The 132644-nt window shown below is 41.6% G+C and overlaps 4 protein-coding genes and 1 long non-coding RNA gene across 6 annotated transcripts; 3 read left to right on the top strand and 2 right to left on the bottom strand.

The window, feature by feature from the left end:
- Positions 1 to 12201: 12201 nt before the first annotated feature.
- Positions 12202 to 68216, top strand: dok6 (docking protein 6). The gene is made up of 8 exons (XM_053861232.1): positions 12202 to 12467; positions 39624 to 39731; positions 44810 to 44924; positions 50080 to 50199; positions 53632 to 53821; positions 54103 to 54241; positions 56103 to 56208; positions 65359 to 68216. The coding sequence occupies exons 1-8, from the start codon at positions 12402 to 12404 to the stop codon at positions 65517 to 65519; spliced, it is 1005 nt and encodes a 334-aa protein (XP_053717207.1). The 5' UTR covers positions 12202 to 12401; the 3' UTR covers positions 65520 to 68216.
- A 375-nt stretch (positions 68217 to 68591) lies between these two features.
- On the bottom strand, positions 68592 to 74058 carry cd226 (CD226 molecule). Of its 2 annotated transcripts, none has more exons than XM_053861230.1 (6): positions 73094 to 74058; positions 72353 to 72682; positions 70885 to 71313; positions 70463 to 70565; positions 70172 to 70226; positions 68592 to 68753 (listed from the first exon to the last, which is right to left on the bottom strand). In XM_053861230.1, the coding sequence occupies exons 1-6, from the start codon at positions 73155 to 73157 to the stop codon at positions 68715 to 68717; spliced, it is 1020 nt and encodes a 339-aa protein (XP_053717205.1). In that variant the 5' UTR covers positions 73158 to 74058; the 3' UTR covers positions 68592 to 68714. The 2 variants fall into 2 exon arrangements, with proteins under 2 accessions (XP_053717205.1, XP_053717204.1); XM_053861229.1 differs by having other exon boundaries at positions 68625 to 69396.
- A 140-nt stretch (positions 74059 to 74198) lies between these two features.
- On the bottom strand, positions 74199 to 106070 carry rttn (rotatin). Its single transcript, XM_053861228.1, has 49 exons — positions 105884 to 106070; positions 105446 to 105633; positions 104195 to 104384; positions 104002 to 104091; positions 103484 to 103574; positions 103177 to 103291; positions 102243 to 102393; positions 101896 to 102064; positions 100990 to 101174; positions 100755 to 100870; positions 99868 to 100035; positions 99202 to 99414; positions 98991 to 99103; positions 98787 to 98913; positions 98415 to 98540; positions 97949 to 98065; positions 97345 to 97484; positions 96051 to 96216; positions 95873 to 95972; positions 95479 to 95564; positions 94111 to 94228; positions 93641 to 93737; positions 93495 to 93557; positions 93207 to 93395; positions 92195 to 92437; positions 91253 to 91409; positions 89099 to 89256; positions 88761 to 88980; positions 87647 to 87775; positions 87451 to 87561; positions 87077 to 87235; positions 86283 to 86360; positions 85542 to 85734; positions 85358 to 85440; positions 85193 to 85271; positions 84817 to 85018; positions 84558 to 84648; positions 84220 to 84373; positions 83412 to 83549; positions 81411 to 81610; positions 81130 to 81235; positions 80585 to 80682; positions 80355 to 80432; positions 79925 to 80051; positions 75993 to 76186; positions 75660 to 75915; positions 74741 to 74844; positions 74464 to 74533; positions 74199 to 74361 (listed from the first exon to the last, which is right to left on the bottom strand). Exons 1-49 carry the CDS (start codon positions 105912 to 105914, stop codon positions 74282 to 74284), a joined length of 6657 nt encoding a protein of 2218 aa, XP_053717203.1. The 5' UTR covers positions 105915 to 106070; the 3' UTR covers positions 74199 to 74281.
- LOC128756579 (uncharacterized) lies at positions 80961 to 94320 on the top strand. The gene is made up of 3 exons (XR_008414267.1): positions 80961 to 80992; positions 84591 to 84694; positions 88163 to 94320. It is a non-coding gene; the product is annotated as an uncharacterized LOC128756579 (long non-coding RNA).
- Positions 106071 to 110077: 4007 nt separating the features above from the next.
- Positions 110078 to 117060, top strand: LOC128756452 (suppressor of cytokine signaling 6). Its single transcript, XM_053860986.1, has 3 exons — positions 110078 to 110258; positions 110784 to 110858; positions 112529 to 117060. The coding sequence occupies exon 3, from the start codon at positions 112655 to 112657 to the stop codon at positions 114245 to 114247; it is 1593 nt and encodes a 530-aa protein (XP_053716961.1). The 5' UTR covers positions 110078 to 110258; positions 110784 to 110858; positions 112529 to 112654; the 3' UTR covers positions 114248 to 117060.
- Positions 117061 to 132644: the final 15584 nt, after the last annotated feature.

Genomic DNA, 132644 nt, shown 5'->3' with positions numbered 1-132644 from the left:
TCTCTCAGTGGTGCGCACGAGGGGGCTGCGAGGGGTGACCTAATACTGTCAAACCGCTTTCTTCCTGTGACTGGCCGTGGTATGTTGCCATAATCTATAATGTGAACCCTGAGCTGTGCAAATAGCAGGCTGGCACACAAATGGTGGTGTTTGAAAGTGCTGAGGCGGCAGCCGCGACACGCCATGGACAACTCCCATGTGTTTCCCTCCGCAGGTCGATTGAAGAGGAGTTTAACAGATCAGTCCAGATATGTCATTTATCTGCAGAAGTGAGTTCAGTAAATCGTGTTTTAAACATGAGACCTGATGCTAGTTTATCAATGAAGTATCATTAGTATAAGCGCAGCTTTGTGTTAAAGTCACATTGAAATCCACTTTAGACTTAGACTTTCTTTATTGTCATTGCGCAAAAACATATCACTATATTATGGCAACGAAATTTCGGTCTGAGGCCTCCGATTTCCAAAAACAAAACTATATGTCCAAAAATAAATAAATATTAGATAAATACTAGTCAAGAAGATGTACAAATAAACAAATAAAAATTAAGTAGGTACCTTAACTAATTTTATTTATTTAGTCTCATACCCAATACCCATCTTTGTCTTAATTCTTTTATTCTTTTCATTGTCCTTTCCTTTCCCTCTTAAGTTCAAGGCACATCTGGCGTGGATCCTCTTCCTCTGACTGGTGGTAGTGTCAGACTGCAGACTCTGCGGTTTTCATGCCTTGCTTGCGCTTAGAATAGTATGCAAGGCCAGAAAACAACGTCTGGAGGTGCATTCGAACTGAGAAGTAGTTTATATTTAAGCGATTGCTTTGAGACAGACTATGTTTTCCCCCCCAGGAATTTGGTCGACAACATTCTGAAAAGCATTTGAGAGCAACAGCACTGTGTCTTAAAACAGGTTTTTCAAAACCATTTGCGCTTCGGATTCGCCATGTTTCCACCCGACAGCTGTCTAAATGGACCGAGGTTTCCTGTTTACCCTCTCAATATGGGTCAGTAGATAACAACAATAACAGTTTGGGAATGTGGCATCGGTTTTTACAAACAAAGCCAAGGATAATATGGGAGATGGGCAGCGTTTCAGAGAGCACTGCATATCCAAGGAACAATCCGACATCCTGCCTGTTAACCAAGCACTTGTTTGCAATGGAAAGTTAAATAAATCAAGACACAGAGCTGGAACAGGGTTTAAGATGCCTGGCAGAAAACAAAGGAACAGTCAGAAGAGCTACGCTGGCTCCATGATGAATCCGTATATAGCAGATGGGCGCACACACGCAGTCAGTCATAATACAATGAAAGAGATGTGAGTTTTGGGCCGAAGCCTGGGGAATAGCAGGAAGGAATGAAAAATGAATTCAGCAAATGAAAAACCTGTAATTTGACGATCAAGTGGTGTCCCGAAAAGTTTATTTTCAGACTTTTCTATTTCTTCTGTGGCTGCTTGCAATACAGTCAACACACTTATGAGCAGTGGGCGACGCACCAAACCCTCCCATGTGTGAGAAGTGTGCTACCATATTTATACTGGGATCAAGGCCCGGGAGCACAGGGTTTATAATATGAATAGTTACAACGAATCAGGGGACTGCAAAGGGCCACAAAATCATAAAGGACGCTGCTCCCGGACTATGACGTCACGGCTGACCTTTGGTGTGTTTACAGAGGTGGTTTGATTTCCACTCTTTTTCCATGCTTACACTTGCGCTGTTGTGAAGTCGGCGCTGGAGGTAAAAGAGTGGCTTTGTCCCGACCTGGTAGCTGAGCACCGGGGTCGTGTTTCTGCCAATCCCAAAGCCCGGGCCTTTGAGCGAAGCACAAGAATCACCTGTTTTATATTAAATCTGTCAGATTAAATTGGGAAGCCAATAACCTGCAGTATTCACGATGAAGCTGCAGCCAAATTTGAACAGCATCCTCTACTGTGCATCTGTGCAGGCAGGACTGATGCACCTGACGTCACCCGCTGTTTTTTTTTCACGCATTAGTTGATGAAAATTACTTTTTTAGTGATGGTAATGAACACATTCTAGAAGAAATTATTGGACACATTTTCAACTTAATGTCTGACTGATAACTGTCGAACTGAATGCATACTATTTATGACTATTTATTGATGTAGCCACCAGGACTAATGACGTAAATAAAATAGACTCAGCAGCAGCAGCAGCACGCTGAAGACCCGCTCTTCCTGAAACTGCGGGCAACACTGCCCTCTAGAGGAGATACCACGCTTACTAAGTTAACATCCTTTGAACAGGAGCCCTGTGGCAGCATTAAAGCATTCTTGGTAGGGAAATATTCTGCACAAGATTCAACTAAATACGTACGTTGTGGAAATTTGGAAGGCCAAAATATGCTCACGAAATCCACGGTTTTCTTGTTGATAAAGTATATGATAATGATTATATACTATCGGAACAAAAACAATTTTGCCTGATAATAATATATAATATTTTATATTATATACATGGGAATTTGGGGGAACTTTGAATTTTGAAAATTGAAAACTCACCACTCTTCATGAGGAAAATTTTAAATATTTGAGTGAAGTATATTTTAGCATGAGCCTGGCCAAAACACACACACACACACACACACACACACACACACACACACACACACACACACACACACACACACACACACACACACACACACACACACACACACACAAAACCACACTGTTCGCTACATGACAATTGAGACCGCACCCCCTACTGACTTTTGATCCGAATTTTGAACTAGAAAACTCAGTTGGATGTTGAGGAACTGGACATGTGTAGGAGAAGCCTATTGACTAAGCAAAAATACAGACGATTGATGGAAGATTTACATTTTAAATGGCACATTTTGGAGGGAGAGTGGCTTTATTCATGTACCATTTTGAATGAAACTTTTTTTTACATGGAGGGATGCATTTTTTTGAATTTGTGGGGTTAAGAGACGGGTAATGGTAATGGATATTGCCTCATGATTTCTGTTTTGCTGATTCAGTTGAATATATCCCCAAATAGTTCATCTAAAATCCTAATTAATCCCAATAATTCCCATGCTACGTTCCCAAGATTAACTTCCAATGACCAGACCCTTGTCAGGACAGTGGCACGGAAATGAGAGGGCTGAAAGAATCAAACAAAGACTAAAGAGTTATGCCAGTATATCAGTTTGAAGCCCTTCTTTGCCCGTGTCATGTGGGTGTTTTAGGGTTTTTTTGACAAGGCACCTGCAGTCCAATTGAACTTATTAATAATTACACTGATGAATTCTGGCAAATATATCGGGTGAAAATTTATTTTACAAAATAAATAAATAAATAAAATCAATGCACCTGCAAATGACTGTCTTGCAGAACCTTTTTTTTTTCTCCAACTTCCAACATGCCCACTCTCTCCAAGCCATCTGAGTTTGACCTTCCCAACTTCAGCTACAAACTTCTCTCCGTGAGCTATGCCCCAGACATATTAATTTCTGATCCATTCTTCTGTGGTCACTCCCTACCACAACTTCAGAAGCAGGTCTAAAACTGTGCTGTTGTCAGACCTGCTGTCGATCATACTCAACATCCTGCAGCCACCAAAGTCAGCATCGAAGTCAATCGTGAAGTCACTTAGGGGGACACAGCAATGATTTGACCTCTCCCTCTCTTACTACATCAATGCAGTCCACATCAAGTCTATGTGTGTGGCTGCAAAACAAGTGGAAGTGAAAGTGAAAAGAGGCATCTCATCACTCCTGAGGGAGTGGAAGGAGGTAACTATTTACTCCTCTATCTCCTGGGAGGACATAAGCGTGATGAACTGTGGATTCAGCCTCCCCCGGTCGTCTCTATGGAGAAGTGCCACAGCAGCAGAATAGTAAACTCCCCGGAGACTCAGCAGAGTTCAGCGTCTCACTGACACAACATGGACCTCAATTTAGGAGACAAAGACCGGGTTATGTAGGAGAAGGTGAGCCGCTCTTCCCTGGAAATGATTATTTGCTTTTCACAGCTTACTTCTTTTCCCATCTTGTTTTTCCTTCTCACTTTCACCTTCATCCAGACACTCTCTTTCATCAACACCTTGCTAACCTTGAGTGCGTAATGATTGTTTATTATTTGAGTTCATTATCAAAGTCATTATAATGATGAATGTACGCTCAAGCTTGTTTCAGAAGGTTTGCAGACACAGCCACAAGTTTTCTGTGGCGAAGATTCACATCATTAAAATATAATTTACTCTTCAAGACCTCAGTTTCTACCTAGTTATAGCTAAAGATATGTCTATCCATGTTGCATAATGATATATTTATGCAATTGAATCCATTAATAGAAGAAAATCAAACTATCCTCTGCCAAAACACAAACTAGAAGCATCTTCAAGTGACCGTGAAAGCCGTCTTCCACTGCAGAATCCAGTCTTTCACCTTCCGCAGAAGGACATGGTAGCCCTCCAACCACATTTACTTTGGGATATGAAGTAAATTACAAACACGTCACGACAGCATCCTGTGGGACTACATACAACCTTTGCTGTCCTATATTGTCAAATGAGCCAACGTCCTCCTCGCAGGGCCGAGGGCCCGGAGAGCACAGAACAGCCCACATCTCTTATTTTGAGAAATGAGCATTTGTTTCTCCTCCCAACAAAAGCTCTTCTCCTCCAGGCATTGACATTTAATCAAACCCAAAATCCCATTATGCCTATTAACATATCATGCAGAAACGCTTGCTCCAGTACAGAAACCCTGAGACGAGAATTCACATCACCCTGCCTGTGTGATCTCGCCGTCTCTCCACCGCCTACATGTAAAAATGCTTCACTGGCAAACAAGGAAGCATGCCAGTGCATCTAATCTCTCCTCCTCCTTCCACTAATTCACCCCTGCTTATCTTTTTTACATGTTTGCCAAATAGCATTGAGACAGGTCAAGTCTCTGCTGTTCAGATATAGCTTCATTTTCCTATGCTTATTCAATAATCCGATCAGAGTGCCCGATTTGTCCTAGTGACAAGTGTTCCAGTGAGGATGGATGATAGGCCCAGAAATGTCAGCTTCCTGGACAGGTCACTTCGAGCCGCCAACCCATGGAACACTGACCTACAGAAGGTTTTATTTGTTAGCTGCTCTTGTGCGGTCATGTTTGGCCTTCCTGCCCGAGGACAGTGTTTTGTCAAGAATTGGTTCTCCCAAAAAGTATGATAAACAAGCACACACACACGCACACGTTTGGATTTCTACCTTTGTGAGGACGGCTTGTCGATATAATGCTTTCCTCAGCCTCTTATCCTAAACTTAACAATCCAAAACAAATGGTTAACCGCAACCAGGACTCAGAACCAAACGGAATCCCAATAATAATGACCTATTTATCTGGATGTCTTCAACCTCAAATTGAGTCTTGGATTTGTGGGGTCCAGCCAAATGGTCCTCACCTTGGCATAAGGTCATCACAAGGTTAGTGTTTTGTCAAAAATTGACCATATGAACACACACACACACACACTTGTTTATTTATATCCTAGTGGGGACACTGGTAGGTTTCTCACTGACATACCTTCCCTTGCCTAACCCTTAACTTAACCATTCAAAGCAAATGGCTAACCTGAACCAATGTTGCATCAAAGTCATACAGCCCTCACAAGGGTAGTGTTGAACTTTTTTCTAATTTCTATCTGTCAGCTAATGTCCCAGCTCTATGGCCAAGACCCAATTTGAAGATTAAAACTTAAAAATAACAGGTCATTATAATTGGGTTGCGCTTGGTTAGGAGTCCTGGTTCAGGTTAACCATTGAGCGGTCCCCACAAAGATAGAAATATATATATGTGTCTCTGTGTGTGTGGTGGGGCTTGTTTATCCTACTTTGTGAGGACCAAAACATGACGTGTGTGTGTGTCTGAAGATGTTTTTCTCTTTTCTCGACATGTACATGTCCTGGGTTGCATGTCTTGCAGCATGCGCTCGTCTACGGAACAAGCACACACACATTTCATCCAAGGCCAGGGGTCAAATGTTTCAACAAGCACTCGCCAGCCAACACAAAAACGGGTCAAATCATTTAGCAATGGCATTCACAAGAATGTTATGAAATGAATTTATTTTCGGAGCATTACTGTTGTTTTCATGAGAGACTGACAAGGTGGTGGGAATAGAGGAGGGCCACAAAGAGGATTATGAAGACAAAACAGCTTTGACAAGTCTGAAATTTGAGGACACTTCCAGCGAGATATGAAGTCTGTCAAAGCCGAGCCGTTTGTTCGAGAGGGTGGCAGTTTTCAAGCCCTTGCGAATACGTCAAACACAATGAAAGAGACAGGAAGTGAATTTTAGCGCCGGACTGAAAATACTTGACAGAAAAGCAATTTTCAAAGTGGAAGCCATGTAAGCCACCAGTCGCTGGAAAACATTTTTTTTGTTTGTTTTTGGAAAATAAATGAGTGTTTGTACCAGCGTTGTGCAAATCTCTGTAGTGCCAGAACAGATTTGTCCTCTTTAATAAATATGTTTTGCTGATCCTCCTTTATTCCAGATTGAGAGGTGTAAACAAAAACAATCCATAGATGAAAGATTTTTAATATTCACTTCATCATCCCATTGTTTACCTCGGCCTTTTCTGTGCACCACATTTTAATCAATATAAGTAATGACAGCAGCTCCTATCAATATACCCGAGCCATCTGCTGCGTAATACCAACGAATTTACTTTCACCGTTCCAGAACCGACACTCACGACACCCCGATCGGGATTAGAGCCTTGCCAGTAATCTCTTTTTTTATCCTGTGATCTTATTTCTTCTGCTGCGTGCTTGTCAATCTGCAGCGTTAAACATAAACAAGCTAGACTTGAAGGAACACGGATGTCTGATTTAGTCTTCTTTGCACTAAAATATATATTTGTGTTATCAGTTAACTAATTAAATACCATTTGTTTAACTTCCATAACCTGGTAGCCTTCAGTATGTACATTTAAACACACCATAATCAGAAGATAACACACAGTAATTGATGCTGTAAACAATAAAGGTGGCCATATACCGTATAGTGACATTGTGTATACATGCAGCGTATTCAACAGTCACAATGCTTCACTGTTCCCACATTTTATGATGTTACAGCACAACTTCAAATTGTATTAAATTGCCTAAAAACTCTATTCATAATACACCATTATGTCTACATGAAAGATTTTCTTTACTTTTTTTTGCAAATTTATTAAAAATAAAGAACTAAGAAAGCGCATTTACAAGTATTCACATCCCAAATACATGAAGTTCAAAACTGAGTTCACCTTCATCCCATTTCCACCGATCATTCTTGGGATGTTTCTACAGCTGAATTGGAGTCCGTCTGTGGTAAATTCAGTTGAATGGGCATGATTTGGAAAGACACACACACCTGTCTATATAAAGGTCCCACAGTTGATGGTGCATGTGAAAGTGCAAGCCAAGCATGATGTCACAGGAATTGTCTGCAGACCTCTGAGACAGGATTATCTTGAGGCGCAAATCTGCTGCTTTAAATGTTCCAGTGAGCACAGTGTTCAGCATCACCCGTAAATGGAAGAAGTTTGGAACCACTGGAACTCTTCCTAGACCTGACTCAGTCAGGGAGGTGACCAACAACTCTGAACAACTGTCAGAGCTCCATCGTTCCTCTGTGAAGAAAAGAGAATCTGAAGGACTCTCAGACCATGAGAAACAAAATCCTGTGATCTGATAAGACAAAAATTGAACTTTTGGGAGTGAATACCACCCGTCATGTTTGGAGGAAACCAGGCACTGCTCATCACCAGGTCAGTACCATCCCTACAGTGAAGGATAGTGGTGGCAGCATCATGCTATGGGGATGTTTTTCAGCAGCAGGAACTAGAGGACTAGTCGGGATGGGGATAAGATGAATGCAACAATGTACAGAGACATCCAGGATAAAAACCTGCTCCAGGGCGTTTGTGTCCAGAACCGTTGCTTGGGGGCATCGGTTCATTTTTCAGCAGGACAATGATCCGAAAGCATAAAGCCAAGATTTCGACAGCGTGGCTTCAGAACCGCTCTGTGGGTGTCCTGGAGTGGCCCAGCGAGAGTCCAGACAGGAATCCAATTGAGCATCTCTGGAAACATCCGGAAATGGCTGAACACAGCGTCTCCCATCCAAAAAGAAGCTTGAGAAGTACTGCCAAGAAGAATGGGTGAAACTGCCTAAAGATAGACGTGCTAAGGTTGCGGCATCATATTCAAAAAGACTTGGATCAAGTATGAAGGCTGTGAATACTTATGTAAATGTGATTTCTTAGTTCTTTGTTTTTCTTTAAATCTCTCTTTTTCACATAATAGGGTATTGTGTGTAGAATGTTTAGGCAAGAGATTTATTTAATGCAATGTACAATAAGGCTGGAACATGATAAAATGAGTCAAGTGTGGCAAACACTTTCTACATGGACTGTATATTATATCCATCCACAAACACAAATAGAAGCAGTGATGCTGTAGAATGGCTCAATTATCTCTTGCTCAAGCGACCAGTCAATCAATAATGGAATGAAGCCGTAATCTTTAGGTAGCTACATGCTTTCTGCCCTAATCTCATACTTAAGGAGAATCCTGAAGAGGTTCCGGTACCTTGCAAGGAGATAGTGTGCTCTGCCGCCATGCTTTGGTATCATTCTCACGGATAGAGTGGCAGGCAAAGCTCTCTGGAGAATAAAATGTAGCTTATTTTGTGTTGTTATGAATATGTGTTCTGAGACTTGCACCATTAGATGCCCTGGTTAGGGACATTTTATGGAAGGGGTACACCTCTTATAGCTTTCTACGCAGGTACTTTCCATCTCGCATAGCAACAACGACTGAGGAGCGCAGCCGACTGCTTGTTTTGTCTTTTACATTCCGTATGACTAATGGGTTTGACGCCCGGCTACCTGACCTGTTGTGAACTTTAGTTCCGTGCTCACTGACTCGTTCTTCAGTAGATTGCAGTGAATTCTTTGTTTTTCGCCTCCAACGTCTCTTACTGTGATCTTCATCAACGTACCAACTGTACAAAACTGTTGTGATACTGAAGGATACTTGCTGTCCCTAATAAAACAGTTGGTTTTGCTTGTAATGCATTGCTGCGCTATGTGTCTACAGCCTAGCTCGGATGTAACCTGAAAACATGCACATGAGGGCAACCTGTCTGTGTCGTGTTGCTAACATACAGACAAACACAATCACATTAACTAAAGATCTTGAGAAAGGACACGATGAATTCAGTAAAACATTTGTGCTGTTTTCTGCCCAGTTCTCCAGGCTAGCAGGCACCTGATAACCTAAGACTGAGCAGGGGGAAAGGCAGTGCACAAAATGGAAATGAAGATACGACTATTATGAAGCACAGTCCCTCCAACAAATTGCAACGTTGCAATTTCAAGCAATCATTGCAATTTTTCCCGCAAATTCGGCTGATTACTTTCATCTCCATTCTCCCACCCCTCTGTGCCGCATATGCGTTGCCATATTCACTCCCACCTTGTTGAGATTAAGTCATGTGTGATGCTAAATGCTCACATTTGCCCAGAAATATTGCCGCCAAGGGTCATGATTCGAACGTGAAAGATTCCGAATAGAATCATAAATGTTCAAACTCCGATAACTTAAACTAAAACTCTTGAACTCAGCCAAACACTATATGGGGTGAACATAAACAAACATGGCTAACCAGCGAGATCCATCTCTCTCAACCCTCTGTAACATGCTATACCGCTGGTTACAGTTGCTGCGTTAATGAGCTGAACAACTCCTGTCACACACACACAAGCATTGCCCACATTTACTTCTCAGACTCCACTCATCCAAACGTTCGTACATCTCCGCTCTTGTGAGGCGCTCTGTAACTAAACATTAAACGCTCACTATAGTTTTTAAATTTAGCATATGCAATATCTTTTTTTTTTATTATGTGTGAGTATGTTTTTGCACTTGAAATGCTTTTTTCAAATAAAGCATATTTGGTTAAAATCAGACATTTTGGCCGCAACAATGAATAAAAAAAAAGTCCTGGTGGGACTGAGTATTTTCTATGCCTTTCCAGTGTGTAGTCTCTGAATCCGTGGTACATTTTCACAGTGTTCAGGACTTTTGCGTTCATGCACAGTCGCTATGTTAGTAAACTCTCAGAATCTCTTCATTCATTCTTGTCTCACATTTTGACAGACTACTGGTGACTGTCGAAAGAAGAAGAAAAAAAAGGACAAAGTAGGGGAAGTGGCCTAATCGGGAGCAGGCCCCACTAATACACTCAAGCAGGATCGTGAACGTGCGCCTTGCTATGAGAGCTCTTGCCGTCAGCCATTCTCGGCTCCAGTAGAGCAAGGAGCTCCTGCTGCAAGGTTGATGTGCATCAGTGAATTTTTCTTTTTTGTACAACACCAGGGTGTGCCACAAAGGAACAACTTTGACATGAATGTCACCATGAGTAGTTAGATTGGTTGTCAATTGGTTAAGTGTGGAAGAATGATAAAATAAATAAATGATGAGGAAAAAAGCAAATATAAAGACAAGGTGTGGAGCTGATCTTTGCTATTAGGGGAACTACAGTATGAGAATATTCTCTCAGAATTATAACCTTTTCAAGCTGAGGACATGTCCTCATTTAAATAAATGGATATCACATCAGTTACGACGGAGACAGCAGACCCTATGAAACTGACTGAAAGGCTGCAAATGGCCCTCAAGACAGACTTTGGACATGTCTAGCTCATTTCCCTAATAGGTTACAAGAACTCTAAAAACAACAAATGATGCACCCTAAAATCAGATCCAATCTTAAAACAAAGAAAGAAGAAGAAGGAAGGAAACCAGACTTTGAAAATACTTGTTTATGTTTTAGGTTTGTTAATGAATTATCTTGATGTCTTATAGACATATTACACATCCATATTTTCCTATCTCTATGATGTAAATCACAATGACCAGGGAAGTTCCCAAATGAGAAAGAACTCAGATGTTTTTGTTCTAATTACATAGCTCAGCCTTCCTACAGCTACAGTTGAGGTTACACTTTCCAGCCAAAAGTTTACAGTAAGTCCAACGGAAGGCAATTGAACGTGTCGCCCGCAAAAGACAATGATCACCCATCTTCCGTTCCTTTCTTGGCAGAGTAAGGTTATCTAGGCACAGACTTAATAAACACAGTTTTGGGTCCATTATATTAATAAATAAAATTGGATGTACATACACCAAGACAAATTCTGCAGCTTGTCTCCAGACAAAAAAAAAAAAAAAAAAAAAAAGTCTACTTTCAATTTGCCGCCAATTGCAAACCATTCACTGTAGTCACGTGGAAATCGAGTCAGGCATGGAGGAACACCTCAGGAAGCACATTGTACGAGCATTTTAGGTCTATCGTCTTTTATATATCCTCAGTAGTTTGAATAGGTCCAGCAAGTTCTCAGCCTATGAGTACACAAGCACACAAAACACACAGTTGCACAGAGACATCTTGTCTTGTGCAAACAGTTTTACAAACATGCAACCCCGCACATCCTCAGTCATCCAGCCGTACCCCTTTCAGGGTAAAATTGTTATTCACCAATGGAAACGGCCTTCATTAGGGAAACTACCAGATCTGTACCGACCCAGACCGGTCAGAGGAAACATGGAATCACACACACAAAACACACACAAGCCTCACACAAACAACCCTAACACACACAGACACATGTTTGGATTTCTTTGTGGGGACCGCTTATCGCCATCATGCTTTCCAAGTCTCTCATCCTTAAGATAAGCATCCAAAACAAGTGACTCCTGTTAACCAGGACTCTGAACCAAACTTCAACCCAACAATAATGAAATGAGGCCTGGATTTGACCAGTCAAATGGTCCCCACATAGGAATAGTCTTCACAAGGATCACAAGGTTTTGTCAATGATTTGTCCCCACAAATGAAGATCAAGCAGGTACACTGATCCCCACACGCTCATGTTGCATTCTCAAACAGAATTTCTTGAGAAATTACATTGTGCTGTCCATATTATATTGTAGTACCAAAGTGCCAAAAATATGTTATCCGCAGGGGCCGCACAGGGTCCGTGTGTGGCCCTGGAGCAGCTCTTTCCCTGGGTCTGTGGTGCTGCTCCGGTTCACCCCCCGGGGCTCGTGTGATGGTTCGTTCCAGGAAGCGCGCTTCCCCTCGCGGCTCCGCTGAATCAGCTGCCCAATGGTTTGGTCCTCCTCTGGATGGCTCGCGCAGCTGAAGCCGGGCTGCCTGAGCCGTGACACCGGAGCTGGCTGACTGGCTGCTGCGCTCCTGCGTCCCGCGCGTGGTGCGACTCTCGGTTCGCGGTATTTGTCTCAACCAAGTCAGCACTGACGAGCCTGTGTTTGGCTGCCTCTCTCGTCCTGGTCTGGGAGGAACCTGCTTTTCCTCACCATGGCTTCCAACTTCAACGACATAGTCAAGCAGGGATACGTGAGGATACGGAGCAAGAAGCTGGGGGTGAGTACTGTTGCTGTGGCGGAGGATGGAGGAGTTTCACTTCCAATCCAAACGTGTGTTTCGTTTGACATTTTCTTCTCGCAGTGCGTGGTAAGTTACGGTTTAATTGTGGCAGCCTCACAAGAAAAATGTAGTTTATAATATTGTAAACGTTTGATATACAATAACCACAATTCTATTCAAATTTAAGACACTTTGCTTTCTAAAATATACATTTGTGGAATACTTTCGGCTTTAAACCTCCCCATTCTGTTTGTGCCTGTAGTTTATGAAGAATCCAAATTGTTGTTTTGAAGTATTGTTAGTTTTGCCACCTGTGACCTCACTAATAATTAAAATGACGACACGGTATACATGTTACAGTAATATTTTCTGTTAAAACAAAGGCCATGTTAGAATAAATCCAGTTCAAACCTGTTGCTGGTTTCACTCGTTTTTACCTGGTCACTTATTTCTCTGTGCATTTGATGTTTCTGCGTGTGGAAAATGGGATGTGCTTCAAATTATATACATGATCTGTGATATGCTTTTGTGTTACCTGCTAGTGCAATAGTTTGATTCATTTTAATGAAGACAAAAGAAAGATTATAGGATATAAAGAGTATAAATATGAATATATTCCACCATTTTTAATATGATGTTAGAGTATAATACATAGTTTGTTTCTCTGAATTTCCACGTCCTTGTTTACAATGTGATTTGGCACGAATGCAACAAAAGCCAATGAACATTGATGGAAATAATGGGAGCTCCAAATGGCTTGGTATGATTTAATTGAATATTCAGAGGAAGCAGGTAGAGAAATGGCTCGCTCTGACTCATCAGGCCATCTGCTTTTGTTCATACTCGCAGCTCATTACACAAACAGAGCTCCACCTCTGTTTAACCGTAATGATGGCCGATAATGACGGCTGCCTCCTCATATAGCTTTATTAGGACTATTTATTTTACTCACCGCTGTCGTCTCAACTGGCCCCGAACAAAACGCCTATTAAAATCTACACACACACTGTACACAAGCGAGCTGTTAACATGATAATGAGCTTACTGGGTTGTTACATATGTTAATACCCAGACAGAAAGAAGGAGAGGAAGTGCGACCCAAGTGCCGTTTTAGTCAGGGACTCGCACTGTGTGCAGTGGGCTCCAGTTATAGGTGCCGTATCGCTGCCAGGGCCAGATCTCATCCTGCTGTTTTCAGAAAAAAAGGCAGTTTATGTCCCCTTCGCCCACTCCCTCAGCCCAGTGCTGCTCAGCGCTGTTTCATCATCCAAAAACCATGCTGCGATAGCCTCAGAGGACCCCAGTGTGGGCTCACTCTAAGCATTTATCTGCCCTAACTAGGGTTAGTTATTCTGAGCCCGTTCTGCATAGGGTGGCATCAAAACAATACAATTAAAGGAAGAATCTGCATGCTGAAGTAAACAGCATCCTCCGGTGGTTGCAACGATTGTTCCTATGTGGGAGGAAACACACAAGCTAGTCAACACGACAGTAAAAAAAAATTACACACCATAACTGGATCCTACTTTTAAAGACGCAAACAATTTTTTTATTATGTGTTTAATATCTGTTCACAACACGCTCCTTTTTTCAAGTTGTTCTTATCTGCGGATATATACGTGACTCAGGAGGGTTGGCTCTATTGTTGCCATGTTTCGACTGTTTATGCAAGCACTCTACACCCAGAACAGTTGGAGTTTGAGTGCCTTGATTTTGGGCATCTTGCCCAAGGCCACAAATTCATATTATCTCCTCAACAAGTGCAAATTTGCAAGTGAAATTGCTGTATTTCATGAATAGCATAGTATAGATTTATCTATTGAAAAAACAATATTCAATCCTGAATCCCCCAAATTTAATGGACTACAATCTAACAGTCTGGTATATTTGTAATAAAATTTGACAATTTGTTTGTTTTTTTATTTAAATTTCTACTGGAAATACTGTGTGCACAAAACTAACTGTGCCAGAGTGTGTTTTGTATCACATTCTATTATGTCCACTGCATTAAGAAACGTTTGAACCGAAACACGCACACAGACTGACGACACCATTTATCAAAAACTTGCTGGCCCAGAACATTTCCTCTTGCGTGCTATTTTCAAACATTTATAAAGGTCTTTAAATATCACATATCAAGCCTTTACATCACACTTGACCTTCTTATGCTCCCACTTCATCCTGTATCATGGCACCAATTCAAATGTTTTAAAGACCTTATTTCATCATACTGCAGACCCACGCAACTATTGTAGGGGGAAGAAGGCTTCTTCAGTCAATCATTTTTTAGCACCAATTGTATCATCTCTGAGTGTGACGTCGTATGATATTTTTCTGTTATTTTTTGTTTCTTTTGTGGAGCGAGGCCAGTGGGGGTGCATGTGACCTTGGAACAAATTTGTTCCATACTAGTATAAACTGTAATTGCACATCCACTTAATTTCAGGCCAATTGAAAGTCTTTTCTGTTCCAGACAAAAACAATGTTAATAAAATTATTCTTTATTGTAAGTTTATTGGTATGACTTTCTTTTTTCTTTTCTTTAATGTTTAAAGGATTCTGTGTTATACTGAGGTGTACTTATGCTAATTTTATTGACAAATGACACTATTTGGGGAGTTAGGGAGCACAAAACATTTACTTCTTCCTTGGGGGGCGCAACAGAAAATAGCAATGAGAAGCACTGGTCTCGTGTAGGTCTGCAGCCTTAAACTACTTCCTACTGTTTACGGGACCAATCCATGAGTGAAGCCAAATGCTCAGTGGCCGCGGTTTACACCGTTGCATTGTGGGCCACGGTTTGTTCTTTCTATTCACGTTCAGGGATGCCATCTTGACTGGAAGGCGTGCACAACTGGAATACCCCATAAATCACATCATCACCACCGTATTGTTTTGGAGCAGTTAGCATAGTAGTACCTCGATGAAGTCCGATCTGTGGATAAACAGGTTTAGCAGGTCACATGAATACTCAGAATGTTATCTGATTGTTTGCAAGCTACTGTGTATGCATCTGAATTGATTTGGAAAATATTAATAGTCATTGCATTCTCACTTCAGCCATCACTTTGAGTGATTTCCAAAACACAAGTGTGTTTGTCCTATTATGCTAAGCACTGACAAGTAAATACGGAGTGTGAGAGGCTTTCAAAATCTAAATGTGTGAGCTACCTAGCGTTTCGGTGAGTCTCGTATGGCGCAGCATAGTTGGTGCATATTTGAGTTTTGACCTAAATGTGTGTGTGTTTGTGTGGTCACTTTACTGTTCACATCACATTTATCTCAAGTAGGTTTTGCACATTTCTGTTTGAACTTGTATTTGGTTTTCACTCAAGTGACGTTTTGAAGTGATGCAACAGGAACATAATAATAATCAATCGGTCACCGATTATGATCCACCAATTTTAACGTGATCTGTGAATCTCGATCACTACCTGTCACTGCCGATCACAACAACTGATCACATGTGAGGAAGCCACGCTGGTTGTTATGCATCCGCTCCTCCCTACTCTCTGCTCACTAAGCAGCAGCATGTCTGCTGTGGAGGTTTTTTCAATCTGTCATGTAAAGTGTGCATCCTGCAGCACATGCACAGGAAAATGCTGCGCAGGAAAGCGCCTTCAAATCAAACACACCATTTAAAGCACCAGCACTTGACGGAGCACGGAGAGTTTTCTGGGCTTCAGCAGCTGGCTGTTAGCGCACCTGACGCTTAGTAACGCCTGCCAGTCTGAGCATGCCATTCGGACTAATAAGAAATAATTATTAATTTCACAGAGCTAGATGACCAGCCTTTCTCAGGTGTCATTTACTTGGAAATGGAAACGACTGGATCTGTCGCTGTTTTGGAGTCAGATGCAGCGTTCATTAGCCACCTGAATCTGAAACTTTTGAAAACAGTGGAAACTTTCATAAATGCAGTGCTCTCTTTCTCAGAGTCCCGCTACAGTATGTAAATATTTCATGGACATAGCACAGTCTCTAGAGATTCACTGGTCGGATCTCACATTGAATTTAATGTTTTTCAGTTGTCCTTTTGACAGAATAATTGCTGCATTCTGCAAGGTTTTTCTATTTTTGCCACCTTGAAGAGGTATATAAAAAGGTGTCTGAATTAAAAAGAGTTAAAGTTCATTTTTTCACTTCATGTACACAGAAGGTCTCATCATTTTGATCACAAATTCATTGTCAATCCATGTGATCGGTATCAGTGATTGGTAGTGATCGGCAGCAAATATCCTGAGCGGAGCATCCTGAACAATCATGGCTGTGAATGCTAACATATTGTAGCGTTGTGATACTTGTGAAAGGTGTGGATTTATGTGTACATAGTGACAGAAATAATGTCATGTCCTGAGTGTGTCATTTAACCAACAAATCATTTTTATGTTGGTTTATATTTCCCCCATAAATGAAAGATTTTTTAGCCACAAAACTCTGTCTCATCCAGTCTGAAGCCATTGCCAGAGATGAGCTGTCTGACTGTCTGCGGGTATGATCGTCCCAATTAAACCAAACGGGCCGTGGAGTTTACTTCAGGAAAATATCAAAACAGCAGTTAATTGCCATCAATAAACAGTCACAGGCGTGCAGAAGAGCGAGAAATAGACCATATTTGGCTGCCGCTCCCTTTCACCAGTCATTTTTACTGCCAGTCGACGCAGATTTAATAAGTGACAATTTAAAAACCCAAATGTGGCAAAATACAAAGAAAACAGTTGATGAAGTAGCCGGAGAGTTTGCACAAGCTGAGTTTTGGACTGTGACCAAGTGGAAATGAAGATCTGAGCTCATCTTGTGGACAGCTGCCTCATTCCAAAGATGTATTCATCTAATGCATGTTACCTCAGCGTTACTGAGCCCCAAGAGGGATCATTAGAAATGATGAATTGATAAGGTTGCTAACACTGTTGCGCCACATCTGTTAAGTACTGATCTCCACCATCCAGAGGGTATGGAAATATTGGTACTACCATTCAGTTAAAAGTATTACATTTCATGTGGACAGGAGAGACAGTGGACATGTTGGATGAAAAAGGCTAGAGATGGTGGTGACAGGTAAAAAAAAAAAAAGAGAAGAGAAGAGAACGGCCACCGATGAGGTTCATGGTTGTGATAAAGGAGGACATAAAGAGGTGTGACAAGGGTGGATGTACAAGATAGATCAAGGTGGAGGAGGCCTGCTTGCTGTGTCAACCCCTCATGGGAAATGATGAGACGGACAGAAAAAACAATAGAGACCAAATTTAATGTCACAAAGGTATTTAAAGTTGCCACTGATATTGGCGGGCTCAATATGAACTGCTACTGCCGGTTGATCTTCAATTTTCTAAGCTTGTCCGTCCTCCGCTCCTCCTGCCTGGATGCTCTTTTCAGCAATCTGATTAGTGCAGCCTGCTTTCACTGTTTTCATTCACTGTGTTCTCAGTCACAACATGGAGGGATGTGCAAGGACTATAGTTGCTGTTATTTCATCCTTTGTTAATTTTAAAAGTATGTTTTGCTATTATATTTTAAAAATATTTTATCATTGATGAGGTACTATAGAACGAGTTTTAGATGAAAACCTATAAAGTACATAATAGGGTTTCTGCGACATATAAACTAGGGTGGCGCACCGCTACGGCTTAAATGAGAGCTGCCATGCCTTCACAATAACAATCCTGTTTTAAAGATAAAATCTCTGTGTTCAACTTTATTAAAATAATGAGCAAACAATGAAACAACCTTGGACGTGGCCATGATTATGTTTTTAAAAGAAATAATGACCATTGCTGGCGGAACACAAGTCATGCATTCCGGCCAGACATATGAAGAGATGGACCGCGTGAGGACGGCTGCAGATTGTAGAGAGATTTACTTCTCATGATTAAATACTAGCCACCAATCCAGTAAATGTCAAAATTTTTCCCTCCTTTGGTGGGAGTGCAACTCAGCTGGTGTTAAAAATAGTGAGAGCTGGACAGTGAGGAAAAAAAATCTGTGAACTGGTTTCACATGTCGTGGTAAACTGGTTCCACAAATGACAGCCCAGAAGTTGGGCGAGCATTCTGTGTGTTACTTAGTTGTATCCCACAATATTTTTGGGTGATGCTTAATTGTGTTTTATGTGTTGGAGCAAATTGAAAAGAGAATAAAAACAAAACAATATTTCAGGATCATTAAACCCCACACATTTATTTCTCACAAATTCATGAGCTGTGGATGTGTTTTCTTGTTGTTGAGGTGCGTCCTCAGCTCAAAAGTGAGGGATGGCTTCCTAAAATTGTGTTCGAATGATTATTATAAACAGAGCTACGTAAGTTCATTTGGGTCATTTACTAATTAACTAACACATTCGTACAGGGGCAAAGCTTTAGCTCTGCGTTCTGCCGATTGCTCAAAAATATGAAGACGTTTCTCCCTTCTTTTGTTTTATGCTACATTTATTTCCTCTCGGCTGACATGAATGGTAACGATTCCCTACATTAGCTGACTTCTTTGTCTCTTTGTTGGCGGAGGAGACATTGCCGTGATGAATGAACAAGTAGTCTGCTTCACATCGCCTTTCTCCTCCTCACCTCTCCAACCCGTCTCACCTCCCTCTTTCCTCTGTCTCACCTGTCTCCCCCACACTTCACAGCATTTCTCTCATCTCTTCCCTTCCCTTTTTTTTTTCCATCCGACTCCCCTTTACTCCCCTTTATCTGACTATCTCCCCCGAACTTCTCCTCCCCCTTTCTCTCTCACCTTTCTCTCCTTCACAGAGAGACGGCACACAAAAGCATCCTATTCATCACCCCACACTGCACCGTCCATAACCCCAAAAGGCTATTCCCCCCTGACATGCACTCCCACCCTCTCTCTGCCGCCACACACCCACCCACACACTTGGCTTGAATCAACATTGAATTGGCGTACTCATGCTTACCACAAAACAAGTAAACACTCTGCTGCCAGAGGACAGTGTGTGGGTTCCCAATTAATTTGGATCATGTGCTTCTGCCACTGTATTTTTACCACGTGAAGACAAACTTCACTGATGTCAACCTTTCAGTCTAGCAGCACGATATTGCCATTGCAAGCACAGCCTTTCACTGGAGAACAGCTGATGATATCAGATGGATGGACTTCTTTTGTAAAGCCGAATAACATGACCTTTGTATAATTATGCGTCAGTCTAAGTCCAGATGCACGTTGGCATGGTTTAGGATCACGGTGGTAAATAGAAAAGGTCAGGCTCTGAATAGCTCTCAGTCTTCCTTGAGGCTCTGGTTATATTTCTTCGTGTCAAAAGATAATCGGGTCTATTTAAGTGTGTTTATTTCTGTGGCAAATACGCTGTATTTTAAGCTTACATTTATAAAAGCTGAAATTGTGGTCAAATTAACATTGTAACATTGTTTTTCTGAGATTGTGTGTATAACACAAATAACGTTGTACAAATTATCCATATATATATATATATATATATATATATATATATATATATATATATATATATATATATATATCCTCACACGGTCCGTCTCTTTATAAGTCTGGCTGCACTGCAGGACTTGAGTTCCATGAGCAATGGATTTCAGTCATTATGAGGTTTGTTTTGCGATTTTTCTGGGAAAAATACACAGAAAACTGTCATGTTCATGTCCACCTCCATGATCTGTTGTTTTCCATTGGTTTTTGTGATGTTTCTACCTGTTTATATATGTTTGATCACGTGGGATTTCATATTTAAAAAAAGAAGTTTTTTTTCTGAAGGCAAAGTGGCTCTCATTTAAGCTGTGGTGGTGCACCGTGTTTGTTAACGTAGAGGAAACCGTCATATGGGTCAGTCAAATTCACTCTCTTGCTCTCTGCTTACGACGTAACAACCTCCCTTATCTGATGGATCAAGGGGCAGTTTTCGATCTCTGTTTACTCCCAAACTTATATTGAAACTCGGTCACAAATGTTGCTCAGATTGAAATTACGGCTGTCCGCCATCTGCTTAAGTAAAGTAGTAACTGCATCAGGCTTCATATTTCCTCCGTGGCTTGTTTAAATGCGGTGATGTTGCCTGATGCTTAAAGGCTTAATATGCTCTATTCTTGTCTGTAATATTGCATTATATACACTGGGTAGGGAATGTACAAAGGATTGGGAACATTATCCTCACTGTTACCCCCGCCAACTAGACTATGCTTTTGCCAGCGTTCCTCTAGCAGTTCTGTCTGTTGGTCAAATAACTCCAACACTTATAAACGGTTCTAATGAAATTTTCTGGATATGTTGAGCATGGGATCCTGAAGAATCCACACAGCCACTGTTGTCTTACTCCATTTCAAATGGTTTGTTCTTGGTTCTGGACTTACTGCCACCTGCTGTCCCATTGAGCTCATCAAATTGCATAAATATGGGGTCATAATATTCATAATTTGTTTCCTACAATTGTTCTCTCTAAATTATTTCACGGCCGGTTTATGTTTGAAAATAATTTTCTCCATATTTTTTGGCATTGGATGTTGGTTGACTGAGATTCAGAATCAGTTAATTAACTATTCATCCTTGGCAGGTAGCAGATAGTTGGAAAGCAAAGATGTTTTGGATGATCCTTCATCTTCCATTTCATAAAAATAATGAGATATTGGCGGGTCAGCAAAAACGGCTGTGAATATGAACCAAAAATGTAACATAAAGATCCAGATTGCCATTTGCTTAATTGTGTCTCATGGAATGAAAGTGTGATCTGGATGGCTTGACTGAATGTTTTGGGGATTTTACTGTCAACTTAAATAACAGGGCGCCGCATGGTTAAATCATATGCCACACAAAAGCTACGGTATCTAGTTTCTAACTGATAAGCCACATGCCCAAGGCCAATGCATTGTCACACCCAAAACTTTTAATAGCTATTTTCCGTGTCACATGTTGACGCGCTAGGTGTTTAGTTGAAGCACATGTTCTGCCTTTTACAGCACATTTTGACACTGTGGGCAGCGTGTGACATAAAAGAAAGATGGACATTGGGGTTGGGGATAATGCATATAGCCACTCCTTTCACTCTGTGTAATCGATGGTGACTCTTGGGATACAGCATATAGCACCTCAGATGATCATGCCACGAGGTGCTATAACATCAAGTAGTGATCACAGTACCCACGTGTCCCATGTGAACGAGACTATATCACCAGGAAGATAATAAAACTCAAAATACCAGTCCTGAGTACATAACCATAGGAGGCCCCAAGTGGCAATGCAAAAGATCATCGCTTTGACATGGGGGATTCACTTCTTTTATTTGGAAAAGCATGACATCTTTCATGATTTTAAGTGTAGTTTTGAGTCTAGTTAGCAAGTTTATTCTCAGTGCAACAAAACAGGGGAGACAAATCTTCAGGCTGCACAGATCCCGCTCTTAGTATCCTGCATCAACCCGATCCAGCCTCTTTAACTGTGAAAAATTGCCGATCCTGACATTCATAGTCTATGTTTAGTGCTCACGTTGCTGTCACACATGGCGCTTGCCATATTGACAACATGGCAGCGGCTAAAGACACAGCCCTGCAGCAGAGTTTTTAATTTCCACCGGAAGTTGACCGGAGCGGTAGTTCTCCACTCAGTAGATGCCTTTAAAGAAACCAGTAATCGAGGATGATATCGCTCAGTAATCAGGGATCAGTTAACCACATATATTTGGACTTGGGACTTGAATGAATGAATGGATGGATGTCCGCAGCTCCACTCCCAACTTTAAGCAGTGCTGCGTGTCGCTCCGCAAGAAATAGAATCCTGCGATGCAGCAGCGGTTCAGTTATGTGCAGTAGCGCCAGCAATATTTGGCACTTTGTTTAAATAAATCTTAAGTTTGTAATTCCACATGAAGTCATTTTTGCACTTCACTCAAAGCATGAGCAGTGTTATTCCACAGCATGGAAAGATGGTTATTACTTAATACTTAATAATGCTGATATCTGATCGGTGTCGGACGATACCCAAATCCTAAGTATCGGTATCGGGACCATAAAAGTTGGATCGGTGCACCCCAAAAAAATCTGGCAATTTAGGACAGAAAAAGATTTTTTGCCAGCATGTGCAAAATACACAAGCACAAAAAAAGGTGTATAGCAACACTCTAGTTTTAAACATGCTTCATTCAAGAGACGCTCATTAATGTGGTTAGTAGGCAAAGAGACTCAGATTTTATCTGATGATCTGCGCTACCCTGCGCTAACCAGGGGTTACATTATGGTGCAACTATTTCCTTCCATCACGATGCTTCAACCATCCTGTGTGGTGTTGTCCTGGTACGTAACCCCAGCGATAAGTGAGGGACCAATGTATACATAAACGGGTAGGCTTTGCCAGGACCTTATATATTATACATCAGCATATACATAGATTTCCCAGACTAAACTTGAAATGTTAAAAGTGAAATCTGTGGCAGGGTATCACGTATATGTGGGGAACATGTGCTGAAAAAAAAAGGTTGTTAAGGTATTATGAATTACTAGTATTGGTAGGAAATCCCACATCAACACCTCTTTGTTGAAGGTAAAAATGAATTAAAGTCGATGTTTTTAACCATTACCGACGTCTCAGTCCCGGGAAACTATGGCATGAGCTGACACTGGCCAACTGCCACTCTGTAAGACAGGATGGCAACACTGCTCTATTAATTGTGCGGCTATCAGATTGCTCTCTTAACACTTTGTGTTTTATCGCCCTTTTGTCTCACTCAGCAGTTTTGGATTCACAAATGGGTATTTGTGTTCAGTGACCTGCAGCCTTTACGTGTAACGGTGTGTGTCTGTTCGTTCCCCTTTTGTTTGCGCGCCCGAACCCACACCAGCAGACGCACAGGAAAAAAAAAAAGAGAATAATGTGTCCATTGTCTGAGATGGTACAGGCATTTAAGATAGACTCTTGCCACTTCCGTGCACTCACTATTAACAATGACAGGCCGTCCACATTCGTGGATGTCAGAAAATGTTTTCACCCCGGGCAGAGCTTTTGTCAGTCAAGCGTAGAAAACAGACACAGTCAGCTTTGTTAAACTTTCAGCAATTGGGACTCAATTTCTGCACCAACATGGAAAATGAAGCTGTCCAATGGCTGTGCCAAGACATCATGTTGCATTAGAAAATCACTGCAGTGCTCACAATCGCGCGTTTCCTTTTTTGATTGTAACTCGACGCGATCCTTCTTTCCTTGGGTTTCATTTGTGTTGCACTTAGAGTCATCTTTTATCGCCTGTTTGATTGATGGCTGGGGATCAATTTATTTAAAAAGTGTGCAGGATAATTCATTGCTCTGAAGGCTGTTTCCTGGGTTTTCATCAGTTTCTTCCATTAACAAAAAGACAAATTACCCACCCTTATTGGCGCTGCTGAATTACATCTGGAGTAGGACTCAGAAACAACAGCCATTATTCTAGGTGACGAATGTGTCTATTATATAGCTGCTTTCTTAAATGAATCCCTGCTCAGAGCTAGTTTGAATATTTCAGGACGCGTCTTTCTGTTCACTTGCATTATGTGTGAAGATTCTTGGTGTGAGATTTTAGTCACAGCATCCTAGTTTGCGTAATCCTGACTTCTATATCCGTGCTTGTTATTTATTCCTCCTCTGTCTGGCGTTCAGTCTTCCTGCAAAATAGCCGTCTGCAAGCGTTTCGCCTAAAGCTGTCGCTGTCCATAACAGCTTTGTGTTCCAATGTTTTCTGATGAGCTGCTTTGTAAAGTTCTTTAATCCCGTTGGGAAAAAGTCAGAGCTCAGTGCTAGAGACACTCTTCATGGCTATTTAAGCTTTACAATCCCAGCAGACACTGCACGCTCAAAAATCCCAAGCACTGGATTTATCGCATTAGTATGGTGGAAATGCCGAAAAGTACAGTTTTGTTCTCAAACAACATCAACACATGTATTTAAAATCCTGCTTTTATTTTTTTTATTTTAAGCCACAGTCATTGTTAACCACTAGTGTAACTCCGGATTACAAGAAATTTAAATGTCTCTTTCACGTTAAGGTCCATCTGGTACCCGATGAGTTCAGCTTTTAAGCCTCTGTGGTTCGGTGTTGCTACAATGAGCAGATCCGCTCGAGACTCGCCGATAAAACACGAGGCATGCTGGAATATATCATTGCTCCATTAACACTACTGCTTCATCCTCTTTTCCTTGCCTTCCTGCTCTCATTAATCAACAGACCAGCCCTGAGGGCTTTTACACCAGGGCCTAGCTCTCTTTCTGGAGGTGTGCATGTGAGTGTGTGATCATTGTGTGTGTTATTTCACAGGAGAGTAGTACCGATGTATATTTTATCTGGGTCTTAAGGGAGTACTGAAACGTGCCAAACTGTTCGCTCACGCAAATAAGTGGCACAAAGCAATCTGTCAACACAGCTCAACAGTTTGTGTCATTCAAAGTGGTAATACAGCGTGTGTGCATGTAGTATGAGAACTACCTCATCTTGCGTGTGCAATGGTTGAATTGCACGTCATGAGTCTTGATCAAAATTTGGCACCGAATGACAAAGCATATTTGGGTACTCACTATTTTTAAAACACTTCAGTCGGTGCCATTACCGCCCCACCCCTCTTTGTCCAGTTGACCGAAGTGGGGGCTCCTTGAATGTTCAAAATAAAGTAAACAATGGTTTGGAAAGCACGCGAAGAGGACGGTGCACGCCAGCTTGTTTGGACTGATATGGAAGTAACGCTTTGGCTGCGAGTGATTTCAACTAACCAGTGGGCAGTTGCATGGAGTTCAACAACGCAGCGGCAAGCTCCTGTACCATGGGGGAGGTGCTCCTCACAGTGACAGAAGATGTGGGCAGAAGGTTTCGTCCTGACCAATCACAGCAGAGTGGGCGTAGTTGGGAAGATTTTCAACAAATGCAAAACAAAGCGTTTTTGAGGGGGCATTGCTTATGTACATTTTCCAATGTAAATATTTCTTTGACGGTTTAGTGCAAACAGACTACTGCTGTGTTCAACGTCCAATATATTTTCAAGAGACAGGCAAATCACTTTGTTTGATCCTCTTTAAAACTAATGGTTAAAAGTTGGGATGCACAGAGCATTCGGTGACTGAATATATTCATCTGAATAGTGCAATAGTGCGCTGCTGTGCTGAGTGTGTGCAGCAGGTGCTGCGAGCACACACCCTAGTATCCACCGTCGTAGCCATTGCATGCTGGTGGCGTTTGAGTAGCCATACTTTTCAGAGTATTTTTCATCAATATTTTTGACAACCATAATTTGCATGGAGCTTTTATGCCAGTGACGAATGTTATATTGAGGATGGATGATTGCTGTCTGTCTAAATGGAATGGATGACCACACGTCCACATGATTATGGATAGAATAGGCTTTATAGTTTGTGCAAAGAGGGATCTTGGAAAAAATCAGCTTAGATGTTGCTCAAAACTGATTCTCCATTCATAGTGATGAGGTCTGTCTGTTTTCTGTAAAACGGTCGACAATGTAAGCATTTATCCTTTTTCCTATTGATTCGTTGGTTGTTAATTTACATTTAAGTCAGCTTTTATTGCCATGAATTCATGAAGCGCTTCCATGGATTTCATTTGCAATGAACATCAAATGAGATGTTAAAGATTTTCCGGGATTATAGCTGCGGCTATCGCTGTATCATACTATTTGTAATCTGGAATGTGAAGTTTGTTCACCACCCAAATGGCGTTAGTTTTTATTATGTAAACATTTTAAGCGGTAGCCCCATTTGAATTTTCTTGTCACCCAAACCTTAACCCTACAGCCCAAGTGAGAAAATAATATTTACAATGTCGACATAACTAACTGCCCTCATGTTCTCTGTGCGTGACCACTAACACATACTGATTCTATTATGTTGTCTGGAATTAACTAAAAGTATAAATCAAAAGGTGATGGTGGACGATTTCTCAGCAATTCACCCAAATGCCAAATGGAATGCTGAATCAGCCTCGTACTTTCAAATGTCAATGTGTTTGCAAGGATATTTCTTTGACAGTGTCCTTTCTGTTCTTGCTGAAGAGGTTCATGGCTAGCGAAGCGAGGACTGACATGACGTAGGCGAAAGAAACAAGTCGAGCACCGACACCTTTCTTTGGATTGTGAGTGGGCTTATTATAGGAAGATGATTATGTAAACTTTGACTTCAGTTTCTTGTGAACGTTCTTGGCCAATTACTTTATTTAGCCTGTTGCTGATCAAACCTCTCTCCTCTTGTCAGTGCTCACCGTAACCGCGGCTATTTGGCAGCAAACAAGATATCAGTTTGCCTGTGGGGAGTTCTGGGAGTTATTTGTGTAATAATTCAGAGGATAGATAATTGGATCTGAGAATAGATGTGTTGCGATATAGCTCGATTGTTTGAGCTGGGCAATAGTGGGATGTAATTTCACAAACATTCCAGACATGTAGGAGACTGTATCTCTGTACACATTTGGTATTTTAAATAATCTTCTCCCGCTTTCACTGGATCACACAAAATAATGAGTTGTCATCCTGTTATTATCAACCTAATTGCCAAGCACATTCAGTGCAGTGTGATGGCAAAGATAGTCTCAGCGGTGTGTTTTTTGTGTGTGTGCACACATATTTATGTGCATTGGTTTGCAATTCATCCAGTGTGTATTTTGTTTTTTTTAAGAATGCCCAGCTATAAAATGCACGATAGTTTCAAAATCATCCAAACACTATACTTGGTCATCTGAATCTGCCGAAGCTTTCACGTAATTATTTCACTGTGTTTTTCCAATGTGTGTAAAAATAAATCTGACCCTGGAGTACCGAATAAAGCAAGTACTTTTGTCCCAGTGTGGGAGCAGTGTGTTTCTGTTTGTTTGAAGCTGTCATACTCACAGATCTCCTTTGCCTCACTCTCTCAGGGGAGTTCTTTTAATAGTAAGGAGGTGACAGTTTTTCTCACTGTGTCGAAGGCCGAGAGGCGGGTACCATTCCCGTTGTGATGCACTGGCATGATTTTCAATGATGTGCAAAGCTTCCTGCCCCTGGGATGTTAGGTCTAAAACAAATGTGTTTTCGTGATCAGATCCAATTTAGTTGAGCTTTGGCGCTATGATAAGAGTGGAGGCTGTGCTAACTTGTCACAGTGTCATTTGCACAGTAAGTCCACAGGTCATTTCCTGTCTACGTCTTGAAACGTGAAGTCCTGCGGTAGTAAGACACAAGGAATTTTGAGTTCGCAGAGCTCAAGGTTGTGTGTGACTTACTAAGATTACTTCTACAATCTAAAACAGAGGCTAAGTGTTGGGGTACCCAGATCAAGTTGTTTCCTTATTTGCTACAGAGCGAGCTTTGAGATGTGCGTGAAGCGATTCAGCTCAACGATGATTTTTGCTTCTCATCGACAACGCGATACGTTTTGTTTTTTTAAATGCACTGCAGAACTGATTGAAAGACCTCATGAATCTGTCTATTGTGAGACTTATATTTTGTCCACTTGAGGCCACTGTAGCGCTACCTGCCAGTGTTTTTGAGGCTAAAATGAACAACAAATATATTTCTTTCATTGACTGCACTGTTATTCTTTGTCAATTTCTTCTCTTGACCAGCATGTAGTATCCGAAACCAGTACCGCCAAAGTCGGTCTCTCTTGTTTCTGTCTCTACTGTTCGCGCACATCTTCACCGCTTAAATGTGTCACTCCTCCATCCCTGATTTGCTCAATGTTGACCAACCATTAACATTCACGTCCCCTCGTGTATATTGCGGTCAGCGATCTAATTGTCTTGCGAGTGTAGTGGTTAAAATGCGTGTGCCACACGCTGAATGTGAGACTCGAGATCCTGCTGTAATGTGGCTGCCCGTGTCTACGTGCCCGTGCATTGATTCGCGACCGTGCAGAGAGCGAAACAGATGGCGATGAGGATGAAGTCGCACAGAGAGAAATGACATGTTGATGTGAAAATGGAGGAAAAAAAGTTTTTGAAATGTGTTAGTGAAAGAACAAGTTAGAGTTTTTCTACAGGAAAAGTAACTTTCGACTATGTTGGTTGTAATGTTGCGCAATGTTTAAAATTAAATTGATGTGGTCTTTTGGGGCGGTGGGCTGTGCCATTGCGGGACGCAGCGCCCCCCTCTGGAGCATTGCAGGGGAAATTCTACTTTGTAAAAGAAAGTGTTTTGTCAACCAGTTTATGAACAAAATCCAGTTTTCAGTTTTTATTTTCTCATAATGAGTTGATTGGCATGTGCAATACTTATTTGCCTACCTCATCAGTTTGGTGTGTGTTTTGAAGGTGAAGAATCGTACAATCTCGTGAATAGTTTTGCTTTGTGTTACAGTCTAATAGTGCATATTGATGAGCAGGTTCTGTAGAGGTCTGTTAGTGTCCACAGAGGAAACAGGCTTGAGGACCCTCTAGACTACGATGCAGTATATTGCTGTTATGTTCTTAGCTTGAACATAAAAAAACGGGTTGTCCCCTTTATTTGCATTCGTTTCAAATGGACAAGTTGAAAAGTAAACACGCTTACAAGTGAAGAAACAAGTTGTGAACTTTTGACCCCTCCAAACTGTTGCTGTACCCCTCTGTGCCAATGCAAACCAAACCTAGAATTGCCAGTGGCAATTACCAGCCGTGTCCCCTGCCAAAATCCCACTCCCCTACCTCTCATTCTGCTCATACGTACTTGTTGTGAAGTGATAATTGCATTCCTCAATGACTTCACGCTGAGATACACAGTGACGCTAAATCACAGCCTACTTACTGCCTGCAATGATCTTTGGAAGGAAATGAAAAAACACAATCTGACAAACTCCATCAATCCCTGTTCATTCACACTTATTATTCTTCATTTCCACTTTCCAGATTTCTTTGATTTGCAGACATGACCAAGTCAAGTTAGTTCCAGTTAGCAGTTTCTAGCTTTAAGGGAATCGTTTGGGCTTTTGATCCCGCCACTTTCCTATCGGAGCAGCACCGACATCAGTCAGTGACTACCACTTTAGAATTAATCCCACAGGGAATGACTGCACCAATGAGGGCTGAACACGGGGATTACTGCTTTTGGTGACTGGCGAAATTCAAATCACAAAATGTCCTAGAAAACATTCTTTCTGTCTCATCGTAAACTCATATTTCTGAGTGAACAAAAAGTGGGGCCTCACTGTGCTTTACACTTGTTATTATGTGTATAATTGTGGCACAGTGTGATGCAGAATTCTGAAAATGTGTCCATGGAAGCATTTTAATTTCCATAAAACTGTTTTTTTATTTACACTGCTCTGTTCAAATCTTTTTTGTAGCATAAGTAAATAACTTGTATTACAACCAAACATCCTCATCTAGGGGTTTTAGTCAAGTATAACATTTAACTCAGCTGACATTTTCCGACCTCTCTGCGAAAATGCCAGTGTAGCCTATTGTTGCTCTTTCTGTCTGTGGTGGTCTCCAATTGCAGTACGCCAAGGGTATTCTGCCTTAGTCAAATCCCTCTTTGTCTGCGTGTTATTGTCTGTGAACATTCAGCCTGGCACATGGATTAAATGGAAATTACAGTGTGTATTAGTGTGTCTGCCGCGTGTATATGTGTATGCGGAGGATTGCTGACTAAAGCTGTAACACAGAAAGTCTGGAAGAGGAACAGTTCACAGAGCAGACAATTGCCGTTATGATGACTTAAAGTAAAGTTATCCCTCAGTAAAAATATTTCACTCGCTTATGCAGCACAGTTTGTTGTGGTGTACATGACAGTGACGAACGTGGATTTCTCCCAGCAGGGTCGATGAAATGAATCTTGCTACCGGTGCTAAATGATGAGATTAGGATTGTGGTGGAAATCTTTCTTACATGTTCTTAAGGAACCGTTTCTCGTACTTTGTGGAGCTGATGCTGAGTGGCCTGAATGTGGAGGTTCTGCGAGGTTGAATAAGATAAGCAGCCACTGCAGGTGAAAATTTTAAGTGGGGTGCTCTGAAGTGGAGCTGTCATGTTAAAACACTGATTGAAACATGACTAACTCTAGCAAGTGGACTGCAAACACTGTTTTATCTCAATGTGCTAGGTTCAGACGCTTGCTGCTTAAAGGTAATTGGTTTCATCTGTGCAAGTGATCTGTGCCGTTGGTGGTCAATTGGCGGGCACGGAACAACGGCTCAATTGGCTTTGGCTTGATGCAGCCCGGGCATCAACTGTCTCTCTTCAGTGTGTGCTTAGGGAAAAGAAGAAAAAAAAAAGACTGGGGCTGTCGTGATACATGAGATGATATTTTAAGGGACACTTGTTTTGGTGCAGCTTTTTGGGTCCCTGAACCTGCTGAGTGACCTTCCCCAGGTGGTGACTGGTGCGGCGTATGCAGACTTTAAATCACACTGAACCACATGCTGAGGCGCCATCATGACAACGAAGCCGGCTGCATTGATTCTTAAAACGCATACGATGGAAATGATCAAATAAAGAGCAAGCATATGAAATGGGGGACAGTTCAATTATCCCGACTGGTGTTGAATGCTTCTAAGACTGAAGTCACCATCTACGTGACTTTAGTCTTAGTATACCGTCTTGTGAATGGTGGATCGGGTTGCCAGATTTTGTACCCAAGCGTGCACCTGGCAGGGCGACTTACCAGCTTTTATTTCATTTTGATTTTATTTACTTTTTATGAAGGAACTTGATTTAGCCTCATTGGTAAAAAAAAAAAAAATCAATGCTATGAAGGGTGGAATGAAACAACTTTTATTGCAGAATCGATAAAAGTGCCCTCAGTCCCAATTACATTCCGGTCACCTGGGTTTGTTTGAACTTAATTTCCGACTTGTTCTAACTCTGTGTGTGCAGTTTTATGCGCTGTGCTCCAAACTTGTATTCCAGCATGACCCTCTCTTGGTCTCGCTTCCCCAGTGAACACATTGCTGCTGCTGATTGAAAAAAGCAGCATGTGCTGCCCGTGTACTGCAGGAGTAGTGGGTCTTGCCTGTGACGCTTTAAAAAAATTAAAGATCAGTGAAGCCCTTAATGCAGCTAATTAAATCTATATATATATTAATAAAAAGCAAAAAGGGCTCATGTAGAGTCCTGGGAAGAGGTTAGTTGCTGCACTAACATGACAGACACTCACTGTTATCGTGGTGTGATGTTACACTCTCAGTTCATATGTTTATCCTTGTTTTTATTGTGGACAACAAAAAGTACTGTCAAAAGACTTCAATGATGACTGATTCACTACTTCTAACGGAGAAATTGTAGTTCAAATTGAGGATGAGTATAGAACAAGGTCCTCGACTGAGCATGTGCGGCTTACCACAAAACCTCATGTAGCGAGTCATGAAACTGTCCGCTGTGAAACTTCTGCGGCATAGACCGCAGCGCTGCATTGGGAGACCCCAGCTTTGCTGTTTTGAAAAACAAACAATCCACCAACGCTTCCTTGCAGGCTCTTAATGAAAGGCAAATACATGTCCCTCTTCCTCACCGCCAAAAACACTTGATTTTTCAAGGCAATCGTTATCCAGGGTTAAAAAGTCACATCTTGAAGTCCATTGTTACCCTTACTGTTATCCAGTGTAGATAACCTGTGGTCCTTTCCAGGTTACATGAACTCACTCCAAATAGATGAAATGGGTAGAACATGTCTGCACTTTTTTTTAAACTAAAATACTCAGAAATGGATGAACATACACATACTTCACTATATGTTAACACTGTAGTTCATATCATTGAGCCCCCTTAATAATTCCATATTCCATAGCCTTTGGCAAGATCAGTTATCAATTCGAAAACGTGGACAACACCTGAGAGAAAGAGGACATTGTTAGTGACCTAGATCTCCTCCAGCATATTTGCAGCTATTTTTGTAACAAAAGGTCTGCTTCTCAAAGCTGTGCTGCCCAGACTGGGTCACCATCTTCTTCTTTTTTTTTTTTCTTTTTTTTTTTAAATCTCTGTTGTGACTTCATAAATGTCAAGGTCTATTGGTTAGTTAGCTTGTAACTGGTTGGTTTTTTTTATCATATTGTGGGGATTAAAATGTGCAGTTTTAGAGTCTAATCTCCAGTTTTATGATAATGATAGTGTTGCATTGGTGGCTGTCAAAATTTCAGAGTTCAGGTAGACTTTCTCTCTTACGCATTAGGTACCAAAGCCATAAAAGAGAAGAAGACAGAGGACCTTGACATTACAGTTTTTGTTTTATTTATTCCGTAGAAGAAACAACTGATATAACTGTTCATTGAAACTCATTTTTGCAGAAAACTTGAAGATGGAATTGAATGCTACGTTGTTTCTTGCATCAGCTTTGTTCCTTTGATTAATATTCTCCGTCTTACGCTTGCTGATCCTGCCGTGGCCTTTCTAAATGAAACAAGGGTTAGTCGTAATGATAAAAGAGGATTTTTGGATCTGTTTGGCTCATGAATTTTTGATGAGACTGTCCTATCATGCATGTAGACACAAGAGAGAAATTAAAGAAATCCAGGAGTCTGAGACATGAAGGGAACGTGAGGAGGGGCAGTGTGTCTGTGGGAGTGTGAATGAAGTAGGTTGGGGGGTGATTACTTGCTGCTGAGGTAGCACTGCAATACACACGAGGATTTGGAATGGCCCAGATAAAGTAATCTATGATTAACTGGGGCGCGGCTGGCTAACCATCCTGGCAGCAGCGCTAGTCAGGGGCGAATTAGAAAATTATGCCATATATATTTTGCATGCTGTGGGAATATGCGTTTTGGTAGGGGGGAAGCTGATGACAGTTGTGTATGAAGTTGTAGGTGACAGCTGGCAGCGCTGGGGACGGTGGAGAGGGGGGGCGACACGAAGGGAGCGCTGGTACCATTTTGCCAGATGTGTGTAATTGTTGCGTTTGTCAGATAATTTTTGGAATCAGGAAAATGTCTTGGGAGTTCAGCGCTCGAATCTGGGTTGGCAGAGTGATCGCTCTAACAACTGTCCGACGGGATAACAAATCAAATTATTCAGTGGGACATCATGGCACGGACCCCGCTGCCGACTGAAATTGATTGCCAGCACCGGGAGCTTATTTTTCAGCATTGCGTCTGTCATAGTCCATCAGGCGTCATTATCACCAGGGGAGCCCTAAACCGCATGAGGGACTGAGAGACGAGGAAATTATCATCCACGTTTGGGCTTTGGTGTCAACAGAAAGTGCTGTCGTGAAAGAGACTTGTGATGAGAAAAATAACCATCATTTTGAGGAATGTTCAGCATTTGGAAGTAATGTCACCTCATACTTTCATCTGGCAGTTCTAATCAGTTGGGATGTTTTGTGCCAGATACACGCTTCAAAAACTACTTTGGTACTTCAAACTGGAGTCGGTAGCACATGCACGGAAACGGGTTCAGATAAGGATCGTTGCCCTCCTAAGTGCTAATTAGTTTTGTATTGTCCCACCATCTCAAATGCACTCTTTTTGCTCTGTGTGTGTGTCAGTATGTGCTTGTGTGAGTAGATGTTTCTGTTGGTGATAGTACTCAAATGAACACAAAATGATCATAAAAAATGAAAACGTGTGATGTAATATGGTATTATATTAGGTATTAGGATATTTTTTTACTTTTTCTTTTTTTAAAAAGATTGTTTTCAAAATGCCATTTGTAATGGAAACTACTTACAATCATTTGAACAGTATGACACTAAACAAATTACATATTTGCTGCTATATACATATACATGAAGTACATAAGAACTATTTCCACTCAAAATATGTTGAAAAATCTGAGTACACTTTAGGACAGAGTTAATAAAGTACGTACAACAACGTATATGCTCAGCGCAATCTCCACTCGGCACACGTCGGGACGTCATGCCTTGTTGGAAACTGTTAGCGCTGTGGCTAATGCTACAAACACAGTCCAATCCTCAGCCAAAGTTGCTAAAAACACTTAACAGTTTATTAGACTTGAACACATTGACACACTCTTCTATCCGACATTCCATTAGCGTTCACTCCTGCAACAACTGAATGTATATTCTGAACTGCAGCATTTTCCAGTTTTTTTTTCTGCCATGAATCAGATTCAGAGCATGGCAACCTATGGTGGTAAAGGAGAAGCAGTGTCTACAAGCACTCGGTACAAGACTCCAGCAAACTGCTATTTTTATTCCACCATGTGATTAGTCATTCACCTGGAGAGGCCTGTCATTGGAGATCATCCTCATCTCTTTCGCACTATATCAGAGAGGTACAGTATGTGATTTGCTGTTCTGTGAGCAATGGCTTTTATTTTAGGAGAAGAAACACCAATAAATCAGTTAATCTGTTCATGTTGTGGATTGGGCATAAACAATCTTTTTTTTTTTTTGTCCCAAAATTACATGGATGACTGATCACTGATAGTTAACTGTGGGATGACCTCAGTACTGTCCGTCTGAGCATCACTGTATATGTAACCAGGTCAGGAACAGCAGCCGATGCATAGCGGGCCTGACAGGTCGGAGGAGGGCTATGACTCTTCTCTGAGCTCGACAGCGAGTCAGTGTCTAATTGTGAAGCCGGGTGTCGGCTGATAATCGAGATCATCCAAACATCTTCCACAGTTATTAACTGTAACCGATAGGGCGCGCCCAGCCCGAGTTTGGCCATGTTTATCATATAGCTAAAATTGTATGACATTTTCCATAAATTATGATATGAAATTAACCTTAATGAATAAATAAATGCATTGTTTTTTTCTGGTCAGTCAATTGTCGTAACTTGGAGTACTTGAAAACCCTGAAAACTTGTTTTCTTCAGGACGTCTTTGGCTTTTTTTGGCATTACATCCTCAAAAGATGGGTGTTCTTGAATATTATTAAATTGATGAATCTGCACTTCGGAGATCAGCAATTGACACCTTAACTCCTCCAATTATTAGGGCATCTCTCGGCTGAGTAACTGTGAAATAACAGCAGAAATCTTAGAGCTCATATCCTTAGACAGGTAGCCATCATGTCCCGGGGCTCCGTTGACTGAAGTGGTCTTGTGCAATGTTTTGCCAGTTAAGTGCAGCAGCAGTCATCCTTAAATGATACTTTGTAGGAGGAACACATCAAGGAGAGGTTACAAGCCCTTCCCACATTTGTCCTTTTTTTATAAAACATTCAAAGAGGTGGGAATGCATTTGTGCCTCTAAGGTGTTACAGTCTCATTTCAATAGCCACCAGAGCTCCAGAGACTCCAGCAAACTGCTATTTTTATTCCACCATGTGATTAGTCATTCACCTGGAGAGGCCTGTCATTGGAGATCATCCTCATCTCTTTCGCACTATATCAGAGAGGTATGCGATTTGCTGTGAGCAAAGGCTTTTATTTTAGGAATAAAAATATCAATAAATCAGTTAAACTGTTCATGTTGTGGATTGGGCATGAAAGATCTTTTTTTTTTTGTCCCAAAATTACATGGATGACTGATCACTGATAGCTAACTGTGGGATGACCTCAGTACGCCGTCCGTCTCAACATCACCGTATGTGTAACCAGGTCAGGAACAGCAGCCCATGCATAGCGGGCCTGACAGGTTGACCAAAACGCCTTGTCACCGTCCATGTCGGAGGGCTATGACTCTTCTCTGAGTTCCCTCTGGATGTGGAGCACTTTAGAAAAAGAGGAGTCTGATGCTCGGAACAGCTTGTATCTTCTATCATTTGGTCTCTGCTTCCATTTAAGAATGAAAGCAATGGTATGAACAGACTGTACAACATTGATTAATTCAGTTACCTTTCAAAGGGTCATTGACATTTAGTCGACTCAGACATAATTGGAAAATAAGAAATACTGTATTTTTCTTCAATGAAAATTCAATGAAATTTTGTTTGTTTCAGTTAGCCATTCTATCTTGGTGTTGTATCTATGTTTGTATGAAATAGCAACGTGGACAACACTGGATTCTCTCTTGAGCGTGCAACTTCTCAGGTGTTACGTTCGCTGTTCTGTGGTTTGTATTTGCAGTGATTGTTGACTGCTGCTTTTATGAAAGAGTAGCTCGAAATGTGTTGTAAGCTCAGTTGCCTAGTAGAAGCAGTCTGTTGTTGTAGTAGTGATAACTTCAAAGGAGAAAGTTTCAGGTCAGCTGGAGAATTATCCATTTTTTGTAATCCAAGTATCGTATTTGAGACCACTTAAATGAGCGAATCTATTAGGTCTAAAACAAACAGCTGCTTCTCGGTCGCAGTACACAGTTTTAGCTTTGTGGGAGAAACCTGTTGTGAGACTGATTAGCATTTAGCGATTTTAATATTCGTTCCACTTGAAGTATTCTCTCTCATCGACAGCTCTGGGAATAGCATTTGTGCCTCCAGATTCATGTTGAAAGCAGTTAATCACTTTATGCGTTTTTTTTTTCTTTCCCACCGTCTACTTTCATCCGTCCCCCTGAGGAGTTGCCACAGCAAGTGAGCCTCCTCCACCTGAACGCGTCTTGTTCATCTGCCATAGTCAGACCTATCCCAGTCGTGTCGTCATTTACCTCATCCACAAACCCGGTCTGATTTGCCTCTTTCGCTTTTACCTATGTGTCTAATGTTCTTCATCCAGCATGTCCTCTGTTTCCCTCTCTACTTGTCCACGTACGTCATGCTGATATACTCCTTTCAGGACTTGTCAATCCTAGTCACTCCCAATGACAACCTCAGAATCTTCACCTCTGACACGTCTATCTCAGCTTCCTTTGTGTCAGTCTCTGAACCGTACGCCATGGCAGCTTGCTGCTTTGTCTTTGCCTTAAGGTAACTGTTTTGGATATGATTCAAGCTTAATTTGTGGAGGAAGCCGCTAACCTTGACTGCACTGTAGACTAACAAATTGGACACACTCTGGAACAGTTGTTTTCAGGAATATGCAGCGTGCTTGTTGTTCTGTCTTACAGCTGACAAGCCTCATGTCAAACTATTGCCGGTGCAGAAAGCGGATTGTAGGACGAAAGAACGGAGTGATTGTTTGAAGTATGTCTCGAATGGCATTATATCACGTGTTGTTGAGAAACCTTCAGAGAGAAACTACAGAGGCATTTCTGTACAACATTTTTTATTTAAAATATGACATATTTTCCTCTATTTTTGCTTCTTGTGAACAGCAGCATTTATGTTGTAGGATATCTACATTTTTATAGATATCAGGTATGCATTCATGACGCACAAATGTGTCATGTGACCGTAGAAATTGATTTTTTAAAATTTCTTTCAAACCTGGGTTAAGCTGAGAAGCTTGCAGTTCTGTCATTCGTAAAAGGACGCAATACGAAAAGGAGCCAAAGTAGTAGTCAGGGGGATGCAATACGAAAAGGAGCCATAATAATAATATAATAATATATAATATATATATAATAATAATATAATACTAATAATATTGATTCAGTGGCAACAACCGCGAATAAGCGATGCTGAGCAGCTTCTTTGTAGTTAGCAGATTAACTGTAACCACGATTAGCATCTGTCGTATTTTTGTATTTTATTTTTTTGTTACTCGTCCACTTTAACTGTACGTGCCTACGTTGGTGCTGGCTGATGTCTAGGAGGTGCTAATTATATTAGGACTGGTTGAAGGTTTGAAAGGTCAGAGTCTCCAGATGCCTCAAGGCAAAACAACTGTCAAAACATGCCCTTCATTCGAATTCATTTTAAGTTGTGTAACAAGAAACAGCTGTCATGTGGAGGGATGGATGTTACTAAAAAAATGAGCAAGATTATATGATTATTTTAAAAAAAAATCTAAAGTTTGTTCAAAAGTTATTCAGATGTGACACTATGTTGAATGCCGAAGTCAAAAGTTTCTGTCCAAACACGGCGAAGGCTGCTGCTAAACATGAACAGCTTCGAAACACTGGTAGGTGTAGAATCTCTTTTCTAGGTAATTTCTATTGTCTGGCTTGTTCAACACTCGAATGAGTCACCGTGTAGCAGAAGTAATTTCATTCCATGTAATTACAATCACAGATGATACAAAACCTCCGACTAAGACTTCACCAGAGGCCCCAGAATAGGAACATCTTGACAGAGCGTTGACAATCGTAGGAAAGTGCTAAATTAAACATTCTCCATTCAGACCTCTTAGTCCTTATTATGCACAGGATATCTCACTGGGACTGCCATTGTGTCGGTATAATTACTTAATCTGAGTCTGTATTACCTTGTGCAGGACGCCGACAGCATGGCTTTGATTCTCAGTCCTCCCTGAATATTGAGTGTAGTATTTTGTAATTGTCTTTGTTCAGATTTCTATAAACAAGTTCAAAAAGACTAACAAGTGTTCATTCTTCGTGTTCCTGTTATAACGTGTCTTTTTTTTTATTCCTGCTAACACATGCCTTTGAAAGAAGCTCCATGGTTTAATAGAGCTGGTGTGTTTGTTTGTTGTGTATAATGGGCGTAACCAACACTTAACTAGAACGGAGGATTATCAAGTCATCCACATAACGACCCGCAGAGCCTCTCTAGTCAATTACAGCAAAGTGCTAAGTTCACCTCAGTGGGGGTTTCATGAGTATGTTAGGCAAGTAAACAAATTAATTGTGCGTCCATGGTTCCCCAGAACAGAATGGCCTCCGAGCAATCTTACATCAAGCAGAGCAATAGCTGCTGTACCATGAGAAAATAAAGTGGGCCTAATAGAACCTCAGAGGCATGCAGGTCGGGCTGCTTAGCTACAGCTGGCCTTCAGAAAATAATCGTCTGCCCTTGTACTTCTGAAAAATAGAAGTACTTAATATATACGTGTGTTATTACAACCAAAAAGCAGTTGTTAAACAGAGAAAAAAAGAATTGAAAATGTTTGTCACAGTAGGACTAATGTAGACTACATGGAGCGGCGGCTGTGGCAGTTGAAGTAGTAGTAAATCAAGTGAATTGAGGGTTCAGGGACAGGTGTCATGGGGATTGATGGTGGACCCTGTGCTGAAGATTCCTATGTACGCACGCTGGAGATGTGGTTTGGCAGTTGGACAAGGACTGGTAGATGCAGCCGGTTGCTTCAGGCCACCAGGTGATTGGTGACAGGTGTGAAGCCGAACTTGGCGAATGAAGAGGCTCAGGGGCAGAGTCGTGACCATTCCAGTCCAGATTGTCTCGTAATTGAATTTAATCGTGCATCGATGGAAGCTTCTCTGTGGAGTCGCAGAATGTATTAGCAGTTGAACAATGCAGAGTCTTCACTTTGTTCTCTTTTGCTATCAGGTCTGTATCTGATGTTGTTTGCCATGTGTTTTCCTGAATGTGTGCCATTATCTTCTGTCTTCAGATTTTTCGACGGTGCTGGCTGGTGTTCAAGAAGGCCTCCAGCAAAGGACCCAGACGATTGGAGAAGTATCCTGATGAAAAGGCAGCCTACTTTAGAAGCTTCCATAAGGTAAATCAAAGACTCAAGTGCGGTTCACTGCTTCACTTGGCAATTAGAAGTGTGACATAACAAAACAGTTCACACACACTAGCAAATTTGAAGAAAATAAAAAGCTGTTTTCCGATTCCCGAGGATTAGTAGATAATCAAGTATAGCTTGAAGAAAAAAAGCTGGCACAAGGTCTGAGAAACTTGAAGACTTGGAGAGAAAGTAGATCGATGACTAGCTGGGATACAAGGCGCTTGACTGGTAGAAACGGATATCTGGAAGCCAGTTGATGATATGTGGAAAGAAAAGGATGAATGGCTTTGTAGGGAAAAAGCATTTAAGAAAATGGAAATAGGCAAATTCTTTATTTGCTGTTGGACTGGGAGCAGTGGATTTGAAGGCTCAAAAGCTAGCTGTTTTAAAGATTGTGACAGTGCATCGGATCTACATCTTTGTCAGAAGTCTAATTCATGTCCTTGACATGACACATCTGTCTGTCAAAGCTCTTGATCTACGTTCTTGCTCTCACATATGGCCATCGGCTCTGGGTCATACCCCACATTGATGACAGTGGGAGGAGCTCAGTCATCCCGCCGAGGCTCTAAGTACGACCGTTGCTCCTCCATATCAAGAGAAACCAATGGAGGTGGCTGGGGCTTCATTTTAGGATGCTTCCTCCCTGGTGAGGTACTCATGATGGATGCTCAGGGGTAGACCCAAAATACGTGGGAGAGACTGTCTCAGCTAGCTTAGAAACACCAGGGCGTTCCTCAGGGAGAGCCGGAGGAACCTTCAGGGTAGAGGGCATTGTACTGTGGGCCTCTTGGCTGTGGCTGAAGTTTCATGATAAACATTTTGATGGATGATACAAAACTACCCCAACTATTCCCCACGCACTCAAACTTCATGGTCAAAGGTGTATCCTCTAATTGTTTGCCTTTAAACTTGCCTTTAAACTAAACACAGTACCAAATGCATGTGCTGTTATGACACAATCTGAGTTAATGAATGTTGAAGTTCTGTCTGGAAACTCAAATGAGAATAAAACGATTAGACAGCAGCTCGACTCAACTGACTCAAGTTGACAAGATGGTTTTCCTGGCTAACATTTTGTGATAGGATTCTGTCACGGTGTCTCCTTTTTAGACAAACTCTGAGAATATATCTGAATATTAATATGTTCTAAATATGTTTTTATATGGTTCAATAACCAGATACTATAACAGTGATTTTTTTCTTTTGTGAGATCAATAAAGCTTATCTTATCTTATCTTAATAATCAGATGTTTGGTTTTTTTTGTCTAAAACTGTAGCTTGAAAAGACTTGAATATGCACCCTAATAAATAAGATATTCTGTGTTTGCTTAAATCCTACTGAAATGACTGTTGAAGAAAGCAGGCCCCCGTTTTTTTATCAATAGTTTCATGTTTTTCAAAGCCACCTTTTATGTTGCTTGGGTGCTTTTCATTAGAGTGGTGTTGTCTACCATAAACATGCAGGCAAAAACTTGAAATAAAAATAATAATAATAAAAAAATTAAATTGTTGTTCCGAAAGGTTCTTTTTAGTCTGTTTCAAAATTCTAAAACAGTAGTTTCCAAAATGCTGTATGATTTATAAAATCTAAATTGTTATTTTATTGTAATGAAAAAAGGATATGTTTTCGCTCCTCTCTATCTGCAATTTTGTATGCATAAAGAATAATCTCATATGTACTACTGTGTGGCACATGAAGTGATTATATTGGAAGTTGTGATTTGGTGCCTACTTCAGCTGTTGCACTTTAGACAGTGATTGCTTTATCTGGGAAGTAAGCAACATTAAACCCACTGTCGCTGCCTTTTTCATCTTAAACCGTGAATCATTAGCCACAGATGATGGAGTTAAAACTCCATTAGGAGACATTTTGAAACTTCATCTCAGTGTCTCCCCTTTTTGAAAGTAATAATCCACGATATTATACCTCTCTCTGCCTCTTAAGCCCTTTGAAACACTCTGGTTATGGCTCATTATCGGAGTGAGTGGAGATGATCTTAAAGGAGTCTCGCCATTAGTGGCGTTAACGGTGTGGAGATAACTGGGGATTATAGAAGACATCTCCTTTCCACCTTGATTTGTGGACCAGGGCCGCCATCGCAGAGCAAGAACGGAGAGAAATGCACGGACAATTTGGTGTTCTTTTCAAGAATCGTGCTCTGTGTGTTGGCTCATTGATGTATCGCTTATGCACAACTTTAATGGTTACAAATGACTTTTATTAGACTGTCGGACTCAGCTCCCTGCAGGAAGTCTTCAAAATAAACTTGCCATCAATTAAATTCTAGTTTTCTTTAGCCAAGCTGAGACACACCACTGGGGTCTTGTTCTGCTTAGCTGACATCAGTGGGTACTTTGGTATGAGCCGTGGATGGTGAATGAAGGATCACGACGCATAGTACATCTTCTTGTCACATGATGCTCCCTCTGTGGCGACAAGGCTCCCGGAGGCAGTTTCCAAAACCCGATGCCGGCATGAGCGATGAGCGTACACATGCACCAGTGCATCTGGTAATGCATCGCCGGAAAGATCAAGAAAGGTCCCGTCTGAGCGCTTCATTCACCGCCGCAGTGATTTAGAAGGAAATGGGCTGCACCGGTGGCTGATTTCCACAATCGACACAAAGGGGATTGTTTTTTTTCTCCCTCCACGATTTTTCCCCCTTTCTCACCGCACACCTGAAGAGGTTAAACAATAAATCATTGTTGAATTATTTTAACATTTCACAGTATGACAAGCGGCTGTTATTAGAACAAGGATCCTAAAAAACAGCATGTTCTTTAAAAAAATAAAAACAAACTGCCATCGGCGATCAAGACAAGACATCAAGGCTTGAGAGCAACAGAGGATCAATACTTTTAGGGGTCAGGACACAGACAAAAGCGAAAGATTTAAGGATCAATAGGAAGGCAATTAAGACCAGGGCTGCCTTGCCAACCACTTGAAACAGATGGTACAATAAAGTATGACCATTTTTCTACGATCCAGCATTTCCACTATGTGAAATAGTTTCCTCTTTGATCTTTACTCGAGTTGGTGAACAACTGCATGCATTTTATTGAACAGCTAGAAAACCACACAGATGGCTCATACACATGTGAGAAGCTCCCTTCACAAAAGCAGAATACACTCAAAAGAACCAAGCAACTGTCTTGACTCAAGGTTGTGTCGGCTCATGGCAAAAAGGAAGTAAATAATAAAATATACTCGCGTTGCCATGGTGAACACTGCACGCAGTGCTAACTGCGATAACGATAATCCACAGACACATCATTGTCCTAATCGTGCTTCTTCCCCAAAACCACCAACCTGCCGTCCACCCTCATGTTGCCTTTGTTTTCCTCTTGTGAGTTGTGATGTTTCCACTTCGTTTTATCACGTGTGAGTGCAAGATTATTGTCTTGGAGGTCGAGAGTGTTGGGGCTGAATCTTTATGTCGGCTGTGTTGAGATTAATCCTGGTGTGAGGGGTCTCTGACTTAAAAACTCTAAAGATTTTGAGAATATTTCTTTCCCTCTTTCATAGTATCCCCAAGTTGTCCAAACAAATTTGAGCAACTCCACAGCAATGAACAATACTAACACAAAAATGTTGAATTATTTTACAGATTCAATTGCACTGCCAGTTTGAAGCACGTGAGCAGCAGCAGCAGCAGTACCAATTATATCTGGATTACTCAAAACCTTCTTGAATCCAACACCACCAAAATATCATCACTACCCGAACGATAAGTAGAAATGATTTTGCGCCGGGCAAACATCATCTCCTTGTAATGACTTTGACAATGCAATGCAATGATTTCTGGATCCAGGGATGCAGCCGTTTGAGAGAGATAACTCAAATCTTGCTGTGTAGAGAAATATTTTTATGCATTTTTAGAAAAAAGGAAGACAAATAACATTTATCACATTTAGCTCTTGGCACCATCAAAAAGGGTCTTGGGTGTGTCCTCAGTGCCAGACTCAAACCTACAGTGGAGGTGGTGTGGAGAAAAAAAAAAGCATAGAGTGATCGACCCAAATACGGGATTTAACTTAACACCTTTGAATGCGGAAGATGAAAGACAGATGCAGCGTAAAGCGGGAGGGGATGAGAAATCGTTCTCATCACAAATGATTCACTCACTTCAGGTTTCTTCGGCTTGAGGACGGGAATCTGCCCAAATATATCCCTCAGATGTGAAGCCACACACGCTTACTCACGCATCCATGTGTGAAAAAAAAAAAAAAAAAAAGTTCCACCGAAGCCCCTAAATGAAAAGGAGATGAGAGACTTGTGGTATTCAAGATTCAGAAATCTCTGCTGTTGCCTTCTTTTGCTCAGTCACTCTCGCCCAAGGATAGAATAAATCACCTCATTTCCGTACATACAAACTGAAAAAGGCGACATGTACCTGCCTTTTAAAGATGGCAGGGGGCAGAGCATTTGCTGCCGGGGACTTTGCATAGATATTGTTCACATATGTCGCCAGCGTTATTAAGTCTGATCTTTTAACCTTTAACAGTCTAGATTTAGTGTACCGGCAGCGAGCCGAGCTAATTCATTCTCTACAGTCTGGCAGAAAGCCCACCTTCCGCACACAATGGAGAACAATAATGTAATGGGTCTTATCTCTCAGCCAGGGTGCACGCAGGAAAGACTGTTGAACAAAACGGCCTGTGAATGTGGATGATATTCCATTAAATGCAATCTTCCCTTTTTTCCATTCATGATCAATCTCCTGCTAAAGTGATTTAAACACGTTTGATTGCACTCTCTCTCTCTCTATTGACCGGGGACAAGCAAGGAGAAACGCTTGAGCAGGAGATCCAGCACATTACGTTGTATTTACTCAGACAATGCTGACTGAGTAATTAGCCGTGCATTTGCGAACTGTTCGAGTCAAATGTGACTGTTTGAAAAGAGCATTTTACAATCCCAGCGAATCGCTGGTGTATTTTGCTCTCCGTTTGCAACACTTCTCTCTACAATGTGCTCGCTCAGCAGTGCAGCGTGTCAATGATGCCGCTGCTGTTGATTGTTGTAGAAGGGACTAGACAGCTGCTTTCTCTGCCTCCCTTAGATCACCGAGCTCCACAACATCAAGAACATTACCAGAATGCCACGAGAGACGAGGAAGCATGCGGTGGTGATTATCTTCTGTGACGACACATCAAAGACCTTCGCCTGCGAATCAGGTTTGCCCTTTTTCTGTCTCGTAACACATCTCTTTCACACTTTTGCAAAGGAAACCGGGCCTAGAATTTGGCCAGTGGACATTGCTGAGCTGTTTTATGACTAAAATGAAACTAATATCCAAGTTGCCTTGGTTTATTTCAGGGACGTTGTGATACCACTTTTTTGTCAACCGAGTACGAGTACTGAATTTTGAGGACTTGCCAAGTAATGAATAATTCCCTGAATAAAAAGGACACCACTGCTACAGCTTTCAGTTTTAATATTTCAAGTTTCGCCACTGAATCTATGCATATGCTGATGTATAATGTACTTGTATAAGATTCTGGAACTGAGGCTTGCGTTGCACTCAGCAGGCTTCCACTCTCTATTTCATGGACACTGGCGTATAGCAATCATTTGCGACATACGTGATGGCTTTATATCAGCCGACGGCATCAGGAAATCAGGAAACAAATGGCAGATGAGTGACTGATAAAAGAACGCTCCCGCTTTTCTGAAAGAATGCATCTGGACTCATTTATGATTTGATGAACTAGTTGGAAGTTGACAAGACACACTCGGTGTAAGATGTGTCGCATGGAAATAGGCAACTAATCCAAGAAAACATGTTAGCTATTTCCAAGCGAACGCCAGCATCTATTACTGGCGCAGCAGGACCTGCCTAAACAGCAATTGCTCTTTTGCTATTATTATTAATAAAAATGACTGAGTCTGTGCAAAGACTTGGGAGCCACGGAGCACGCTACCACGTCACTGAAAATGTTATACGTACAGTGCACAATGAAAGCTAACATGTAGATGACCATTCTAGAGGTTGTAACTAAAATGCAGTTGAATTTTCTGTGTGTGAGATGAAGAAGAGAGTGAGAGTTGAAACCTATCTACTTGCTTGCAAAAGCAGATCTACTGTTGCGTAAGAATTTAGGATGTAAATCTATGCAATCATCATCATGAGATTGAATGGAATGCAGGATAATCAAACGGAATGGTGTGACCACTGAAGATGCACAGTCCTCCCCTGTACTGCCTACTGGTTTATGTATAGAGTGTTCCCCAATTTATTGGGGCGGTTACGTTCTGGGGGTTCCTGCTTTGGTGGATCGAAGGGCCATGGGCAAATGACACAGCCGTAGTGTCTCCAGACTGAGACCAAACATAGCCATGAGGGAGGGAGGAGAAAACAATGTTTACATTGGAATCTAGCTCCAAAATTAATAAAGACTGCTTATGTGTCTGGTATCATTAAAGTCTTTGGTGTGTGTCATTGTCTTTGTTGTCATCCTATCTAAATGACTGAGACTTGGCTTGGTTCTGTCTCTCACTCTCTCACTTCAGCGTCTGCCTGCGATGACAGACACATCACTCCATAGTAAATCCGAGATCATTTCACCTGGGACAGTGTTGTCCGTGTGTACACACAACACGTCACGATCATAGCTCTGTGAAATGCTGACCTAACTGACTGAAATCACACATCACTTCTTTGATCTGCAGCAAAGCAGACACGACTCTATTGAGGAGGTGGACGGCCCTCAGCTGCCCTGGAGGCAGAGTACAGCACACTGTGACGCAATAATGTGTTTAACTCTTTATTAACCTCTCGCCTCTTGCCTAACCGAGCCTGGAACCAACAGTGTCTGACAAACAAATCTTTTCATTATTGTAAATTTGATCCCAAAAATAACCAATAAATCAGCTGTACATTCATCAAAGCATCATGTGTACCTGCATTGTAAAAAAGAGTTTGACGCATACTCTACTCACTGCTGCTTAACAGAGGTGTTTTCATGGCTTTCACATCCCACATTGATTCTTAAAGAGAAGGTAGAGCTCAAATGAAATTTTCTGGTGCACATTATGCTATAAATATTCCTGTTTCTTTCTCGTGGCTGTGAATGAAATACTCCAGGCGGCATCTGTCCTTTCTTTCACCCGCTAAAATTGTGTGAACGTGTCTCAGCAGACTGCTGAGTTTGTCACCAACGATGACTCTCACAAGCCAGTTGTTGGCTGGAATGACTCAATGCAAATATATGTTTGGTTGATGAAGACATGAACAGCGGATCCCGCTACTCATCCTCACGTAGGTCTGCACGCATCCCTCTTCATAGATTTTCAGAATTGATGCGCTTCACTGCTATTAGCACCACCACTGTTCGCCTCATTTCATCCTTGGGTGACCCTCACCAAATACCGATGACAACGGAAGGCATTTTTTCTCGCTCATCAAGAACTAACACAGGTACTCACCGGTTTAAGGCAGATGCCGCGGCTCAAGCCATGATGTAATTTATTTCTAATTAGAAATCAGTTAAAGTAATCGGTTTGCAGTCTACAAATGCCCTGCTCTCAAAGTCATTCTATACATTTCATTTTATTGAAAACATTTTCCAGTATCCTTGTGTTCCAGTTTTTTTAATGTGATTTATCATGTGCTTGAAATAATAGCACCATTCATATATATATATATATATATATATATATAGATATATATATTTTTTTTAATCTTTTTTTTTGAAGGCCCGAAATTTAAAAGAAAATATACAGTGACAACTGACATAAAGACACTGGTGCAGAAAGCCTCCTCAGATGACAAAAGTGAAGAAAATCTTAAGCCTCAAAATGTTTGTTTTTTATTTATTTATGTATTATAAATTATTGTATTATAATCAACTACCTTAACTGAACCTAAATATGTTTTAGCAAGGACTATCAAGGACTGCCACTTTAATATTACGTGAAACTCAGCCAGCGGAAAGTGCGAACTGCCTTACTTTAGGGTGGATTAATAATAGCGGTGATGATAATTACACATTTATGTATTGGCATGTTTCCTGGCACTAACAAGCAGAGGTACGATGATAGACAAATCAGCCAGTATCGGGCCCTGTGAAGGAATAAACCCTCACCTGAGGGGAGGGAAAAACCAAGGTGTCTCCAAGTGATAGAGGAGGGAGGGCAAATCAATGTGACTTTTGTGGAGAATGTAATCGGGCAGAAAAGAAGGGCACCTGACAAAGAAACCCGGGGCACACCGATGGTGAGTGGGAGTGGATGTGAGTCATTGAATGCAGAGTTGAAACCAAAAAAAAAAATGGTGTTGACATGGAGTCAAGGAGACTGGGCTGTGAAATGGAGTCAAAAGCAGATCCTACAGAAGTGGAGCATATAAGAGACTTGAATCAGGAGGCAGAAGAAGAGCTTTCGTGATTTTGATTTTATACTTCTGCAAACCCTTCTCCAAACCCCAGTGGGGCATTTATACTGCAATTCCATCACTGCACTGCTACTTCATGCCAAGACAAGGGTCAAGTTTCTCTCTGCAATGAAAATGTTTCTTATTTTCAACAGCACAAGTATTTTTCACAAGACTCTCAAATGAAGTTGTGATTTAGAATGATACTGTTGTTGCTCTCTGTAATGAAATCAATTGCTGTCTTTGTGAGTTTCATCTTACAAAAAATGTTTGCCCAGTGGTTATATCAACAGCATTTGTTTTGTTGGATGTGGCTGGTAATATAATGTGAAGGTCTTATTTGCAAGCTCATCATCTGCTTCAATTTGGGTAATAGCCTATAGATCATGTGGATGGATGATCACCAGTTTGTGACCTCAGGCACATTGTTCCACCGGAGCTACTTAGAGTACATTGTACAGCCCCGGAACCTATTATTGAGGGTGAAGGGGGGGAAAAAGAAACTAGTACTCATTTGTTTTTGGCTGTTACTGATCCCACCGGCTCTTTTAATCTGCACAGGATCGATGGGATTGATTTTTCTTTCCCCTGGTTACTCTTAGCTCTACTTATGTGCTGTACGTGCGAGATTCTATTCTGAAATTGCCTCTGTGATTTATGTGTATGTGCATGTGTAAACACACAGAGGGTTATGGCAGTAAAAAAAAAGTGTCATAAATTATATCGGCAGCTGGCTTCTGAACCCTCTTCCTGAAACAATTCGTACCTAACATTTTTTATACCTTGATAATGGACCCCTGAGCTACTATAATCGAGAATTATGAGCGATGCGATGACATCAGCCACCCAAGGAAGTCGTTGGCGCTGTCTCACATTTTCAATTCAATTGAGTCAGGCGTATATTTGGCGCCTCATCGATCAGCGGTTGCTCCCCAACTGAACTTAAAAAAACAAAAAAAGGCTGCATGTTATTCGGCTGTAGGAGGTATGTACAGAGCAAATCCACAAAGATACCATGGTTTAATTTAAAATGTTGATAATATATTAAGTAATATGGAGCTCATAAACATGTTGAAAATGCAGTTGATCCTTGTCTCCCTCTGTTGAAATGACCACGACCAGTCTGGGCCTGGGACCTGGCCTGGGAAATCGGAGTTGATGCACACTTTTGACAAGTTACAAGGAGAAGAAAAACTTCTGTGTGAGCACTGTGGACGCACAAGCATTTGCAGTGGACAGAGGACTGTACTGAGTGCATTCAAATGGGACACCCTTCTTTAATGCACTCTGTTTCATCTCCTAATCTGTCTTCCTTTTAAGGCCTGTTTATGCTCAGCATTACGTACAAACCCTGATCCCAACAAAGCTGTCTGTCCATGTTCTGCGTTCATTTCGTCCGTTTTTTCCACAAAGCTCACAGATACGGACCATACAGGAAACTGTGGGGCAGTGTTGCTGTTACTACCTGATACGTAGCTCTAATGGGACACAAAGAAGCCATAACAATGGTGGAAATTCTCCGTCATCACGTTGCAATACATTAAACGGCCACATGTCTTTTCCATGGCCTTCAATGCTGCCTCTGTTTTCATCTTTTGTGCAAGAGGTACATTATCAATGCTTCTCCCACAGTCTCCATATTGGTTTTGGAGTTTGTGGTTGTCATTAACTTTTGACTCTGGGCTGCTCCCCCTGGTGGATATATTGGTGAACAGCAATATCAACGTAAAGAACTTATTGAAGCATGTCATGAAACGGATGGGTACAGTTTTGTACGTAAAGGGAACAGGAATGGGCTTTTATCCTGCTCTTCTTCATAGTTTTCTACCTCAATAAACCAAATATTATATTCCTAGTGTTTGACAAGATTGTTTTTTCAAATCGCTCAGGTAAATGACAGTGAAGGTCTGACAGTGTCCTGGTCATTAATTCTGTGCCACTGTTTGCGCTGCATGCAGAGCTGGATGCAGAGGAGTGGTGCAAGCTGCTGTGTTTGGAGTGCCTGGGCAGCCGTCTCAACGACATCAGCCTGGGAGAACCGGACCTGTTAGCAGCGGGAGTTCAGCGGGAGCAAAACGGTGAGTGCCCAATTAGTTCGCGCTAAAACAGAGAGCCTTTCGGGGTCAACCGCCTCCCTCCACAGAGCAAATTGTGATTGCAGCTGGCTTGTATGTCTTAATGCAAGTGTGCCCTGCGAGGGTTCGAGAAGCAGAACAGCCCCTGTCCAATTAGGCCAAGCTAATAAGGAGCAGTTTCTGTCAATATCACTTCTGGGGTGCGCTAGAACAGTCCTTACATGAGTACGTCTTGGCTCAGCTTTAGAAGTGGGCTCAACTACGCGTGTGTGAGAGTGAGGGTCACTGGCTGTGGTCTGTTTCAGGGCTAATGAGAAGTGCTGTGCATCACTGGCTTCCCTCATAATGAAGCGTGTCACAAAGAAGGATGAGATTATGGCTTCTAAAGTCATGTGAAATAAATGGGCTTCCCCGACTATTTCTTTACACACAGGAAATGGAAGTGAAAGTGCAGTCTTTGTGTGCTTGCAAGGAACTGGAAGAGCTGTGAAAAAGCAAGTCACTTAGATGACCCCCCCCATTATTTCAAGTCATTTCATTTCATCCCGTGGCTGAAGTGAAATTGTTTTTGCCAGCAGAACTCGGCCTCTTACGTATCCCAACTTTTTTGGATTCTTGGTGGTGAGCTGTTTCCTTGTGGCGGAGGCGGCGTTATCATGCAGAACTTGCAGTGTTGTGCCGACGCGATAAGCAAACGTCTGTGTCTCTTCGCTCTGACTGAATGAAACCAAGAGGCCCGCAACCATGTTTCAATTAGCGGCCCTCCCCAAACAGCGGGCGACGATAATTAGATCAGAGTTCATTTTCTCCATCCCTAAAAATATGCCACATTATGACATGGCCATTTTATATCCACTGCCAACACACGGCTTATTCAGAATCATTAGGCGTGATTAGTGAGGACTCATTTAGATTGCGGAGACGCCTTTGTCCTGTCTGGCCGCCGCTGAGCTTTTGGCTTTGATTCCTGGATGGCTACTCTGGAAGAATGAGGTGAAGTAAGGGTCAAGACATCTTCATCACGCTGAGCTAAGAATACCTGAGCTTCATGCACTCATCAGCAGTGCTCACTGACATTAATCTCAGACTCGTAATGCTCCGTCAGACTCCAGCAGAGTCCAATATCCAGTCATACCAGGCCTGTCATGGGCAACGCCGCCCTTCTCTGTAGCCATCCTGCTGCCATAAAAGCAACATGGAAATGTTCCACTGTATCCTGTTTTGAGATTTGAGTGTCTGCTAATGATGTCCAATTGATATTTATGAGAATTATTAACAATAATTATTTAAACAATCTTATTGGGGGGAATTCATTTATTTCATTTATTTATTTTTTTCTATCCCAACTGTTAAGTCAGCTGCTGTAGAAAGATAACAATACTGACCTTTGTTAAAAACACTTGTCCCTTATTCCTGTTTATGTTTAATATATTAAAGTAAAAATATATGGTCACCTACATTACGTCAACTAAGACATGATTAGAAAGAATAAATATTCTGTTTCATTCTATTTATATAGACAAATATATTTTTATGCCATCTAGTGACGTAACCTGAGGTACCAACTCTATAAACAAACATGGCTCATTGTACTGAAGCGACATCAGCGAAGGTTTGAGTGAATTGTCAGCGTTTTTTTTTGTGGAAGAAGAGTTGGTTCATGGAAATGAAGGACATATTTTTATTCAAGGCATGTTCTTCTGAAAGCGACAACTCCCTATTGTAACAGGATGAAGGGCTGAACATCGATTGGCTTCATTGCAATGAATAATCATATCAAAATAAGATGAAGATGGGTGTCATACTGTCTACTGTCTTAAGAAGGGCCAGCAGTGTGAAATACATATAATGTGTTTGTGTCAATAAGAGGACTTGCCCTATTTTTGGGTAAGTTTTATCACCGCTTCTGCTCTCTGCTGTTTTGTTTACGTCTGTTTACATTTGAAAACTGTGTGTATTGCAGTCGGTTTCAGAACCCATTTGAGGTGAACGGCCAGGCCAAATGGTACATACAGCAGCAAAATGATCACTGCAGAGTAGCGAACAACGCAGATGGTTGCCACTTCGTTGTCCCTTGAAGTTGCTTCACCCTGTTCTCACGTGGCTTACATCTATTGGCAGAACAGGCGTGCGTGCTCAGCGGCACGATTAGAACGTCCAACTGTTCAGTTGAAAAAAATAATCTTATTGTATTTATTATGTTTAATGTTATGTAGTTTTTTTTGTCCTACGATGCTAATTTTTGTGGTTTGTGGTTAATCCTTTATTGGCATTTTTTCCCTTTGGCCTGAGGAATGAATGTGTGTTCTACACTGATTGGAATAAAACACACTGGCAGAAATAGGAGAAAACGATGAACAGAATGTAACAAGACTGGCACATGAATAAAAATAGAAGTTGTCGAGGTGAGGACAATTGTACAGCAGAGATCGGAATCAGTTTGGGGCAATCAGGATGTGTGACATTCAGAAACACACTCAGGGTATAAGCTCAAGCACCAGAGAACCAAGCCACAAGAGATTGGGGGGACAATAGAGAGGTCTACTTTACCAGCATAGGAGAGTGGACCAGCTCTCCCCACGAACTTGAAACAGGCAGCTTAAATACTGATGACTGGTGCGCTGATTGCAGAGTGGTTCCAGCCGGCTGTCATTATTGGTCAAGGAGGAGAGACATGGGAGGAAGGACACAAAATATAAGCGGACACAAAACAGTCTATGACTACCCACACTACGGCACAAGCTCGATCGACTTTCTTGCGCTGTTTGTTCTCGTCTGTCCAGATGAGCTAATGTGAATTTCAATGTTAAAGGCACAGATGGCATTCCACCACACATGGATGAAAACGTGTTTTTTTTCTTCTTTTTTTCCACAATATAATAGGTCGGTTGCTGCCAGTGCTAAACGACAAACTTAAAACTGCAGCCGTGATATGTAGCTACAGCATTAGCAAAACATCAGTAGCCACCTGTTTCCTGCTATCATCACGATTATATCCGCTCAACAGCTTGAACAAATTTAATTCAGTTGGTGGCTCAAATGTCCTGGAGAATCCTGTTTTAGCCCAAGACAATCCCAAAGTTCTCTCCATTTCAGAGAGGTATATGCTGTTGTAGCCAGTGTTCAATGTGTTGCAACTGGTTACAGTAGAGATGGGAACACCTAGAAAACACGCCCTCTCAGTGAGAGGGCCTGTAATCGATTATGAATTTCCAGATGTTCAAATGTTCATGAGTTTCCGGATGTTCAAAACTTGATAACAGAACACAGGACATGTGGAGAGGTCTATTTTCTTTAGAAGAACCCTTGGTGTTGGAGCACACTTGCTGTCTCTTTTCCAAGTTGAAATTCTACTTTTTTTCTGTGCTGAAAAAGAAAATCTCTCTTCCACTGGTCCTCCCTGAATATGAACTGAGATATTGTGACTGTTTTCAGAACGTTTCAATGTCTACCTGATGCCGACGCCCAACCTGGACATCTACGGAGAGTGCACCATGCAGATAACTCACGAAAACATCTACCTGTGGGACATTCACAACGCTCGCCTCAAACTTGTCATGTGGCCTCTCAGCTCGCTACGCAGATACGGCCGAGATTCCACCTGGTTCACGTTCGAGTCTGGAAGGTAAATTCGAGTCTCCGACTGTGTTTTGGGGTGAGAAAGTTGAGCTGCTGCAGAAACTTTTTAAAAAGGCAGGATTCCCAGGATATCTGTATTAGCAGCAGAGCCCTTCAGGCGTTAATTTGACAGGTTCCTCTGAACAGGTATTTGTTTGTGTGTTGTTGTGCGCGACTCTCCGAGTGCACTTTCAGCCATGCATATGTGTTGAGATGGCAATCCAAAATTGTTGCGGCATCAAAGTGTGTCTACCTCTCTTTCTGTCTGTGTTTGTGTTCCTGGCGCAGGATGTGTGACACGGGAGAGGGTTTGTTCACGTTCCAGACGCGGGAGGGGGAGAAGATCTACCAGCGGGTCCACTCAGCCACACTCGCTATCGCCCAGCAGCATGAAAGGATGATGGAGGAGATGGAGAAGAGCTCCCAGGTACACTTTGTGGGGAAACTGGTGCACTTTACAAACACAGCTTTTGAAATGCAAACACAGTAAGGAGAAACTACATACCTCGAGATGCACACTTTAACTTCCCACATTTATACACTGAGGAGGACACCTTCCCTCTGGACCTGTCTTTGTTGTTAAATGGATGCAAATTCTTTTGTGAGACGACACTTTAAAGCAGCGCATTGCTGACTTGGTAAAGGAGCGTGAGTTATTACATGTTGTTATCATTGTGTCTTCAGGTCTTTTTCGAGTCTTTAATTACATTTTATTAATTACGGCCTTAATGCCGCTGCAATTTATTGAGTCTCACTCTTGTACAATTTTGAGGCAGACAGCAGCCACAATGTCAATTCATTACATGCTCATTTGTTATGCGACATGCAAATTGGTGAATTTCAAAATATCATACAAAATGTAAACATTGAGTCTATAATGAGTAACTGAGCAGTAGCAGTCATATACTTTGCTTGAATCTGACCTAAAACTGTGTTTGAAACTGAATTCTTTGTATCAGTACTTTTTGGGTTACTTACAGTAGATGGAAATAATGAAATGGATTTAAATTCCCTCCACATGGAATTTTTTGTAAAGAATCCAACTGAACTAAATGTGTTGGAACAGCACACTTTATACTTTTGTAAGTTATGAAAACTGAAGAATTTAAGAATTTAAAGTTTTGAATGTTATTTTACTTGGATATGAATAGCCACTGAAAATATTGCATTACACTCATCCTAAAGCACTAATGTATGCAGCATAATGCAGAAAATGCGAGCTTTGAATGGCATGTGCATAAAAAAAACAAAAAAAAACAAGGGGTGAGACCGAGGGAACTATGTGGCTCTGAGCTCTGGTTGTTGGGTGTTCATTGCGCGAGTAGTTGAAGTAGAATACTATCGAGGAGCAGCCAGTGACCGTGGGGAGACCACATGGCTGCTTAATACTACCACACCAGCTCCCAAACATCGGGATACATGGATCGATTGGAATAGAAACAGAATAATAACAGGCCATTGTTTTAAATTTGAGAAATCCAGTCATGTCTTTTGTACGTCGAAAACTAGCGGATGAATTCAAATATACAAGGAATGAATACAACCGAGAAGAAAGCAGACTGACGTTCAATTGCTTTTTAGTTGCAACAAAACTAGCTAGCCATCAGCACAGCATGTTGTTATTTTCTTGGGCTCATTCCTGGAGTCTTGTCTACAATTTTGGAAATTTAGAAAAGTTGAGACTCAATGCAACTCACAGTTTGTGTCGAGAAGAAAATCCAAGCGTTTACGTTGACACCCAGAAAACCTGCTAAGGTTCTCCTTGTAAATGTGTTTATTGTATTTAATGTTTGTAAAAATGAGTACATCTTCAAAGATTTGATACTGTTAGAAAACCAACTCAGTGCTTCTTGAATTGCTTTAATGGTTTGGCTCACTGTCGTTGACCACGCCTGTTTGCTGCTCGATTCTGTGCCCTCAGTGGCAGTTCATCATCCTTCTCTCACACAATGTTCCCACACAGGTCTCCCCCTCCCACTCCTACTGCGCTTCCTCTGACACCCTGCGGTCCTGGCCTCCGCCCCCTCCTTCCACCTTCCGTCCTTCCTTCCTGCCTCCTTCCCCACTATCGTGTTTATTCTTCATTTATGCAAGTGGTGATGAGCCTTGACCATATGGCCGTGTTTCTAGACCCCAACATTCTGGCCCTGTTCCAAAGCCAGTTTCTATTAGACAAGTCAATATTTACATCATTTTAGGGCTTGATTCCAAACCCTTTATGTTATTTATAATAAAATGTATTTTTAAATGTTGTGATTGACTGACAGGAAGCACTTTCTGTGTTTCAGGTCCACTCAAGAGAGACGCTCACCAAGTCCATCTCTCTGCCGCGCAGCGCCTACTGGCAGCACATCACACGCCAGAACAGCGTGGGCGATCTCTTCTCTTACCAAGGTGCATTTGTGAACTTTTTAATTCTTATAATGACTCTCTCACCTACTGGAGGCATTGGAGGACAGTGTGTATGCTGCTTCCTCCTCCTCCTCATCATCATTTTGTCTCTTGCAGCATGTACTGCATTCAAAACATAGGTGGTTCACCAGGGTATTTATTACACTGGACCTTTGGTTTGGAGCTTTACAGCGAGGAGGTGGCCCTTGATGCCCAGTTTAAGGCAACCCTCCTGGGTCAGCTATTTTAATGTCCACAGGCTTGTTAAGGGTTCACTCTGGTTTCCTCCCATGTTTCAAAAACATAGCTGAACAGATTTGCCTGTAACTGTTAACCTTCATCTGCTCTGCAGTAGAATGAAGTCCTGTCCAGGGTGTCCGTCACTGTTCAACTGAACTCAAATAGGCTTCAGCCCCAAAAATGAAATCACTATAAAGTAGTGGATAATGTTGTGGAAACCTTTACATTTAGCATTAGACATGTTATTTAGTGTGTCTCTTTCATTGCCGTTGTCTTTGGACATTCTGATATTTTTCTGGACCCTTCAAGGTCAAACATTCACCGCGTTTTCACACTTGAAGAGTCGACAGAAAAAGCCATGGTCATTATTTATTGGGGCAGTCAAACGGTAACTGTCCAAATTCTGGTGAGCACAGTAGCTTCTCCCTCATTCATCACTCTGCCATCTTGGCTGGTCCTCCCAGAGTTTCCTCTGGTGTCTGTCAGCTGGACTACATCGCTCCACCTCACATTCCCCCACACAACGTCATACGCGTTCAGCGCTACCATTATCTGTCCTCCTTTTCTATGAATAAATTGAATGCATCAGTGTGTTTGAGGACATGGGAAAGGTCTCATCACAGTGTTGAATCAATGTGGGAGAAAGATGTCACAGTATCAGAGTCATGACAAGGGAGGTTCATGCCAAATGATCTCTGCTTTAACCATTTGCATTGCCAGGGCAACTATTTATTCATACATACACAAGTGCACATAAATCAGTATGCTTCTTTTACCACCTCCTGATGATGTTAAGATCATTTCTATTTATCTATGTCTGTAAATGGTAAAATAACTCACAAGCGAAAGCCAGATTTGGATTGAATTTTTTGGTAAGATGAGTGGGAAGGAATAGTAATTCAGTGTCCGTGGTGCTCTGGATGACCTTCTGAATCCATAAACCTTATCAAGGATCTGTGACTCACTAGTTTCACAAGTAAAGTAGCTACTTTCACCTGCTGCCCCATTGAGCTTGTTGATGTTTTGAATATTAAAAAAGGTGTCAAATTATATCGCTTAAATACATGTTAACAAATACATAGGTTAATAAAAGGCACAATTGTGTGGTGTGATATCAATGTCTAACAATTGCTTTTATGATGTTGATAATGTCCATTTATATGTACATAAACGGATTTATTTGAAGCGTCAGTAGACACAGACTGATGGCTTTGTTATTTATGATCGCGATAAAAATTGGTGAAAATGTTAGACGTGCATTTTGTTGCATTTTACTCCTCATCAATACCACCACTGCTTTAGCTATAAGTTGAGCTGTCGCACCTGACCGGAAACAATCATGGCTTCTCAAACACGCAGTTCAGTTCGTAGTTTACCACAAGGGCGTAACCATCCGCGCTAAATGTAAATTAGCATGCATTGCTTTTAAGAGAGGTAACACTGAGCATTTTGGGAAATATATATAAAAAATATTTTAACAATATTTTTTTACATTTTAACCTATGTATTTGTTAACATGTATTTAAGCATATAATTTGACAATATTTTTTACACTAACAATATTGCGATCACGATTCTGGGGGGGTTGGAATTTGTTGTCTGCATTATTCATTAAACACAAGAAATAAATTATAATGAAGTGACCAACACCAACCACGTTAGTATAGAGTACAATGGATTGTTCTGACAGGGAGTCTGTCGATGGAAAGCAAACTGGGTTCGGTAAATTGTCAAAGTCTAACACTGAATGCAGACTTTTAATCACGTTTGACTCTGACGCGTCACCATGACGACAGAGCCCGTCGTGTTTGTTACTTGATGCCAAGGACAACCAGGAAAGAGATCAAATGGAGAGCAAACATGTGAGACATGGTTGGGACAGTCCAGATAATCTTTGACTGGTGTTGAGCCGCTACTTGGTCGTGGCGCTGTCGCACACGGTGCTGTGCTGTCACCATGCAACAGTCAACAGTTTCTCATACACAATGTAACCACGTTCTGTTGGAACATGCTAAATGCTCAGTTTGCGTTTTCCCCTCCCAAAAATTGTGTGTAAATGTTTTGTGACTGAGGTACCAGCTCACAGACAGTGGTTGCTTGTTGCGTAGAAATAGCTTTGTAGGTCCCTAAGCGATATCTATAGCATCTGTCACCTGGGGGAGACTCGGAGTAGAGTTGTTCCTCCATACTTAACACCAGCAAAACTGCAGGTAGTTTTCACCCATCGTACACTTACATTACTTGTATAAGCCAACATTTTTGGTGTTTGTCTCCGCAGCCAAACACAGAGCACAGTCAGTCTGCTGAGTCACCCTGTCGACGCTCAAATACCTCGCAGGAATAATTAAGGAACACAAGTTTCCGATGCGCTTGAGCCTCTTTCACCTCTGCTAATTACTTATTTTAAAATAACAGGACACCTGGCACGCTGACATGCCGTCGCTTCATGTTGCTGGGCGGTTACCACCACAGCTCCCTGAGGGCTCTTTTGGCACCATTAAAAGTAATTTCATGTTTAAGTGAATTGGGGATATAGTGTTTAAAAACCACCCAAAGGAAGCTGCTTAATCTCATCAGAGGAGAGTCAGTGCCAATGCAGATTTTTTTTAAGGGCAAGAGCGGCGGCTAGTCTGAGAAATTTCAGCACTATGGGAGTGAACAGAGGAGAGCCGCGCCATACTGAAGATAAACGTTGAGAGATGTACAGGTGCGACGCAACTGGAAGCTACATTGTCTCTGTCTCATGTATGTAGCAACACTGGCACAGACAACCACACACGCCTCTAGGCAGAGTTAAGAGTCACCAACTGACCTCTATATATCTACAGTACATATATTGGCCTCTGTTTGTAGGCGACCCCAAGAGAATAAGGGGAAGAAAATCAATGAGTGAACTTCTTTTGACAAAACCTTTGCCATCTAACAACAGTGTCTCACTGCTATTACCCCACCTGGCCGAGATCATGAGATGATCTCACCAGAAAACACCTGAAAGGCCAGCGATTCTGGGGATTTGGCAGAACTGACTGTGTCGAGTTTGTGTTAGATATTATGGTTGCAGAAGGGACACCAACAAACAAAATCTCCAAGTTGCTCCTTGACACCAATAATGTGATTTTTTTTTTTTTTTAAATACTTTTTTTTGTAATTTTGTCTAGATAATTTGGCATATCAAATGTCACTGATAACAATGAGCTCAGTCCGACAGCAGGTGCAGCAGCCTACTAAAGAGAGTATTGCATTCTTTATAAGAGTCAGGGATTCACATGATAATTCACAACATTTTATTATCCGTCATACGCTTCATTTATGCTCTAAATACCAGGGTTTTTCCTGTTATTTTGAACACAGGACAACTGCCGGCGCTTTCATCCGACCAAGCAGTGCCAGTCGTTCCCCCCTCCTGCTGCTCATCCCACTTCAAAGCAACAGAATACTCTGATAGTTACAAAAATAAAACGTTGATCTTTCTACACTGGAACCACAGATATCTGGACAGTGTGCTGACAACGTGAACGAGTCAGTACCATTAGCAGACTCCTGATGTTCCTCATCTCACCACATCTATCTGTAGCCCCAACACTTCCGTATTTTCCTTCGTTGAATACCTCTGTAATCCGTGATAATCCTCAGTCGCTTGCACTCACTTACACCCTGTCTGAGGTGGCATCTCAAGAATATGGATGAAAGAGGAATCTGGTGGCCAAGGCATGACCTCCGAAGAGGAACTACAAGACATGACCTTAGGTCGCTGGGGCAAGCGTCTGGTGCAACTGAATCATCATAACCACGTCTTTTGGCCTGGCTTTGCTTTATCAGTCGCACCACGTTTCTGTTGCCCGATAGCTGTTTCTATTCATGTAGTCTGTGCTCTCTACAACATGTATTTGACTGGTTTGCTGACGCCAATGCAGCTTTTGAGTAGCTAAAGCCTGCGCTGTCATGTCTGGTTGTGCTGCATGTGACACGTAAAATACCGTGAAAAGACTGAAAGGTTCGGTGTTTATTCACAGTTCTAACAGCAAGCAGTTTCTAACAAGTGGACTGGGTCTCATGAAACAAACAAACTCTGGATCTGTTCATGTGAAAATCTGAACACGACAGTCGTGTGCAACAACACAGACATCATGGACACGGAACATTGCAAATGCCCAGCTGGCCCGATCACACTGTTTCTGGAGACAGTCGAGAAGTAGTGGCATGGTCACGTTACCTTCATGGTGTGGGAACAATAATGGAATCGTTCTTCTCCTCAAAGACTCAAGCCACAAAGCTAACGGTCATATTTAGTCCTTTTAAAAAAATCAAATTCTTCTAAAAGATACAGAAAAGAATGAGTTCAATATTTTACACAATTCAGAGAAGCGCAACACAGCATCTCACTCTCCAACCATTTGACTGACATGAATGCCCCAAACATCCTCTCAGTGTAACCTTTTATGCCGCCTGAAGTTCTTAAAAGTGAGTGCTGACAGGCTTTTACGGCAGTTGGAATTTCTTCAATTACAAACTCCGGTGCAGAGAGAGGCATGAAGACCTGAAACTTCCCATCAACCATTTCTCTTGTTATTTCACACACCTACTCACTTCCTCTACATTTGGCTGTGCTCCTTTACAGAGCGGGAGCATTAGCAAGTCTAATGGAGGAGAGCGGTGCTGCAGGATTTGACAGAGTCAGCCAATAGCCTCAGCAGGATGATAACCGTCTTATCTCAGGTTACAACAAAGACAGATGCGCCAAACTTGGGACTTTAAAACGCTGATGTTGCTCCCCGCTTGCTCCACACTCTGACGCATGCAGCCTCCCAGGTAGGCACGTAGAGGGAGCGCTCTTCCTCGTCTGAGAAGACCCAGGGCAGACCCTCGTGACAGCTCTGGGAGACACCGGTGTAGTCGCTCACAGTGGCTTTGACAGGTTCGGATGCAGCGGCAACAACATCACCTACATCAGCCTTCTCTGAATACATGAATGCCACAACTGTTTTGTGTACTGCAGATGAGTTTCACTCTAAAAAATCACTACCGTATTTTCCGGACTATAAGCCGCAACTTCTTTCTCGCGAACCCTGAACCCTGCGGCTTATACAACTGCGCGGATAATATATGGATTTTTACACGGGATGCTCCAATCCATCGGCCACCGATTATGGAAGGCTGATCTTGGTGTGATCGGTGAATGCCGAACACAAAATCTGATCACATGTGACAGCCGGCACTCTGATGAAGCACCGACCGCGGCGTGTGATGCGTCAGCTCCTCCTTCCCTCCCTGCCAACTCGCCACTCGCCTGGCAACAGCATGTCTAATGCGGAGGACTTTTTCAGTCCGTCATGTAAAGTCTGCATCCTGCAGCATATGCACGTTAAAAGGCATCATCGCCACAAATTCAATACGATATGTAAAACATCAGCACTTGACAGAGAGTTTTATGATGCTCATGAAGGGGAAACTGCAGGAACCAGAGGTCACTCGCGGACAATCGCCAGTCTGAGGGTGACATTCGGAATGCGAAGCATATTGCTCGAGTAATAGTAATAAATTTCACAGAGCCAGGTGACAAGCCTTTCTCAGGTGTTGTTTTAAGAATGAATCAAACGCGACCAAATCCGCTGCTGTTTTGTGTGTGTCAGATGCAGCCAGTCTAATATTGATGCAGCTTTGGCCGCCTGAATCTGAAACTTTTGCAAAGGTCCAGAGTGGGTAATTTCATGAAAGAAGTTGAAGGCAGCTGCTTCCGCTGAGTGCTCTCCCTGTGTCTCGGTCTAAAGAGCGTCATGCTGGCAAAAATATTGAGTCTCGTCACATCAAAAAGATGACATCACCGGCATTTTATTTACCTTTAAAGCACTCAAATTGCGCTGTTTTCGCCCGCGTGTAAGCAGCTATGCTAACAGAGACGGTCTACTGGAGGGTGAAAACAGCGCTTTTTGAACACTTTAAACGTAAATAACATGTGAGGAGTTCATGATTCAAGTTCAGAACATTGCTGAGATTGTTTCATCACTCAGTCTCGATGCTGGACCCCGTTTTCAAAACTCGAACTAGAGGATCGCTAGAAGTGACCCTCATGCATTTTCTGCGGCTCAGACAGCAACAGTGCACCAGCGGCTTATGGACCAGTGCGGCGAAAAATGTACGGAAAAGATACATTTTTCTTCTTAGATTTCGTGCGTACGGCTAATATTCCGGTGCGCTCTATAGTCTGAAAAATCTGTTAGTAATAACAAATCAAAGTGTCAAAACAAAAAAAAAAAGGTCAAATTATGTGACGTCTCTTGTGAGCCTTCACTGCGTCTCCACTGTGTGTGTCTCCCATGCAACATGTGCCAGTCAGTGTTGACACCACGGCACCGACGGATCCCTCGCTGCTCTCTGTCAGCGCCACCATTTTGACTGTCTTCCACTGGGCTCAAATTGGCCTTGCTGAGGAGACAGATCGTCTTGGCTGAGTCGCGGAGCGGACGCGGCCCGCTGCGCACCAGTCGTTTAAGCAATTTATGAAAGCAGGAGGGGGACACAGTGTCCCGCACTCAGCCTTCACTGAGCCTTTTTAAAATACATATTTCTGTGAGTCACACGACAGGAAGCACTTGTTGATGTGTGTGGGTTTCTGTGGACGACTCACCCTTCCACGTCGTCTGCCATTCAACTTAAAGTGATGAGAATGAGACTGTTCTGGACGATAGGCGTACGGTACAGTACGTCACATCATCAAGCACGAGCCGGTCTCACACAGCGAGGGAGTTTCGAAAGGCACCAGCTGCCTTGTTTATCGTTACTACAGCGAGCAGGAGTTTGTCATGTGACAAATGTGGACAGCTTTTGCTGCTGAGCAACAGGATGTTCAACACACAATCCAAGGCTGCTCCACTTATGATAACAAACATGGAACCGTCTCTTAGTTTTCTTCCTCCAGGGCCAGAAAATCATTTTGAAAAGGTGGAAAAGTTTCACCAAATAAAAACCCTGGCTGTATTCTTGGGTCTTTGATGTTCCTGCTTTTATGTCACCGCTGCGACTAGCTAATGAAACAGGCTGTTATTAGATGTCAGTTGTTACCTCCACTAAGGAGGACATGGAATCTTGTGTGTCTGCTACTAGCAAAACAACACAAAAGTGGAGGAATGGATTTGTGCTTGTGTGTTCCACAGCGATGGAGTCGAAAGCTAAAAAAGGCGTCACATGATAGTTTTTCTGTTTTGTATATTGGTGTTGTTTCTGTTGTTTTTTTAAAATCCAACTTTCAGGTGTGGTATTGTCGCAGAGTAGACAGGGTACAGATATCGCCGCTCAACATTTACTGCCGATATGCTACGATGGCTACAACAACAGCCGAAGTGTGCGACTGTGTGCATTAAACTCTCATCGCTGCTCAGCAACAACAGCAAATGATTTGTTTTGCCATTTCCATCGGAGCCGCTCCGCAAGAAATCCGCTTATAAAGTCATATTTAATTGAATAATCAAATACCAATTAACTTGTGTTGGCAAATGGATCGGTGGTGGATGAAACATTCTGAAGATCAGCAACTTCACTTTTATGACTCTGTTCTGATGGCTGCTGTGAATGTCCTATTAGGTTTTTGCGGCTCCTGAATTATTGATCTTTGGCCACTTTGGTGTGGCGCGTGATCAGCCGCCGCCGGCCACTTTATCCTGCCGGCCTCTGCAAACAGCCAGCTAATACATAATGAATGACCACCCTCAAAACTCCAGTGCACCTCCATCTCTGTCAGGGGAGGAAATGCATTTCCCAAGTAAAACCCTGATGAACTGTTTCACAATGTGGCGGTGTAACAAGGCGCCATTAATAGGAGTGTAAACTGAATCAAAACTTGATGAAGTATAGGAGAAAGAGATACTATAACCAAGCTGAGGATCATAGATTCCAACTTTCAGTTTCAGATTATGAAAGTGGGATGTGGGGAGTATTCCGTTTTATATCTATCTATATATATATACAGTGTTACCTCGGTTTTCGAACGTCCTGGAAATTGAACAAATCGGAGTTTGAACAAAAATTTTGAGATTTTTTTTGCTTCCGATTTCGAACAAAAATCCAGAACTCGAACGCCCCCGAAACAAGCCGGAAAAAACGTGCACGGACCGATCAGCTGACCCACGCCGCGCTTTGTTATTGTGTATAACGCAGCCTCTGTATGCAGACATGTACCGCTACATTTACTGACTGTTTCTTCATATTGAGGTGTAAAACCTTTTTTGTCTCCGCACTGGACCGTGGTAGAGTGTCACAGGGAGGTGCTGGAGCGCGCACTCCAGGGTTTGATGTCCTGTTGTGGGCTGGAGCTGGGACAGGGATGAGGCGAGTCTCGGACAGAGCGTGACTTGGTTTATGACTTTGTCACAGCCAAACTGCACAGAAGTGCACATTCAGAGCTGGACATGCACCGGGCACCTCTTCACTTCTGGAGAGACGTCACTCACTCGGCAACCCCTCCCACATGCAGCGGCCACACACATAGAGGAACAGCGCACCTGCAGCAGACGCTCTACATTCACTCCTACAAAAGTCTATTTTAATTTTGAGAACTGAGGTGTGTGTATATATATATATATATATACACATATATATTTGTATGTATATATGTGTATATATATATATATATATATATATATATATATATATATATATAATGGAAATCATGGAAAGTCATATCTGAACGTCATGATCTTTCATCATCCTGTTAATATTGGCTCATCTAGTAAGTACCCTGTCTAAATTGGATTTTTGATCAATTATTAAATTCATTGGAAGTTTGAAGTGCTCATGTATTATTTGAATTGATCCTCGAACAATCCACTTCTAATTCAGTGACGTTTTCTTTTCACTTCATGTGGACATCTTCATTTCTCCAATGTTTTCTGCTCATGTTTCTCCCCTTCAAATCCACAGAGACGAGCGCGACGAGAGCTTTCATCCCCAGAGCACAGACCTTCCCCACCTTCCTCTCAGACGAATCCAAACAGGAGCCGCAGCAGCAGAGGCAGGAAGAAGAGACGACGCCGCCCTCTAGTGGTGCAGAGGCCAGTTGCAGCCTGAGACACCATCAATGACAAGAGACGCTCCAGCAAAGTCGGACACTTGAACCACTGCAGTAGCCAGAATGTAGAAAAAAAATGAGGTGTAATATATGTTTAGGTGAACTAGGGAAGCTTATTTTATTTATTTACTTTGTTGGTATTTTGGGATGAAACGGAAGGAAAAAGAAAAAGTGGTGAAAAAAAAGGACTTCTCGCAGAGATTGAACCAGTCACTTTTATTTATCATATAAACCCGATCCTGGTCTTGACTGCTGGATTGAATGACCACTTTATTTTTATTTTTTTACACCAAGATAGTCCCAGGATATCAAGATATCAAGATGTCTTAGGACTACATTTCTTCTACATTCAAACCGACAAGCCAAAAACCTATGATGCCGTGATCACAACCCTCTTACGCAATTGCTCAAGGGCAGCGGAAAACCCGGGAGTCTGACCTTGTTTGCTTTCAATGTCTCATGACTTCTCTGTTGACAACTGACCTTTCTGCAAGGTAACGCAGTGGATCGTCCCATACTCTCTGAAATGCAGGCTCGAGTTGGAAGGGCCTGGAAAACCTCCAAAGTTTAGGGAGCATCCATTTCACAAGCCAAACCTTCCCCAAGATCCTGTGTGTTTGTATCAGAGAGTGTGTGTTTCCTGGTGGGGAAGTTAGGACGGACCCAAGTGAAGGAACTGCCCACACAACAACACAACGTTGAGCATTTGGACAATACCAGAACAGGATTATTTCCGGACTGTCCTGGAGTTTTTGGGGCGCCGGGTTTTATGCGTCCATCTTTTCTATTATATGTGTGACTGTGGCACACTATTGAAATGCTTCACCACGGTCTCCGCCGGTGTCAGCCACAAGTGAATCCATGTTTGTTGAGGTCAAATGAAGGTCTGGCAGGGAAGGGATGTGCTTCAGCTGGTAAATAACTAAATTAGAACTTCCCCCACCTGGACAAGTGCTTAAATACCCGAAAAATAAAATGGTATATTCACTGCCGGAAATGAACCTTTTAGTGTGAGCAAACTGCGGATTGCACATTTTAGTATGTGCAAAGCACTCGGGTGAGGTAATGGAGCAGATGTCATTTAAAATGTTCTTCACCGGGAAGGTAAAGTATGAAATGCGGTTTCCATCGTGGAAACGTTGACAAGCTTGTGATTCGTGTGCCGCTTTGTGGTGCGGGGTTAAGATGCACAACCAGGTCACCGATGAGAAATTGCGTGGGAAAAGTTGTAAGGCTGCTTTTTTTTTTCTCTCCGTGCAATTCAGGTCAGTGACATTGTTTTGGCTTCTGCGGAGTAGCTTGAAGAGTGAAACTGCCTGTTCTCTGTTTTCAAGGTCATGATTCGGGGAAGCGTTTTTGGGGAGTTGGATCCTGAACATTCAGGTTTCACTCGATCGAGTCTGATGGTGAAAGAGCTGGGACCGGGGTTAGGGCAGCGATGGAATGCCGAGAAAGGCAATATTGGGGTTCCTGTTTTAGAACAGAGGTGTCTCGACTCAAAAACTGGCCACAATCTGAGTCAAAGTCAGAAACAGAAATGATATTTACTTAGCCATTTGTTAGTAGCAGCCGTCTGATCATTTTAATCAGGTTTTCTAGAAGGCTAAATTTAGCATAGTTATCTCAAACATCCACCCGTTTTCTATGAAATTCCTTTCCGTCTATTTCAGCTTTTACATTTCTGAAACTTTCTGGGTGTTAAATGCCATTTGTAATCTTTTTTTTTATTTTTTTTATTAGCTCTGTGTAAAGACTAGTATGTTCATAGGTCACCATGTAAACACAAACAATACTTTTGGGCCATGTGAATTGAACTAGCGTGTCGTATTTGGCCCCCGGGCCTTGGGTTTGACACGTGTTCTACACCGCTGGTGAAGTTCTGGTGGGTCCTTTGATCCCACTCCACAGCCTCTAGCGATAGGTTGCAGCGTTTCTGCTCTAGGGTTCAACAGTTGTGGAGCGTGTGGCTCTAAACTGTCGTACACTCGGCTACTTGTAAGAGGCCTTCCAGGCTCGTCCCACTGAGGGGAAGTACTCAGTCCCCTCTGAGAGCTGGAGACGGTGGCTTGGAACTGAAGTCTACTGCAGTGATCCAAGGATAGAGAAGAGGTTGGAAATGCCAAACGCAAAACTTTTAACTGCCACAGTAACATGGGAAAAAAAAAAGCAGGAAAGTCGTCACACAAAGCATTTACGTGTCACCGCTCCAGAAGAAGTGCCTTCCGACAGACCTCAGATTGGACCTTTGTTGCTTGTTTGTGTTGTCAAACCTTTGTCTCATGTTGTCAGTGTCGTATTCCTCATGGAACAGAGACACACTTTAGCAGGTTTCGGGACAGATATCAGCACTTACTTTGTCTTTTATCTCTCAGCATTTTTTTTTTTAAAACAAGTCATGTTAAAAATGATGTAGAAAAACTAGACTGCAGAAACATGTCTGGTTTCGGGGACACTAGTTGTTGCCATGAATTGTATTGTGTTTTGTTTCTTTTTCTTTTTGATATTGTACGATTTGTGTGTCTGATATCTTCCGTTGAAGTCGGACTGTTTGTTGCTAGCACTGTGGATACACCGAGTGTAGAACCACTGTTGTCACTGGATGTACATACTACTGATGGCAAATACACTGAATGTTCTACTGTGCCTTTCTCGTGCCGCTTTTGTGTATCGACTGGTTGAGGTCAGATGGCGACAAATTCACCAGGGGCCAGAGTTGGGAGCACATATTTACTTTGGCTGGTTATTCTTTGACAGGAGTGTTCATGGGAGTTCCTTTTCATTGTTGAAGGCTAACTTTACTAGCTGTGGCTAGTTTCAAAATAGACATATTGTATCCCTCACTGCTGACTCAAACATCGCTGACTTCCACCTACATTTGTTGGAAGTTCCAGAATAACTGTACATAACACTTAGAATCTCTTCCTGCACCACAAGGTTAAGCTACTATTATCGTGCATTGGAAGTCATCCAGTGTTTCAAGGGCTTTAAATGAGTATTATTGATTTTGTATGTATTTTGGGCCACAGAAAGCCACTTGGTTGGCCGGATTTGGCCCCGGGACCTTGAGTTGGACACAAGCCAGTCATACAGTTGGTTTCAGAGTTATTTATTTCAACCATATCCGGACAATATACATCACATTAACCTGGATTTAAACCAAAAACTATGGGGATCAACAATGCTGTACGTAATCCATGTGTGTTTCCCTTCAGCGAGAATCCATCACTCTTTGCCACTCGCGCCAGTTCTATGGAAGCAACAACAACCCACTTGTGATTTTTCCCACAGTGCATCTTTATTGTGTTAAGATTTGTGCGCCGAGGTGTCATGATGTTAGCGAGCGGTGAAAGCACTGGCGAACAATGAATTGATGTCGGATGATGCGGGTGAATGTTAAGAAAAAAACATGGAGGACGCTGAGTCATCACAAAGCAGCAACAGGGCGGCAGTGATCTTTGGGACGGAGCTGTTCGGGGAACACAGACGTCTCAAGTGATGCTTCTGCTTTTGCTCTTCCCTCAGAAGATTAGAGGCCATTGTTGCCGTTTCAATGCAAACAAGGGGGGATGAAAGTGAAAGCTGAGCAATTACACAAAGGCTTTTGTCGGCGGCTTTAGCGGAAGGGCTTCACGGGGAGGATCGGCGTATTGTGCCCAAACACATATTTCCTCAACAGGAATTATGCAGAACATTTCATTAGCAGAGGCACCATAAATCCACACTCTGATACACGTGTATTTTCAAGACACACTTTGACTATATATACTCACAAAAATGGTTTATTTTGAGGCTCGAACTGTTTTTATGTTTGCATATATGGGAGACTTTTTGCTGTGCTTGGACGTCCGCGGCGCAGGTGGCACGATCATAAAATTCTCATACAAGTTTGGCTGTGAGGGTTAGACACAAACAAAGGGGAGTCATGTTAGTGAGGCTTGTATGAGTTACACAGGTGATCCAGAACACACTGCCGTTGCTCATATCTGGGGCTTGAACAAGTCATTCGGAGACAATAAATACACTGCTCACTGGGAAGACAGTCAAGCCTGCTCATCTCAACTGCTCCTTCACAAAGGCAGGTGACTGTGGTGGTGGCCACAGACCACTTTAACGTCCACATCCTGTCTGTGTGAGCTCTTTTCTGAAGTCCCCTACATTAGCACCTGCATGACGTTTAGCCCCCAGACACTAGTGCTTTGTGTACATTACTGTCCACAAGAGGGGCCTGTACTCCAGCGCCACCATCACCATCAGCCTGAGCAGGAGCACGCCAGGACTGTCCTCTAAGATCAAGTGATTGTGATTTTCACGATCTATTGATGTTGATCCAAAGGCATTTCACTTTAATATTTTCCACTGAAACATTTGAAGGGGTTTTGTTTGTTTTTTCATTTTTGATTCAACCAATCCAGCGCTCACAGTTTGACCTATCTGGACCATCAACCGACTACAGTTGAGGATCGACTTGCTCTTCACGTTCATTCTTAGCAACCGTTTGTGTTTGAGACCACAACACTCCGGATATGAGCGTGAGCTTGGAACCACCACGGCGGGTATTAACAGTCGCTCGCGGAATGAGTTAATCTGGGCGGAGCCAGTCAAAGCAGACGGCGGGAGGAAATCGACCTTCTAGAGCTGTCAGTTAAAAATGAAAGCTTTTGTCACCTGTTTCTGAAATGGGTGCTCTTTGACTCGGTACTCTTCTCTCCGATTCTTCTTCCTGTGGTTTCAACATGAAAACAAAAAAACAATGAAACGTGCAGATGCGAGGGAGACAGTCTCACCACTCTGAGTGAAGTAAAAACCGCCATGTTATGTTGTTCATCTGTGTGTGTGTGAGAGCGTGCGGGAAAGGAAAACAACTTTCCATCAGAAAAAGCTACATCACTTACTCAAAAAACTGCAAAAACCATCATGGCGGTGGGTTGTGTGGTGTCGACAGGTGCCACCACTTACTTGTGCCTGATTGTCAGTATGATGATGACGTTGAGCAACACCAGTGCGGCGACGCCGACTCCAATATAGACATACATCAGGTAGAGCTTCAAGCTGAACCCACCTGATGATGAAAACAAACATCCAAAAACAATGGATTGAAATGAAAGTCAACGTGTTCTGTGTGATGAGAGTTTGATGAGTGTTGCTGTTCCGCTCATCCATCAGCACCAAATGGAGATGCGGCTCACGTTCCCTCCAGCTGAGGAAGGTGTGGGTCTGTCGGCGCCCAATTATTCAAGATCTCCATCATAGAATGGTTTTTACTGTCTTCATTATGTTTCATCCATCACCAGGACATATTTACGTCCTCCAGTCAGTGAAGAATGAGCAACGATTCATCTTCAAGTCAGAGCGAATGCAGAGGCTTGTTTGTTTTGTACCTGTGGTGGCCACAGTCACGTGGAGAGTGGTGGATTTCAGGCCCGCCGCTGTGCTGGAGATGCAGCGGTAAAAGCCGCCATCTTCCGAGGCGACACCTGTCAGGTGGAGACGGACGTCCAGGTGCTGAGTGCAGACCACCTGACCGCGCTCGCTGTAGTCTTCCGTCACCATGCGATCGTCCACGCTCTTGCAAACGCCGATGATCTTCCACTGGCCGCTCAGCTTCCTCTCCAAGACGACCTGGCTGATGCTGTGGTTGTGCTGCTGGTCGCACTGGAGGGTCAGGTTGCCGCCCAACTCTGCTTCCATCTCAACGTCTTCTTGAGCCTCTTCGGCTCCGGGCCACTCTGTAGCCTGCTCTTGTTTCTCCTCACGGACCTCCTCAACATCATTGTCGCCATCTTCATTATCTACTTCGGGAGGCTCATCTGTAAAAAAAAAAAAAAAAAAACTTAAAAAATTTTTTTTAAACAAATACATCATGTGGAATTGTTGGGCCAATTGTTCGATGGAGCTCCTGCATCCAAGATGGATGGACCATGTTAGATTCTGATCATACAGTGGGAGAGTCCTGGAGATCGTTGACCACTCAAAATGCTCACGGACTTGAGCGGTCTTTTCAAAAACTGGACAATCCCCACCTCTCACTTCACTTCTCAGTGACCAAACAAGGGGTCACCTAAAGACTAATGCAGGAGCAAAAGCTCTAGGAAAGTCTCCTGGTCCTTAGTTATACACTGCCACCACATGCCTGGAGCTAAAGTACATATACCCAGCTGCACATCTGCATAACATTCCTTCATATTTGACACAGTAAAACTCCAAGTCCTTCATTCAACAAACGCTGTTCATCTTCTAATGGTCTTCAATAAACATCCCACTTCTGACTGAGACCTCCCAGAGGGTACAGTGGTACCTCGGTTCTCGACCACAATCCGTTCGAGAAGCGAATTGTTCGAAATCTGAATCGATTTTTCCCATTACAATGAATGGAAAAAGAAATAATGCGTTCCAAGCCTTAAAATAGTCTTTTGTAGGAGTGAATGTAGAGTGTCTGCTGCAGGTGCGCCGTTCCTCTATGTGTGTGGCCGCTGCATGTGGGAGGGGTTGCCGAGTGAGTGACGTCTCTCCAGAAGTGAAGAGGTGCCCGGTGCGTGTCCAGCTCTGAATGTGCGCTTCTGTGCAGTTTGGCTGTGGCAAAGTCATAACGTCCGCGCACGTTATGTTTTTTTTCCGACTTTTTGTGGGGGCGTTTGAGTTCTGAATTTTCGTTCGTAATCAGAGGCAAAAAAATCTCAAAATTTTCGTTCAAACTCCGATTTGTTCGAAGTCTGAGACATTCGAAAATCGAGGTTCCACTGTACCAGCATTCACGCACATTTAAGGATCAATTCCACCATTCAATTTCAAGAATTTGATCACATGGTTGTCTAGGAGAATCCATCCAAAACATTTTTTTTTTTTTACCTAAATCCTCCACCTCAATGGTCTTCCTCCAAGGCCCATTCGGGAAGGTCTGAATAGAGCACATGTAGGAGCCAATGTCCCGGTGCGTCACGTTTGTCAAGGAAATGCTTCCATCCATGAGCGTGGTCCTAAGAAAGGTCACCCGATCTTTGTAATGACCCTTCAGCGAAGCCCCAAATTCCGGGTGGTAAACAGCGATTGCCTCCTTCGGCTCTTTGTTCCAGATCACCATGGTGAGGTTTCCCTTCCAAGGGCATGTACAGTCCAGAACCATCCCTTCCTCCAGACGGACGACTGTGTTTTCTTTCACCAAAGAAGAAGAAGAAGAACCTATAGAGACAAAACAAGTGACTGTAAAAATACTGTAGTTCATCCTGGGACATTTGAATTTCTTGCATTTAATGGGAAACCACTCACTTCCTTGTACTAACTTGTACTAAATGGAGCTTTGGAGTGAAGAAAAGCCTTTTTATCGGAGTTGAGTGACAACTTATTTGAAGCCCAGTGACACTCAGGAGAGTTTGGGCATGTTGGGAATACTAATGCCTGCGATTGATGCTGTGGCCCAACTTTTGAGTTTCCCTGCCTGCTCCTCCTGAGTAAGGACCGAGAATACACAGCCAAATCTGTCGAGCGCTGAACTGAAATAACACTGAGGATTTAAAAACATCATTTCTTGTCTGTTCACAACTGAGAGGAAAGAAAAAAACACGCGTCATTTGAAGAACATGAACGTCATACCTTTCAGCACTGAGAGGACGATGAGAACCATGAAGTACCAGGGATCCTTTTGTACAACTTCCATCTTGCTCCACAGCAGGAGAATGAAAGCAGCATTGATGACAGACGTGAGAGGCTCCCCAAGACGCACTTCCTGCTCGCACGCTGGTGACAGGGGAACTGTCGAGCGATACAGTCAAACCTCTGCCCCCCTTCATCACACAATAAGGGGGTGGAGGGTTTCAGATAGTGCTGCTTAGACGTCACGTACGGAACAGAAATCAGGAATCTGACCACCATCAGGTGTCGATCTGTCAGTGGAGTCTAGTTCTGTTGGTAGAGAGAGACACTTTCTGATGACCTCTCATGCCGCACTCTCCTCAGTAATATAACAACAAATGGAAATAGGAAGAGGTCGCATTTCCTTTTCACAAAACTCACGCGAAAATATGCAAAACATTTGGACGTCACGCCTTCACCACCAACAGTTGCCTCTCGAAATTAAGATATTTTTCACAACACATATTTACTCACAGATCTAATTTTGATAGTGGAGGCCAATATGCTACGTGGCGTGTATTTGTCTATTGGATCCTATTAACTCGTGGTGTGGGAAAAATGGATGGATAATATGTTGTAATTTCCTTGTGATGATATTAAACTTCTTCTCTTCAGAATTGATATTATTTTACACATTTTGACCAGCAGCAACGGCATAATGTCATATGGAGGACGTAATGACGCTCTACAGTATCAGCATTTTTACTCCAGCTTCAGTGTTTTTTTTTACCTTCTTATTGGACATAAACTGCCCTGTGTATTATTAGTGTAAATAACCACCTTGACTAACAGTTTTCAGCAGGGAACCATGATGTGTGGGATAAAATCAAATCACAGTGCAACGTCCCCGGTCACCTAATACATAAACAACATTGTATCTTTTTGTATTGTATATTTCATTCACTTGAGATTTCTCTTCAGCGTTTCCCTTCCACCTACCTGAACCTGAAACTGAACCTAACACACCGCCGACATGTGACACTTATTTGGTGACAACATCACTCACCCACGGCCCTTGAGTCACACAGGTACTGTACGTAGTCACATCACAGCAAACACACTCAGATACTGTAGGACAAAGTATTTTTAACTTTACATTTTACACAAGTAAAAAACAAAGCAGTTGTACAACACATTGCTATCAACACATCAGTGATTTAACAGCTGCGTGAGGTTATCCAGGCACTTTGATAAGTGCGCGCTCATCGGCTCCTCCTTGTTCCTGGACTCTGCAAACAAACAAACATTTGGCAGAGTGAAAACCCGATATTTTAAATAAAGGTGAGAAAACACATGGTGAGATGCTTTGATGCAAAACCATCGATACGCACCCTTCTTGAAGTTGCTGCGCGCCTCATCAATTTTCAATCTGACAGAAGGACACTTCAAAGTCGTCTTTGCCTTTGAGGGGGATTCAAAAGACAAGCGTTTAGTTCCCTCTGGTGAAGTTGTCAGATGTACAGTAAGTGAGGAGCGACATGTCGAACCATTCCAAGTGCTGCCGCTGATAAACAGGCATTTCCTGCTCTGAGTTATATAATTCAACAGGCCTTCAGTGAAGGATCTGTCAACGCAGGCGTGTTGGAGTGAGGCGGCATCTTTAGGTACCTTCTGGTTGTTATGGAGCAGCGCCCAAAGTGCCGACGCTCCTATGCAGCGTGTCTCCACGTCTTGACTTCCCAAGCAGCACAGAAACACCTTCACAGCTTTATCTAGAGGGGGAGCGCAACCATGAGTGAATGTCAACACAAAACATTTTTATTTTTTTAAGACTTTTGTCGACGTATTTTGGACAATTTCACCACTAAGTTCACAGTTTTAGCCACAACTTGTTAGTCGCAATTGAGGGGTGTCAGTTTGTTCACAGGCACGTCAGACGACATACACCGGCAGGAAATATATCAACCTCAAACTTCACACCTTTTGAGGAAGTGGGAATTTTCTCAACTCTGTGGGCGTCACAGTACATCAAAGATACATTGCTCAGCTGCAGAGCAAAGGCCACAGCTGCAAATGAATTGACTAACAAATGAGGGATGTTAGATGTTACAGTACTAAACTGAAGCCCTGAAAAAGAAACGCAGGATTCAACCTTCAGTTTGTTTATAGATAATAAAAAAGGAAAATACTCTAATAAACAACATATTTAATATTCTATAACTTCAGAACCTCTTTTTTCCCCCGTGTTGCGGTTTCATGTTCATAAAATCCATAATATAAATAATATAAAGAAATCCCATGTTGTTGTGAAGAGGCCAGCTCAGAGCCTTGACTGCTCTTCTATGTAAACGTAGCCTTCAGCAAAGAACCTTGACTTCTCCTCTGACATTGCTCTCAGATAGGATCAGAGATGAGCAGAGCTTCCTCATCTCATTTCTGCGCTGGAGTCAGTCAGATGCCCTTGCTCCATGGCTTTTCAGCGACTCCAATGTGGGGATGAAATCCAGGTTTGACCTATCGCCAGCCTGGGTCCACTTCAAGTCGTCCTATTCTCCAGTACGATATGAATGTGCAGACGGCCGCGTACCATTGGAGACGATGTGGGGCTTGTTGGCCGGGCAGAAGCAGAGATTGTGCAGCGTGAGCAGAGCATGCTGTCGATGTTGCGCCAGATCAGTCAGCAGCTCCAGCATCCCAGTCACCTTCAGGATACTCTGCTGTCCGTCTTCAGCAAATGAGACGCTGAGCAGCAGTTTGAGCCACAGGCCCACTAAGGCCTGAGAGGCCTTCCCCCCGCCTGTCTTGGGCACCGGCAGCGACAGAAAGCTGTGGATGAAATTATTCTGAGACACACGTAAGTGTTGGTTAGAAGCCGATGAGAGATCCTGTCAGATATGCGGCGTCTGCTATTGACTCACACCTTTTGCAGGACGCCTCTGCAGTCACGGGAGATAGCCAGGTTGGTTAAGAGGGAAAAACCAAGCTTCTGGATGGTGCTGTTGTCTGGGGCAACGGCTGTGACCAGTCTCATGACTGAGTGCATCAAAGAGGTGCCAGAGGGGGTTTTTAATCCAGCCTCACCACCGGGTCCCAGTCCGCAGAGAGAGCTGCATGCTGGGCGAGGAACAGGGAAAATAAATGTTAAGTTTCACCATCACAAAGATCCATTTTAAGTGGTGAACAACTTAAAAAACTGAGGGCAAAATGAGAACATGAAAAAACTAAAGCTGTGTGGAATCATTGACACAAATAAAGCAAAAGAAAACACTGCTAAATGCACAATAATAATAACATTTTAAATGAATAGAGTAATGAAAAATAACCAAGTACTATTTCCCCATGATGGTCACATAAACACAGGTAATGAGACTGCACAACAGTGTTTCAGAGGGTGACAATAGGGTGCACGCTCACTAGGGTTCCAGCTCCAGGAAATATCCACTTCACCCAGGTTAGAACACATCAGGAGGGTTGGAGTCTGGACATGGCTGAAAAGGCTCACAGGACACCAATAGAAGGACAAAGACAATAGTCCGATGAAAGAACAAAACTTGTGGGTCTTTGTGTCAACCATGAGCAACAGCAGCTGGATTTGCTCTGTGAGTCACAAGGCCGTCATGGTGGACATGAAAATACTGTATGCAATGAAGCGTTCAAAGCAAATATTTGACTATCTCACGATTCGAGTCCCACAATTCGAATAGATTCAGAATGATTTCAGATCTGATTGCTGATCGTGATCTACTTTGCAAGACAGAATGACATTTAGAGACAATAAAGTGTTATTTTTACGTGTATTACGTTCTAAATATTTTACAATGCTTTTATGGAATCGCTGCAACTGTTAAAAAAAGCAGTATTACATACTGCTTAAAAAAAAAAAATCAGTTAAACACGGTGCTGTTGAAGCTCTGAGGAAAGTGGCTTTATGGGCGACCATCCTTCTAGCCTCTTGGTAAAGCTGTGGCTCAGCTTCTCAGTGAAAAACCTTTGGGCTGCACTATCAGAGAAGCTGACTGCACCGTGTCTGGGGTCACTGGGTGATACCTCGCAATACCAGTCGCCGCATTCACCGTGTTGCCGAAGCGCTTGATCTTAGTTGGATACACCATACTCCATTTCCACATTTCCGGCCATTTAGTAAGACCTGAAATGACGCCAAAGTGAAGCAGAAGCCAGTTGTGGCAGCTCTTCTGCCACCTCTGTTTGGGTATTTTCCGGAGGTGCGTACCTTCCAGTATGGGCTGCATTGTGCCACCAGTATGTCGTGCATACTTGCAAAATGGTGGACATGTTAAATCCGATTCTGAATCATAGCTAATATGAATTCCGTTTTTTGTATGCAGTGGCGGTTTTAGGTACAGGTGGACCGGGTATCTGCCCGGGGTGGCGTTATTGGGGTTGGGGGGTCAGAGCTGGGTTATTATTGTTACTGGTGTGACTTGTTTAGCTGAGCTAATGCAGTGAACAGTGTAAGCAGTGAATGTCTCATTCAAGAAACTGCGGATGATGGGTCCAGGAGGATTCAGGCTGTTCACACCGCTAACTTAACTGGTACTGTGAGGAATTCATGTTTTATTAGTTAAAAACACAGTAAACAGCCTGTCTATTTAGGTTGATATTTCTAACAGGATCACGGTGAAGTGCATTACTATTGAAAATAAATGCACAAGAGACATACAGCAGATGCGAACCAGCAACGTTGTGAATCACAGAGCTTTAACCGATACACTACCACAAGGCATTACAGCCTCGATTGCCATACCGCAGTATCGACTTGACTCAGGTCGGGATCCTTCATGTAGTGCTAAATGACACTACACTGTTGCGCAAAAAAGGCAATTTGAATCTATTCAACTGGTCAGGAGGAGCTTGCAAAGTTGGTTCAGCCAGGGACTGCCACTGCTTGTATGAAGCAACATAAGAGCTGCAACCGTCTTTGTCTCAGTTCATGTGCTTTCAGGGTCAAAACAATGACATTATATTAAGTATATATGGGCATGTTTTGAAGTACTCCAGCGAAGTACACAAATATTATTAAACGTAAGCTAGTTTTCCCGACACTTCAGTAGCTCCATAACAAAACACAATTTTTTTAAAAGCAGGATGTAATGGATTTCCACAGGTGACTGAATCAAAGCCAGTAGACTCTCTTTTAAACGAGTGAATGAAGCCGTACAGACCAAAGACATCAACTCCGAACTGACTTCCACCACTTCATCCACTGTTAACATCATGTAAAAACTCTCACTGACCATGAGCGCCGCATTTGCCTGAGGCAGGTTGTTAATCTACAAGGCCAATTAGAAATCAAACCTCACATAAAGAAACCCAATCGATGAGGTGAAACACACATCTGCACACAATTCCAGCAGGAGATGCCAAAGTCGAATTGACTTCTGGTCGAGCTGAACGTTGAAAACCTCAACAGGCTGCACTCTGACACAGACTGCTGTTGATTATTGGAAAACATGACAGCTCGCTGCTTACATTACCAATTCAAATGGTAATATACTGTGCTGTTTGTATGTTGATATTTGCCTGGGGTTAGCTCATTAACTGACAGGAAAGCCGCTGCTCCACAGCACTGACATGGCAGGCAAGTTGGAAGATGCACCTCTTTGATCCTTGTCAAACCCATCAAACTGCTCCCCCATGCTTGCATATTTATTTTGTTGCAGACACATAATATAAGGGCTTTTTTTGGGACAATAGTTCTCAATGTTGTTTCAATTTTTCTCCACTTGTGTTTTGATCCTGGCAAGATGAAACAAAGACTCAGACTTAAACTTGTAGCACAAACAAAGCCTGCGATGAAGCAGACCTGAGATAAAGTGAAGCAGCCTCAGGAGACCAAACACAGCCTGCAGGCGATGGTGTAACACCGAGTCTGACTGCGTGCTGCCCCAACACATTGTGCTGCTCCATTGACCTTAGGGGAAACACTGTGCCCGACTTTACTGACATCTGGTGCTGCTGGCTGAGCTTTTTTTAAGGGCTGAGAAGCCAGACTGCTTAGATCAGAGCTTAAGTACACGCCCACTGAGGAACCTGCCACTCAAACTTGAAAACACGCTTGGTTATGTATGAAGATATGAAACAGCAAATCTTTTCAGTAAGTATAGAGAAGAAAAATGATCTCTTTCTCATTGATAAATATGACAATATATCGCCGAAGTTGCAGTATCACAGTAGATCAGAGTATAAAATCCTGTACTGGGATATGCATTGTATCACTGGATTCAATTTAATTTCGGAAGAAGTTTGGACATAAAACAGTTAAAACAAAAGTTAGATATAACTTTGAAAACACAGACATTTTAATTTTAATGCAAAGCTACTCTGTTACAAGAGATTTGACTATATATATATATATATATATATATATATATATATATATATATATATATATATATATATATATATATATATATATTTTTTTTTATGTTGGCATTGTCCTCTCCAACTTTGGAGCTGCTGTGTTCAGGCTTTTAACCCCAGGAGGATTCGTTTTATGGACTCATCTCTGACCGGTGTCACATAAAAAGCTCACAGATATGAGGTTGAGACGCTCATACAGTTGATCAGGATAGACATCAGCAGTCGGGCGCGCGCGCACACACACAGTGATAGAGATGCTGGCGTGACACTGCTTCAAGACACAGTCCTCATTGTGAGTGGCAATCGAGCAGGCGCTGCTTTTACACACTCAAACACAATGTTTTCAGTGGTCGGCGCGAGTAACAATGGGGCCTTCAGTTCAAAATGTGCATGACTCACTCAGAAGCAATGGAGCAAGCGTGGACCAGGCACAGTTCAGCCTCAAACACATGAGGACACAAATATACAGACCTGCTGTGCAGTTGGCTGTGTACACGCACAGAAGCTCCAGAACCGCCTCCATGGTGGGGTCATCCAATGTCAGCCAAACCCAAAGAGCGTGAAGTGACGCTGTCAGGCGAGCGTCTCTGGCTACCAGCTACTCACAGGAAAAAAAAAACAGGTAACATCGCAGGGGTGACGGAGGGACTGAGAAAATATTTTCAGATCACACACATCACAAACCAAAGCATTATAACTAGGTAAATATAGAGCAATAATACTCCACTGTAGAGGCGTGTAAGTCATTTAAATACTCCAGTCAAGAGGTTTAACTTGCAGATGTAAACAAAGCCACGCACCAGTCATGTTGCTAAATCTCAGCAGGTGTAACATTTGTACACCAGGTCTCATTAAAAAACAATTAGCAGGAGGGAATGAAAAGGCAAACATGGGAGCTCACTTTGCATTCATCGCTGCAGTAAAGGGCACTCTGCAAGATCTCCACAGTCAGCTTGACTTCCTTCAAATAGCTCTCGTCCTGATGAAACAACAGACAAGAAATGTTTTATAATGACATTCAGGGCCAGTTGCATCGTGTTCGCTACATTTCCATTGATCATGACGCACAACCGTCAACATCTAGGTTCAAGGGAAATACAGCGGAGGAGGTATGATGTTAAAAATGTCCACCTTCTTGCGAAGCGAAACCTTCCCAGCCCTGCCGGACGTCATCTGAAGCTGAGAGTGAGTTTGCTTCAGTTGTTCCACGCAGCTGTCGATCAACCCCGCTGTAATAGTCAGATCACAAATAAAATACATAACACAAAACTAGAAAATAAAATAACATCAGAAGAACAAATACAAATGCAGAAATAATCAACAAAAAATGGAAGAATGTTTTAACGCCCTCCATGCTGTGAACAATGGGCTACAGAATCATGTTCAAACTTCAGTTCAGTGTCTACAAAGAGTAAACAAGACTTTAAACAAAAGGTCTTATTTACATGTTCCGAGACCACAGGCTTTAAATATTTTTGGAGAGACAATCTAGTTCATTGGTTTCAGAATTGCCTTTGTAATACTCTCTTCAACAACTGGGTGAGTACATTCAAAAGTGGCTCACACACTAGTATTTACCATCTCCGTCTTTTGTTTGGAAATTGTATGTAGCTGTATGACGAGATATTCACAGACAGAAACTGGCCGAACTCAAAGTATCAGTCTTCACTTTTTACCTTTGGCTGCGTGGCTCTGTGCGTTCGGGCTGCACGCTAGCAGAGTCATGAGGGCTCGAGCTGCCAGCTTCTTCAGCGGCTCCTGAGGAGATGCTCTCTCAAAATTCTGACATGAAACAGAAACTATATCAATAAGTTCAAAATCTTTATGACCGTGAACAGACCAAGAAGAAAAACGGTCAACACTGCAGATATCAGGGATGACAGTGGTTCATCTTCAGTGGCGTGAGAGCTTTATTTGATCGTGCTTTAATGCATGACAGTGGTCACCCATCACTCACCTCCATCAAGAGCTGACACAGCTGACCAGCCTCAGGGCTGTTCACAATGTCTGACAATCCACTGGAGTTCGAACTCCCGCTGGCAACCTCTGGGCCACGCCTCTTCGCCTCCTCAGTGAAAATGGAGGAGAGGAACAGCAAAGCTGCTTTCAGGAGGACAAGATCATGCGGCTTCTCACGAAGACACACCGACAACGTCTCTGTACACATAATGAAGGAAAAAAAAACACAATGTGGGTTTTAATCTGGCTATTAAAAATGCTGAACACACTCAAATAAATAACCGAGCAGAGCATTCAAAGAGCTCCACCAAGCAGCTCATTTCGACCCATATTTCACCCAACATTATTATCTATATCAGTAGTGTAAAACTGAATCACAAAAGCAGCTACACCTACAAACATAGTCCAAGTTGCAGGCTGTACAGCACGTATATTTACTGAAGCCATCGAAGACCGACCTTTGACTAATTGCGACTTTGTCTTTTAACCCTCTGAGTCAGCAAAATCTCAGTGATAGGCCTCCTTCAGCAAACTGGACTGTCCTTTCCATCAAATGTCTGTCTTTATACTTCATGACATTGATCATCTTAGTTTCTTATCTTATCTGGCAATGTTATAGCTCATATGTTAAGTATATCAATTTGCATTGACGTTTTTTGACCATCTAAGGCCATACAAAGTGAATGCGCAGGCAGGATTTGGCCCCTGAGCCGTATGTTTGACACCATTGATCACCATAACTATAACTACAGTACAACAGTAGTTTTGAAATTTCATTGATATCATGAGGGACTAATAAAGGCCATCTAATCTAATGTAATAATCAGTCAAATTGAAATGATCTCAATAGGACAGCAGGGGTCAGTAGCGTTCTGGAGCATTGCAGTAGAAACAAGGAAGAAGTTCATGTTACAGTGTGGGCAAACAGCAGTGGCCATGCAATTCGCGGTTTTTCTTTTCCCATTACCAACAGGTCCTGAAAAGTTCATTCAGAATTTTGGAGTTACCTTGTTAATGGACAGACAAAGAAACACAGTTGCCTCAGTTCCACCTGCACATAATGCAGTGCCAGCCCTCACACATTTGTCAGGTTTAAAGCACCAAAACAAATAAACATCTGTCAGGGTTATATTCTTATGTTGGCAAGAAACAACCAACAGAAGTAATTCTATATATGGATGCAAAATAACAGCAAATAATGCATTCATGGTGAGCAACAGAAAATGAACAGTGACGCTCAGAAGTAGCGTCTCTTTTTCAAGTTTGCAGAGAGTAAGTGAACTCCTGGATTCAAAGAAAGACAAAAACAAATTGCTACAGGCAACATTTTGGCTGTTTGTGTCTCTGCTTCTGTACTTTCAGTCAAGACACAAGAGTTCAAACCCACAGGCATAAACTAGGGGCTTGAGTCTGGTAAAGTTTGGGAAATAAACTTCAAATGTTTCACAGCATGGGTTAAACAAGCAAATATATGGAGGCAAAGGAAAGTTTTGCACACTCTGTCCATTATATTATATGTCTATATTTCATGTCAATAGTGCCAAATGTAGCAAAACTTTCCACTCACAATTTGATAAAATAATGACGATGAAGAATGCCGCTCTTTGCCACTAGACCAGAGTAACACAAATCGAAAGAACCTAGCGAGGAGGGGAAAAAGGATTCTATTCATAAAGGTCAGATGCTTTGTGTTTTAAGCGACAACAACCTTGGATTGGAGAATCACCCAATTGCATTTGATAAAATGCGAAGCTTTAAAGGTCATCACAGGAAACTGTTGCAGTCAAAGCCGACAAGACTAAAGTTTTTGCAAGACACCAAGTGTTCTAATGAACAGATTTCTGGCATAAAATTATTAAATAAAAAAAATACTTTTTGTGAATGAATACTGTGACCATAAAAAGGTAATTATTGCATTTGGTATCATTGTACCCGCTGCCTAAAAAAAAATAAATAAATAAAACAGCAGCAAAAAATGAGTCATTTTTACACTTTCTACCTGCAAAGGTCTGCCAGCGTCTCCTCAGCGCAGCAGAGACAGATGGGTACACTGCTGCGCTGTCTCTCTTCACTACAGTAGCCAGGAGCATAAACATGTCCGCCCAGCACACGCAGACAGTGTTGTGGATACTTGCATCTGAGGAGGGGGGGAAGATTAAAAAAAGGAAAAATCCACACAAACATCAGTTTCAGAGAACAGAGATTTTTTTTTTTGCCTGTTTAGTTACCAAATCATCAACAGACATAAAGTTTATTTATATTTCTATATGAATAATTTGCTAATATGTTAATGCACATAAGTATAAGTGGTTTATTTAGGGCAATATATGTTCCATGACCTGAAGAGTTTCCAAATAAATGTGTTTATGTGAAATTATATCATATATATATATATATATATATATATATATATATATCAGGTAGGGTGACTATAGGAAGGTAAACTATTATAAGTGTTGGGGATTAATGCATTCATAAAGCCTCATGCAAAAATTTCAAGTGTTTCCTGGATGACACGGCTCAACACAGACTAGTTACAAAAAAGCACATTACTCCCAACATATGTGTCATACAGTGTTTATAAATAATGAATTAAAGATGAGACCTTCCAGTTTAAGTGTGGCTGGTTATTCTGGTGCTGGAGGTTTGGGTTGCTTGTAAAAGCTACCATCTATCACATACGGATAAAAGCCACAATACACAGTAAATAAATTGAACAGGATGACAATTAAGAATCTCTTCTCAGAGCAACACAATTACAAACAATAGCCAGTGATATTTGTGAGATTTCAAATGAGGACCGTTACCAAGCCCTTTTGAGTCCAGCATGAGCGACGCTATCACAGCATCCAACAGGTGTTTGAGATCTTTGTCCAACTGGCCCATCACATCTGGACTCACATGGACACACGACTGAAGCAGTTTTGCAAAACTGGACTGGAACTGAAGCAGTGAGATAACCTAGAATCAAAGCAAAGAATAAGGATAAGCAACACATGAAGGGATGTTTCAAAATAATGGTACCGTCCAAGCGACACTTACCGTGAAAATCTATGAAACATTAACCAAAACCATTTGAATAAAAGCTGACCTTCCTGTGCCAGACTCCAGTTTCAGTATAATAAAAAAATGTCAAGCTTCTCACCTGACACTTGATGTCTTCATGATCTCCTGGCAGGATGTGAGGATCCCTCAGCTCACCTAGACATTTCTCAATGAGCCTTGTATCCACCAAGCTGTGACAGAGATGAGGGGAGGAAAAAGAAGACTTCTTCACTCTAAGTATATAATTTTTTATTGTAATGATCAAAGTCTGCCCTTCCAAATCCATACATTCCCGTTTAATAATGAATCAACATATCAGAGGTGTCACTGGATTCCTTCCCCACTGTGTGTCGACTAACCTTGCCAGTCTGTGGAGCAGCTGGTTTTCTTTCATTGCAGCAAGCGTGAAATCCGGCAGGATGGCAAGCAGATTAGCCAACAGTGCACAGTGGGCACACAAGAGGTCAGGTGTTGCCCTGACAACTGTGTCAATGGATGAGAGCTCACACTGTCTCGAGTCTTGGGAAGTAACCGAGTCACTGGTGTCTGTCTCACTTTGACCTGAGGGACACATAGACACACTGATAATGCAGACAGACTTCTGTGCGAATGATATGTTCAGTAACCAGTAAGGTGAGGGATAGTGTGAGCAGATTCTGAATGCAAAATTGTAACGAAAAACAAAGGCAAACTTGATTCATCATATCTCAAATGTATTTCATTGTGCTTCAGCACCTTGAGCCGTGAGTCTGTTGGAGTCTGGGATGTTCAGAGGGGAGATGGCTGCTGGGGTCTGAGACCGTGACCCTCTTATCTGTCGTGCATGACATGGAATAAGCAAATGCAATTACCAAAGTCCACTTCTCGGCAGAGTAATTGAGAACAATAAGTCAAACTGACCACAGTGCTGGAAGTGGAAATGGAACTTGCTGGTCTGCTCAGGCTGTCAGGTGGCGCCGGAGGTGTCCAACCGACGAGCGAGTCTAGCACAGATACAATTTCAGTTTCATGATAAAATCTGACAACTCTAGTATATATATATATATAGTAACTTGTGGAATGATACATAAGTAGCAAATCTCACCTAATGTGTTCTCACATGGTGGATGATGACCACCATTCACCGATGGCTCTAGCTGAAACATACACCTGCCTCTGAAACAAGTGGAGGTGCAGACTGCCACATGCTGAAAATAGTTGCAGTGGTAGAGCAGAGCCTGAAGCGCTGGGAGACCCACCAATGACACACCTGACACCTCGTCATGGACACAAGGGTGCTACAAGAGAGATGACTGAGTCACTTTGGATTCACAGAGACTCACTATAACTATAATATCTACTATATAAAAAAGTGCAAGAGACTCAACACCATAACTTTCCCAAAATGACACATGTATTAGTTCAGTTATTTGTGTTCGATTCTCTCTTTGTAGAGTGTAATAGTGGAATACTTTTGCAGGATTCTTTTTTTAACCTCTGCAATCTGAAGGTTCAAGCTGTGCGCCACTCTTGTCATCTCTTTTCTTCTACTCCCCAGGGTCTCCCCTGCCACGAGAATGCTTATCAGCATGACAACTTCTGCCATGTTGTTTGCTTCTTCCACTCTCTTCTCTTTAATAGTAAAGCCACTTACCTTGTCTGTTAAGCACCTTTAATGAAACAGTGCTACGTGAATGTGACTTCTCACGATCACAAGAGTAATACTTGACAGATGTAAATGAGGGCGAAGACGGAGAACAAAAAGAAATCTATGTCGACACTTCAAGACCGTTCCAGCCGTTCGTGGACAATAAAAGCTTTTCAGTGGGCTGGCTTCAGATCTGACCTGCCAGTCTGAGTCCTTGGCCTCGTCCGCGTTGGCAGGCATGGCCATCACCAGTAAGTTCTGTAAGATAAATGCAGCCTGAACACAAGGCCACGCACACAAAGAGAGGCTCTGTCAGACTTGTCATCAGCAACAGTGCCATCTGCCTGCATTTGGCGGGTAGCGCATATTCCTCACCACCAACATCTTTATGTTGTATTGGTTTTTAAAAATTCTAAATCAAAAAGAAAGGAATTTTGGTTGAGTTAACCACATTTGCCTTGTTTGGTTATATTTATTTTGCTTTGCATTTTGGGGTGCGACAGTCTTTCCATAGGATTTAGACTTACAAGAGTGACCTTTTAAGCTTGGAACATTGATGCAAAGGAAGGAGGCATTTTAACTAGATTTAAAAAAAAAAATAAGAGTGATAGATTATAGAGAACAGATTATTGAAAAAACAAAATGTAAGTCAAAAAACAGAGGAAACGGAAGTCAGACAAGAAACAAACAATCATTTAACAATTGGATCAAAGAAAACTGTCCTTGCTGCCTTTAGAGAACTTAGAAAAATATGTAATAATAATTGTCCAGAAAGATTTAATGAAACCTGGTCCCCTCATGTCAAAGATGGGAACCTTTTATCACCATTTCATCCTTCAGTTCCTTTAAATGTGTAGCATGTGATAGAGAGTAATAAAGTTACATGTCAAGAAGACTTTATGGGAATAAATAAATGAAATCATTAGATCATGTTCACATTTGACAGACGTTGAGAACAACAAGTAAAGCTGAGCTGAAGCTGTTTTTCGCACCTCTCTGCGGACCATGCTGCTTTCCTGCTGATCGAGGAGGATGTTGAGCAACATGCCCCACAGACCTCCGCTGATGTTCTGACAGCTTCCACACAGAGCTTCACGCCCGCCAGGCACTGAGGAAAGAGCTGCACCTAATCCCAAACTGGCAAACCTCACCTGGGATCGCAAGGGAAGTTTAGAGAAGCAATTCAGTGAAAGATTAAAAAGTCAACAGTCTGTAGAAAGCAATAGATTAAATATATATATATCATAATATATTAACAAATGTAGTGAATCTGTGTTAAAGTGCTGAAATCATCTTTCACTGCATAGCAAAAACCAGGATAGCTAGCTCAGTATTAGGGGTGGATGAAGAGTCAGATCCCACCTACCTCTGGATCTCTATCCACCCAAAGAGGAACCAGCCAGGCCAAATCCGACTGAGTGACACTGGCTTCCTCTGTAGCCGTCTCGTTTCCCAAAGACCACTTGGTGATCAAGTCCTGACCCAGAATTGGAAAACAATTGTGATAACAATGATCAAACATGAAGAACTGACGGAGTAAAAAGAAAGACGGTGACACATACTTTTGTCTTATTGTGAGCAATCATTTCATGGGACAAGTGGAGCAAGCAGATGACAGCGTTCTTGGTCACACCCTTCCCCATGTAAGACAAAGAGTTGCCTCCCCACTCCACATAAAAAGACGAAATCACCTGTTGAAAAGACAGAAACGCATGCTTCACTTTGGCCATGAACAAAAAGTATAATAATCCTGAGTAAAGATTCAAATTTGAATTCATTTTTAATCTTTGCTATTAATTTGTCTTCAAAAATATGGCTGGAAAACAAAAACAAGATCAAATTCTGAATCCAGTTTTTGTATCTTACTGTATTGAATATATATAAAACATATATAACCTGAAATACATTTTGCATAAATTTTTTTTTATGGTTGATCATTTGCCAACAACAAAAATGAGAAGTGAAAGTGACGTTAAAGCCACAGCTGGTGATTACAGTATGCTTATCATGCAACTCATTGAAAGCAGAGGAAGCTAAAGACTGCAGGGACTAATTATTTTGCTTTGATGTGTCTTCAGGATGTGGGACTTCACTGAAGAGGAGATGAAGAGGGAGCAGCCCAAGGGCTTTGCAGCTTTAGGGCCCTTCAGCGCCTGGAGTATCAGGTAGAAATGTGGGTCATAGGTTTACAAAGAGGAGGTGAAACAGTTTGTTATCCGACTGTTTTAAAGGCGCTGAAGTCACAGGAGAGTTCTTTCTGAGAGGAAATTACCCCTCGCTCTTCGTCTGCTTATATTCAGGACCATGGATATCAAATTAAAACAAATGAACATGTCAAGTGGTGACTCTTCCAAGGGGGTCGGATTGCTGAGGGGAAATGTGGGGAAGAAAAAAAAAAAAGGTCTGGACACTTCAGCGTTGATGACAAGCTGGTCACACCATGTAAGATACATTTTTATGGACTGTTGCACAAGTGAGCAGATGGACTGAGCAAGGCTCATTAATCTCATTTGCATTTTCACATTGTGATCTAATCAATAGGATTTTTTTTTGGTATTTACATTTTACTGCTTTCGCCTAGCAGTACGAATGTGTCTTTAAATAAACATGCACTTTGTTGGTAATACCATAGGGCTACATAACATTTGTATTATTATTACTTGGGCACATACGCACCTCTAATAGGCCACTGAGAAACATGGAGCACAGAGAATTGGAATCCTGATCAGGGCAATGCAAGCTCCAGCCAGGCTGGGCTGTCAGGCTGACCATTCCTTGCAGTATCCTCTCAAGGCTGGGAAGGCCATAGAAACGCGGCGCATCAGACACCCGAAGGCTCTGAAGCAAACGCATTGCCAGCTGGCTCTTAAAGGGACCAGCCAGCGCCAGAGAAATCCTGGAGAGAGAGATGAAAGATAGAGCAGACAATGAACCGTATAGGTTGTTATAATAGATGTGATTTAATGGTGTGGAAAAAAAAAGGTGCGATGGGAGGATTCTTCAGCCAAACGTACCTGTCAGTGGTGTGTGTGAGCCGGAGCAGTATTTGGTTAAATAAGCAAGTCAGCTCTCTCTGTAGTTTCTGGCCAACATGGTGTTTCAGTTCTTCCTGGCTTCGGGCAGACTGGTCCTTCTCCACACCAAGAAAGAGATCAAGAAGGGAAACATGTTCCTGTGAAAATACAACACACACAAGTGAGCTTATTTTGATATTGAAGATTCACAATTGATTCACAATCACACGGTGACACATTAGCATTAAGGAAGACTGGTTACCAAATATCCTGAAGTTACCTGTTAAAACCTAGAAGCAACAGCTGGTATTAGCTTGTGACTTCACACGGCATTTGTCCAAAACACACACAGACTGAAAGTTGGTTCTGTGGGCATGCAGAGGAGGAATAAAAGCCAATGAAGAGTGTCGAACATATCATTGGTTCTGATCACATTAAACTATTTCTCACCAAAGGGACACGCTTTAAAATCAATTCCAGCACTGACTGGGAACCAGTTCAGAAATTTTACGATGACATAGAAAGCCATTCCATGATGCACCATTTGGGATATATAATATTTAATAGCACATTTTAGGGAGAAGACTGTTGCAGGGGTCTGTTTTAATAGGAATAGAAAGCCTTTCTCATTGGCTACAGTAGTACAAAACTAAAGATGAATAGCTTGACATTTGCCTCCTACCAGCTAATGCTGTTAAAACAAAATTCTATAGTTTTTGCTGGAAATGTCCTGTTCAACAACTCCGTCCTTATGTGGACTTGTAACGTAGCATGAACCGCCTGCTTTGAAAAAATGCTTACTGAGAAGAATACAGGATGTACGTCGCCAAAGCGTACAGAGCGACAGATGTTACTGCAACGGCTTGGTAATTACAGAAAAGTTAGAGCAGAGCGGCACAGCTCACCCCTGCCACGCTTTCAATCCGAGTCTGCTTTGTGTGCCAAGGGAGGGCTCAGTGTTTACACACACATTAATGAGAAATCCAAGGTGAGACTGATTAAATCTGGAAAGTATCATCCCCATTAAAACAGCGTGATGACTCTCCTTCTCCAGCAAAGCTATGACTGCACATCTGCAATTCACCGCTCATGTAAGAATGAGTCAATGAGCAGCTTTTGTTTTCTGGCCAAGGTCATGGCACTCTTTAACTGCTCCCTCTCATTATACTTCTGTTTGAATTGCAATTAATATCAACAAGCTCCAGAATTATGCATAAGATTCTTGACTTTTTTTTTCAAAGTTATATCTTCGAAATCATGTTTCTAGATTTTTAAACGGCAGCCTTTCTTGTAACATTTAAAAAAATCAATATTGTGCTACTGCCACAACCTACATTTAAAATGTATAATTTGGTTACCCATATATGGTTTTCATTAGACACATGTCAAACTCGCAGACAACCAAAACTGGCTCACCAAGTCACTTCATGTAGCCTGTGAGAGACTGACACGTTTGGCATACACTGAGACCAGTATATATAAATATTGTGACACATGGCAAACACATGGTTTAAGCTGTTTTTCAACAGAAATAAATATAGACACCAATAAGTTCCTGCAATCATCCAAAAATGGGTGGAGAAAAGCTGATTTTGATGATGGATGTCTATTGTCTATTGAGTTTTCAGTCACTCGGTAATGAAGGTCAACAAGTTCCGTACACCAATTGAGACAGGTCAGTTAAAGTTAGCATCAAATCATAAGGCAAGCAGATATTGTTTACACTCTCTGTGATGTGTTAAAAATTGTGGTCGCTTGTGTGACTTTGTTTCACACATCAAGGTTTTAAAATGTGTCTGATTCCTGAAATAAAACATTGTCGCCCCTGCCTTGCCATTATGACCTGGATAAGCTGTTCAAAGAATATGAGGTTAAAAAAGGTTGTTCATTGTTGAGGATTCAAACTTACTTTGAGAGGTCATGTCATAAGGTGAATCAAAGGTCAGACAACCAAGACTGAATAGGAGAAAAAGCTGGAAGATCTGGCGCATTTACGTGACTACATTATTTTTTTTAGGCCAAGGCTTCTCTGCACTGACATCTGTAGTTATGACCTTGTAATAGTAGTATTAGGTTAGTATTTTAATCTGGAATAAGGAAATTAGGACTATGATATGGACAAAAAAAATCTTGTTCTAACATTCAACGCCAGACCTTGTTGAGAAGGTGCTCCAAGATCCAGCGCAGATTATCATCTTCTGCGTCAGATGTACATTTTGTGTGCGTCAGTTTGAAATGCGAATTCAAAAACCCAACAATAGCCACCAGCAATCTCTGATCTTCCACAGAAGCTGGATGCACCTGCAGGAACCTGCAAGGAGAAGCAGTAAATGACAATCCTGGCACCGAACGTGTTCAATTGTGAATGACATTCCATATTTTCTGCTTGCTTTTACTCGAATCATAAGTGACTCTCTTGATGACGGACAGTCAACAAAAGAGAACAGTGACAAGCATCGAGGAGCAGATGTACTGCACGATGGAACTTTTTACCAGCAGCTCCTGCAGGGCTCCCTATCGAGAGATTTGTGAGTCATCATCAAAACAAAGGATTTTTTTTTTTTTTTTGCAAAAATGAAACTCCGTCTGTGGAATACTGGAAGTAAGGTAACTTTTTAAAGAGTTAATAACATTTGACAGCCCATCCATCCCCATCTGTTAAACATTACCCGTGCCAGAACTGTAAACAGGAAAAGGTTGAAAAGTAGATGCCTGGGAAACCTCAGTGAAAGTCAGATTTTATAATATCATCTGCTCTTGTAAGAAGTTTACTGTGAATACAAAAGCATCCGTGAGAGGTTCGTCAGGAAACAGGCCTTCACACAGTCTTAGTGCATCTAAGCAGCCATTCTCATATGAGGAAATACATGTATAACATAGAAAGAAAGGTCATGCATAATAGTCTTTGTGAAAGGAATATCACCAATTTACTTTTCAAAAATTAATACCAATTTTGTCTTGATTTATTCACGTACATGTTGTTATTTTTGTTTGAGTCCATCCATCCTTAAGCTATATTTCAATAGCCCACATGCCCATTAGTTGCAAGGTTCCAACAGTCAGACAGCTTGTTTTGAATTGCACTTGTTTGTTTACCTCGCAACTGCAGCTCGCCAAGTGAGAGAGTGGAGCGTTCCTCTGTAGCTAAAAGTGGGAACGTGAGGAAGAGCCAGCCTGTCAATCAGCAAGTAGAGGTTGAGCCTGGACAGGGCAGAGGTCACTGAACTGTGTCCCTCAGCAGTAACTATGGTCTGGACGCAGTCCTGCAGCGCAGCTGGAGGGTGAATAGCACGGAGTGACAGAACTTGAGCTTCTGACAGCTGCAGGTCTGCATGAAATCTGAGGGGTAAACACAGTTAGGGAAAATGGCTGTGCAAAATGATCACATTTTAAATGTGCTCTTAAACATTAGTGATCACAATTTCTTCCAATAAATGAAGAAACGACGATCTCTAACGCACATTGCACCATTAGCTTGAAGATTATCGTTATTTAAAAGCTTCTTTAAACAATATCTCGTTGATAATTGGACCGACACTCAGACAGAAACATTGCTGGGAGAACAAAAGACATGAATACAAAGTGGGGAGAAATCATCCCTCATATATCATTAAGTTTGTGTCTTCCGAGTAAGAAAATGTCAGACAGATTCATCCAGTGCTCAGCGCCTTGCTAATTAAGTCAGAATGATTTGACAAACACCCTCATCCATTTCGTTTAGGTTCATTAGAAGAGAATAAATATAAATAAAGTGTCTGGTGTTTATAATGCAGATGGATATACGATCCCAAAGAAACAGATAATTCTTTCAAAAACATAAAGAATGAACCTTTAAAGTTCTCATTAACATGAATCAATCTCTGCAAGAGATGGTTATGTACATATAAGGTATCAGTACTTTTTACAGGGACCTTGGCTTAAGAATAACATAACTTTTAACATTTCATATAACAATGATCAAATTTAAGTTGAATCAGTACACACAAGCTTAAAGATGAAGTGGAACTATTTGCTGTGTTAAGTGCAGAAAACAACATTTAACCTCTGTTCTTTATCAATTATTATTTATTTAACACAATTTATTTTAACACAATTTTACAGTCCTTACTCCTCGGCATCATGGCTGCTCGGCAGCTTGTCCAAAAGGTTGTCCATCCCAGAATGCCATGCCACGTTCCAAGCGACCTGGAGAGCATGGCGAGCTGGGGCCAAGGTCAGCAGGTCAGAAGAAGGCGCCAGGATGCAGCAGTAAGGACTAACAGCATGGTGGCTTGCTGCCTGGAATGGTATGTTGTACCTGATGGATTGACAAATTACAGATAATAAAGCTAACAAATATCACAATAGTTTATCTCTGACTTAATATAACTTTAATATAATTTCCATTGCATTTTACCTGCGGCTTACTGAGAGTGGTAGTGAGAACGTTGATGTTGGATTACCGCTGCACTTATCTGACCTTGGGGGAAACGCAAGGTTGAGAAACTACTGACCAGACCACATACTGCAAGAGTGCGATGGATTATCTTTGAAAGAACCTACCACATGTTGATGTCTGCAATTTCATCAAACAGCAGTAAACACATCAGGACAGCAATATCACTCCCACTGCTTTTGATTTCCTTTAAAATGAAGGATGCTGCAATAAAAACAATTACCCTATTGAACAGATTCTCCATCAGATTAACATCATTCTCATTTACAGATAAAATAAGTTCATCATGACTGACAGAAGTATAAATGTTTTCTATCATCGCTTGGATACATTAAGTTGATCCTGCCTTTGTTTGACTGCAGCACAGAATATGAAGCAGCGTTTTAGGGGAAAAAAATACTCCACGTGAAATATAAAATATGCTAATAATGGTGTGACACCAGCATGAAATTTAACAATGTCACAGTGTGGTTCAGAACTATGAATCAGAGGGTGACTTATCTGCTCCGAGTTTGCCCCTGAGCAACAAAACCAAACATGGATGGTTGTTATTTAATGAGTTGTCTTGTGACTGTACCTCTGAGCAGTTGGAGAAGCAAGGGGTTGCGCAGTGCCAGGCTGTGCCTCAGAGCGGGATCCGCGTACACCAGCTTCCTTAGAATACATATACAGGGCTCCAGCATGCAGTCCATGCTCTGGAGGATACAAGCACACTTGCTATTTAATTGAAGGGGAACAATAGTAGCAAACACAGACTCTCAGTCGCAGTCTCACTCTCTGCCTGCCTTATGTTCCTCCTGCTGATGCGCCACATCATGTGGGCTGAATGGATATGTAAAATTTATTTAGCTTACAGAGAAAGGCAAAGCACTATATCGAGCAACATATTCAACGCAAGACTGGAAATATGGTATGTTGTCCAAACCGAAACAAAAGTATAGTACATAGGGCTTGAAATGTAATTGGTCAAGAAGTTGTTTTGGGAGAGAGAAAGTTCCACATGAAATATATAAATGTTTATATTGCACGCATATGTTTTATATTTAAAAACAAAGGTAACTTTAGATTGGGGAACACTTTAACTATTACTGTTACTATTAATTTATAGTTAATATTAAGTTTTTTTAGGCAGAATTTAATTTTCGGGTAATATTCCAAAGCAATAATCTAGTCAGTCACTTTCTAATGATTTATTTAGGGTAATAAATGACCCTTAATGTAAAGTGTGACCATGATTTCATCTTCAATGCATAGCTACACCAGATTAAGACCCCTGAGTCTCCCAAACACAATAAAAGCAGTCAGCTAGATAGAAGTTTATACCTCGCTCAAGATAAAACTAGCTAATCAGACCATCAAATTCACTGTTTAACTTCGCTTAAACACCGCTTCAATCAACAACTTTTGCATATAAATGTTCATCTCGCACATTCTGATTTTTTTAAAATGACCTTTGAGTCGCGCCCTCCTACACAGTAAGTCTGTTTCTTTTTAATTAAAGGAATCAAGGGTACAAGTTTCTGCCTCTGCACCCTTACCTTGGCCTTTTGTTCCCTGTGTTTTGAATTCTGGATTAACTTTCCTTACTGGCCTCTGCAGGTCTACTGTTCTCATTTATGTCTCAGCCTTTGCACTTCCCTCGCTTCTCTCCACTATCCTCTCTGTCGAATATAGAACCCATCCCAGCATTGAGGACTATAAAAAAGGGAGGTCTTGTAATGTTTAGTCAACGGCAAATCTCAATGATCTGAATGATCTTTTCAAAAACATGACTGTACCTCTACCAACAGAAAACAGAAAACACTTCGCCAAAGAATCTGCTGGTGCATGCTTAGGATTTCTCCTTCATATACATAACAGCAATTATTCAACATGTCAAACATAATTCTTAGTCAGACATAATGTTAGACATAACTGAATTTGCAAAAGAAACTTTGACTATTACCCTGCTGCCATTGACACTGTCGTCGATGAAGGAAATTGCTTTCTCTGCTACTCCGAGACTCTTCAGAACCGGGTGCATTGTTGTGTCTGTAGAGAAGCATACACAGCTTGAAAATATCTTTTTAATATGGCATCATTTATTATACTCTCATAATGTCCCACATGACAAAATCATTGTGTTTCAATTATGGATGCTAAAATCTATGGTGTGATTCAGATGTGTAAAGTAGGCTCCTTCTGTTTCGGGAAGGTCCTTATAGGACTGGTGTCGAACATAAAGAGACAAAATGGCTGAAATAAATAGTTTTTTTGGAACACAACAGGACGTAGTGTTAACAGAAAGCAAATGAAAACCAGAAGAGAATGTGTGATCAGCCATAGACTAGCATTCTCACCTTGCAAAACTAAAGACAGCTGTTCCGCAGAAGATCTCCTCAGACTGATATCTACAGTTTCTGAGGACAGAATACAAAAGAGCTTCTTCACAGACTCCACCTGCAGACAGAAATATACACAGTACGACACAAACGCAGCACATGACTGTGTCAAATGATGAAACTAATTGCAGAATACCTTAAGAACAGACTTCTTGCTTGTATCAAGTTTGACGTCTAATGGAACTCTGAGGCAGAACAAATTGGGCAAAAAAGAGATCGTTGAGTGGTTCAGGTCGGGTCTGCTGGCTTCATCGTCGCTGGTGAGGTGGGGCAAAATATGTGGCACTGCAGCAGATCTCACACTGCAATGATCACAGATTCATCTTAAAACATTGATCTTAAAAAGCCATAATGTATCGTACAAACCATGTTTGAGTCAGAAACATGTTAATTCGCCATAAAGGCTTGGAAAATGAATTAGAAAAGACACAATTGAGGAAATAAAATTATTAATTTCTAATAAACTAAAAACTGTCCGCAGTCTTCTTCTCCATCTCATCAATGACTTGCACTTCTAAAATCTTTGCCACTGGGAAACGACGCACAAAAACTTCGAGAGCGTCCACCGCCTTGGTCCTCATTTTGGCAAATGCCCCCAGGTCCCACAACCTCACACCAATCATCCAGGCAGTGCTCAAAGGCACCCAGAATCATGAAATGGTGTAATAAGTATGACCAAGTAAAGCAATAATACCACCACATTGCATACATTGATCCAAAGATAGTTCTGCTCTGAGCTTCCGTACTAAAGAACAACGATCTCAGACAAAAAAAAAACTTCATCAAAAAGTAACAAGGCATTAAAGAGGTAAAGCTCCTCTAAAACCCATTTCCAGCGTCATTAAAATGTGCCATTAAAAAACTACATTTCTTGTGGATTAATTATGTTCTCTGTCTTCATGACGAATGATTCAGAGACAGCTGCTCTGACTAAAAGAAAAGTAGTAGAGTTACAAGGGGCAGAGTTGAAAATGCTGAGGGTTTTCATCGGGAGTGACGAGACAGGATAAGATGAGACATCAGCATGACAGTTCATGCGGACAGAGACAAGAAAGTTTGGGAGGCTTTGGACACAGAGACAGTGGACAGCCAACAAATGAGGCTCATGAATACAGAGAACAATGAAGAGGAGGTCTTGTAGATAGGTGGTCTCTTGCTTCAAATTAGTTTTAATTCAACATGATATTATTGTTTTACTGTATTTCACCACACTCTAGATGAAGACTATTGGACTTTATATGAAATGACATTGTGTAAAGTCAAAAATATAAACTTTGTGTAGTACTTGACATAGTCCTGATATCATCAAATCCATGAGTGGTCACAGATACTGCGCTACAATTGAGTTTCAATGGCAAAACAACAATCGATCCAGAAGCTTTAAACCTGCATGGATAGCTACATGTAATGAATGGGTCAGTGTAACTCACTTGGGACGTTTGCTAAAGAGGAGTCTGAGTCCTGCTCTGAGTTTTGCTGTGCCCGGAAACATGTTGTCTCCAACCATATCTGAAGGACTGCTAATCAGAAGCACACAATTTCCCAGAGAGTCTTCAGTACTAGCATGACCCTGCCACACAAAAAGAAACAGAGTCGGTCAGGGACAAACAATGCAGCAAACACTGCGGATCATTACAACAGTAAATATGCACCACTTTGATTACAGCTGGTTTCATTTCGTCTGTTGTTGACATGGCGGGCCCATCTCTAGAAAGCCTACTTGAATTAAATCACAGCTGACAGCCCAGTCAAAATCTCATGTATATTCATGCAAATTTCCTGGCCTTGTTGCCTAAAACTGAACAATTATTAAGAGCTTGTGTTTTCTCAAACACAAAAGGAAACACACAGTATGTAAATGAGACAATAACAAGATTCCTCTCCCTGACAGCTCAGCAAGTCTTTGTGGTCTGAGGGTACAAAAAATTCACTTTTGATCATAATGGGTTTTTTTTAGTACACACAATTCACAATTTTAAAAAGACCATGTTGCTTTTTATGAACACACAACACTTATATGAGAGAATTTAATACCTGCAACACGGGGATGACAGGGTAAAGCGCCTCTGTGAATCTGTTCCAGGTGGATGTTGTCATTATCAATTGCCCTTTGAGCAGGAAAAGCATGATGTCCTTTGCTGCTGTATTCACCTATTGATGACAGCACAGTAGGTTAACTGTAACAGTTGATACAAAGCCATGGAAAGGAAAAAAAAATATTTAGCAGTTAGCAGCAGAATGATAACAAATATATTAAGTCAACTGATAATAATTTGAAAACTTTACAAATGATTTATGCTGCATTGCAGAATACAAACAATTCTAGACTAATGGATATAGAATATAGTTAGAAACAAGTAAAACTATGTATGAAAAACAGCGTAGCATAAAAAAGAGAAAAAAGTTCAGAAATCACCATACTATAAAGGCAATAAAGACATTTCATGCAAACCTAAAATATATTTTGTCTTACTGAAACTGCAACGACTGATTTCCTCACCATTTCACAAGAATCCTGAAGTCCAAAAGCACTGATTTCATAGAGCACTTTGTGGTGTAGCAGGAAGTTGACCTCACTCAAGACACATGGTTCCAGTCGAGACACATTATGAATACCAAGGCAGTCCTGTAGATGTATGCGATAATATGACAGCACATGATTTAGTGTCCCTATCTGGGACTCGCCACAACACTTTGTCTTTGCTGTCTTTAGGAGAAGGCAGTCACATAATAATACATGTCATTTCAAGCCCACGTTAAGAAAATGCAAAACAAAACTACCGGTTAAAAAAAAAAGATTAAAAAAAAAATCTACATTTAATATAGATGTACAAAGATTCATGTGACACTTTCGTGTGTGTTGAGTTCTGACCTTGACCAAGTTTAACATGCACGTGTACGCCTCCGTCTTGACTGCAGGGAGAGGGTGTGACAGGAGCTTGAGGATGTGGTTCTGACTTTGCATCTGAAGAACTGAACACGACTGGTCCATCTTCCACCTGATTGGGAACGATGGAGAAATTTAATGAGCCGAATATGCAGATAAAATTACCAAACAAAACATGATTTATCCTACAGGTCGGAGCAGAGCCGGACACAGTCCTTGACGATGGGCAGGTGATGGTGAAATGGGAGACCATCGATCGCTCGGTCTGCCAGCTCCAGTAGCTCTAACCAGTTCTTAGGTCCCTGAAGAAGGTGTTAAAAATGATGAAAGGTGAAGTAGGGATCTACATTCTGAGAATCCAAAAAGCAGACCACCCATAATACAGTCAGGTTTCTCATACCTCAGCCTGTAGCTCTTTGAGGAAGATACAGGTAGATTCCATGCACAGAGCAGCACAGTTCACTCTCTTGTAGAGGTCATGTCCGTCAATGTTGACCTGCTCCAAATAAGCTACTGCTGTCTCTTGAATGCTGGGTAATAAGCTTCCGAGTGACTTGTCCAGGCATAAATGGAATATGGCAGTTGCAGTTTTTTCTGGGAGGCTGTCACTCGCCTGCAAGAAAAAAAAAATTAAATACATAAATAAAAATATATATGTATATATATACACATATATATACACATACATACACACACATACATACCTACACACACATACATATGCATATATATACATACATACATATATATGTATATAAATACATACACATATATGTATGTATATATACAATAACTCAATAATCACTACACATTCAGTGGAATTATCAGGCTTATATTGATTGTATAATATGGAGGAAGCGGAAGAAAAAACAGCCGGTGTTCATTAAAAGTGATCTACAAGTTATTCTCAGTTGTATTAGAGCAACATTTTGAGCATTTGACCAACATAGCTTAACACTTTTTTAGTGAAAAAACACAAATTATCCCCATCTGCGATCTAACTAAAATTAAAACCGGTGCGATCACACCTCTTGTGTGGTAATGCTTGTGACAAGATCACACCCACCTTCTCTGCAGGGAGGATGATTTGCAGCAGTTTAATGGTGAGCACAGCCGTGCACATGTAGGCAATTCTATGGTGAATTTGAGAGCCGCCAGAAACGTCTGCAGTGTGGCTCTGATGGTGGCTCAAGATGTCCCCCAACTGTTCCAAGCATGCCTGCAGCTTCCCCTTCTAAAATACACAGTCATTAAAGAAGACAAAAAGACACACGCACCACACATTCTCACAGTATGTGCACGTTCATTCACTCAGAATCTCAGATTCCGGGAAGAAAGCCAAAACACAAATTGTTCGTTGCAGGGGTGAGGAATAGAATGTAATCAGATTTCAGGGTTATTTGTGGATGAGATACAGATCCACCCTATCCTGGTATGCATAAATTGGAACGATCTATTCTTGGCCACTTTGTTCTGAAACGGCATGAGTGAAATATATTTGCCGGCAGGGGGCAGTAGATGCCCTGTGCATTGTTTGCCCGGCACGCTCAGCATGATTCGCACAAGGAAAACTACAGGTTCTGTGTGACTAACGGATGACAGGAGTCAGAGCAATGAGTAGGTTTTTAACAAGTGTCCAACAAAAAAGTATTTATTTATCTAGAATTCTATATAGTATAACAATAAAGACAGCATGTGAACAACACTAACAGCGAGGATATAACCTTCCATAGAGAACACAGGGAGTATCTAAAAGGCATTTTACCAGTAGTAGACTGAAACAAATATAATTTATTCAGTTAAATCACACTCATCTAGTTCTCCTTGACAGTTGAGTACCATATGCCTATGAGTCTCTGGTAAACTGTCTGGTGGCCAACCCTGTTCCTCTTTTCAGTTGAGTGTATCCATTCATCTACAGAAGAGGCTGTCATGGGTTGCATTTTGACTTGCCAGTTCCATCCCCACTAGACTCCGATCATCCCAGACCATCGCAGAGACACTGTTCCCAAGCAGAATGATGCTGTCACACAACAGCTCCAGAACACGCCGCAAGACATGAGTGCCATCTGAGGCAGAGAAGACAGAAAAAAAAAAAAATTATATTCTGTACGAAGATATAATACCTGTGTATATGCTTGTTTGTGCAAAGAACAGAAAGGATGATCTCCTAATAACTGACACCCACCTGTCTTTAGCAGTGGTAAGGCATGTTCCATAGTGGCAACAGCAAACTGAGGCAAAGTGAGCTGCTGCAGCTGCAGCTCAGAAACATCCTCCACACCCAAGTCAGGAATCTCCAAATGGAACACATCTGCAGGCGACGAAGGCCTGTCTATGACAGCCTGAACTGATGTGCCACCTCTCTGTGAACTGCCACAAACAACAGCAGACAGGCATTTTTTGATGAATATTGACATTTGATATGTCACAGCATCCAGCCATGGCAATATTTCAACGAGAGTTAACACTAGAGGGCCCTCTGACTTACTGAGCTAACTAAGTGATTCAAACATCACTGAAGGGAAAATATTTTAGCAAACATTATGACAAATGCAAAGCATTTCGGTAAAAACAAAAAACAATATTAATAATACTTGAGTTGAGAACATCTCTTCTATAACATAGTGGATATTAATTATTTAATGCTTAATTAATATTTACAACATAAACATTGCAGATGGCTTAGAGTAAATACAGCACAACTGAAATCATGCTCAGTTTGACGTACTAAAACCCTCCCATTCCTCCATGAGCCCAAAACTAGGCACGCAGGCTTCAGCCACACTGAAGATTCACATGCAACCTGTCATCGAATGCCAGCCTGGAGTACAATCAAAAATCCCCTCACGTGGCCCATATATGACTGAATATCAAAATAAACCTAACGTGAGGTTTTGGATCCATATTTTCTCATTTATAAAAAACGTGCAATTCGTACCAATGTAGGACCAGTGCCAGTCACACAAGCTACTTCAACGATGCGAACCCTGTTAACCCCTAATAAGTTCAGCAGTGATCTCCATGTTCCTGACTCTTAATTCTCTCATCAGCATATAATAAAGCACAACAACCATTCATCCGGATCACGCACCTGCTTGAGCCTGCGTCACCATCCTGGCCATCTCCCCTCGCCCTCTGAGATGTACGACCCACAACAGAAGGTCGAGGAGAACACGCTGCTCCTGGGGAGGACGTCTGAGAACGTCTTGTCCCTCGTACATCTTGGGATTGACAAAGGGACGAGTTCTGGGAAACTGGGTCTGGAGTGCAACAAATGTAGGGATTAATACATTACTTTGAGTAGTACTTAAACATATGTGATAAACATTTCACACTAAAAACTGAGATATGAAACGTAGCAGTAAAAATATGACTAAAATGAATTCAGTAAGTAAGTTACTGTAACAGCCTCAATATTTTGCAAACAAGGAACCCTACCATGCTTTGTAGAGTGGAAACTTGGATCTTGATGGAAGCGCAGTCGCTGCCTGAGGCCAGCACAGAGCTGACGAAGGCAGGAAATAGCCTGCAAGTGAAGGTAAGTAGGTTCCCCATTTTCCAAGCCATGCCGCAATAGTGAAAACAGGCACTGAAATCAGAGAACATTGGGAAGGATTAGTTCTGAAAACAAGACGTAATAAAACTCTAACATACTCTCTAACATTTTCTGAAATTTTGGCAACATCAATCATGAGGATAATAAAAAAAAAAACAGATGACAAATTGTACTTTTAGCATGAAAAACACTGGGAAGATTAAGCAGCAGGCAAGACAACAGAATGAGTCGTCAGCACTTCTTTGGTAACAATTAAAATGGCAAATCAATGATAATATTGTCATCAAATTATGAATAAGTGTAGTGCAATGAGTAACAAATTGTGTTACAATCCATTTATTGAAGGTGGCCCCCTTTGTGCATATCTTTGAAATATTTTTTGGTATTATTCAACGCCACGAGCCACGAATTGTCCTATCAGTCACCAACATTGCGACATCCAAAGTAAGCTTCCCACACCTTTAAAACTGCCCATTAGCCCAGGGACACTGAATTATAAATTGGAGCTTTGGCCAAGGACACTAGCTGACAGGTTATTATTTTGAAATCCCCGAAGAGTGACCCACCTATAAATCCCACAATGGGTCAATCACATTCCTCACCGAAACAATGTGTCATTTCACTTGACTGAAGTCGACCTGTGCAGATATCCAGAATACTGGAACTCCAGAATGCTTTGACAGTTTCATTGTATGTTAATACATCACTCAAAACTTCAAGCATTGTATAGTTTTCTGTCGAGTAGGGTTTGCATTGTATATGACAATTGCTTGGAGTTCAGAAATTTGGAGAAGAGGCCTGAGGAAAGGGGAATACCTGAACAATGCTGGGCCTTTGCAGGAAAATCTCAGCAGGAAAGTCCTTCATGATAACATCACACAGGAGCTCACAAGTGGTCCATACCAAGTTGGGATTGCTGCTCCTTAAGGAACTGTTGGAAAATATATCACCACTACTGAATACACTTGAAACAGTGACCACCACTACAAGCTGAATCCAATGCATAATACAAAAAAAGCCACAGGTCACTTCAGAAATAACTGAACAAAATATCATTCATGAATATTTCAAACCACTAAAAACAACAAACAATAACTCAATAATGACAAAAATAATCTCTTACTTCTCATTGGACGACAGTATGTGTCTGTCAGTGTTTGTCAAAGTCAGCCATGGGAAAACTGAGAACCTCAGGCACCACACAGACTGATGCACTGGAGAATAATTATTCAAATTAGTCAAAGCAAAGTGAGGGTGGAATACATACTAACGTAACAGCAGCACCAAAAATTAATAATGAGCGTTTTATATATTGCTTTGGAATTTAATCTGAGTGGCACACTGTGGTGGAATCCCTTAAGAGAGCGGGGAAAGGAGTGAATTTAAAGGCACACATGCTCCAGCTTTCCTGAATGCAAAGATTTAATGTTTTTCAGAAAACATCTACAGGGGAGGAACTTATGCATTCCACTGTGTGGTAATGGCTAGACTACTAAAGAAAGAATGGTTCGTTTGTTTTGTTCGGTGTTGAACACATTCTCTGTTATTTGTTGATGTTGATTCCTAAAATGTTGAGAACTGACATATTGAAACTGTCAAGAATTATTAACAAGAGGATGGATGGATCTGGATGCATTTTACCTGCTATCCTTCCTGGTGGCAGATCTGTCTGGCCTGAGATAATCTTGTTGAAATATCCACCACTAGGAAACTGATCTTCCGCATTTGTATCTGCAAGCGTTTACAAAAATATATGAATTAATATATGTAATAAAATAATAATTCAGTGTTCCCAGATGATATTCATCTGAAAGATCTGGCTGTTAATCCTCACCTGTTGCAGATACTGCAGGCAGCCCATGAAAGGGGGTTGCTCCATGAGGAGGGAATAGTTCAGGTAGCTGGAACAGCTGGTCCAGGGTTGAATCAATGACAGGTTGGAGTCTGGGTTCCAGATTTGAAGACAGTTGGGTAAGAAAGTCCACTGCATCAACGTCTCTCAGCATCTGCGCTGCACTCGGATGCTGAAAACAGAGAGAAAATGTTGAAAACATAAGGCTAAGGTTATTGTACGATAACTGAATCTGCTTTTGCAGCTAATAAATACAATACGAACAGGCATTGTAATGGTGATCCAGCAAGAAACAGCCATGGTTCCCATCTATAGACAGGTAATACAAGATTTCTGCATATGTGCTATGATTATCCCCCACATTCTCATCATTAAATTCATTGTGCTCAATAGTTCTGACTGTAGAAAACATTCAAATAAATTGGAGATGAGCTCCCAAAAAAGATTCTGCTGTCTCATAAATATATTTTACAGTTATATGTCTTCAGTCACGGTAAAGCAAAGAGATACAGTCTCATTGACTGTCTCCTCTGTGACAAGTGATTACCGGGATTGTGTTTGCCCGCAAGTTCTTTTAAGCATATTTGAAGACCAGTCAGTTGGCACGATAAGAGCAGAGGCGGCTTGATCCATATGCTAGTTGTCTCGTTTAATTTCATTTTGGAACGCTATAAGGAAAGTGCGGTAGATATAACAGATGGCTAATCAAATTACTCATTGCTTATTGCCATTTTTAAGAGCAACTGAATAGATGAAAAGGCTATGTATATGTGAGCAGAAGACCAATATAATTCAAATTTAAAAACTATGTGTATCATCTTGGTATGACTATGCTATAAAACACAATAGTATCAGCAAATCTGAAAAGAAAAATTAAAGTCTTCTCCATTTTCATGATCAGATTTCAGCATCACCCACCTGAACCATATCGAACCGGTTTACGAGCCACTCAACTTACTTTTATTTTGGCAGTTGAATGAAACTGTCATCACACGGCCTCAGTTATAAATATCACTCCGGTCTTTCAAAATATCATATAAGTGGGTTAGTGTTTGTGTTTTACACATGACAGTGTTTTATTTATTTATTTGTATATCACTCAGTGTCCATGAATCATACATTTATTTAGACTAAAACAGTTACTGCATTCGGTTCACTGCTGTTCAAGTCTCGTCGGAATTGTTGTCTCCTTTTACTTATTGTAAATGACGGAGGGAAACTTTCACCATCTACCTTTGATAGAGTCGAAAGCAGCTCAAGGACCTCCTCTTGCATGGGTACCTCGGGGAAATTGAACCACTCCAGCAGACACACAAACAGCTTTCTTTCTTGTACAATGTCAGGGACCGTGATCAGAGAATGGTCCAGCTTGCTCAGGATGTTTTTTAATGCGCGGACACGTATCTCCACTAGTGAATGTCCTGTGGGGAGAGAAAACCGACTCAGAGCTTTAGTTACTGTTACTCTGCTAAGCCAACTATCACTCTAAAGCATTGCTATATGAAACACCCGGCTATAAAAGTTTAACAAAAGACACTCAGGCATCCTTATTGACCTGTTATTATGCATATAAAATTAAAATTTAACAGCGATAGATGTGTTGCGGGGCATCAAAATTGGATGTTAACTTAAAAACAATGCTACGTGAGTCAAGCTAATAGTTTCGCCTACCTAGTTTCTTTATAACGGGAGCCAGGTCCATTTTGTGAACTGTCCGGCGTCTGTCTTGTGGCAAAACTAAACTTTTAAAGTGGATTACGAGGTGCGTGCGGCGCAACAGAGACCAGAAGATCCATCTGTCTGTCTATAAGTAAACGTTACCGGGCTTGTTTTTAACAAACGCGCCAGTCCATCCACTTCCTGGTTGGGGACACGGTGGTGCGTTCAAGGACGTCAACATTGCGTGTACATCTGCCCTGTAAGTTGGTACCATATTTAGTTCACACATACTTTGCTTATAAATTTACAATGATAAACACTTCTGTGATTTTTGTTTTTCTGTCCACATACTTATTGCCTAATCAATGTTATTTTTGCAAATATTAATTTATATTGCGTTCTTGACTGAAACACAAAGTGAAAATAGGGTTATTTGCATCCGAAAGAAGCTAAAATACTGGGTGGTTGGGAAGAAAATTACATCTTTAATTAATTGCTCCAACACTTTCTATATGGCACATTACAGCTACAGGGAACTATTTTTATGCGGCCAGACAGCAGATTAATTCAATCTCGCCGGAGATGTGTTTTTGACAGGGGTTGGCAGGGTGTTACTTCGGAAATAACGTCTTCAAAAGATATTTATATCATAACACCACCTTGTTACATTGGTGAAATACAATGATCTCAACTGACTGGACTCAGACTTAAGGTTCAAGCTTAAAATATAGAATATTCTCAATTGTACCTTACATTGAATGTGTAACTACGGACTTGGCTATACCTCACATTCAAGTGTTATCTCTTAATTGAATTGGCCTTAAAAAAAAAAAAATAAATAAATAAATAACTGCTTCTCTCTGAGCATCATCTTACAGGGGCGTTTTGTTGAAGTTCAGGCAAACTGTCCTCAACATTTTTGTAAACAATTTATGCTATATTGTTCAGCATCACAATAATAATTCAACTATCATGATATTGAAATACCACTAGCAGTGCCTGTGCGCGGTGCATGTCGCACTTCAATTGCCACAAACATGAATTTAAAAATGACACAACATATGCAATATACATTTGAATTCGACTGAATGAAAAAGAAAAACAAAACTGGGCTCACTTCACAGGTACCTCGTGGCTGAATGGCATATGTTTCAAGCTGGATTTGAAATGGGAGCCTTGTTGTGTAGACTAGGGGTTCTTTACCTTTTTGATCTTGGGGCTCACCTCTTCCAGAACAATTGGGACCGGGTCCCATATTTAATCTACTTACACGTAAACAAACCAAAACCTTGTGAAATGCCATGAAACCATGTGATCATTGCAAAGATTTATTTGTCATTGAAAGGTCCAACCAGCAGCAGAACCAGGTGTAAGTCATATTCAAATTTACTAGACTAGAATAATACACTTGATTCAAACTGTTGAGAAAATTGCTAAAATTGTACATCATGAATACAATTCTGAATAAAATAAATATAATAAAACAACATCAAAATATCATGAAATCAAATTATTTTCAAAATAAAGTCTAAAGAAGATATAAGTAAAGTGTAAATCAAAGTATAGTCGTTATTATATATCATTATATAATTATTATATATTATCATATATCTTTATATATATCATTATTATAATCATAAAATTGTCAAATAAATTTTGCTTCAACAGTTGCTTTCATCAACAGTTTTTACTCTTTTTATCTTTGGCACCACTTTCTTCATCATTTGTTTTTCTTTTCAAAACTTCTCCATACTTACATACACATAAGTATCATAAATTTGCAGCTGTAAAGTAAATATAATGACACACTAATGCAACCATTTGCGGCAAATGTATTAAAGCTGAGCGTCTCACGGCCCAGATATGTGATACAAAAAAACTTTTAGTGGCACTGTAGGAGGCGCTCGCGGCCCAACCGTGGGCCTCGGCCCTATGGTTGAGAATCACTGGTGTAGACTTCAGTATCAACTAGTGTGCTGCCCAATTACAAAAATATATGCGTATATTTGGAGAAAATTGGTTTTAACTCCAAATTAACCCTTGTCACTGTTGACACTTAATAGAGGTAAGAATTATAACATAAGAACTGTGTACTTACACAAAGTTATTTATCATAACAAACAGCATTTTTCTTGTTTTGAAAACAGCAAAAGTATATCACAGTGTTTAATTCTTAAATTCATACAGAAACCAGCCAGTCATAAAATTGCCACTCTGACAAAACAAGGCATCCATATGGCTGCAAAACGCAAGACATTGCTTGCAGAATTAATTATGGTAAATCAAGAGGAACAGACATGAAGAACGTAAGCATGCATACACAATTTATTCAGCATCGTAACCAGCCAGCAATTTGGAATAGGCTCAAGTCTAGATGGCTGTGAGTCATTAAGTCGTATGTGGGACACAGCTGCCTTACCAGCGACTAATGCACTTGAAAAATCTCCTCCATACGTGAAGAGAAATTGATGTGTTGGACTCATATGGCAGTAAATCCTCTTTCTCTTCTCACCTCATGTATTGTTTGAACTTCCTGTCCTTTCAGACTCAACCACAATGTTGACAATATCAGCGGTGGTGCTTTTGATGATGGAGTGGTATAATTTGACTTCAATATTTGTGAAACACATTGTTCAACGATTGGGACGCCACACACTCCCTCCACGCCATCCTCGTGTCATTTTAGGAACCAAATAGTGAAGACCAATGGTGATAGTCTGGTGAGTAACTCCACTAAGTGGGGCCTTCCAAAGGTGTCAGCTCAGTTCAGAAATCCATTTTATAATTTTAAAATTCACCAGTCCTGGTTGGAAAAATGAAAAGCAAAATGGACCGCTGTCAATTTGGTCGTGTGCATTCTTTCGTAAAACTATATTGAAAAGATATTCTCAGTGATGCTTCTCATAGGTTTTCACTGGCACCACATTACAATTACAGCGAGAAGTTGTTTTTGTAAAACCCAAACAGACTGCTATTAGTAAGTGTTTGATCTGTTTACCCTGTCAGGAGTAGAAAGCCTGCCCGCAGCAATGCACTCTTGCTTTTGCACTCGCGCTCCACGAGAGCAAAGTTTGTTTGTCAGCTCTAATTTGGCTTGTAAACGCATGGCACCACTGCTTCCCAGTGTCCTTGGTGCTATGTAACTAAAGAGCTGCCATCCCGCTCTTTCTCCTCCACCCGCCGCCGCCGCCCCCTCCTGTTCCCCCGCACATCAAGAGACGGCAGCCTGATCAAGCCTAATAGGGCTCAGTAATTAGTGTCTTTGCATGGAGCCTGTCTGCACACCGCCGCCCTGAGCAGGTTGGGGAAAGACTGCCATCCACTTGACAGAGTGGAAGAAAAAACAACAATGAAATGTTAACTATGTGGACCAAATTAACTTGGCAGCGGTAAACACAATCTCACTCCAAACAATACTGACATTAATTAGGAAACCAATATATCATTTCAAAGTTCAAGCCATTATATGAACTTGAAAAATCGCTGGAAAGTCAGCATGATGGTTTGAAAATGTAAACAGGAGAGTCTGCATGCCACACTGGCTTTAGCCACAGAACCACTGTGACAACTAAAGAGCGATCGGATCATCGGGAAACTTTTGGTTGCATTGAAATATGCTGCGCGCAGTTCCCTTGAGATGATGCGAAATGTTCCCTCAGATGTTTTTATTTTACCATCCTGTTCCAAAAATCGTTTTCTTTACTTGTGGAGACGACCAAAACACAATGTACATTAACAGGATGATGTTGTCATAATGTAATAATAATAACAACAACAATAATATTAATAATATTTATTATTATTGGGGTTGTTGTCACTAATATATAGCAGTAGTAATTGTAATATAACACTACTACTACTACTAATAATAATAATAATGATAATAATAATAATAATAGTAATAATAACAATAACCACGACAATAGCAACAACAACAACAACAATAATAATAATAATAATAATGGAGATGTTTTATTTGGATGGCTTTTCTCATTTACAATGCAAGCAGAAATAGAAATCACAAAAGATTTTATTTTTATTTTCTTCCTATTCGAAAAATGTTTACTTATACTACAGCGTAGATTTACTGTGTCCCTTCATCTGATTTTATGAAAACATGTCCATGTTTTGGTTGTTGCTTGTGGCTGCTGCACAAACTTGATGGAGCTGCTGTGTGTTTGATTCGCTGCTTCCTCACTTCAACAGGCACAAAGGAAGAAAGGAAGAGGCCGAACGCCACCAACTGTTAGCCGACCTGGACTGAGAGGTGACACCGTGCTGGGAGAGTGTCGTCTGCTGCCCGTAGCTGCTCGTTAAATCGATAGGAGATCAAACAATGCACACGTCCGGCTCTTTTGCTTGGACGCGGGGGCTCGTTTAACGAAAGGTAAACTTGTATTTTTACCGACTACAAACAAAGCTAGCTAAATTAGCTTAGCCTCCATTGGCCAACAATAAGCGTCGTTTTATGGCTACATCGTCTGTAAGAGACTCTACCACCGTAGGGATATGTTTGCGAGATCTGCCCTGTATGTAATATATCATGCAGCTGTTTGAATGTGGTTGTTTTTCTGAAATTTAAGCGACATATTAACTGAAAACCAACGTGCTAACAAAGTAGTAGTTGTGCAATAGCAGCGCATTAAGCGCAGCAAATGCCCTTTCTTAAGCAGCAAACGCAGAAGTCATTCTACGACTGGAATCTCGGAGTTTGTAAAATAACACGAACATTACATTGATATTTTAAACCACTGTGTAGCCTCAGGCGTGAAGTGTTTGTAGGCCGCGCCAGGTCAGGATGAACCTTCGTGCTCTTGCTACGTTGACTTCCCCATTTGAAGTTCCCCTTTCTTGTATTCAAATGCGAATCTGGACAGTCGCATTATTTAACAGTCCATCGTTTTGACTGCAGGATCAAATGAAAGAGGGTGGAAATGGAACTTGACCCAACCAGTCAAGTAGAGTCACCATTTTCTTCGTCATAATGGTGAGTAATCAGATTGCAGCTGTCTTGATCAGTTCATTTCCTTACAGTGCACCACTGTTTGGGTGTCTGTCAGTGATGTGGTCGTTTTACGCGGCCAGATCTCTTCGACCTATCTGCCAAAATGAGCGACCCATGTTCTCAAAACATTTAGTGCGTTTCTGGCTTCGCTAATGTTTATCCCTCAAAATATTCCTCATTTCACTTCGCTTTGTGGTTCAAGTAAGATGCGTTTGTTGTTGTCAGAAATGTGTGTGCACGTGTGTTAAACCACCTATTCTGCTTTTCTCATCAAATCTCTCAAAGGATCAATATGACCCTTTGAAGTCTTTGCCTTGATTCTATTAGATTAATGATTATAAATGTCATAAACTGAAACAAGCCTTAGGTTTTATTATAACGTAAACGGGGAGTTTGGTTACCTCATAGGCTTTGATGACTTCAAATATGAACACAATCACAGCAGCCTTGTCTGTGATATGTGGAGAGGTTGAAATGGGGAGTATAGAGTTTTATTAAGCTTCATTTCTTATTACTGTATCTCCATGTCACCGTCAGATATTTGCGGCAAAACCCAAGCCCAAACTTATGTGGGCTCATGCAGGATTGCTGAACTAAATGATGGTTAATCCTTAATTTCATTGCTATGACTTTATACATATCCTCAAGAGCAACGATCATTTCTTACTTTTTTTCCCTCCATTCCTCCATAAACTTTGATTGCTCAGAAATGAGCGTGAAATAGTCTGGCCCAGTGTCATAACATGCTGACCTTAAAGTTCCAATATTTTAGGTGTTGCAAATAAAATAAGCAATGATTTAATGTTGACTTCTGTGATTTGTTGATGATTTTTAGCCCCAACTATTTAATAACATTACAATAATTGAATAATTGTTGCAATGTTGTAAAGGCAATTTGGATTTTGTGGCTCCTAGTATAAATTGCTAGTAGTTAGTGATGCAAATTGACACATCGGTAACAAGTTGAAGTGTTTTTTGTGCTGTACAACTACTTCTAATCTCAAGAAGATTGAAGTCTGTATACGTAACCTTAATGGACATGCACTAAATTCACAAAGCATTTATGAAGGCAGGTATTCAAACAAATTTATATTTTGCAATTAGAACACAATTTCTTAATTTGAATGGTGACTGGATCATTGTGATTTTCTTACCCATTCCGTGCTGCTAATAATAAATGGAAGTAAAAGTGAAGTGGGAAATTGTGGAAGATGATTTCCCAATTTGCAAAGGTGGGGAAATGCAGAGCAATATAGAGAACAAAGGCAGTTTGGGGCATTGTCCAACCTTATTCTCTGACTGTCCTCACCTCAAGTTGCAACATGCAAGCGAACACCTTGCAAAACATTTTGCGAATCTCGGAAATTTGTATAATTATGTATTTGAATTTAACTCATTCAGCACTTGGAGGTGGTTGAGCTTAAGGTGATTCATTTGTTTTTGAAACAATCATTAAAACCCTTTTCATTTGGGGATTGGTCAATTTTTTTAATTAGTCAGTGTGTGGTTCATTTAGAGGTAGTTGCTTAAAAAATTAAAAGGAATCCATTTTTTTTTTTTTTTTTTACCTTTTGCTTATTGTTGTATCATGGTAGTGTTTTTAGGTGTTTTCATTTCAGCTGAGTGTGTCTAAAAATGTTCTTTTTCTGCAGGGTTGGATGGGTTCCTTGTATGCATGACTTGTTTTGAGCGGCCTGATGGGAAGACACTGTGGATAGTCCTTTCGTCGGGAAACAAGGAGAGTCATCCCATGCCCCCGCTTCGGAGGGCCTGTCAGTATGAAGAAGATAAGCCTTAAGACCATCCGCAAGTCCCTCAGCATAAAGGGCAAAGAGGATGGCAACTTCGTCATGCTCCAGCAGCCCTCGGTGACCGCCGAGTTTTCAAAGGAAGAGTCGCTTTTTGGCGGCTGTTATACCAAAGACCTGTCGGGCTGTGATCTTGGCAGCGAAGACGACAAGAGTGGGCAAAATAAGGGTCGTTCAAAAAGCGAGGGGATTATGGGATCTCTGAAGAGAAGGCTGTCTGCCAAGCAGAAGGCGAAGGGGAAAGGTGGCTCTTCGACTATTGGCTCAGTGGATGATGATGACACCTTCTCTTCATCCTCTGCCCCGATTAGCTTCAATGAGGTGAAAGCCCAAAGGCCTCTAAGATCTGCGTCACTACACAGTCACCATTACAGCCCCTCGCCCTGGCCGTTTCGACCAGTCAACTCTGAGGATGCTTGTATCAAGATGGAGGTAAAGGTGAAAGCCATGGTTCATTCTCCTAGTCCAAGTCCCAATCTCAACGGCGTCCGCAAAGACTATCATGATCTACAGATGGAAGGGCTTTTCCATGACCAAGCAGAGTCCCTAAAAAACGGTGAGCTGCACCTGAACATTGATGAAAATGATGTGCCTGTGGTGCTGGGGCTAACGCCTCAGGACTATATTCAGTACACAATGCCTTTAGACGAGGGAATATACCCAGAAGGATCACATTCTTGCTGCTTAGACACCTTGTCTCCTATGGAGGTGGTGGCCGAGGCCGACACTAGGTCTATACTTGCCGACCAGGGTCAAGAGGATCACGAACTGGATAATGGATTGTCACCAGACTTGTTTATGGACACTTCAGTGAATAGTCTTCTCATCAGTTCTGCCAGTTTGATGCTCCACAGCTCGAGGGTAGACATCCCGCCACCTCTCACTCCGCCCTTGCCACCTTCAGGAAGCCATGGACATATCCCGAGGACTTTTTCAGGGTTCAGCTCATCAGACAGCCAGGTTGCTGAGAGAGTAAGACATCACCTCAACTTTGACCCCAATTCAGCTCCTGGGGTAAGCCGGGTTTATGACTCCGTCCAGAGTAGCGGTCCTATGGTGGTGACCAGCCTGACTGAGGAGCTAAAGAAACTAGCGAGGCAGGGCTGGTACTGGGGCCCCATCACCCGTTCGGAGGCGGAGGAGAAGCTGGTGAACTTGGCGGATGGTTCATTCCTAGTTAGAGACAGTTCGGACGACAGGTACCTGCTCAGCCTCAGTTTCAGGTCACAGGGGAAAACCCTTCACACCCGCATTGAACACTCGAATGGACGCTTCAGCTTCTACGAGCAGCCAGACGTGGAGGGACACACGTCCATAGTTGAGCTCATTGAACACTCCATCAAAGACTCAGAGAATGGAGCTTTCTGTTATTCCAGGTCTCGAATAGCAGGATCTGCAACCTACCCCGTCAGACTCACCAACCCAGTGTCTCGGTTTATGCAAGTGCGCTCTCTGCAGTACCTCTGTCGCTTTGTCATCAGACAGTACACAAGAATAGACCTTATCCAGAAACTGCCCTTACCCAACAAGATGAAAGATTACCTGCAGGAGAAGCACTACTGAGGACACGTGTGGGACAGCGGTGACATTTTTGCACTTTTGTCTTCTGTTAAGAGATTTAATCAAGGTTTACACACTAGAATGGTGGCGGTTGTTTCCATGCGACAGTGTTGGGATTCAGTTTGGATCTGCAGCTGTTCGTCATACACCGGCAGATGTAACCTATTCCATTATTTAGCCGACGAATAAAACCCACCGGTGTTTTTATTCAATGCACTCTTGAGACACTCAATTCGAGCCTTTGCCGCCTCCAGGAATGATTGGATATCATTGTCTTTTTCCATTACGTGCTTCGAAAGGCAGTTGTTTACATGAAAAAGTGGGGCGTCATACTCCACCATTCTGCACATCAAATCTGTTTGTGATTATGAAAGAAATGTGGAACTATGGTTTCAAAAATGTTGATTTGACATTGGCAATCGAAATTGTGTTGTTTGCAGAAACCGTAATGTCAATCATAGTGATGGCAATTGTGTTTCAGGATGATCTGTACGCAGGTACAGGTCCGACAGGTTCATAAAGGATACACCGTCTTTAGCTCTTTTTAATGCACAGGATTTTTTTCTTCACAATTATAAGAATCTAGAGGAGAAATGCCAGTCATTTATTTATGATGCTCCATGTTATTCTGTTGCGAAAACCGTTTCTAATGAAGATCTGATGCAACTTCCCCCGGAAAATGCTTTCTTCACATTTTTCATGGTGCAATCGTACTTGCGATGACCTGCATGGGCTTTGATGTGCAAAATGAGTGGAGTTGAGTCTTAAGCTCTCCAGCTGAATCTTTTAATTCAATAATGAATGTCCAAAATATAGCTTGGAGGTCTGTAATATCCCAGCCACACCAGGAATTCTTTGGTTTGTCCTCTACAGCTCGATAGGTTCTGATAAAATGACAGAATTGACATCTCGGCTCAAAACATTTTTATTGTAACACCATTTGAATACGTCTTTTCTTTGAACTAGTCCACACAGCTGACCAAGTTTCTTTGTCCAGATGTGCCCAAGAAATTCTACTGTGGCTACTAAGTTTTGAGCCAAATCACCTATCTCATGTCTGAATACAGTGGTACTAATAATGCTGGAGATTCACTCTGTGCTTTGGGAGAAGCGGCAAATATTCCTCTTTGTACTTTTCTGTTAAGCAACGGGAATGTAACACAAACTGCACAATTGCGGGCCAATTCCAGACAAAGGCAAACTCCTCAAGACTTCGATCTGCATGTAATGGCAGCTTCTATATTAAAGGCTTAGTTGCCAAGTGTAGATGGGATGAGAAGTTGTGACGCCATGCGAATATAAACAAGCTGCAATAAGATTGAATCATGACCTAGCACTGGCTGTTTTTGTCACCCATTATCAGCGATTAACCTGACTCCGACCGATTAAGTGAAAAAAGTTGTCTTTGCATCGAGGCGGGGTTTGAACATCAGCCTAGAAAGAGCTGCATGGCCGATTGTTAGTCGAAAGGAGAGCAACGTTATTGTCTCTGCTGAGCTGCATTACGTCCCAACTTGCTGTTTGAACCAGAGCTAAGGGAAGAGCACACAGTTTGCTACGCAAGTGCTTTATTATAACCTGACAGGGAATTGTTTCTATGAATGAGCTTCTTTTGACATCCATGACCTTAAAAGTATTCAAAACAAATTGTTGGTTAGGCTGCGGGAGCATATATGTAGTTTTGGTTGACTGAAGTTGACAAAGCTAAAGGTAGATTTCAAATGATGTTGCATGTTTTAAAGTCTTAGAAGCATTTAAAGCTTTGAGTTGTATAGGAATGAAGGATCTAGATAGTGTTTGGCAGTGTAGGGGGGGATGGTTTTTTTTCCAAACAAACATTGGTTGAAGATATACAAGATATGTACTGTTATCCATCAGGAGCTCTTCGAGGGAGGAGGCGTGTTCGCTTGTTTCAGGCATCAGTTCCCAGCAGTTTCAGATGAAAATGAGTTGCTCATGAATGTTCGGGTGATATACATGGATGTGTACCTGCCTTCACTTGCCCCCCTCCATGTATTTTACAGTTTCACATTTGTTCTTTAGCTCTTCATTTTCTGTTTAGATGGAGTCTATCATGTTTTTGTGTTGTGACATCAGTGGGCTCGAGTGCACGGCACCAGCATTGTTTCAAAGCCTGCGCTTTGCTCATGGGCTCTCCAAGGAATAGGATCACAGCCAGAATGTGGATGTAAATTTGATTTTACTTTTCGTTTGCATGCGTGTTATTTTCAGTTCAAATGTGAAAGTTTTGTCATTCAGTGTTTCCTTTGTGTTTTTTTTGTTTTCAAAAGAAATTCTTCATGCAATTTTTTGACAAGCTGGAACTTCCATACTTTGCTTCAACGTTTTTTTTTTTTTTCTTTAATTCTACTGGTGAAACACGAAAATGTCTCGGTGAAGCATCTCCACGAGTAAACATGAGTTATTACGAGCTGATGTTTGGCCCTCACGGAAACATCCTGGTACAGATCGGAAGACTATTTTATTTGAAATGTGTTAGGACACATTTGTGCTGCTTACGGATATGATTGCCTTTTCTTGTGTTTAACAACAGGGAAACAGAATGTCACCAATTTAGAAGTACAAAAACACTGACTTCAGTTTTCATCTTGGGAGAGAAGTAGCTTGAGCTACTTCGTCAGATGGAGAGCATCGTAGCGGTAATTTCCCCCCCGTAGAATAACTGGTTCAGGCCAGTTCTCATTGGTTGTCAATTTTCCGAAATTGTCTTTTGTATATTTTCTCTTCAAATCAACAGTGATTTATTGCACATTTTGGATACAGTCTGAAAGGTTTTTGTATCTGCCGATTAATAAAAAAGCAAAACAAAAAGACTTCTTTTTATGTCCTTCGTGTGGTCACTGGTTAATCCCTTTGTTGCACAAGCTGGTAGATAAACTCCAATGAATTGTCACTAGTATAGATTATTTATTTATTTATTTATTATATATATATTTATTACACCTCTGCATAACATTGTATTCTTGTTGACATTAAAGAAAAGAGAAAAAAGTAATATCGAGAACCTACAAACAACTTGATTAACATTGTTTTTGTCTGCAACAGAAAAGACTTAAAGTGCATCAATTTGCCTGAATAAAAAATAAAAATAAAAAATTATACTTTATTATAGTACGTCAAAAAAAATGTTCCCTGAGGTCACATGCGCCCCAGAAGGACTGCTCTATGGTCATAGGAACCAGAGCCACTGAAGCGCTCTCGGCGCCACCCCTTGTCACAGAGGTGAAATACACCTAGCTCAATTTTAAATTCACTGCATGTAAACCAGGAGAACATGACGCCGTCGGACTCAGCAGCGTAATCGAACTGTTGCCTTAGTCGAGCTACTCTTGGCATGTAACCCCAGTCACTGTTAACATATGTGTTCCTGCTCGGTTGGAGCAAAAATCCTACAGTAACTGCCGCCCTTTGAGGCCTACAAGTCTAATCATGTACAACGATGATATAAAATCCTGATCGTGTGGGAGATCCTCTATGCTGACATTGAATTTCAGGATATTTTATACCCGCACAATGTGCAGCGGTGAACAAAAGTGCTCAAGATGTACTCTGTGTGGTTCTTGGCGGAAACAGTTTACACTGGAGAAAGCATCCATCATTCCTCCGTTGCCTCAGATTTATGATCCGTCCCTGCCATCTGGTGCTCTGCGTGGTGTTCCCATTTTTCACCTACAACAGGGATGATGTTGACAGCACGAATTAGCCAGTATATGTATCGCTTTAAATTGCCAAGCCAGGAAAGCATTGGTTTGTCTTGCAGGTAATAATAAAGATGGCGTAACCTGCTGGCAACAGATGTCGCTCTGCTCAGGGAGAAACCTTCACTTCTTTTAATGCCTTTGATTTCATGCGAGTGGCGCTGCACGGCGCGGAGACGCCGTCCTTCTCCATCTATCAAACATGAGTCGCCTCTGAACCCAAATTAGCCCTGTTAGCTCCCGAACTGCACTCATCATTCTCTGGACCTCACACCAAGCAGCACCTTAGCATCGCGCTACAGAATCTTCTGACACACTTCTTCTTCCCTTTCGGCATACAAACTTGCAGATCAGACACCTTATTAACTGCCTCACAAAAAAATTCATATTCATATCAGGAAGGGTAGAGCCATACACAATGTGGATTTAACTGGAAACTGGTGTGCAAGCATTTGGGAAGTACGTACCGGAGGTTCTGGAGCTGGACAGTCTTGTGATACCAGATGGCCTTTGCCTGAGGGTGCTGGAAAAGAGGAATCCAAACAACTTGATGGAAGTCAGTTTTTGGCAATTGTAGATTTATGTCTTGTTAGAACATACAACATGTGTGGCAAAGATTGTGCCAAAGGTTAGTGGAAGAATTGACGTAAGAACGACTGGCACTGTTTGAACACCCGAACAATGGCACACAACTTTTTAAGGAAAAAAAAACACAATAATAATACTTAAATTAGAATAGATGGCCTCATAATATTACTAATAATAACAATAATAATAATTAAAAAACCCAGCTTTTTTTAATATTACATAAACTTCCCACTTTGTTGTACCATGTGGATGACATATCTAGAAACTTTAAAATGCATATTTTTTCCTGCTATTGTGGCCATGATACCCTCCTCCCCAAAAACAACAAAAAATAAATCTTTTTAGAAAAAAAAAAAGACAATGCAACTTGTCTGGCATTAACACAGGGATAAACTGTTTTTAGAAGTGTTGTGAAAAAAAAAAAAAAAAAAACAGTTTTCTGAAATTTTCCCACTAAAAACATGCCATTAAACGACTGGTCTGGCGATGACTTGGTTTAAGGGGTGGGAAACTAACGTCACAGAGTTCACACTTTTGAAATGAAATGAAGTGAAAATGTTATTAAACACGTCAACAATTTAAGGATTTCAAAGTAGCCAATTCTGAAGAAAATAATGACAATAATGAAATTCATTTTTAAGTTATTAAAAAGGGCTACACGATTTAAATATTAAACGTGTGTGAGGACGTCAAACACAACATTAAGGATCTCTAACATATGACTAAAAAATGTTTTTATTACAGACTCATAAAGGCAGCCACAACAGGAAGGAAAATTGTCTGATATATTTTAGCACTCCGGTGTGTGTAATAAAGGCTCGCACAGGCAGTGAGGAGTCATGACTTCATGCATTATTTTGTTGTTGTTTTTGTGTGTGTGTGTTTAACTTCTGTTTTCTAGACGGATCCACCGGTCAATAATCCACTGTAGCACTCTCCAGGGTGCTCACTGTTACGTTGCGCTGGGTGTGACGGTTTATTCTGCATGTGGCTCTTCAAACAAGCGTCTTAACCTCTGATCGAAATAGTCTCTAATACTTGTTTTCAATTGTGATCCAGGTAAAGATACAGTATTTATTTGTCTTTTCTGCTGAATTCTGAACCATGTGCTAATAAATGCCCACAAACAATTTAATTTTCCGAACACAAATGTATTATTCCTCCTGAAATTTCAATGGTTTAAAAAATGAAATCCAAGCTTTATACATTACATGTTGAGGGAACTCAGTGATATTGTTGTAGACTATTTATATTCCAGATAGAACAAGATTTTTCTGGCAAGAAGGCAAACAGGTGGTGACCATCAGGAAATGTATAGGGAATGTTTACGGTGGGAAATCATGCTTCTCTGTCTCACCAAGCACCAGTGTCTGTCCTTGGCTGGTGGTCCATCAGGTCGCAGCAAAGATGTTGGGGAGATGAAATGAGAACAGGTGGCGGTTTGTCGTAAAACAAGGGGGATGGAGATCTCCTGGAGATCCTGGATTGGAGCCACGGACAGTCAAGCAGCGCTGATCCCACCTTTACAGTGAAGCTGCCACTGAATGTCAGTTGGCTCCCTGATGAAAGAGCAGTTGCTACCTGACACGTTTGCTTCCTATGTGTCACGATCAAGGTTATGTTTGCAAGGTAAAGAAATGAAGTGCGTTTGTGCGGTCGAGAGGGAACAATATTACATTTAAACAATTGATTTCAACAATTTTCAATTGGAATGAATTTGGTATATTACTGAATCAAATGATGATACATACATTGAAACAACAAAATATTGCTTATTTGGCATCAGTTTGACAATAAATCACGATGGTGGCTATATTCAAGTTTTTATATCACCTTGTTTAAACTCAAGCTCTTTTAATGTCTTGAAAATATTTGTATAAGAATTAAAATTTAATAAGAATTTCAAGTACATTCAGAGTAGTGGAAACCCTGACCATTGTGTGGCGAAAAACATCCCTGAACAAAAGCTAACAGATGCTGTTGTTTGCTTTGGTTCAGGGATTCCTCCACGTTTGTTGTTGTTGTTATCATCCTAGCTGTGACGTGTCTTGTGCATCAGTGTGATCAGTGGACCAGGAACTCCTGCACTTACAAAGGTTCCCTGTTGTCTGGAGAGCAAATTGTTAAATTAAATTAATTTAAATTAAATTATTTTTTTCAAGGGATTAACTAATAGTAATGATGTTGTAATTAATGAATCGTAATTAACTTGTTAAAGTCCCACCACCATATATATATATATATATAAGAAAGAATAAGATGGATTAAGAAGTCTCGATCTAAACTATAAAATACTGAATAAACATAATGACTCAAATCTCAGGTGCTGCTGACTTAAAGCTGCACAATGTAGTTTCAGATTGTTTTGGGTGGTGCCATGACAGTTGGTAATATACACCACTCAGTCAAGCATAAAGTAACTTTTGAGGTGTAAACATGTCTGAAATTCCTTTTTAACTTTTAATAGTTGACTATTAAAAGGCACTATATCACTACAGTTGATCTATACTTGCTCTATATCACTACAGCTGATCTCATAGTGTGGGCATTTCCAGCTGGGAGAAGACCCAGCACGCACCAATTTTCCACCAGTTTTTTTAAGTATTTTGGTGACAGTGGCAGTTTTCAGGCAGTGAAAACTTCTACACCGTGCTTGACACTTTCTGAAGGAAAAAAAAGAGGTTGATTTAATAGGATGCATCATTTCAAATTTTGTGTCAAAGATTGTCGTAGTAGAACCCATCACTCTGCACCATCCAGTGTGCGAGTCAGTCAGTGTGTTGCATTGTGGGTAATGCTGTTCACCTTCACCTTCTTCTGCCGCTTATCTGGGGTTGAGTCGCGGAGGCAGCATTCGGAGCAAGGAAGCCCAAACTTCTCGATCCGCACAAACCTCCTCAGCTCTTCCCGGGGGATCCCGAGGCGTTCCCAGGCCAGACTGGAGACATAATCTCTCCAGCTAGTCCTGGGTCTTCTCCGGGGTCTCCTCCCGGTAGGACATGCCCAGAGGCGTCCAGGAGGCATCTAGATCAGATGCCCGAGCCACCTCAGCTGGTTCCTCTCGATGTGGAGGAGCAGCGGCTCCACCCCGAGCTCCTCCCGGATGACCGAACTCCTCACCCTATCTCTAAGGGTGCGCCCAGCAACCCTGTGGAGGAAACTCATCTCAGCCGCTTGTATCCGCGATCTCATCCTTTCGGTCATTACCCAAAGCTCGTGACCATCGGTGAGGGTGGGAACGTAAATCGATCGCTAATGGTTTTATGATGTACAATCTAGTCCTTCATTAGATTATACTCCCGCTGCTATACCCAAAACAGATTATTGCAAAACATCCAGTTTTCTTTTTTATATGAACAGTTTTTAAATAAATATCTGAAGACGTTATTCACTACTATACTCGTCCACTAGATAGCAAAGACTGATCCCGGGGTCGCGGTGACTCACAGGACGCATGGATAAACTTTTTCCTGGCGCAGTAAAAGGCACAATGTCCAACGTATAATTGAGGATGCTGGACAGCTCGATGCTTTGACGAATGTTTACTCCCTCAGAGGAAGATGGCAGAGCGTGCAGTTTGTCAGGGAAACAGCTGATGTGTCAAGGTCTGAGAACGGTTACCCAGGGTTCAGGTGGCTGCCGGTCAGTATGGCCGCCGAGAGACTTCTGAGGAATGACCTCAATAACAAGCAGCAGTGATTTCCCATCTTGTTTTAACTGAAGACCGCCTGAACAAGTTCAGTCTTCTGGTTGCTGATGAGGCTCATTTGCTCGTGGCTCCGGTGGTAAAGGTCAGCACACTATTGATTAGAGACGGGTCCACGCTAAACAAGTGATTGCATGATTCAATCCGCTGCAGAGCTGCTTCAGATAAACACACAGTTGAAGACCGTGATGGAGTGAAACTGCTGCTGGTGATGACGATGATGCGTGTGGTATTCATCGCTTTATTCTGGGGTCACTTTTATAAACTGCAGAGCTCACACTTGCTGCGTTGAGATTGCACCAAAAAATATTGTTTACACAGATTCTCCTCTCTGATGGAGAAGATCAGAGGAGCCGCCTCTATCTCCTCCATTGATGTAAATCAGAACCAGCACTCTCAGGTAGCTTGAAAGTTGGCCTGGAGGGAAGTCTTTTAAAATTAGATCCAAACTGAATGAATTGTGAGCTGCACTCAAGTGAGCCCGCAACTCTGATATACAGGGGAGTGGATCCGCACTTGGCCAGGTGAAGATTGAATGAGTTAAAATGTCATAACACACTGGAGGAGAATGATGCCATGGAATCAGTGGAGTTGCATCTGATCTGAATGTATTCCAACAGCCACATAAAGAGACAGCGACTACCTGGAATGATTTGAAATAACTGGAGCTCATCATCTGGCTGATATGTCTCCATCCAGCCTCCTCGTATTAAATCTGTCAGCTCCTCTCTTCTTCTCACCACAGCCGAGGGCTTCCCTCTGAAATACCTCCCTCTCAATACTGTCCATGTTATTTAGATCTGCTATGTCAATGGAGATTAGCCGTCCTGGACTTGAATGCCTCTTTCCCCACGAGAGCAAACTGTCCCTTCAATGCAGGTCTTGCATGAAATGGCTAAATTCAACACGCTGTAGTCAATGAAATATTCATCCGTAAATCAGGGTCAAGTACTTAGTGTGTCCTGCCATACAGCTCTGCCGCTATCATTTCCAGTTAGTCAATAATGTAATGCCAATTTGCTGAGTGGAAATGGCCACTGGCCACGCACTTGTAATGAAGACCGGGAGAGCGTTCAACTTAATTCTGCGAGGGGAGAATTCTTGAATATTCACGGCTGTTGTTGCTTTATTTTATTTATTTTATTTGGGCATGCAACTATCTAGTCGCCCACAAATTTTAGGTAGTTTGATGTATGTCAATGTTCGAATTAGTGCTGCGACGATAAGTTGACGTCATCGATAACGTTGACAACAAAAATTTGTCGACGTCGTGTTGCTGTTGGTGGAAACACATACAGGTTGCAGGATGGGCATTGAGAACTGGTTGTTATTCAGAAGCAGTGAGAAAATATCACATTCACATATCAATCATTAAGATATGTTCATTTCTGTTCCTTTCATTGGTCCCTGACTGAGGTCCGACTCCAACTGGACACTCTGTGCGCCGTAGGCTCCGCGTCACCACCTCCGACTGACCGCCTCAGTCACAGTCACGGAGGAGTTTGAGCGTCGTACTGTTCAAAAGTGTGGTTTAGTTTTGTTTGCGAAGATGAGCAAACCCCTTCGACACCATGGTAGAATGATGAAAAAGTGTTTGGTCTGTGACGCCACACACCCTCCAGCTAGCAGCTAGCATGTCAGTTAGCACGGAGCTAACTTGTAAGAGGAGATTGATTTGTTTTCATTGATGTCACACGCGTCACATCTGCGCGACTAGAGTGATTTTTAATTTTTTTACAGCGATGTAGTGAAGTGTCCTCAGTGTCTCTCCTTCTCCTCCTAATAATAACCAGAACTGAACTAGGGAGCTACACTGAACACATTGTTTTAGAATATTATTCAAACAAGACCTTTTGATGTGGATGTTGATCAGATATTTTATATGGGATACATATGTGTATAGTGATGACTTTAAATTCTTCTCAAGGACCAATAAAGAGCTCCGTTTTAAAGAGCTGGTGCTCTCTGTCAACAGTTTTATGGTCTATGCTTCAAAGGGTGAATCCATGTTCCTGGATTATGTGTTGTTATTTTAATAAACTTGTTTAATAATGTCTGGAGTCGGAGTATCACAGTGAGATGATTCAAGCAACTTGAGGATAAACAGAAATTCCACACAGGTCCAAACAAAGGTAGACTAGTCGACTAAGCGATAAAATAATGGACAGATTAGTGGGCAGTTAGTTGCAGCCCTAGTTGAAATAGAAGTGCCTAAACAGAACATGCAACATCCACACCAAACTAGTGACATCTTTTTCTAACCATTTGTTTTTATATGTATTAAAACTCGCTTTTCTCCACCTTCAAAAGGTCAAAGCAATCGCTAGAATGAGAACCTCAACCGAGCATGATGAAAAAATTGGGTGCTCTTGAAAAGGGTAATTCAAGTGTTCTCTGTTTGATTGAGAGCCTTAAGAGATGTGAAGTGCCGTGTGGTGCAACAAGCCACGAGCAAACACAGCCACACACGCGTACGTCGGCTGATTTTAAAATATACACGTGGCGAAGAGAGAAGCATAGAATAAACAGTGCCTCATTAGTTTTACTTCTTGGTGGATAAATGACAGTCAAAAAGAAGCAGCTGAAGTAAATTGCCATCTCCTTGGATTGGGAGAAGTGATGCTTATGCATTTGTTTTGCCCTCAAATACCTCTGTTTGATATATACGTTTGCAAACTAGACTTGGCCAACTGTCATGCAAAATTTATACATGAAATTCAGCTTTGATGAATGAATGATCTTTTGTAAATGGCAGCCCGAGTGTATGATATTTTTAACTCTGCCACCAAGGTTATTGGCTACAGTTATCTCTCAGTAAGGTAACTTAAATTAGATTTTAAGTTTTTTTCAAGTTCTTTTCCTGTTGACAACAAGACAAACAAGAGAATCTTAGTTCTGTGGCCACAAATCTTTTGAAGGAGGGGTAACTGAGTCGAGTGCAGCAGCCCTGCAGTCCCACTGAGCTCTTGCTATCAATGATATCTACAGTAAAATGGTAGATATAAGGTATCAAAAACCATGAATAAAATACAGTGCTATAATATGGTGTTGAAAAAATGATTGGATTAGTGGAGGTCTTTTTTTTTTAATTAAATTAAATTTTTTTCAAGAATTAGGGTCTTGTCAGTTCCTCTCAAATGTTGTTTGATATCTGATGGGGAATTTATTTGCGTTCATTTGCGAATTATTTCGATTCATTTCCAGAGCTCATGAGCCCTCCCACTCCTCCTCATGCCGCGCAGTGCAGCAGTCAAGCCGCCGCTCTTCCCTCATGCAGCATCAGACAGGTAAACATGGTGTTGAAGTGATGTCCTCAGTCGGAGGATTAGACATTTTGGATTGTAGGTAGGTTGTTACAAACACTAAATTGCCTTTTTGTTTACATTGACATTTCAAACTGGCTCATTGTAAAATGTATAAAATTGAAATGAAAGAACTTGCTGGAAGCAAACTGTCAGCGATAAACCAACTCACCACCACCAACTATAATAATTTTTTTTTTCTGGTTTGACCATCAGGCTCCTAAAGTGTCTGTTCACGTGCCTGTTTATTGTATCAATTTTATTTATTTATTTATTTTTGAGACTTTTAACACTCCTTCAAGAAGGTGACCAAACTAAAAGTGTGAGTCAGAGGATGCACAAGCCAGATTCAGGTGGAGGAGGCTGACCTGCGATGGCAAAACCTGATGACAAATGCTGACAGACAAAGAAGAATTGTCATTCTGCAGATGTTATGTTGGACATTCCTGCTAAACTGTTAACAGGCAAATGCTGTTTTTTTTTTTGGCTGCAATAAACACGACGACCCATAGATGTCATTGTTCAGCAACAGATTTTCTGTGCCAGTCTTCCCGGTTCCTCAGGACGAAGTGAGAATACTATACCGGTACAATTGCGTCGCTGTGATGCATTTGTCGACACAGATAAGTGTAATATGTGCTCCCTCATGCAGATTTGTCATCATTATCTTCATCATCATCATCATCTTGGCTGCAAAAGGTTCCTCTATTTCTGTATCTGACACAAAAGAAATGAATGACTGGCCCTGATTCATACAGCCAACAAACACATACGCCAACTGTTTAATCACATCCCCTGTTCCCTTATTTGAATGAATCACCCCAGATCGGCCGGAACAGATTTAATTTTCAGGTATGATTATCTGCAGCCATTATTCATATTTTTCACTGATGCTGAAGAGAGTGCCTTTTTTAATAAAACTTTCCACTCAGTTCAAACGTTTTTTAAAAATTTTTTTTATGAATAACGGTGGATCATTCCTGTCAGTTTTTGAATTATGTTAAGCAGCTGCCTCCTGATTCCTGCAGCACAAATGTTATATTTACGACAAACAGCGACTTCTATTCGGCAGTAAATACGCCAGTGTAAAGGTTTAGCATTTATGATTCACAAAGGTGGAAGGCTGTCAGCTTCTTTGCTGCAGTGCTTGGATCTTTAAGAGTGAGGAGACGAGGGATGTGGAGCAGACGTGGGTGGTATTTAAAACTACATATAAATAACTAAAAAGTGTAAATAAATAAATGTATGATACCCCCATCAAGAGGCTGCTACCTGTCTGTTGCAATAGGAAAACAAATAGGAGAAATAAAGGTGGTCTTTGGTTAATAAGGGGAACAAAAAACAAGTGGTCGACTGTCAAATCTTGTGACCTTTCATACGTCTGCGGCAGGGTAATATAACAGAAGCATGATTCATCCGACCTGGCCACCATCCTCCTTTACTTTGTGCTCCAGTTCTCATGCGTCCATTTTTGGCAGTTTCGGCAGTGGGCTGAGAACAGGGGTCATCATGGCATCCTCTGGATCTGTCAATGCAGCTCCATTGTCATAGACTGCAAAACACAGTGCAGAGAAGATGCTCAGACCATTCAGTACTTCAGACAAAAAACAAACTAGAGAGAGCTGCAGTTTTGGTGGCAAGTGCTGTTATTCCTACGTTAGTAAAGAAAGTGTACAGTTCCAAAACCTGTTTTAGTCACATCAATATATCCTTCTTTTGCTGCTTATTCGAGGTTGGGTCGCGGAGGCAGCATTCGGAGCAAGGAGGCCCAAACTTCCCCATCCGCACAAACCTCCTCAGCTCATCCCGGGGGATCCCGAGGCGTTCCCAGGCCAGACCGGAGACATAATCTCTCCAGCGAGTCCTGGATCTTCCCTGGGGTCTCCTCCCGGTAGAACATGCCCGGAACACAGGGAGGCGTCCAGGGAGGATCAGATGCCCGAGCCACCTCAGCTGGTTCCTCTCGATGTGGAGGAGCAGCGGCTCCACACCGAGCGCCTCCCGGATGACCGAACTCCTCACCCTATCTCTACGGGTGCGCCCAGCAACCCTGCAAAGGAAACTCATCTCAGCCGCTTGTATCCGCGATCTCATCCTTTCGGTCATGACCCAAAGCTCGTGACCATAGGTGAGGATGGGAACGTAGATTGATCGGTAAATCGAGAGCTTCGTCTTGTGACTCAGCTCCCTCTTCACCGCGATGGTCTGATACAGCGACCACATCACTGCTGCCGCTGCACCAACCTGTCTATCAATCTCACGCTCCCCTTTTCCCTCACTCGAGAACAAGACCCCGAGATACTTAAACTCCACCACTTGGGGCAAGAACTCTCCACCGACCCGGAGAGAGCAAACCACCTTATTCCGGTCGATTTAGCTCCGAAGCCATTTTAGCCAGGCATGCAGGACCACGTTTGATTGTGGCTCGTACCTGAACTCACATTTTCCACCATTGAGAAAGAAGCCCTTCCTTTCTAAAACCTCAACTATGAATTGATCATTCCTGCGTGTACCTGTGATTTGTTCAACAGAAATACAGACCGTTCTTTGTCATCGCTGCCATGAGATCCGACTTTCAAAAGACCACTTTTCAGTTTCCGGGCCTAAATTGAGCTGTCACTTTCAAGACTTAAAAAAATATGGATTTAAAAATCCACCATTGGCTGCCTGCAAGCTGTACAAGAAACAGCAGGGTCTTTTCATTGTTCCTTTTGCACTGGTGAGATTTTTTCCTACTCAAAGGAAAGAGGCAATTAAAGAGTGCAGCGCAGGAAAGCTGCACTTACTTTTGGCAATGAAATAAAATATGACTGATCTCTGAATTCTGAGGAGGTTTGGGTTGCAGAGATGATAGCGACTTAAAATGTAATATTTTAGAATCTTTATTCGAATCCCTTCGCAATATCCAATTGCATTGCCATTAATGACAACATGACTCCTTGTTATGGACAATTACAGATAAGCGTGTCAGAAAATATTGATACTTTAGAATGTCGTGGTACTTTATTTTGCAATATTTTAGCAATAATTTTGCTTAAATATTGCAATCGTGTCATTTAGCCTTGATATTCTCAGCTGTCTATATCACTATTTAATACAGAGATACTTGGATATGCTGTTGCATTTGTGACACGCTTCATTCTAGTGTTTTCTTTTCTCATACTGAAGTTATCTTTTTGACTAAAGAAGCGATTCATTCCTCTCTTAACTGGGCAGATGTCCAATAAACTCGTTTTCATGCACAGAATGTTGTGCTGCGTTATCTGATTTTAGAATATATTGCTGAACTTACAGTATCGCAATATATTGCAACGCATCACATCGCCACTCCTGTATCGGGATAAGTATACCTGCCAACACACAGCCCTAACTACAGATCAGGCTATAGATATTGATGCAAACTGTAATTTCAAACTTAAAACTAACCCAGACTTGACTTATCCACTGAGCTGCATTTCTTAATTTGACATTTTTCTTGAGATTTTATTTTTCATTTTTCATGAAAATTACAGCAACGCTGTAAAATAGTGCCTAGTTCAGACTGCTGACTAGATCCTACCTGTGTTCGTCCTGCCACTTCTAGTGCGTTTGATGTTCCGGCCCATTGTGTTTTCAAGTTTGACACATTTGCTGGAGAAGACGTTTGATGTATTTTTCAAATACGACCTTGGACTGACGTTAAACACAAAGAGATGAAAGCTGACATACCGGATATTGATCAACGATGTTAAGCATCAGGGGAATTCAGAGATATTGATGTCATTGCCACAACATTAGAAACACACACAACCCTCAGAGGACATGTTAACAGCGGGTAGGAATCGAAATATTTCAGCAAAGTACCAGTCGTACTTTGCTATAAATTAAAATCCAAACCGCATGTCAGTAAAGAAAGTGGCTGAGACTGGAGGAACAGAGATGCTAGAAAAAAAGATGATATTTACTTACTCAGATGAGCGATGCAGCGACTTCTGACGGTCTCAGAGTATCCCCGTGTGTATACATTAGCTCGCCTGTGCTTTATGTAATTGATTTGATGTGTGGATACACAACACTTTTTTTTAATCTTATCTCCACTTCATGTGACTCATCTCCATCACCATCTCATCTTCAGTTGCAGTGACCTGCCCTGAGCTACGTCAGTTTCCATGCCGCAGGTATCTAAGGTATTCTCCACGGTACCAGCTGGTGCACAACTTGTGCCTGTTTGATCCTTTTGGCAGAAAACCCAAACTGAATTGAAGTGTATTTTTAGAATTCTAGCTAATAAAGAGATGCTGTTGCCTACAGTGATGCTGGGTAGATGCGTCATCTCTCGCTCACATGCCACTTCTCATTACTTTTAACCTGTATTGGCCCTACAATGCTGCATATGCTTTCCAGGTGAAGGACCGGTTTTGTCACGTCAGGTTGTCTATATTATTCTGATCCATGTTTGTGGTTTTATCCTGACATACAACCTCCCAAAATTAATGACAAAATCAACAAATAAATTTTTAGTAGCTTTTTTGAACGAGGAATTTTCCTGTCACAAATCAGCTGGTTTACGTTGTGCATGCTACATGGCAGTGTTTTTCAACCCCTTTCAAGCATATCACCAACTGAACCTTGGCCAAAGTGCAAATCATGCTTATTTAAAACTCCTGTAGAAAATTCTATTTAATTGGGGAAAATATTTAGCTACTGACACTCAGCCATTTTGCCATGCTATTTGCAGATACAAATTGCAGAAAATGTATTTGTTTAAAAATGTCTCCAGAAAGGGATGGGCAATATGGCAAAAATACACAATGATTTATTTATTTATTTTATCAAAGTAGTAGTAGTAGTTTGATTTTGTTCTTTGTTGAAGATTTGTATTTTTCTCGTCACATTTTGGAGTGCATTTAGTTGGTTCTGCATTTAGTTTTTAGGTAACTTTTAAAACATGAAGCAAACTGTGACAGTGAACGAGTGTCAACAAAGTCTTCAAGGGAGACATCACTTAAGCCATTAGCTCTGTAAGCTCTTCTGTGCAGCCTGTTTTTGACGTCGCGGATCCAACAAATAACTCTCCATCCTTCTGTCGTGAAGGTATGCGGTCACATTAGAGGTGCATCAGGTTTAAAATCAACTCAATGTTGTGCATTTCACAGACGTCTTTGCTATAGGTATAACTGCGCACTGTGATGGACAAGTAGCGACAGCATACATCTGTAGTGTATAGAAAGCATGTGACCAAATCCATGTAATCTGGCCTGGTAGCCTGTCTACAAATTTCAAATTGTTCATTATTTAATGTCATCATATCATCCACCTGCATCTCTGGACACATTGGGTGAAACTGGATCTTTTCCCACGGCACACCTGATGCTCTCTGACGGCACACTAATGTGTCGCGGCACACTGGTTGAAAAACACTGCTATATAGTGCAGCGCAGTACTCTGAACCATGGGAGCTTAAACGCCACCTAGAGTACAGCAGAAGCTTTACACCTGAGTGCTGTGAGGGCTAGTTTTAATACACCTTCCCCGCTTTTTTATTTTGGCAGTAGTGCAATATTCAATTGACTAATGAATAAAAGCGTAGCATGAGTTAGTCTTTGCAGATGTCAGGTTTAAGGAGGCGTAAATGTTAAACATGTTCAATATTTACGACCAAAAATCTTAATGCGTGTGGGGTGCGCCAAAGCCTTCGATTTGAACTGTGGTATTGGATGGAATGGAGTCAATCAAGACGCGATCTGACAGAGAAACAAGGTGAAAAGGGTGGAGTTTTTAATTGTTGACAATGAAAACACTATTATTTTAATTATGAAAGTAAATCTTACTCTGATCTGCAGCTGTCCTCACCCTGTCCTTTAAAAAAAAAAACAACCTAAAAACCATCACGACCATATCCTCTTCCATGGTACGTGTTGCGTTTTCCACTTGCTGTGATGTTTACATTTCATTTTGTTATGTGTCACCATGTTTCTGACTTGGAGGACGTGCTTCCCGACTTGTGCTGGGACAGATTCCATGTGGGGTTAGCAGCATTGACATGATCGAGACATAACAGTCAACGGTAGACTTTATTCTTCATGTGCAGGATCTCTGACAGATAAAACATTCCTTAAGATTTTAGAAATTCTAATGTGTATGATTCCCAAATGTTTGTGTCATTGTTTGTCACAGAGAGCATGAAAAGCAATTTGTTGCCTTTGGTTGCTAAAACAAAAAACTGTTTATGAAAGCACAACATTTTTTTGTGACAATATTGAATATTGTTATTTCTGCCTCAAATGGACTCGACTCACAAGTTGGAACATCATATCCGTTTCCTTGTTGGGAAGCCGAACTCAAGCGAATCTCCTGCACAACACAGCGGCCGATCAAACACACAATTTTAATACTCATGACAAACTTTTATTTTCAAACACAGACTATTGTCAAATGTATCACAAGGACTCGTTGCGGGATTCACGTAGCTGATGCCTGCATCGGGCAACCAACTGCCACTCCACAGTGCCGTTTCGCCAGCTCACCAGGGACTGCATTCATAATACAGATACAGAAGTCACCTGGCTAGAAAGGCAAGACAAATGAGAAATGTGGTCTGACAAAAGTTTTCTTTTGCGAGAGTTTTATACCAGTTTTGAGGATTGGCAACCCATGTTAGTATAGCTCTTTTCATGACTGGAATAACACCATCTCTGCGATCGATGGTCAGCCTGCGCTGTAAAACTGTAGGGAAAGTAGTTGGATATTAGTTATTTAATCCATCTTCAGCTGCGTCTCTCTCCAGCTGCATCTGCGCATCGGTTCTCATTCACTGAAACAATTTAGTTCCCTAAGTATTACTGTCAGAACCTGTTCTGGCACCTTGTTATAGAACATCAACTACTTTGTATATTTAAATAGAGTGAAAAATACTCTTTAGAAATCCACAAACACCACCATGGTCACCACTTTGACCAAATGGGAAAAGGTGGGATGCGTGGTCCCGGGGACGAGTCAATAAATCAGCCACTTTAATTTCTCATCTGGGAAATGCACTTGAATCTAGAGGAAAGATGGAGTAATGCAAGAAGAAGATTTATCTAAACAGTGAGTTTCAGAGTGCA

The sequence above is a fragment of the Synchiropus splendidus genome, chromosome 3, assembly GCF_027744825.2.
Source record: "Synchiropus splendidus isolate RoL2022-P1 chromosome 3, RoL_Sspl_1.0, whole genome shotgun sequence".
Taxonomy (NCBI): Eukaryota; Metazoa; Chordata; class Actinopteri; order Syngnathiformes; family Callionymidae; genus Synchiropus; species Synchiropus splendidus.
Note: the sequence above shows the minus strand (reverse complement) of the source record. Positions and strands in the feature narration are given on the sequence as shown.

Bases quoted from the DNA above. Each gene is read 5' to 3' on its own strand.
- dok6 (XM_053861232.1), top strand. From the start codon at position 12,402: ATGGCTTCCAACTTCAACGACATAGTCAAGCAGGGATACGTGAGGATA. The intron at 54,242-56,102 runs GTACACTTTGTG...TCTGTGTTTCAG, and splicing joins AGATGGAGAAGAGCTCCCAG to GTCCACTCAAGAGAGACGCT. The intron at 56,209-65,358 runs GTGCATTTGTGA...TCAAATCCACAG, and splicing joins CGATCTCTTCTCTTACCAAG to AGACGAGCGCGACGAGAGCT.
- cd226 (XM_053861229.1), bottom strand. From the start codon at position 73,157: ATGGAAGTTGTACAAAAGGATCCCTGGTACTTCATGGTTCTCATCGTC. The intron at 72,683-73,093 runs GTATGACGTTCA...TTGTCTCTATAG, and splicing joins CGTCCTCTCAGTGCTGAAAG to GTTCTTCTTCTTCTTCTTTG. The intron at 69,397-70,171 runs GTGACAAAAGCT...TAACCCTCACAG, and splicing joins AGCACCCATTTCAGAAACAG to CCAAACTTGTATGAGAATTT.
- rttn (XM_053861228.1), bottom strand. From the start codon at position 105,914: ATGGACCTGGCTCCCGTTATAAAGAAACTAG. The intron at 95,973-96,050 runs GTATTCTGCAAT...TTCTGTCTGCAG, and splicing joins GCAAGAAGTCTGTTCTTAAG to GTGGAGTCTGTGAAGAAGCT. The intron at 91,410-92,194 runs GTAAACAAACAA...TTCTCCTTGCAG, and splicing joins TGGCGAGCTGCAGTTGCGAG to GTTCCTGCAGGTGCATCCAG.
- LOC128756452 (XM_053860986.1), top strand. From the start codon at position 112,655: ATGAAGAAGATAAGCCTTAAGACCATCCGCAAGTCCCTCAGCATAAAG.